The sequence below is a fragment of the Thamnophis elegans genome, chromosome 9 (genome assembly GCF_009769535.1).
Source record: "Thamnophis elegans isolate rThaEle1 chromosome 9, rThaEle1.pri, whole genome shotgun sequence".
Lineage (NCBI taxonomy): Eukaryota > Metazoa > Chordata > Lepidosauria > Squamata > Colubridae > Thamnophis > Thamnophis elegans.
Window position 1 is genome coordinate 64,955,549 of NC_045549.1, and position 144,179 is coordinate 65,099,727.

The 144,179-nt window shown below is 39.2% G+C and overlaps 1 protein-coding gene across 2 annotated transcripts; it reads left to right on the top strand.

The window, feature by feature from the left end:
- The first annotated feature begins 21,634 nt into the window (after nucleotides 1-21,634).
- Nucleotides 21,635-96,719, top strand: LOC116513413 (bifunctional heparan sulfate N-deacetylase/N-sulfotransferase 3). 2 transcript variants are annotated; one of them, XM_032224479.1, is made up of 13 exons: nucleotides 21,635-22,606; nucleotides 48,993-49,080; nucleotides 52,831-52,985; nucleotides 56,736-56,921; nucleotides 62,168-62,296; nucleotides 82,148-82,330; nucleotides 85,152-85,248; nucleotides 86,924-87,047; nucleotides 89,354-89,528; nucleotides 90,362-90,532; nucleotides 91,497-91,606; nucleotides 94,878-94,980; nucleotides 96,600-96,719. In XM_032224479.1, exons 1-13 carry the CDS (start codon nucleotides 21,635-21,637, stop codon nucleotides 96,717-96,719), a joined length of 2,613 nt encoding a protein of 870 aa, XP_032080370.1. The 2 variants fall into 2 exon arrangements, with proteins under 2 accessions (XP_032080370.1, XP_032080371.1); XM_032224480.1 differs by lacking the exon at nucleotides 90,362-90,532.
- Nucleotides 96,720-144,179: the final 47,460 nt, after the last annotated feature.

Genomic DNA, 144,179 nt, shown 5'->3' on the forward strand with positions numbered 1-144,179 from the left:
TCTTTAAGACCTATAATGGGGAGACGGCAGAGGTGGGTTGCTCCTGGTTTGAGATCACTGCCAAAGGAGAAGACCCTCTGATTCAGCAATTGGCTGTTGTCCAGAGACAGAGACATTCAGGAGGTGTTACAGCAATGAAAGGTATCTTTCTGTCAATAGAAGTCTAATAAGGCAGAGATTCCTTGAAGAGATTCCTACGGATGAGAATATGATCAGGAACATATTAGAAGGTGCAGAAATGAATAGGTTAAAACTTGCAATTAAAGAGAAGGAGCAAACTGAATATTGTCGTATATGGGGATTATTCTACCGATGGTTAGAGAACAAATATGAAAGTTAAATATGTAAGTAGATTAGTAAAATAGAGAAAATATAATAATAGAAGTAAATAATTTAAGAAGAGGGTTGTTATAGTATCAGATGTGTTATATGTATATGTGTGTGTGTGTGTGTGTGTATGTGTTGTATTTGTAACAAAGGCAACAGAAAAAATATTTGGTTTCTGTCTGGATGGTCTCTTATGACGAGCCGATGGACAGAGAATGGAAGCAGTGAACTTCCTCCCATATTTGGGCATACCAGGGGTTGTGACTTTATATATATATATATATATATATATATATATATATATATATGTATATGTATATGTATATGTATATGTATATGTATATGTATATGTATATGTATATGTATATGTATATGTATATGTATATGTATATGTATATGTATATGTATATGTATATGTATATGTATATGTATATGTATATGTATATGTATATGTATATGTATATGTATATGTATGTATATATATATATTTGGCTAGCTGATGAGAGCTAAATAGCTTGAAATAGATCTATACTAGTCTCCCTTTATTTATTTATCAGCACAAATAAAAAAACACAAATATAACAAAGGCAACAGTAAAAATATTGGGTTTCTGTCGTGATGGACTCTTGTGACGAGCCGATTAACAGATGATGGAAGCAGTTAGCTTCCTCCCATAATTGGGGCTTACCAGGGGTTGTAAAAAATCTAATAGATACCTTTCACCCTGGCTTCGCTGATAATGGATAAGAGCCTGTGGCCTAATGGCTAAGATTTCTGCCTAGTATGTAATATAGCCCAGGTTCAAATCCCAGTAAGGGTATGGCTAGCTGATCTATACTAGTCTCCCTTTATTTATTTATCAGCACAAATAAAAAAAACATATATATATATATATATATATATATATATGTGTGTGTGTGTGTGTGTGTGTGTGTGTGTGTGTGTGTGTGTGTGTTGAGTCATGAGCAGATAAATAATGAGTATGGTTGTAAATTTTAAATGTTATTGCACAAGATATCTGTACACAGACGGCACACTGTTTAATGGAAGATGGACTGTTTGTATTAAAATAAAATTAAGAATTAAAAAGAAAGTCTATCAAGGCAATTAGCAATTTTAAAAGACTCTAAAAAGGCTAAATATTTGAAACATATGAAATAATTCAGGCATGATTATCATTGGACCTGGAAAAATTCTGTGGGGCCTCCATATTTTTTTTAAATTTTTCCAGACAACCATTGTTGTCTATTGATTTATGTTTCAGACTCCAGCTGCAAAAGAAGAAAGCAAAAAGCAAATAGGCAGATGAAGCATGCCTGTGAATGAATGAGGAAGGATGCTGAAAATAAACCTAACATGAGAGGACAGGTTAAAAAAAAAAGAATTTCACGTACTGTATATCTAAAGATGACAGAGCGAAAAGTGGTGAACATAATTTAGCTGACAGGTGGGGAAAACATATCTTATCCAAATGGCACTTGATAGTTAACAGTAGGAAGCATTGTGATAATGGACTTTAATAGCATGGTATCTTATGTTCGCAAGGCTGGGTGAGTGGTATCTCTGTAGAATTTCCAGTAAGGAAAGAAAAAAGTAAGATACCAAGTTGTTCTGACCCCCTCTTCCATCCAGTAACGAATGCTGAGACAAGCTTAATGAGAATGTCCTTTAATAACAAGTTCAGACTCTCAGTGGCTGAAAGCCAAGTAAACAAACAGATAAGGACCTTGGCAGCAAAGCCGACAAACTCTGGCAGCAATCCAGCCTACCAAGTTTGTTTCTCTTTAGTCAAAGCGTTGACTTCTGTAAGAAGGGCGTGGCACAAGCAGTCTCTTTTATAGTCTGGAGAGGAGCCTAATGACCATCAGGGAGCCTAATGACCATCAGCTTACCTCCTGTAATTACGTAGTTGTTCTTGACGCCAAGTAGCCCTTCGACGGCGTGCATCCAGGAACAACTCACAGTTGGTTTCTGGATCACTCTCCCTTGTCTCCTCCCCACTGATCCAAGCCTCAGGAGCCACCTGGTGGCCAACCAGTCTCTCTGCACCCTGCTCAGAGTTGGAACCCTGTCCAGGGTCCTCCACATCCTCCAGGGACGACTCATTGGGCCCCTCGCTGTTGGAGTCTGGTGGCAGCTCCAACGGCTCCTGCTGGGCCACAACACAAGTTTAGGCATGCCTGTTCCAGAAGATATAATGGAGGACTTGCCAACAGATCACAGATATTGTTTCATAAGAAATATAACAGCATTATGAATATCAAAAGTAGGAAGCGCTGATGTTCAAGAACTGCACTGAACATCTGAAGTGGGACAAAATAAGATGAGATATACCCATAGGTACAATTAGGGTTTTTCAGTTGTATCCTGTTTTTGAGTTTAGGTGGATTCTTCATAAATGTGTACACTATAATTAATTTAGTTTACGAATATATTTTTCTTAAGGTATTCGGGTAATCATTCAGATGCCTGAAATGGCATAAGTTAGTTTAAGTTAGCGCAGATTCTAGGGAATTTAAGACGATTTAACCCGAGGCTTTAAATATTATTTTTAGTTTAAGGATTCAGGGCATAGAAATCATTGATGGAATGGATATGAATCTCAAAGCAGCTTGACTAATCATTTCTGTAATGGATGAGAGTGCTGGAAATGGGAGTGAAAAAAATCTTACAAGAGATGTTGCAGGAAAGAATGGAAAGCTGCATTCCTGCCATGTACAGCAAATGTGGGTCTGTGCTAAATATTGTTCAGATAAAGCGATAGTCTGGGGTATATAAAACTTCTTGATCTTGAAACATGGCAAAAACTCAAACACTTCCACAATACTTCAAACCAGTCAAAATAATACCAGTAAGCTCCTTCAGCATAAAACCAGGAATTTTAAGATCAAAACACAGGGGAGTAGCTTACTTTTGATACAGTAATCTGTACACTTTTAGATTTTCCAAACTCAGAGTGTAGTTTTTTCCCCCCTACATATGAAATGCTATTAGGATGATACCAGGGATAGACTTCAAAGATTTCAGCAATGGGTTCTCTGCTAGGTGAATGTGGCTATGGTGGGTGTGGCCTATTTTGGCCTCCTGCACCACGGTTGCTTGGGGGGGAGCATTTTCACCTTCCCCAGTCTCCGGAGACTTTCCTCGAGCCTCTGGGAGGGTGAAAATTGCCTCTCCCGGACTCCGAATGCCCTCCAGAGACCTGTTTCCAGCCTTCCGGAACTTCTGGGAGGTCCAACCCCCCCCCTCCCCGAGCCTCCGCACAAGCCCTGCACTTACCTCACATTCAAAATGGACCATGTGGAGACTCCCGGGAGGGGAGGGGTGGGAGGGGCAGGGAAGGGTGGGTGGGGCCAGTTAGGGGTGGGATTTGCGGATTCTCCGAAGCGGCCATAATGTTAGCTACAGGTTTTCCCAAACCCAAGCGAACATAGCAGCCCATCCCTTGATGATACCATTAGCCGTGAAAGATAATCTGAGATCAACTGGTAATTTCTGAGCCAGATATTCTAGCCCTCTATATAATAGATTCCCTGGAGGTTGCAGATCAATTTAGATAGAAAATAATCTGACTGCCATCAGATTAAAAACGGTTTTGCATGCTCAAACTGTTTCTACTTAGCTCAAATGACAGATGTGGTGTTTTCCCAGTTTCTATTTTAGTGACATTCTCAATTTGTTATTTATATTTCAGTGAACTGTGGGGGGAGTACAAAATGAAGTTCAGTATTTAATCTAGATACTGTATTTAATATCCCAGTCAGGAGGGAGTCGAGTAATATTAATATAAATGAATAAGATTCCACTACAAGGGCAGGCAGTTCAAGTACTTGTTCTTTATATAAACTGAAAAAAATGATGCAGGCTCTTTTGGAAGGAAAAAAAGGCAGAGTGACACTGAGAAGATGGACATTTAGATTAATCCTAATCCCAACCCTTTGTATTTTGCCTTTCTGTCTTCTCGTTGTTTAATTGCAAACAAATTAATAGAACTCTGTAGAACTTGAGGAGTGAGAAGAAAAAGGTATTGCTTATTAAAACATTTGCTGTTCAACAAATAACAGCACTGGCTCTTTGGCTTTGAAACAGAGATGATAAAAATAACCACCAATATATGAAATAATTGCATATATCTGGTGACATAAAAGTTTATGACATTCAAGTTCAATCTGTGTTTGCAAATAATAAACTGTATAATAGTTTAATAGGGACACGGTGGCTCAGTGGCTAAGACACCGAGCTTGTCGATCAGAAAGGCCAGCATTTCGAATCCCTTATTGCTGCGTAATGGTGAGCTCCCATTACTTGTCCCAGCTTCTGCCAACCTAGCAGTTTGAAAGCATGTAAAAACGCAAGTAGAAAAATAGGGACCAGTTTGGTGAGAAGGTAACAGTGTTCTGTGTGCCTTCGGCATTTACCCATGCTAGCCACATGATCATGGAGACATCTTCGGGCAGCGCTGGCTCTTCGGCTTTGAAACGGAGATGAGCACCACCACCACCACCCCCAGAGTTGGGAATGACTAGCACATATGTGTGAGTGGCACCTTTACCTTTGTAATAGTTCAGATAAATGCTGTATCACATATATCACCATGAGAAAGGTGGGCAAAGTTTTCCTTTAGAAGCCATATCTGTTTTCCTTTCTGCCTTTCTTCTGACAGCACCAGTTGGTAATACATTTCGTTTATTACATTTATATTGATAGAGTTGGTGCTTGTATTTCCAGCAGAAAATAATGCATTAAATCTCCCAGAGACTTAATATATGTTCTTTCTTTCTTTCTTTTTCTTTCTTTCTTTCTTTCTTTCTTTCTTTCTTTCTTTCTTTCTTTCTTTCTTTCTTTCTTTCTTTCTAGCTATCTAGCTATCTAGCTATCTAGCTATCTATCTTTCATCTATCCATCCATCCATCCATCCAGTGGTGGGTTTCAAAAATTTTTAGAACCTCCTCCTTAGGTGTCGCCTGCTTTGTGGGAGTGGCTTGCCAGCCATGTGACTGGGTGGGTGTGGCCAACTTATAAAATGTGGTGAAACTCACTTAAAATGCTCTTGCTTAGCAACCAAAATGTTGGCTCAGAAACTCTGGCATTTGAAGCACGCAAGTCTTAAAGCTGTCAAGTTACAAGACCCTTGCACCCCTAAGCCTTTAGAAAAAAGTTCCCAGGGGTTTTCAAACTTGACAGCTTTAAGATTTTAAGGTTTAGATAGGACTCTTAGAGGCAGGTGGGGCGATTGGTGAGCCAGCCCATCAGTGAGCGGCGGGCGGGGCAAGCATGGTGCGGACAGGCGGGGAGAGGGAGCTGGAATCGGTTCTAAAAGGCACTGAAGATTTGTGGAATCTCTTCTATAGAAGAGGTTAGAACTGGCAGGAACTCACCCCTGTATCTATCTATCTGTCTGTCTGTCTGTCTGTCTGTTTATCTATCTATCTATCATCTATCTATCTATCTATCTATCTATCTATCTATCTATCTATCATCTACCATCTATCTATCTATCTATCTATCATCTATCTATCTATCTATCTATCTATCTATCTATCTATCTATCTATCTATCTATCTATCATCTATTCATTGCCCATGATGCTCCAGCTGCTCGGTGGACAGTCACGCAGGAGCCATACTCTCAGTGTGCAAATGGCCCGGTTGGGTCAAATACAGGTAAGGACAGTGGGCAGGTGGGTGGTCCCTCCGGAGCCCTGTACTAGAACGTTATCTGTATGCCCGTACCGGGACGAACCGGCTGTAACCCACCACTGACTGAATTTCATTTTGTTAGATAGGGCCCATCTGGATATTGAGTTTATCTTCTGAGGTGTTGACTGCTGTATTTCTGCTAGCTTGATGTCATCTGCCAATTTGATGAGTTCCCCATGTATTCTCTCATCTAAATAGTTTATAAAGACATTGAAGAGTATTGAGACTAAAACAGAATGTTGGGATACCTCACTGCTTACTTCCCTCCATGTAGATGTAGTTCCATTAAAGACTGCACATTGAGTGCAGTTTGTCAGCCAGTTACAAATCCATTAGGTGGTGATGCCGTCTATCCCACATTTTGCTAGCTTACCAAGAAGTAGGCTGTGGTCTACTTTATCAAATGCTTTACTGAAATCCAAGTATGCTATGTATGTCCACAGCATTTTGCTGATCCATTAATTTAGTCACTTTGTCACAGAATGAAATAAGATTTGTTTGGCATAATCTGTTTTTGACAAACCCATGTTGGCTTCTGGTTATCACTTTGCTTACTTCCAGGTGTTCACAGATCTTGATTATAGTTTTCAGAATCTTCCCAGGTATTGAAGTCAGGTTAATTGGTCTGTAGTTTCCTGGATCTGTTTCCCCGTCCCCCCCTTTTTAATATAGGAATAACTTCAGCTCTTTCCCAGGCCCCAATGCTTCTGAGATCACATCTACAAGCTCCTTCAGTTTCGAGTTTCGAGTTTCATTTTATTTATATGCCGCCCTATTCCCAGTGGGACTCAGGGCGGCGCACAAACCCAAGAGGGGAAGGGAAACACAAAACTACACAAAAAGTACAGGGCATGTAAAAACAACCAACAGCCACACGACTCGAGAGGGGAAGGGAACTCATCAACCCCAGGCCTGCCAACACAGCCAGGTTTTAACGGCTTTTCGGAAGGCCTGGAGAGAGGTGAGGGTCCGAATCTCTGCGGGGAGCTCTTTCCAAAGGGCCGGAGCCGCCACAGAGAAGGCCCTCCCCCGTGTGGTGGCCAGATGACATTGGCTAGTAGACGGAACCCGGAGGAGGCCCAACCTGCGTGATCTAATGGGTCTTTGAGAGGTAATTGGCAGCAGGCGGTCTTCAGAACTATGGGAGATAGTTCATCAGATCATGGCGATTTGAATTTGTCTAGCAAGGACAGGTATCAGTTGGACTCCTTTTGAAAAATGGCAACATGTGAAAACAATCTCTACATAATCCCCAAAACAGCTAATTGCATAAGCGGAAAGAGGAAATGTTGAGAGGCATTTTCAAAATTATTGCTTGCTAAGCTGCTACTTTCTCATCATTTTCAAATCAAAATATATATGTCACTTTTTTCTTTCTATCCATTACAAATATTTTTACACTCCTTTATACTTGTGAAGAAAGCTACAGAACTTCTAATTAAATACTGCCTCCTTAAGCATAACAAAGGTGCTTTAGTCAATTGACTAGGAGCCAGCATTTTCATTTCTCCTTAATCCTTTCTCTCTCTAACATAGCACATCCTTCTAATTTCAACACTGCCGAGGACCTTTCAATCACACTGACATATATTCAAAACATCTCACTAAAATTAATACATTCTCAGTTTCAACCACCCAAACCTGATAATGTATTAACTCGAGAAAACTTCTTGAAATCAAGAGCCTGGGTATAATGGCAAGAAAGACAAAAGGGGAGAGAATTTTTTGCTCTTTCCATAAATAACTTTTTTTCTTAATCAGAAGGATGTATGAAATTTTAGCTGAGACATTATGCACACTTACCAGTGAGGAAAACTGAATGAATCCAGTGGGGTTTTCTTATAGCTAAACAGACAACAGACTAAATATGTTTTCTATTGTCCCACAACTTACATTTAAAATAAGAAAAGACATTTTCATGAATGAAGGAGAATATATGTGTCCCAGGATAAAGTTGCAGGATTCAATCTTGGGTTGGCCACTGGGACCAGAGGTTTAATCTTCATGCTGGAGCCTATCCTCAGGGAACTTCTCTCTAGCAGTGTGTGTGCTTTGAACTATTCTCGATGTGGTATTTACATGAAGCCAGGTTGTTTATGGCTTTTTAGTTGTTGGCTGGGGTATTATTGGCTAGCTATTAAGTTGTTGGTTGTTGTGCTGCCAAGTTCTAGCCTCCTGTTTACTAGATAAGCTGGTGGTAAGTCGTTATTCCTGTTGACTGATCAGGGGCCTGTTTCCAGGGTTTCAATCACTTCCCTGGTTGTTTTTGTACCTGCTCATCCAACAATCTTAGTAGCTGCAAAATTGAACAGATGTTCTTGTTCACTGCAATGTATGACTATTAATAAGTTCAGGCAGTGGTAGGTTTCAAAAATTGTTCGAACCTACTCTCTGGGTGTGGCCTCCTTTGTGGGAGTGGCTTGCCACCCATGTGACCGGATGGAAGTGGCTTGCCACCCATGTGACCGGATTTGAAGATGCTGACGACACTTGTCAGAACCACCTTAAATTACCTCACACACAGCACTGGCATGCATAAGAATATGATGTAAACTTGTTTTTTAAAAGGCATCTTTGGTTTGCGTTAAAATAACTTCAACACACGCAATGTTCTGATTGCACCACAAGCGCAGTAGTCATCCTTACCTTTCACAGAGGCACTGAGTTTTATAAATATGAGCATGATAGTGTAGAATAATCATATCCAAGGACCAGTGGTGGGTTTCAAAATTTTTTGGAACCTCTTCTGTAGGTGTAGCCTGCTTTCCGGGTCCACTGGTGGAACCTCTTCTAATCGGTTCGGTAGATTTGACGAACCGGTTCTACCGAATAGGTGCGAACTGGTAGGAACCCACCTCTGAGTTCAGGTCTCCTCATCTGACCACTTGCTGGTGTTCTTGCAATCTCATGGTTACCTTCATCCCTTTCTGTCTAACATAGTCACAGGGCCAATCCATGCAGGGGATCCAGTAGATTACACTGGAAGTATTTCCCACCTCCAAGTGATGTTTATAATGCCTAATTTGTCCTCATCTGATGGCTTCTGGGTGGTGTGCGATGACCACTTGCAGATCTTGGAAGCTGTAGAATGGGCTTGGCAGCACAAGGAAACAACAGCCGACAACTTAATAGTTAGCCATCAACAACCAAACAACTAAAAAGGCACACACAAACAGGCACTATATAAATACCATGCAGAATAGCCCAAAGCACATGCTCTGCTCAGTGGTGGGATTCAAATAATTTAACAACCGGTTCTCTGCCCTAATGACTATCTGGGTAGGTGGGATTCGGTAGTCATGTGACTGGGTGGGCGTGGCCAACTCAGTGTCACTCAGGTCGATAGGCCTTCGCCTTAGCTGTTACAATGTAATAAGGGTTAACCGGAGAGGCAGTTTCTGTAAGCAGGTCAATAAAGATTAGGCTAGAAACAACACTAGAATGTTTCCTTCCTGCCTTCCCTACAGGATTAGCCCTGTAAAGTGGAAAAAAACAAAAAGAGATTTCTTCCAACAACCGGTTCTCTGAACTACTTAGAAAGTTACCAACCCGAATAGGTGCGAACGGGCTGAGTCCCATCACTGGCTCTGTTGGAGAAAAAGTTCCCTGAGGCTAGGCTCCAGAATGAGTATAAAAGTTTGGAAAACTAAACCTCTGGTCCAGATTGGATCCTGCAAAAGACATTTTGGCACAGAATACCAGGCAAAACTTTCTGATGGTACTTTTTCAAAACAGAGTGTTTTTTTCTAAGAAAGTCCTAATTCTTTGAATTAGATATTTGTGATTAAGAGGCTGGTTAAAGGCCAGAAGCAGATTTCCTTCCTGGATGGGATTCGAATTAAATTAAATTACCTTTGCTTCCAATTTTTTTTCCCTTGTAAATAATTGCATAGAATCATCACATCCAAAATGTGTTGGTAGAAATTGAAAATGGCTTACCTCCTCCAATATCTCCAATGTGGATTGAGAAATGACTGGTCTAAAACTACTGTGTGATTCTTTGTAGCCAAATCAGGATTTGAATCTGTGTCTCCTTGATCCCAGCTGTGATGCGTGATTTATATTAGCTAGAATGTTGGATTTCCTGCTTTCTAGATAATCTGAATTGTGTGGCACAGCGGATTCCCTCCCCCCCCTGTACGACTTACCTTTGCATACTCAGAAGGCTTCAAAAAAGGAAGGCTTGTTCCATTTTTTAGCACTGCACGGGTTCGCCCAGGGATGCAGGGGCGTGCAGCAATAGCAATAGCAATAGCAGTTAGACTTATATACCGCTTCATAGGGCTTTCAGCCCTCTCTAAGCGGTTTACAGAGTCAGCATATCGCCCCCACAGTCTGGGTCCTCATTTTACCTACCTCGGAAGGATGGAAGGCTGAGTTAACCTTGAGCCGGTGAGATTAGAACCGCTGAACTGCAGATAACAGTCAGCTGAAGTGGCCTTCAGTACTGCACCCTAACCACTGCGCCACCTCGGCATGCAAAGAGCGCGCTTGGTAGCAGAGTCACCGAACCGGTAGCAGACATCAGAGGATTTCACCACTGGGATAGTTCATTGGCTTAATGGCCATCTCTTGAATTGGCTACAGGTTTATAGGACAACCAGCCATTGCTACCCAGGAATCAAGGTAACCCAGATAAAGTGGCTGCACAGAGTACATGCAATGAGCTGAGAATAGGAGAAATGTCATCATTCCTGTGTTTATAAAGTGGCCAGAAGCCCATTCTGACAATGGCCCAAGCATCAATGTGAATTTGCCTTATGCTCATTTCTGAATTCAGTTCCTCCAATAGTGACCATAAAAAAACATATCTGTTGCAATATTAGCATACAGCATCTGTCGAATTTCTTTTTCAGGAAGTTCCATCTGGTCTTCCATCTAAACCTCAAGCATGAAAACAGTATTGTTTGCCCACACCTTTCAGAGTTATTTATTTTACACACATTTTTATATAGGGATTTTTTTTTCTACCTGTGTTATGTTTACTTCCTGTAAAATTTGAAAGCTGAAAGCTTTAGTTGAACAGCTTAATATCTGTATAATGAGTACTATCCAACATGGATCTGAATGCTTTTTAATTCACTGGGATTAGCTCATTGTGCAGGTTTTAGCCTTCAATTCACTATTTCATATGGCAAATATAAGAGGAACAGTGCTTCATTTCTTTTCAGGATGAAACTTGGGATCCATTCCTATTACACATCTTCCAATTTTTTACAAGGGCTATTCCTGCCCCATTATAAAGCATTTGTTGCCTACTTAGAAAATATCTATCTTTCTGATTGAAACATACTTAGCAAAACACAAAATACAACCGTAGAACTGATATAACAAAATCTAAGTGCCCAATAAGGTAACAGGCAGATTATTAATTGAGAGATACTTTTTAATGGAAAAAGAATGAGTTCTACTCCTTAACTTAACTCATTGCTTCTCTACTTCTCTCCTACATTCGCTCTTCTGTCTATTTAAATGCGAAAAAAGCCTGTAGAGTTTTTTATATCAGTAGAGGGCAGTGGTGGGTTTCAAAAATTGTTCAAACGTACTCTGTGGGTGTGGCCTCCTTTGGGGGAGTGGCTTGCCACCCATGTGACTGGATGGGAGTGGCTTGCCGCCCATGTGACCAGATATGAAATTATGAATTAGTACATTCATTAGAAGCATGCAAGTCTTAAAGCTGTCAAGTTACAAGATCCTTGCACCCCTAACCCTTTAGGGAAAAAAACCCCAGGGGTGTTCAAACTTGACAGCTTTAAGACTTGTGGACTTCAATTCCCAGAATTCCTCCTCCAGTCATGTTGGCTCAGGAACTCTGGCATTGAAGCATGCAAGTCTTAAAGCTGTCAAGTTACAAGATCCTTGCACCCCTAACCCTTTAGCAGTGGTGGGTTTCAAAAATTTTTGGAACCTCTTCTGTAGGCGTGGCCTGCTTTCCGGGTCCACTGGTGGAACCTCTTCTAACCGGTCTGGTAGATTTGACGAACTGGTTCTACCGAATAGGTGCGAACTGGTAGGAACCCACCTCTGGTAGAGGGAGTTATAAAACTGGGGGGAGGGTGGGGAAAAGAGCCTTAACATCCATGGTGATAAAAAAGCTGCAGTTTTGCAATTACAAATAACCCAGAAACATAAAATTAAAATAACTAATAGTGAAGTAAAAAAGGAAATAAAGGAGTGTTAAATGATTTAATGTGATCATATCAACTTTTGCATCGAATTAACTTTTGATCAATTTCCTTAGGAATAAAATCTGGAATAAATGTATAGTTGCTATCATTCAGATGCTGTATCACTCTATCTAAAAGTTAGATGTAATTATCACAGTCTGCTGACTGATTTAATGCCAATCTAGAAGGAGTAATACAAAATTAAATATTAGCTTTTCAGGCTAATATTCAGAATTATGTTAATTGTATTAATTATATTAATTCTGAACAGCAATTTTAATTATATTAATTATATTAATTCTGAACAGCAATTTTAATTCTATAGTAATTTCTCTCAATTTTCATTCATTAACTTTAAACCTCCTAAGGTAGCCAATAAAATGATTTCAGTATCATCTCTACAAATAACATAGTTCCAGTATCATTGATTTCAAGTTATGATGGAAAGGTTTAAGGTGTCTTGCTGTACAGAGTAATTGTTTTAATAATCAGTTATCAAAAAAGAAAAAAAATATGGTCTTTGTTGTCTCCCCCCCCCCCCCCCGCCCCGTTTGTGAACATAATTAGTCAGAGCCAATGTCATTTCAATACTAGAGTCATGGACAAAACTTCCTCATAGTTTGATCACCCATTCCTATTATACTACAGCTTCAGGAACAAACATATACAGCAACAATCCTTAGCTCTGCTTTCTACATCTAGTTGAATAACTTGATTTTGAAAACGACCAATTGTTTGAGAACAGAGCTATTGCAAATTCTTCAGTTGTCTCTGCTATTTTAGCAATGCCCGCAGAAGACACTCTGCATGGATTGACACCTAAAGGCAAGATTTTTAGTTTCCAGTAGCCATTACCTAAAGCCCAAGTGACATGGGGGGGAAAAAAACCCCACAAGAAATATTTGTGAAAATGAAAGCTGGAAAATGAAAGAAAAACAAGCAAAGGAATGCAGCCAATCTATTTTCCATCAAAAGATTCACAGAAAAAGAAAAAAGGAGGAGGAAGATGAATACATTCAGAAATAGCTTGCAGAAATCTTTCAACAATGTGAAGTATAATAATAAAATGAGGAAGGGAAAATAAATATTCTATAGTTTGACTTGTTCTGATCCCGTTCCCATTTCTTCTTTAAGTGATTTATTCTATTTATTTATATATAATAAATATATTTATACATCAAATATAGGCCATCTCACTATAGGCCATTCATGCACCTAATTTAATTTATAGGTTATGTTGATAAGCAAAGACAACTCAGTGGCTAAGACGCTGAGCTTGTCAATCAGAAAGGTTGGCAGTTCAGCGGTTCAAATCCCTAGCGCCGCATAACGGAGTGAGCTCCCATTATTGGTCCCAGTTTCTGCCAACCTAGCAGTTCGAAAGCCGTAAAAAATGCAAGTAGAAAAATAGGGACCACCTTTGGTGGGAAGGTAACAGTGTTCCGTGCACCTTAAGCATTTAGTTATACCAGCCACATGACCATAGAGACTTTTTCAGACAGCACTGGCTCTTCGGCTTTGAAACGGAGATGAGCACTGCCCCCTAGAGTCAGGAACGACTAGTACATATGTGTGTGGAGAACCTTTACCTTTTATACTGTTTCATAGTATACTTGATGGCAATAGAGACCATTTGTAAAGTATGTATTATATATCCAAACCCACTCTTGTATTTTAAATATGAAGTTAATCTTTCAGTGTTTGTTGTGATAAAAGTATATGTAAAAGTATAAAATATATCCATATATATGTGCTGTCATATATTGTTGTTATGCATATGTAGCTTTTCTTGTGACTGCTGCACTAGCATTTGCACCTAATAATTTCACAAAAGTCTGGCATTCCAGCAAAGCCAAGGATGAAATAATCTAGGCTTTCTACTGAAAAAGACAGAGAACAATGAAGATTTCCCTTGGACAAATTCAGAATCAAAATAATTTTATACGATGGAAGAGAGCTTCCCCCCCCCCCCAACCCACATCCTCCACGATCAGCATTAAAAAAAATGGATTTCTGCCATTTATATCTGCTATGATGCTCTGACATGAACTAAGAGGTCAGACAAGGATACATTATAAAAATAAAATAGGCATTTACCTGGTGTCACTGCAACATCCAGGGTTTACAGAGGAAGGCTTCGGACACATCGATTTCTGTATCTTTCAAATCAATATCCTGCCGGACTACCAATAATCCTTCTACATACATTGTAGCTACCCCACATTAGGTAAATAAGCACATAACTGAAAGTACATTGTTCAAAAAATGTCAGGCTATGACTGAACTAAGCTCCATGCCTCCTCAGCCATAAAGCTATAGTTTAAATAACTACCATAGGTGATGGTCATTACTTTTTTTCAACCTGATCTCCCTCACGGGAATATTGTAAAGGAGAAAATAATAAACGGGGGAGGGATTAAAAGAATGGGAAGCATTCCTTGAAACCTCATTTTCTCATTGAATTCTGGATATCACGGATCTTTTAATATGATTGATACAGCCTGGAGATGCTCCCTGCCTGTTTAATAGGCATGTATACATAACAAACTCCCTAACGAAGATAAAGAAGCCAAATCACTTTTAGCCTTGTCATAATTCTTTCACTTAATTAAGCTTAATAAAGCTGTAGGAAGTTATCACCCAGCCCTCTCCCAGAAAAAATGAAATATCCTAGGAAATATTGAAAAGGCAGAATATTTCTCTGGATGTGAAAAGGAAGAAACATGTTTTAAAAGACAGAATAGCTGCCTGCAGCTTCCTGCCCATCCCCCTTTGTCGATGAGCTATTAAAGCCTGAGCTAGTCCACTTTACATAATAAAGAGTTCTCCCCTTCAGCTCCAGAGTGATGGGATTAAGGCATGATAATATTGGCCCTTTACCCAACTCGCCACATGGCATCTGAGAACTCAACCAAACCGGGATTCAAAACGCCTGCCTATGAGAGTTGTCCCTGCATGGCCCCATGGGAGTCTGACAACCAATCAGAATACAAGCTCAAGATCAAAGGCCAGAGAGGGCATAAAACCAGGGACTCAGCATCTCAGTCCTTCCTTCCCTTCTCTTCTCCACCAACATTGAAGCATGTGATCACCTTTTCTGTTCAGGACTCAAGCCATGTGGTCCTGTTCACCAATAAACCATCTTTCCAAGCAGCCTCCATGTCTCCAGTGTCTTTTTCCGCACTTGGAGCCGAACCCAGAAGGACATTTCTTCCAACAAAGCAAAACAACAACAACAACAACAACAACCCAGAATTAGTGCCGGAAGAGATTGCTTTTATTAATACTGTGAAAACTTTTCTTTTGCAAACTCTGTCACTTCTCAATTCCAGCGAAGAGAAGGACCAGGGGAGACATGATAGCAGTGTTCCAATATTTGAGGGGCTGCGGCACAGTGGAAGGGGGTTCAGCTATTTTCCAAAGCACCAGAAGGCCAGACAAGGAATAATGAATGGAAACTGACCAAGGAGAGATTCAATAAAGAGGGTCTTTCTGACAGTGAGAAAAATCAACCAATGGAACAGAACTTGCCTTCGGAAGTTGTGGGGGCTTCATAGCTTGAGACTTTCAAGAAGAGATTGGACTGCCATGGTGTAGGGTCTCCTGCTTGAGGGGGGGAGGGAGTTGGAGTAGATGACCCATAAGATCCCTTCCAACTCTCTTAATCTGCTCTGTTTATTTGAGGGTCCTTCTAATCGGTTCACTGTGTGCGTTTTCCTTGCCTATTTCAAGGCGACGCGGGTCCTTCTGCAGTGATCCCGGGAAGTTGGCTCGTTCGCTCAGTTAAAAGTGTCCTTAATTATAATTAAGGACGAGCATTTAAAAGGGAGTAAATACCGTTAATTCGGAGTATTACTTAACGTTATCGGGGCGGGGGGGGGGGGGAGAGACGGACAGAGATATACACGCAGTGCAATTGAAGTCTTAAGACTAAAAACTCCAAAGCACCTCCAAAGATTTATATTTATATTCCGTATATTCCGGATACCGCATTAGAAACCGTGAAGGTTACCCTCCCTCGCCTCGTTGTTGCAAAGAGTCCCATTGCGAGACCGGCCAAGCTGCACCCCCCACCCCATCCTGACTCAACGGCAGCCAAAGGATATGAGCCGCAGCCGGAGGACCTGAGCCGCAGCCCGAGAGTCCCAAATCCTAATTTGCGACTTCCCCTTAAAGCCTTATTGGTTCAATAAGGAAAGACCTCCACCAATGGGAAAGGGACCCCGGCAGTCTGCCCGCTTCTTGAGTGGAAGGTGTGGAGCAGCAGCTGCCAGTCGAGCCTTGGTGGAGGGGGTGGCGGGAGGGTGGCTTTCCCCCGAAGGGAAGGGGCCGCCCGTCCGTCCTCCCTCCCTTCCCTCTCCTGCGCTCTTCCCGCCCGCCCCCTTGGAAGGAGGGAAGGAAGGCAGAGCGAAGGGAGCAGCTGCCGCCTCGTCCTGGAGTCCTTTCTAGCGGTGCTGAGTGGCGAGGGTGCCTCTTTCTCTGCCCCCTTCTGGGCACCGGGAGCCCCGAGCCGGCGGGAGACCCCCGAGAAAAAGAGGAGCCGCAGAAGAGGAGGAGGAGGAGGAGACGCCTCCATGGCTTCGGTGCGCCCCGGCAGGTAAGGGAGGTCTCGGAATGAGTAGCGGTGGGTGGCGGTTTTGGTGCTTTTTTTTCCCACCGAGGAAAGAAATTCATCTGCAAACTTCGGCTCCTCTTTTCTTCCCGGAATAAAAGTTATTTTTTAAAAAAAAAAAATCATTTTTTTCCTATTCTTCCCGGAATAAAAGTTCATTTTTTTAAAAAAATCTCCTCCTACTCCTTTATTCTTCCCAGAATAAAAGTTCGCCGGGGTTAGCTTGCCTGTGGTTCAAGGTTGTGCGCCGGGATCTTGGATGCAAAAATAGCGGATGGGGGACAGGGAGGTATAGGGGTTATGATTAAGCATTGCAATAATCTGCTTTAAGCTTTTTCTGAATTGAGGAATGGTCTTCTAAAGAGGAAAATCTCCCCCACGCACATGCACCCAAACAAACAAATGCTGTTGTTTAGGAGCTTGTAATTTTCATTTTTTTAAAAAAACAAAATGTGGTTAGCTCTGTTAACATCTGTCTTCCTTAGTGTGGTACCCGGCCAGCTTCGCTCTGGGATGGGTTTATTATTATTTTTGTGAATCCTTGATGCCCTCTAGTGTTTGGTGAGATTCAGAATTGTTTCATTGGCCTGACAATCAAATAGAACTTTAATTATCCTGGACATTATGAACATCTTTAAAAAAAAAATCTGAATTTCTAAACATCTTTATGTCTTCTTGTTTGCACAGACTTTTTTTTTAGGGAAACAGCGAACTTATTTGCAATTTAAATGGGATTTTTTTTTTGAAGGAAGAGATGAAGAACAGATAATTAAATCCTTTAGAAAACAAGTTGACATCCGAGCACTTTCGAATATATATTTAAAAAATGTAATATAATGGACTTAATATGCAAAGATGAGGTGCAACCGTGTTTATATCCAACTGTCTTAGGCAAAAGACCTAATATGTATACAAATCCTAACTAGAAATGTAGACGAAACAATGGCAGACAATAAATTGTTTAGGTTGCACCCATACAATTCTTTGGATTAAGTATCAATGGACTGAAAGGGGAATACCTCTGATTAAATGTAAGGAAGTGTATTATTAAATGTTTTAGTAACTTCATTTGAAAAAGAATGTAATGCACAGGGTACCTTTCATGATAGTGGTAAAATCTGGATGTTAGTCTGAATTTTGTTTATATATATATTTTAAACTTGCCTTTATTATGTTTATAAATAACTCAGGGCAGCAAACATATCTAATTCTGTTTACTCTTCTTATTTTCCCTACACCATCACTATGAGATGGGTTGCGCTGAGAGAGAACGCCTGGCCAAAGTCATTCAATTTGGGTTCATGTCTAAGGCAGGACTAGAGTTTATAGTCATTGGAATAAATTCATTACAAAAATCAGTTGATGAGAAACAGTAATTATAAAACAGATAAAAAGTATAATACAGCCTACAAGCTTCCAATCTGATTTTATTTTACTTTTTTAAAAAAAATAAATACTACCTTATTAGAAGGAAAAATACACATGAACCTCACACAACGTTCTGGATGTTAAGGCAAGGGAGGGAACTATTTCTAGCAATTCAATCCACAGTTGAATAAACTATTTCAGTCTAGCTTGAAACAGTTTTCAACTTCACAGTTGCAATCCTGTTAAGCATGTTTCAGTTAGCTCAGTGGGATGTATGGGATTGCATTCTTGGTTCTTTGGATCTAAAAGAAATTCAGGCCATGTTTTGCTGGAGCAGCATTCAGATGTGTCGGACTGAAATATTTAGCTTAATACTGCCAAACGTGTCACTTTTTTAAAAACATCACTACAATTTTGGAATATTTAACAGAACAAAAATATCAGAGTTGGAAAGGACTTTAGAGGTCTTCTAGTCCAACCAGCTCAGGTAGGAAACCCTATTCCATTTCAGACAAATGGTTGTCCAATCTCTTCTTTAAAACTTCCAGTGATGGAGCAGCCACAACTTCTGGAGGCAACACTACACTTATGTCTGGGAAGATGCAAAATTTAGAGTTGAGTACCATTTGTCTTAATTATTTATATTGTAGCCAATTCTAGATTGTTATGTAAGTGAACCAAAGACCAACAAAACGGCAAATAGTCAGAACATTTGGTTTGTTTGGACTTAGTTAAAACAATTTCATAAGGTGGTATTTGGAGAAATGTGTTGTCCTCTATGGAAAACTGTTGTAAATATGTCACTGGTGAGGTAGATATCCCTTTAAAGGAATGCTGCAAAAACATTTCTTAGGAATGGACTATAAAACATTTTGTGATTAGTATAAGATCTATAAGAATAGATACGTGTTTTGTGATTCATACCTGATGGATTCATATATGCTGGAAATTTATCAAGTATTAATATGCCCTGTTAGATTCCTATATTTTGATTTTTTTTTAAAAATGTAAGTAAACACACACACATTCTGGCCACTCTGTGATTATAAGTGTTTCAAGCAAGTAAATCCAAATATAGTTAAGTTAAAAAATGTTAGAATGTGCCCTTCTTTAATCTTATACTACACAATATATTAACCATTTACTTTTTAATTGTATCAAATCAGAAAAGAGGACAGAATCAGGCTGATGTTAAGATCAATCAAGCCTGATTATTTTCTGCACAAGGATCATATAGGAGTTTCATTTTTCCATTAAAATCAGTAGGACTTGAAGGAATTGTTTTGCTTATCATGTCTTAATGTTTATTTTGTATAGTTCCCTAGCAACAAATGTTGCTTGTCCTATTAGTTTATATTGAATGTATTATTTCATATAATTCATATATTAAGCCATACTGTATCAATTATCTTCCCCATAACAACATTTAATTTGTAACAATAATTGCTGTTTATTTTAAGATATTAAGTTATTTTTAATGTCTTTTTAAGTTGATGCATTTTATTGCCAGACATGGTGTTAGTTTTCTTTTAAAAATGCTATTCATACTCAGTGTTGGTTAGATGACTTTAATATCTACAATGTACGATTATAGAAAATATTGTGCAATTTGTCATGTTTAGTTGAAACATGTATAATTTTAGTCCAGGGAAAGGACCACATTATTTATTTATTCAATTTATATGGCTGTCCACTCACCACTCTATTCTGGGAAGCTAGTAATACTAAAAGCAATTGAAAAATACTTCACTTATAAAAATCCAACAAACAGCAGTGATGCATCTAATAGCTATATGCCGAGCACAATAACTCACAAAACACATATTGACACTTATTGGTGATTCACGCAGCATTCTGCTCCAGTGTCTAAGTATAGATCCAGCATGGTTCTCTGGAGGAAAGTTGTTCCACAGAGTTGTCATACCAAATGAAAAGTCACATTCCTTGATCCTACATGCTGGTATTGTTTAATGGGTGAAATCTGGAGTATCCCTTCGCCCCCCATCTGATTGGACACTGGGGGAGGGGGGGTTCTCTAAAAATCTTGTATATTTTCCCAGAGTGTTGACAATCTCTGAATTTTAAAATACTTTATCTGTCACTGTCAATGGTAAATGTGATAGGAGAGTGAATAGAGTAGAATAACAGAGTTGGAAGGGACCTTGGAGGTCTTCTAATCCAACCCCCTGCTTATAGGGAGCATACCCTATACCATTTCAGACAAATGGTTGTCTACTTTCTTCTTTAAAACTTCCAATGTTGCAGAATTCACAACTTCTGGAGGCAAGTTGTTCCACTGATTAATTGTTCTGTCAGGAAATTTCTTCTCAGTTCTAAGTTGCTTCTCTCCTTGATTAGTTTCCACCCATTGCTTCTTGTCCTGCCCAGGTGCTTTGGAGAATAGCTTGATTCCCTCTTCTTTGTGGCAACCCCTGAGATATTGGAACACTATTCTCATCTCACACTTAGTTCTCCTTTTCATTAAACTAGACATATCCAATTCCAGCAACCATTTAGATATGTTTTAGCCTGCACTCCCCTAATCATATCACCTAATAATAATGAGAGGAAATATCTTTCTGGCTGTCCATATCCATTGTCATTTTGCCAGTTATCAAAGGTGAATATTTTTAGAAAACCTATTAATCCTTCTGGATTAGAAAAACATCTGAATGTTTGTCTTCTTTTGTTTCCAAGAAGACTTTTTCTTATTTAGAAAAAGTCACCAATCTTGTTTGTTGGATCACTGTCTCAGAAGCCATAGGATTCCACTAGGATTTTATCTGATGTTGAAGATTTACTTTATTATATTTCTAAGTGTATTTTTTATATTTTGTTTAATGTTTTAATAATTACTTTAAATATATATATATATATATATATATATATATATATATATATATATATATATATATGATTTGTTTTTTTCTGAATTTTATTATGTTGGGCAATGATAAATTTCAGGATGATTAAATGATTAAATTAAGTATTATGCCAAAAGATAACTTACATACCAAACAGTAAATAATGGTATTTGGTTTGGGGAAAAAAAAGTTCTGTTAATTACTTGCATCTAATGAAGATGAAGTTGTTTGATAAATTACGATATAGTGTGCAGATCATGGGAATTGATCCATATAGGATGAACCAGGCTGTTTTATAGGAAATTTTGGACAAGAAGACCATTTTAATTCAGCTCTCACTTCAAATTTAATTCCATTGTTAGATAGTAACAATGTATTAAGATTATTGTGATCAATTGGTTAAAAGTGGGGGAAAAAAGTCACTTAACTCTTTGTTTTTCCTTTCCAGAATATATTGACTCTGGATTGTACTGAAGACAGAGATACACAGGCTGCAATGGTGACATAAATTACTAGAATTGAATTGGAATAAATTCTGAAACTCTTTATAATCTCAATGCAGTCAGAACTGGAAAGCATCTTGGCCTGACTTACAACATGACTTTTATTGTGAAACTTCATAGACATTTTCAACGAACAGTAATATTACTAGCTACATTTTGTATGGTCAGCATTGTTATTTCAGCATATTATTTATACAATGGCTACAAGCAAGAAAATGAAGCTTCTGAACTTTCTTCAGAGGTTGAATGTGGGGACCTTCCAATGCTGCTATCTCCATGGAAGATGATTAAGCCCAGTGAACCACTAAGGACTGACCCTGTTGTGCTTGTATTTGTGGAAAGTCAGTATTCTCTACTTGGTCAAGATATAGTCATGATATTAGAATCCAGCAGGTTTCAATATCACATAGAGATTGCTTCTGGTAAAGGTGACCTTCCTGTACTGATAAATAAAAATAAAGGCAAGTATCTTCTAATAATATATGAAAATATTTCTAAATATGTGAATATGGATTCCTGGAATCGGGGCCTTCTAGATAAATACTGTGGGGAATTCAGTGTAGGAATGATTGGGTTTCAAAAAAGCAATGATAATACTTTGCAGACTTTTAAGTTAAAAGGTGTTCCTTTCCAGATTCATGGCAATGTAGGTATAAAAGACTGTTGCATCAATCCTCATTCTCCTTTGCTCCATCTAACAAAACCATCCAAGCTTGATAAAGGGCCTTTGCCTGGAAGTGACTGGACAGTTTTCCATATAAATCATTCAGCTTACCAACCTGTTGTATTTGCAAAAGTAAGAGTACCTGAAAACCTCCCTCTGGCTGCTATTAAAAATGTTCTACATGCCACAGTTATTCATGACTTGGGTCTTCATGATGGAATTCAGCGTGTTCTTTTTGGTAACAATTTGAACTTCTGGCTGCACAAACTCATCTTTATTGATGCTCTCTCATTTTTGACTGGGAAGAGACTTCCATTGTCCCTGGATAGATACATACTTGTAGATATTGATGACATCTTTGTTGGAAAAGAGGAAACAAGAATGAAAGCCAGTGATGTTCAGGTATGGTATGCCAGAAAGTCTCCTATGATATGGTGGTGTTGTCCAAATATTTATTTTTTTAATGCAAAACTTCTATAAAGTTTTATTTAAATAGAAAGTCAACTCCGCTGTGTTCAATATATTCATTTGAAATAAAATCAGTATTTTAATTAAGCCATTGTTTGTTTTTAACATCGTTTGAATCCTTTAATTTAGTAGAGCTAAAGCCATAGCATTTTGGCTGGCCTTTGTGGGAATTTAGCAATAGCAATAGCAGTTAGACTTATATACCGCTTCATAGGGCTTTCAGCCCACTCGTAGCGGTTTACAGAGTCAGCAAATTGCCCCCACAGTCTGGGTCCTCATTTCACCCACCTCGGAAGGATGGAAGGCTGAGTCAACCTTGAGCCGGTGAGATTAGAACCGCTGAACTGCAGATAACAGTCAGCTGAAGTGGCCTGCAGTACTGCACCCTAACCACTGCGCCACCTCGGCTCTAACTTGGCTTTTATAGGCTACTCTTGCCCAATATAAATTACATTAGCTTTTTTTTTCCAGAATGATTAATCTTCCTGCTATTTTTTTCTATTTGTGAGATGTTGTGACATTAATTAATATCTGTACCTTAAATTTTATGTTGTTAGGATATACTGGATTTTAAAAAAACCTCTGTCATGTACAGAAGATAAGATTATAGAGCAGTAGATTCCATGGGCTGTTTTCCATTTTGTGTAGTTAGAGTTCTACGTGCAATGAAAACATGTATGGCTTTCAATAAAATGGGCTGGTGGATCGTATTTGCATAATTTTTGCCCTCTCTAAGGTTGCTGATATGATTTATAGCATGCCGTTGAAGAGAGGTTTGAAGTATATCCAAGCTTTTTCAGTAACACACAGGGGTGAAATGCTCTGAAATCTGCTACCAGTTTGCTTCATGCGTGCATGTGTGCAAAGCACAGGGGCTGATCATCAGAACTACCAGTTCGCCCACACCGGTAGTAAAAAATGCTACTGGTTCAGATGAACGATCAGCTGTTCTGCACGATATCTAAATCGCATAGCACAGCTGATTGTCGTACAGCTGGTTGTCGGAACTACCGGTTTGCTCAAACTGGTAGCATTTTTTTATTTTATTTTTTTTACTACTGGTTCCGGCGAAAACAGTAGCATTTCACTCCTGGTAACCTAGATTTGATGATAATCACTCCTACTGTTTCTGAGATCTGTTAAGTATAGCAACCAGGTTGAAGGCACCAGAGTTTATTTTCTTAAGCTGTAGATTACATGGCAAACGGAATCATGCAGGGAACCTTTTCGCATGCTGTAATACTTTAGAGCAGAGGAGGAAAATTTCTTCTTTAAGTTCAATTAAATCATTAAGTTTAATTATTGGAGAAACAAAAGTTTGTATATGACAAATTAGCGAATTTATTTTATTTTATTTTTATCCCACCTTTATTATTTTTACAAATAGTTCAAGGTGGCAAATATATCCAGCATACCTTCCTCCTCCTATTTTCCCCACAACAATCCTGTGAGGTGAGGTGAACTTTGAGAGAGTGACTGGCTCAAGGTCAGACTTTCATGCCTAATGTGGGACTACAGTGGTGGGATTCAAATAATTGAACAACCGGTTCTCTGCCCTAATGACTATGTGGGTAGGTGGGGCTCGGTGGTCATGAGACTGGGTGGGCTTGGCCAACTCAAGGTCACTCAGGTCGATGGACGCTTCGCCTTAGTTGTTACAATGTAATAAGGGTTAACAGGAGAGGCAGTTTCTGTAAGCAGCTCAATAAAGATTAGGCTAGAAACAACACTAGAATGTTTCCTTCCTGCCTTCCTTACAGGATCAGCCCTGTAAAGTGGAAAAAAACAAAAGGAGATTTCTTCCAACATCCGCTTCTCTGAACTGCTTAGAAAGTTAACAACCGGTTCTCCCGAATAGGTGCGAACTGGCTGAATCCCACCACTGTGGGACTAGAACTCTTAATCTCCTAGTTTCTAGCCTGGTGCCTTAACCACTAGACCAAACTGGCTCTACAAGAGTATGTGCAAAATATTTTTTTCATGGAAAGTTGTAATTTAGACAAGATAAGGCATGGCATACTGTAAGTAAGGAGGACATATTTATTTTTTCATTACAGCAGATATTTTAAGTTATTGGCTATAAGCATCTTGCATTATCTGTTCTCAGTTCTGGTTCTTACTTGCACTAAATTCAAATGTGGTCTTCAGAAAAGTTGCTTTATAGTTTTTTTGTTTTGATTATGTTCAACTTGCTTTCCCTATATGGAAAGCTTCCATATTCTGACATTTTATTAATATTCTTCAAAGGGCAAACTGATCTAAATGAACCTATTGCTGTAGACAAGTTAGTCTTGGCTCGTAGAGTTATGGTTCAGACTACCTGGACTACCTCAGATTAAGTTTGTAAGGCATTTTGAAAATCAACAAATCTCTTAACTTTCTAGGAACTATTCTGGATGGCTCAGAAACTACAGTGCATGGATTTTCTCTGTAATCATCATCCTCAATAAGCTAACAATTGGTTTAGCACAGCTTTTCAGCTTCCTTCTCTCCTTCCAATTCATGCAGACAGATGAAATATTAATATGCCGTATGTTGTGTTTCAGTTAAAATCTGGATTTATATGAGTAGGTGTAACCTTTAAAGAAAGTTATTTTTCTGCACTTTAGTTCTCTTGTTTCATTAAGAAAAAATTCAATCATGAAACAGATGGCTAAGGAATAACCTATAAATCTTCAATTTAATCTAAAATCACTTTGGAATTTATCACTTTAATTATTGGGTTTGGCGCATCAGAAATTGAGAATAGAAGACTAGGGATATGAAATTAAAACATAATTCTTGATATTCCTTAGCTTAATCATTGAATTTTTTAAAATTTGCAATTAGTAGCCAAAGGCCTGATTATGAAACAGTATATCAGTCAATTACAAACAATATAATTCGTGGTAAATTTGAAATAGAATTTTGATGCTTAATATTTTTTTTAGTAATTTATCTGGCCCCCCAACATGCAAAAAAAATGTGACTGAATAGTATTCTTTTAATATCAATAACGGTATTTGAAACTCTCATAGGTAGTGCTTTTCACAATGCATATTTTCATACAAATTACAGTATTTTTGTCTTTTTAAAAGTTCTTTTGTTTACAGATCCTTAGGAAGAACAAATAACTAAGCCTGCAAATCCTATAGCCCTTCCAAACTATATTTTCTCATGTAGAATTCAATACAGGGAGCAGAGGTGAAGCATCCTTCCCCTTTTTAACTCATGCTATATTATTAGAAAACGTTTAGTTGCCCTTGGCTGTAATATGCCTTCCATATAATGTTCTACCTGCAGCATTATCAAATTTCTAGTTGAAATGAAAATCTTAGCATATACATAAAAGTTCCCCATGAATGCAGAGCATTTCTCGTGAGGACTGGTTTTTCTATTATATCACCAAAGGGACTTGTGGGAAGAAAGTGGCTGATAGCCATACATTAAATTCTATGCAGAGCAGGGGTGGGTTTCTCGCCCCGTTCCAACCGGTTCAGTTGGAACGGGGCCGGTGGCGTCCTCATGCACGCGCGCGGTGCACACATGCATACTAGCGTCTGTGCGATGCTCCAGCTGCTCCTGGAGGATCGCACAGGCGCTGTATGCGTCCTGCGCATGCGTGGAAGCGCAGAACTCGTCAAAACCGGGTAAGGACCGCGGGCGGGCAAGTGCGCCCTTCGCCGTTCCTGGAAGTTACTTACTTCCGGGTTCACCGACCAACCGTTCGCAGGGACCGCCGTGAACCGGTTGAAACCCACCCTGATGCAGAGACATGGTGACTTAACAAGACTCAGATAGCAATAATTTTCATTCTTCAATATTCAGTTTAAACTAAAAGTCCTTCATTGGAAAAAAAAAATCCATTTTGCTACATGGCCTGAGTCTGATATGAAAAACATTTAAGGATCAGTGACTTTTTGAACTAGAGCAGAAAGTATTGCATTTAAACAATTTATATTAAAAGGAAGATGAATAGAAAAATAGCTTCCAATTTTGAACATGACATGAGAAATAACAGCCTTTGCTTTTAATGAAAAAATAATTCAATTGTCTAAATGCAAGCCCAAATACTGCCAGTGAAAGTTGCTGACTGTTAAATTACTGTTTTATTTATAAAAAAATAAATACAGAAATTTATAAAGGTATAACAATCAATTTTCATGCTGTCACTCGTTGATTGAAAAGAATGACAATTGTTAATTAAAGCAAACTTGTATTTTGTATTTGTATTTGTATTTAAGTTTATTTATATGCCGCCCTTTTCCCTGGGGGGACTCAGGGCGGCTTACAACTTAAAAAGGGGGGGGGGGACAAACTTTTAACATATAGAACAATACATCATTAAAACACAACATTCATACCATTCAGGCGGGTTGCAATCTTTAGCCCCAGGCCTGACAGGAAAGCCAGTTTTTAAGGGCTGTGCGGAAGGTCTGGAGGGTGGTGAGGGTACGAATCTCCACGGGGAGATCGTTCCATAGGGTCAGAGCTGCCACCAAGAAGGCTCTCCTCCACGTGGTTGCCAGTCGACATTGACCGGCGGATGGAACTCCGGTCTTGGAACTTGGATTACCCTTAAATTAAAATGGAATCGTAGTTTTATATCCGAACAAACAAGATGTTAACCAGGTTATACAAAACAGGAAAATGAAGTTGTTATAAAATAATAAATTTTATTTTTTCTTTCATGATGTAACTTCTTCCAACCAAGTATCATGTGTGGCGTTAAAGTGCCCATCTGGATAGCATTGAGCTATATTGGAATCAGTTAGTATACCATCATTTTCACCAGGTCAATACCTGTAGATTTGACTCTCAAATGATATAAAACTATAGTTAATTCCTTGGTTTATTATTTAAACTGTAATGGCTTGGTTTCACACAATATGTGTAAGCCACTATGATGTGGTTCATATCGCAATTACTAAGCCAAAAGCAAATAAGTCATATTATGATTTTATAAACTAAATCATACTGTTTGTGACTTAATTTGCATTGTAAACTTAGTTATAAAATAACCAATTCATTTAAAACTAGTGTTGGAACCTAGAAAGGTATTAAAGGAGATGTAAAGTGAGATTTGGACATTAAGTGTGAAACCTACTGGGTCAGGCTGGACAGCCTCTTAGAGCCCTTTTACTTCTATATTAAAGCCATATAGGCAGAATTGCAGCTTGCAAAAGAACAGGAAGCCAGTGCCTAACCACAAGATGTCAAAAGTCCAAGGTTAAATTAAAGTTCGTTAATGACACGTACTCCATAAACAAAAGGAGAAGTAAGACCCCATCTCCTTATAAGGTTTTCTCCTCAAGGTAACCACTAAGAAATGTGTTAAGTATTTCCGTGTTGCAATGCTTTTGAGAATGTATAAGAACGCGTGCTTCGATAATTAAGGTTTTTCAGAACTTGCAATGCTAAGCCATGGGCTAGCTTTCTGAACCTGGCTGCCAAATAAACTTTTCCTGTATCCTGAGAAATCTAACGCCTGTCATTTTCTGCAACAGTATAAAAGTTGGGGAGAGAATCTGACAAAGTGCACTTTCAAGAATTTTCAAAAAATGAATATGAAATTCTGACTTTAAGGTCATTTTTGAACACTACTGTAGAAACAAGTTCAGCAAATCTTATTTTACACCATGGAATGTTGAAAAAGTAGAGCAGGAAAAATATTTTAAAAGACAATGTGTTCTTTTAGAGATGTTAGCAATGTGAGATGCAATGAGTCTTTATTACTATGAATGAGGAAGAAGTTGTTCTCAGTAGCACAATGACACTAAGTGAGGCAATGTTGTGCAAATCATCTGGAATTTAAAGACATATTTGTACACTATATTAATACCATGTTACTAGATACTGCATTTCGTTCTACCTGTATATCAGAAATCAGACATGAAAATAGTCTGTAACAGAGAAGGCTTTGCATGTTGAATCTCTTTTCATTTCTCTCTATAGGCCAGTTCATGAAAGATCAATGATAGTTAATTATGATCTTTCAGTGGCAGAATCATCATCCATTCAAATGTGAAGTTGCTAAGGAATACCATTGGGAAGTTGTTATTTCAATCATGTCCTGCTTAGAAGTCTCATATAGACATCTAATTGGCCGCTGTAGAAACAATAGAATGATGATTTGATCCAGCATGAATCTTCTTACATTTTTAGCAAATCAATATTTGCTAAAATATTGATTTGCATAAAATATTTGCATATTGTATGGCCATGTGCTGAGAACAGTGAGTGGTTTTTCTGTAATTACAGGTACTGTATGTGTTAGAGGAAAAATCCTCTCCCCTCCCAAAAATTTTTGCGCAAATTCCATTAATGAAATGTTGAAGTAAAAGTCAATGGTGAAGAGCTGTCACCTCTTGTTGCAGAAAATGACAGACTTTAGACTTCTCAGGATACAGGAAAAGTTTATTTGGCAGCCAGGTTCAGAAAGCTAGCCCATGGCTTAGCATTGCAAGTTCTGAACAACCTTTATTATCGATGCATGCGTTCTTATACATTCTCAAAAGCATTGCAACACGGAAATTCTTAACACATTTCTTAGTGGTTACCTTGAGGAGAAAGCCCTATAAGGAGATGGGGTCTTACTTCTCCTTTTGTTTATGGAGTAGGTGTCATTAACGAACTTTAATTGAACCTAGGACTTTTGACATCTTGTGGTTAGGCACTGGCTTCCTGTTCTTTTGCAAGCTGCAATTCTGCCTATATGGCTTTAATATAGAAGTAAAAGGGCTCTAAGAGGCTGTCCATTGCATAGGCTCTAAGAGGCTTAGCATTGCATTGCCTTTCGACATAGTCTTTTGACATAGAGACATCTTGTGGTCAGTCACTGGCTTCCTGTGTCTTTTGCAACTCTGCCTATGTGGCTTTAATATAGAAGTAAAGGGGCTCTAAGAGGCTGTCCAGCCTGACCCAGTAGGTTTCACACTTAATGTCCAAATCTCACTTTATATCTGCTTTACTCTAATATTAGCACTGTGGAAATAAGGATTTGGATTTTGTACACACTTAACCAGGGAGCTGTGAATTCTGACTGTATTAAAGGAACTAAGGATACCTGAATCAGAATTGATATCAAGAGCTTCAAGAGCTTCAAATTCTTCAGTAATACAAAAATCAGAAACCAAAGGGTGCGTCTGTCTCACTGTTGCTCGGATTATAAATTTAGATTTCCTGGCAATGACTATATTCGAACAATTTGTAAATGAAAGAGAATAAATTCAGCTCTATATTTTACAGTAGCAATTTGTCCACTTGCTTGTATATTTACTTTTTTTTTTCTTTGTGATTCAACATGAGCATCAGGAGAAGGCTATGGTGGAGCTATTTTTTTCCTATTTAGAGGATGCATGAATATTAAATATGAATATTAAATAAATTAAAGTGGCAGCAAAACCAAAATGGTGTGAAAACCATGCAGTTATTTCAGGAGTGGGCTGCTGGGGGTTCGCAGGGGCTCAGGAGAGCCTCTAGCTAAGATTCTGTGCAGTTCGGAGTACCCTACTCCTGGATGGCCCTGTCCACCTCGCCCCTCCCCTCCCAGGAGTCCCCACGCAGCCCTTTCTGGATGCACGTGAGTGCGGGGCATGTACAGAGGCTTGGGGATGGCAAAAAATGGGTATTGCTTGGTGGGCATGGTGTGGAAACGGGCCTGTTTCCAGCCTCCAGGGGCCAAGGAGGCCATTTTGCCCTTCCGGAGGCTCAAAGAAAGCCTCTGGAGTCTGGGGAGGACAAAATGCCCCCCCCCATGCTGTGGTGCAGGAGGCCAACTAGGCCACACCCACCCAGCAACTGAGCAGAGAACCCCTTGCTAAAACGTTTGAAGCCCACTCCTGAGCTGAGGTGACGCAGTGGTTAAATGCAGCACTGCAGGCTACTTCAGCTGACTGCAGTTCTGCAGTTCAGCTGTTCAAATCTCACCGGCTCAGGGTTGACTCAGCCTTCCATCTTTCCGAGGTGGGTAAAATGAGGATCCGGATTGTTGTTGGGGGCAATATGCTGACTCTGTAAACCGCTTAGAGAGGGCTGAAAGCCCTATGAAGTGGTATATAAGTCTAACTGCTATTGCTATTAACTCCCTACCACATTCAGGAGAAAACACACTGTAGAACTGGAGAGATAATCTATGTCTCTTTAAATTAATCTAATCCTTATTCCTATTAACACAATATGCAACCCACCTAGTGGGAAGCTGCATATCCCTTGTTCTTTTTCATGATGTACTTTAAGAATTACTCATAATTCTTTTTTGAGCCTTGACAGGCATAATCAGATTTGTTAATGAGTTCACATTTTACAGCCTCACGCTTTAATTGGACTCTGAAATTTGTCTACCTAGAGCAACTCTAAGGTCAAGAATGTAGTATCTTAAGAAAATTGAAATGATATCCCATTGGGATTTTTTAATTATCCTCTGTTTTTAATGTTTAAGGTGCCCATTGTCTTACTTAGCAAGTTTCAGTTTGGCAAGATCAACTGTTGAAGGTCATGTGAAGGTCAGGCTGGCATATAACTTGTGTAAATGGACATGTAAATCCCAAAACTGGATGTTGGAATAAATAAGAAACATGTGTGTTTGACAGGCAAAGTACTTTCAGCTTTTAGAACTGATCGGTTCAGAAGCCCCTAAACCAGGGGTGAAATCCAACAGGTTCTGACAGGTTCTGGAGAACAAGTAACGGAGATTTTGAGTAGTTCGGAGAACCGGCAAATGCCATCTCTGGCTGTCCCCAGAGTGGGGTGGAAATGGAGATTTTGCAGTATCCTTTCCCTGCCATGCCCACCAAGCCACGCCTACCAAGCCACACCGTGCCCACCAAGCCACGCCCACAGAGACGGTAGTAAAAAAAAATGAATTTCACCACTGCTCTAAACCAGGCATGTCTAACCTGTGATATACAGACCACACGAGTTTCTGGACAGCTAATAATGCAGCCCCACAAGATCATAAACTTTTAACATGTGATTTATATACATTCCCTAGATTATATATTTTAAGGGTGGCCCAAAACCATTCTTCTTTACTCAATGCAGCCAAGGCAATCCATAAACTTGGAGACTCTGACCCTAAATACTTACCTCAGGGAGAAGCAACACTATGAGCCGAGGTGGCGCAGTGGGTAGAGTGCAGTATTGCAGGCTACTTCAGCTGACTGCTATCTGCAGTTCGGCGGTTCAAATCTCACCGGCTCAAGGTTGACTCAGCCTTCCATCCTTCCGAGGTGGGTAAAATGAGGACCCAGGCTGTTGGGGGCAATATGCTGACTTTGTAAACCACTTAGAGAGGGCTGAAAGCCCTATGAAGCGGTATATAAGTCTAACTACCTGAGAGACCGCCTCCTGCCAGTCACCTCCCAAAGACCTATTAGATCCCACAGACTAGGCCTCCTCTGGATTCCATCTGCCGGCCAATTCGGCTGGCAACCCCCCAGGGGAGGGCCTTCTCTGTGGCTGCTCCGGCCCTATGGAACGATCTCCCTGTTGAGATCCAGACCCTTACTACCCTTCCGGCCTTCCGCAAAGCAACTAAGACCTGGCTGTTCCAGCAGGCCTGGGGCTGTTGAATTATCCAGCCCCATCCTATGTTATGACTGTTGCTGAAATTTTTTAACTGTTGTTTTTATTTTGTACCCCCCCTTCCCTTTTTATTGTTAGCCTCCCTGAGTCTCCTGGGAGTAGGGCGGCATACAAGCTCAATAAAACTCAAACTAACTGCTATTGCTATTGCTATTGAAAACCAGAGTTATGATTGACTGGTAGATAGATAGGTAGGCAGGCAGGCAGGCAGGCAGGCAGGCAGGCAGGCATAGAGATATAGAGATACAGAGCAATACGCTGACTCTAAACCGCTTAGAGGGCTGTAAAGCACTATAAAGCAGTATATTATTATTATATACTTTATTCATTAAACATGAAACTCCGTCAACGGGACATTCAAAAATGCATCACAAATACCATTGACTGGTGCTAATGGTTAATACGGGTTGCTGCCAGCATCCTAGGTATCAACCAAGGACCTTCTTAAAATATATGATATTACGAGTAGCACAGTTTTTTGGAGTTCCGCTGGTGTTATTGCAGGAAGCTGCAATTTATTGATGTGTTTTGTAAAATTATTATCTCTTTTATTCATTAAACATGAAACTCAGTCAACTGACTATTTAAAAATGTGTCACAAATACCATTGATTGGTACTGATGGTTGATACGGGATTGCATTATCGTTGTTGTTGTTGTTTTTATTTAGTGGAATATTGAGGTTACATGGAAGCGTATGTACACAACATGAACATGTGTTTACTCAAAATGTTAGCCTTGTATGTTTAGAAAAAGAACTACTTACTACAAATTGAATTAGCTCAATGACGTGCCTTTTATTTCACACTCCCCCAACAGTGGGACTCTTTAAAGACCCTAAAAATTTATATGGCCAGATTACTTTTCCCAAATTTAAGAAATAAAAATAAAAATCAAATACATCGGGAAGCAAAAGTGCACCAAATGAGCTATACATGGTTTCAATAGTATTCCTATGGTATTTATTTTCCTTGATTTAACTGCAAGCAACGCCTTCCTTATTGTTAGAATTTCACCGTAGAATTATATAGGGATGATATGTACTGTGATGATAGAATATATAGCAATTTTCTTTTACCCCTTGGAATTAAAAATAAAGCTATCCATGTAAGAGAAATGTTTTTGTAAAACAACTTTTTTAGAATTTAGAAATTTAGAATAAGGTACAGAATTGTAGACATGCATCAGTGGACCTACCAGAAAAATACTGTTCGAAGTACCTTAGTTAAGGGCATGGTAAAAAATAAATAAGCACTGTGTAACAGTTGCCAACTTTAACGTTGAGACTGTGGAGCCTCAGGGCTTTAGCACTGCACAGCTAGAGCAATCTGTGATCTTTGAATGCAGTAATGGACCAAATGTGTCAGTCAGTATGAATCAGATTGCATACCGAAGTCTCTGATTCAGCAGTGCTTTAAGTTCAAGAGAACTAGGAATAAAAAGGTGTGTCTTTTTCTTCCTGCTGGGATCCTATATTTCATTTTCCAGGCAATTATTGTATCCTAATCAATAACCACAACCCCAGAGGGACACAGTGGCTTATTGGCTAAGGCGCTGAGCTTGTCGATCAGAAAGGTGGGCAGTTCGATTCCCTAGCACCGCATAGCGGAGTGAGCTCTTGTTACTTGTCCCAGCGGAACATGGGAGGAACATGGGCCAGTCCTGGAGTCTGGGGAAGGCCCTGATGAGGGCTCTGTGTCGGAAGCAGACGGGAGGCCAGAGCCGTATGCCGGTTATCAGCTGCCTTCAGAGTCAGACATCAGTGAGGCAGATGAACAGCTGGAGCCTGTTCCCAGTGTGCGCATGCACAGAGTTTGCCAGACAAAGAGAACAGCTAAAGAACAGGGGTCGTACTTCGGAGTAAGGCCACAGGTGGATGCTGAATGGCCCCTCCCAGAGGAAATAAAAGAGGAGCAAAAGGGGAGTGGAGTTTGCAGGAGACAACTAGTCCGTTTCATTGGTTCGTGGACTCTCCAAGACTCCTTGCCGAGTTTGCAGATATCGGCCTGGCAGCTCTCCAAGCCAAATAAGGTCTGTGACTGTAAATCCTCCCTTGAAAACTTTGTCGTCAAATTAACAAGCATGTGAATTTTGATCGTGTGACCATGTGGATGCTGCAACAGTCATAAGTATGAAAATGGTTATGTGATTTTTTTTAGTACTGTTGTAACTTTGAACGGTCACTAAATGGTAAGTGAGGACCACCTATATGTATTGACTGGGTTCACATATTGCAGTAAACTATGCTTGTGTAATCATAATGTATGGAATATATTGTAATTGTTATATGGTTATATCTGCACAGTACACAATGCAAGAAACCACGTGATTCAAATGCTGGGTTTATAAAACACCCAGCTAAGCTAAAATCTAACAAACCATTGCAATATGTATAGTGTTGTATGCAACCATCACTACTGTAGCCTTAAACCACAAAATAGCAGTTCTTATGGCAGCACCGGTTTCTGACAATCGAGGGAACTTAGTTCTTTTTCATTCAAGAAATACAGCTTGGAAAGTGGAAATGTCCTTTAGTTCATTTTAAATTCAGACAGACGCAGGAGAGGGTTCTTCAACGTAAACTTTTATTCAACTAGAAAAGCTAACAAGAACGGGAGGAGAACAGAACATTGCCCGCCTGACAGCTATTTATACTGACAGCTGTCAGGCGGGGAACCAATCGGGTGGTGGCATTTCTCCCGCCAGCCGGCAGCCGCGCCACAGCCAATCGGATCATCTTCTTCACGCTCCGGCTGCATCTGTCGGCTGCGTCCGGGCGGACGCAACAGTTCATGTAGTATGTATCAGTGGGCACCCTCTCTTCTCCTATCCGGGAGAACCGGTTGTTAACTTTCTAAGCAGTTCAGAGAACCGGTTGTTGGAAGAAATCTTATTTTGTTTTTTCCCACTTTACAGGGCTAATCCTGTAGGGAAGGCAGGAAGGAAACATTCTGGTGTTGTTTCTAGCCTAATCTTTATTGCCCTGCTTACAGAAACTGCCTCTCCGGTTAACCCTTATTACATTGTAACAGCTAAGGTGAAGCACCCATCGACCTGAGTGACATTGATTTGGCTACGCCTAGGCTACGCCTACATGACTACCGAACCCCTCCTCCCCAGCTGGTCAGTAGGGCAGAGAAATTATTTGAAACTCACCGGTTGTTAAATTATTTGAATCCCACCACTGGTATATATGTTTACATTGAAAACGATACAAGAAATTTAGCTGGCTTTATTTCTTTGAGGCGCTGGAGGAGGAAAACCAAAATTAAAAATGGCAAGACATAAATTTTTAAGCTATTTTTTTTTGGTTGCATCTTGTTTCAGTATAGAAAATAAACCAGTACTTCTCAAGTAATAGGATTTTATTGCTGCCGTGGTAGTTGTAGTTGCTTTTCTAATGATGCACTGAACTATAAAAAGAAATGGAAACTTCAAGTGTTTTATGGCTTGGGCAGCAGGTTAGATACAAAATAATCCCAAGACTTTGTTCTCAGTTCTATCCTCTGACTTTATTTCCAACCCAACTGGCAAGCCATCCTACGCCTTCTAAAGTTCAGTGATACATCTAAGCAAAGAAATCTCCCAACTTATTGTAACTTCCTGAAGCTTGGAATTCCATAACTTGAAGTTCTAATATACCTATAGGATAGAAGACTGATTCCTAACTTTTTTTTAAAAAAACTGGCAGACACATTTGACACTTTGAAAACACATTATGGATATGCTTGCAAAATAGAACTGCACTATTTCATCTTTGTCAATTGTTGGCAAGTCCATTGCAATATTTCTGTTGATGGGTTGATGGAAACGTTTCTAATTTGACTTAAATTGGAAATTCTACTTAAAATGTGGAATTCAAGTTCCATACCTGCTGATTTTCTTGGCTATGACCAGCGGTAAAATCCTCTGAAGTCTGCTACCAGTTCAGTGAGTCTGCTACCTAGCATGCACTTTGCGTGCACAGGCATGCCTGAGGCACGCCAACACAGCGCTAAAAAAGGAACATTTTGAAGCTTTCCAAATCCGCAAAGGTAAGTAGCACAGCGAGGGGTGAATGTGCTGCGCAACGCAATTTAGATTAACTAGAAAGCAGGAAACCCAACGATTCTAGCTAATGTCACAGCTGATCCTCGGAAATACTGGTTCGGCTGAACCAATAGCATTTTTTGGGTGAACCGGTCTGAACCGGGAGCATTTCACCCCATTATTTACTATTTCATTATTTCCAGTGCTTGCTTGATCTTCCTTGTCTCTAGACCAAAGGTGATATTTCTTTTTTTGTTTTTGTTTAGAATGCCTTTTGTAGATTTCAACATCGAACATTAAAATGCAAGCTGACATCAGGGTATTCTTTTGTCTTCTTTTTCTTCAGCTACTTTTGTTTCACTTCTTCTAGCTTTCTTGGATCTGATCTTGACATGCTGATCTGATTTTCCAACCAATTTAGTGATGTTTGGCCTCCCCCCCCCCCAATGTTTGTTATCTTCTATTATCTTCTATTCAGTGGTAGGTTTCAAAAATTGTTCGAACTTACTCTGTGGGTGTGGCCTCCTTTGTGGGAGTGGCTTGATGCCCATGTGACTGGATGGGAGTGGCTTGATACCCATGTGACCGGATATGAAGATGCTGACGACACTTATCAGAACCACCTTAAATTGCCTCACACACAGCACTGACATGCATAAGAATATGATGTAAACTTGTTTTTTTTAAAGGCATCTTTGGTTTGCGTTAAAACAACTTCAACACACACAATGTTCTGATTGCACCACAAACGCAGTAGTCATCCTTACCTTTCACAGAAGCACTGAGTTTTATAAATATGAGCATGATAGTGTAGAATAATCATATCCAAGGACCAGTGGTGGGTTTTAAATTTTTTTGGAACCTCTTCTGTAGGTGTGGCTTGCTTTCCGGGTCCACTGGTGGAACCTCTTCTAACCCGTTCGGTAGATTTGACGAACCAGTTCTACCGAATAGGTGCGAACTGGTAGGAACCCACCTCTGCTTCTATTATATTTTAATTGTAGCTGTACAGCTGGCTTGTTTCTTGCAGTAAGTTGGCATTTTTGATATTACATGATTGATAGCTTTCATTATTGTTTCTTTGTCTTTTTTATTTTTATTTCTTTTACAAGCATCAATGCAGGCAATCTTATTGTGTTGTTTTTGTGCTGCTCTAAATGCTCAGTTATTCTTCATTTGACAACTTCTTGCTTTGCAGTTAAAGGACTTGGTTCTTCTTGAAGAGAAGGCAGAGGAGAGGGTGCCTGGTTTGGGAATGAAAACAATTTAATTGTTGGTTTCCTCTACTGCCAATTTCACCTGCTTGTATCTCCTGTCTGAGCTACTTCTGGGAAGGCTTTTGATTTTTTTTGCCCTTTGCAGGGTGTTATTTTTGCAAGAACTAGTGCATTCTTTTTACATTTATTTTTCTTATTGGATTTGATTTGTTACAGAAACCATTATTCTTTGTTTTCAGTACATTTGTACCAGGTAAGCAACTTTTCTTCCAGTAGTCCTGCCTGGTTGGTCAGGCACAGTTCTTAGTATTACGGTTCGTTGTGTAGTCAGCCAGATGGTTAGACTGGATTTGGCATTTTTAGTCACCTACTAAGTCCTTCCCAAGGAACTGCAATAGGGAGGTGTTGTTGTTTGATGGTTATGTCATAGGATGCAAGCTGTTCCAAGTTAACTTGCCTTCTGCAATTGACTGATGGTGATTTTTGTCAATGCCAGTAATGTTCAAGTGGTGCTCCATTGTTTTGAGATTGAAACTAATGTGTGTATTACTATATTGCACCCACTTTACCTGTTGTTTTTACTATTCTGATTCATTGCACAGTCAGCCAAATATTTAGATTTAGCATCTATTCATTATTGTAATCTATTCATAACAATATGCCTGTTCTTTAGCTGCTGTTGCCCTTCATACACATTGAGGTCTTCCCAAGAACACAGAATGTCATAATGTATTAGAGTAGTGCATGTGTAGCTCCAAGCAGTGTGGCCTTTTGCAATTGATAGATGGACATTTGGTCAGTGTGCAGATTTCAAATACAATGGTGTTGTGGCCCGGCAGGAGCCGTTGGAGCTGCCACCAGACTCCGACAGCGAGGGGCCATATGACTCGGCCCTGGAGGATGTGGGGGACCCTGGAGAGGGTTCCGACTCTGAGCAGGGCGCAGAGAGACTGGTTGGCCACCAGGTGGCGCCTGAGCCTTGGATCAGTGGGGAGGAGACAAGAGAGAGTGATCCAGAAACCAACAGTGAGTTGTTCCGGGATGCACGCCGTCAAAGGGCTACTTTGCATCAAGAACAACTACGTAATTACAGGAGGTAATTACACTCAGCTGATGGTCATTAAGCTCCTCTCCAGACTATAAAAGAGACTGCTTGTGCCACGCCCTTCTTGCAGAAGTCAACGCTTGGACTAAAGAGAAACGAACTTGGCAGGCTGGATTGCTGTCAGAGTTTGTTTGCATTGCTGCCAAGGTTTGTCGGACTTGCTGCCAAAGTCCTTATCTATTTGTTTATTTGGCTTTCAGCCACCAAGATTCTGGTCTTGTTATTAAAGGACATTCCATTTTACGCTTGTCTCGGCTTTCGTTACTGGACAGAGGAGGGGGTCAGAACACAATGGTACCTTGGTACTCAACTGCTTTGAAATTCACCGAAGTTGGTACTCAGTGCATTTTTATGAGAAAACTTTGTTCTAGTACTCATTGTTTCTTTGTACTCAATGCATAAGCTAGAATTTGTTGGTGTCAGCTGCCTTGTGACTCACTACATTATTCTCTATGGGGAAAAAATTGTTTGTTACTCATCATTTTTGTTACACATTGCACCTCCCAGAACCAATTGACCACAAGGTACCATTCTACTGCGCAAGACATTTGGGTTTGGCACCCAGTGTGCTGATAACTATTGGGACCACCGCAACCGGTTTATGCTCTAATGTGTCAATTTTGATTTTCAAATCTTATTATTTTTTAAACTCTGGTATTGCTCAACTCTTAATAGCTGTAGAGAGCTGACAACAATTAAAAAATACCATAATATCAATAAAACATTAAAAATAGATTAACAATGACAAATATGATGAAGTGAGAGGAAGGACTTACTCGCCCTCAGAAGCAGAGGTGGGTTCCTACCAGTTCACACCAGTTCGGTAGAACCGGTTCGTCAAATCTACCGAACCAGTTAGAAGAGGTTCTACCAGTGGACCCGGAAAGCAGGCCACACCTACAGAAGAGCTTCCAAAAAATTTTGAAACCCACCACTGATCAGAAGTTACTATTTAGCTCAGGGGTGTCAAACTCGATTTCATTGAGGGCACATCAGGGTGTGTTCGGGGGGCGGGAGGGCATGGCCAGCTTGACGTCACTCCTGACAGGGGCACCTGTGGCAGCCCAAGCGCTTTGCCAGTGAAAATAGGCACCCGAGCTCTGTTTTCAGCTGCCATGGCCTCCTGCAATCCTCTGCCAATGAAAATGGAGCTTAGGACCTTTTTTTCTCTAGCAGAAGCACCGCGGGTCAGTCTTTTGCTGTTTCCAGGGTGGCCCCCATGGGCCAGATCCAGACGCTGGGCCTTGAGCTTTACCTGATTTAGCTCTTCCGCAACCCAGCTTCCACTCTACACTATGGGAACGCGATGAACTGATGTTTGGAAACCATTTGGAGCTGGCAGGGACAAAACAAGCTAAAAGTAAATGGAGCAGCATTAAACTTTATTCAGAAGGAATCTTTGCTAAATCTGGTAATAATTCTTAAATGGCTAACAGCCTCCTTGAAACAGAATATTTGAAACTTGGGAACCCTGGAATTATAGCTACTACTAAACAGGCATAGGGCCTTTGCCCAGTTTCAAATGATACAATGAATTAAAGGCGGAAAATGAGAGTCTTTACACAAGGATGTCCTTATGGAAATTCCTTTAGAATGATATACATTATATCATTTAGGGTAGCATTGCTGCATCATTGAACATCAATTTCCATTTAAGATTATTTGGTGCACAATGAACTAACTGAGAGATGGGGAGTAGAAATCGATGGCATATATTACTACGGCAAACTGCATCGCGTTGTGTAAAGTAATTGTACAAGCAAACGAAAAAGCTGTTAGGATTCAAAAGTTAAGCAGGAGCTGAATTTGAAGCTGGTAATAAAACCAAGTCCCGTGTTTTTGTGCACAGAAATCAGGAAGGAGAAACATACGCTGGCTCTTGATTTGAAGCTTATTTATCTCAGTGTGACATCTGAAGCTGCTGGCAGACCCAGTGCTGGTTATAGACATTTTCAGACCTTAGCAAAATGTCAGAATATTGCCCTTCTTGACGTACAGAGTCTGATCACATTGTTTCTTGATAAAAGGAACTGTGCCCAGCCAGGCATGGGTAATGCAGAAAAGATTCATGGTTAACCTAGCACAGAGAGACAGTTAAATTAATAACTGGAAGGGATATAACTTCAGGATGATTAACTCTTAGGACTAAAGTACCTTTTCACAAACTGACACCTTTGTGAGACAGGTTGGATTACAGTTTCCATCACCTTCCAGGCTGCAGTAAAACTGGAAGGCAATACTTTGGGCAGGGTGAAATACCTCTAGGGCAAAGAAGACAAATAAGGCAGGTGTTTTATATATTTCATATGCAGGAGTACATACATACAGGCCAGGGGTAAGATTCACTTACTTTCCTACCGGTTCGCAACTGTGAGCGTGTGCATCTGCACAAGCGCACCACCTTCCGTGCATGCATAGTGCTCACGCATTACATCGGGGCAGGTGGGCAGAGTCTCCCGCAGCCACTGCTACCAGTTCGCCCAAACCGGAGAGAACCAGCTGAATGCAGGGGTGGGTTTCAACCGGTTCGCTGCGGTCCCTGTGAACTGGTTGGTCGGCGAACCTGGAAGTAAGTAACTTCCGGGAACGGCGAAGGGCGCGCCCGCCCGCCCGTGGTCCTTACCCAGTTTTGATGAGTTCTGCGCTTCTACGCATGCGCAGGACGCATACAGCGCCTGCGCGATCCTCCAGGAGCAGCTAGTACGCATGCGTGCACCGTGCGTGTGCACGAGGACGCCACCGGCCCCGTTCCAACCGAACCAATTGGAACGGGGCAAGAAACCCACCCCTGGCTGAATGCCACCTCTGATACAGGCACATCTCGTCAAATATGATATGTTCAGGGAATGCCTTGGAATTGTGTTTTGAATATGTCCATTGCATTTCTTTACAGATTTCGACTAGGTAAATGTGCATGTTGATAGTCATGATTTACTGCGTGGTTTCCAGAATGATTTCAATCTCATTAGGTAGGCCAGCCAGGAATGTGATATCCAAATAGTCATTGAGTTACGACCACAGTTGAGCACAAAATTCATGTTGCTTAAGTGAAACATTTGTGAGTTTCGACTTTTCTTGCCACAGTTGTTAAGTGAATCATTGCATTTGTTAAGTTAGTAACATGGTTGTTAAGTGAATCTGGCTTTCCCATTGACTCTGCTTGTCAGAGGTTTGCAAAAGCTGATCACATGATCCCAGGACACTGCAACTGTCATAAGTATAAACCGCTTGCCAAGCAGCTGAATTTTGATTATGTCACCATGGGGATGCTGCAAAGCTCATAAGTGTGAACACAGTCATAAGTGCCATTGTCACTAAATAAACTCTTGTAAGTCGAGGTCCATCTGTACTGCAGTTGAGGTGATCATGCTAACAATAAAATTCTGTCTATTTCAAATAATATATGTGAAGGGAAAAGAGTGATAACTTATATTCCAAAAGGTATCGTACATTAGTGTTTTAGTACCATTACAATTGTAGTAATTGTAATGGTATTAAACCACTAATGAATAACTCTGTTTTCCTATTCAATATTTTAAACATATGATTATAAGCTTAAGGGATCGTCAGACAAATTGCTTTATCAGTGATGCAGCTGAGCTGAGTATGTAACTGAAACAGTCATGTCATTGTCCATTTTGTGAATGCACTGATTCCATCAGATAGACCCATAAGAATGTTGTTGTTGTTAATTGCGAAGTCATGTCTAACCCATCGCAACCCCATGGACAACATTCCTCCAGGCCTTCCTGTCCTCTACCATCCTCTGGAGTCCATTTAAGCTCATGCTGACTGCTTCGGTGACTCCATCCAGCCATCTCATTCTCTGTCGTCCCCTTCTTCATTTGCTCTCAATCTTTCCCAGCATGAGGCTCTTCTCCAGTGAGTCCTTCCTTCTCATTAGGTGGCCAAAGTATTTGAGTTTCCTCTTCAGGATCTGGCCTTCTAAAGAGCAGTCAGGGTTGATCTCCTCTATGACTGACCGGTTTGATCATCTTGCAGCCCAAGGGACTCACAGGAGTCTTCTCCAGCACCATAGTTCAAAGCCCTCAATTCTGTGGCGCTCAGCCTTGCTTATGGTCCAACTTTCACAGCCATACATTGCAAATGGAAAAACCATAGCCTTGGCTATACACACTTTTGTTGGCAGTGATGTCTTTGCTTTTTAGTATACCCTAGGAATAGTTCTGCCTTTATCTTCACGTCATATACTTTGCAGCCATAGAAAATCACAGAAAAACTGGTTCTAGGTTGGAACTTGCATGCATCCAATTGGCAGTTGTAGGATAAAAACATCCAGCAAGGAATATGTCTCCATATCCTGCTTGTGGGTAGTTCAAAAATATTTGGTTGACTGTGAGAGAGGAAAGGCTTTACAAAAATAAGGACTGGGCCTGGGTTCACAAAACCGAAGTCAGCACACCACACATTGTTGTGGCCCGCCAGCGGCCAGCAGAGTCAGACCTTGTGGAGGTTGGAAGAAACATGGGCCAGTCCTGGGGGCTGTGGGAAGCTCAGACAATGGCTCTGCATCAGAGGCAGAGAGGGAGCTAGACAGCAGTGAGCCAGAGGAACAGCTGGAGCCTATACCCAGTGTGTGCATGCGCAGAGCTGCCAAAAGACAAGAACAACTAAGAAAGCAGGGTCGACTTGGGAATGAAGCCACACCTTGGAAGTGATTGACCCCTCCCATAGGAGGAGGAGCAAATGGGGAGTGGGCTTTTGCAGGAAACAATTCATTCTTTCAGTTGTTTCAAGAGTGGAAAGTTCTGTTGGTGACTATAAGAGACTCTGTGCCAAGTGTTGCCTTGCCCTGCATTTGGAATCTAGTTATCTGGCAGCTCTCTGAGCGAGATAGGGTTCGTGTTGATAACTATTCCTCTGAAAGACTGTTTGCCAAGCCTTGTTGACTGTGAATGAAAAGAATTCACAGTCATATAAATAAAAGAGGTTTTGCCAGGATCAAGACTTTGCTTCATGCTTTTGAAGGAAGCCTAGGTAAATACACCCATATTGTGATCTGCTAGAGGTTTGCTTCTTTCCTCAAGTTACTCGGATAGGAAACCGAGTTTAAAATATTGTGAAATATCTAATGGAAATCTTGTGACCTGTGTGCATTTTCCAATTGGAGAACTGCGTTTTATTTATGAAATAGATTAAATATTATCTTCTCTCCAGCTTAAATCTGACACCATCAAACTATATTGGGGTTAAAAAATAATGCAATACAACTGGGTGCTCATTAGTTGTTGTTTAATTGGCTGAGAATTTTTGTAACCTTTAATTAAGGAATTTAATGAGTTTTAGCAACAGGATAATTAAATCATCTTAGGTAGTGAGCAGGACCCAAGAACTGATAATGGCAAAGCAGATAAAATCTCAAAGACAGGATTGTTAATTGCATTGCTTTATTCAATAACATTGGTTAGCGATAACTGGCCTACATTGCCATAATTGGTTTGCATTCCTCTGGCTGCTTCTTTAAAGAATTTAGATTTTTTTTAAAAAAATGTATAAATGAATCAGGCGTATTAAAAACTGCTATCAAGATACAGGAACAAATAATCCAGCAATCAAACCTAACTATAACAAACTCAGATGGAATGCCAAAAAGGAAAGCTTACAGTAAGTACTATTTCCAAACAACTTAAGTATATCCTCATCCTTCAGTTTAAATTCTTTATTTTCTTTTAGTGAATCTGGATAAGTAAGTAACAACCTTGACTCAGTCTCACCTAGACTGATTATTGGTGGATATTAGCCCCCCTTCCCTCCCCCGATTCAAGGATTTCTCCTTCATAGCTTTTATGGGGTAGCAATTCCCCACTCAAGACTTGGGGCACAATCTGGGGGGTCCTCTTGGATTCACAACAGAGGTGTATTCTGCCGGTTCACACTGGTTCAGGCAAACTGGTAGTGGCGATGATGCAAGGCTCCACCCACCCACCCATACATCATCACTGACCTTCTGCGCACATGCTCCCACTACCGAAACCGGTAGTGGAAAATAAGAGGATTTCATGCCTGACTCACAGCTCCAGCTCTATCTGGTGTACCAGTTGAAACCATTTCCTGAACTGGGAGGACAGTCACGCATTACCTTCTCACCTCAAGATTTGATTATAACAATGTGTTACTTTCCTTGAAATCCACTGAGAAGGCTTAACTTGTCCAAAATTCATAGGCTGTGTGAATTGCATGGGTTGCCAAAGTGCTTCCAGTGGCAATTCAAAGTTCTGGTTATTACTCATATAGCTATACATGTTGGGCCAGATTACTTGGGGGAATCATGTCTGCCCTAAATTCTATCTGACAAACACAAGCCAGCAGAGTTGGCATATTTCTGGTATTTTCAATTAAACAATGCCATCTAGTCATTTATAGAAACCAACCAGGAAACAGGCTTTCTCTGTAATGGTACTTGGTCTTTAGAATGGGATCACCGAAAATTGTGAGGCGCCCACCATTTGATGTTCCATAGAGCCTTGAAAACCTGGTTGTTCTCCCAGCTTTGGGGTGAGATTTATAGACTTCAGGGGTGGGTTCTGCTTGCTGCTACTGCCGATTTGCATGCTTCATGCATGTGCACGCACAGTACTAAAAAAAAAGCTTCTGCACATGCACAGAAGTAAAAAACAAGATGGCGGTGCTAGGGTGTCGCCAAGAGAACTGATTTGGGGCCATGACAGACCGAGTTACTAACTACTCAGCCGAACCAGTCCGAACCAGTAGCAACCCACCTCTGATAGAGTCCTTTTGCTGTGCGTGCTGCTATTGTTTCCCATTTGTATACCGTGGCCAAATGCTATCTTGTTTTTAGTTTGTAATGCTTTTTAATGTTACTAATTGTGAATTACCCAGAATCAGTTGAAGTCAAGTGCTGTCCAAGTTGAATTGAATTAAATGCATTCTCTCTTTGTGTGTAAATATGCACACACTTGCATATGTTTACTCCTGTTGTGTGCCTGGACAACTCTCTGCAACTTTCTTTTTTGGCAAACGTTTTGGAAAGTGGTTTGCTCTTGCCTCCTTCCTAGGGCTGAGAGGAAGCAACCGGCCTGAGATCACTCAGTTAACTTTGTGAACTAGAACTCAGGGTCTCTCAGTGTTTAGCTTGGGGCTTTAACTACTATACAAAACTGGGGCTTTTGCAACACTCATAAGAGTGAAAAATGGTCATACCTTACTTTTTTAAGTGCCATTGTAACTTTGAACAGTCACTAATTGTTATAAGTCGAAGACTGCCTGTATAAAGTATTTCAAGAACATTATTTGAATATTCCAAAGCATTTAGAAATGAAATTTCTCTTCTCCGTCCCTCTTTCTCTGCCCCCACATGAAAAGCATTCCTGTTCTGAGACAGTTCATAGAGAAACAGTGAAATAATCCATGCCATCTGCTGTTCTATATTTTTCATAAGTTTTAACATACTGATTTTAGACTCTAAATGACAAGTAAAATGTCAAGTCATCCTGAAAATAATCAGAGACATAACAACCAAAATGTTAACTAAGCTTGTCTATTGCAAATATAGTTTCTAAGGGACCAGTATCCCCTATTTTGAAGATAACTACTGCATGCTGCTTCTACTTAATTGTATAAATTAAGAATCAATTGGTAAAGTATTTCATAGCTTTAAAATAATATATTGTAAACTGAAAGTTTTCTTTATTTTACTTTTTATAAATCTTGTGTATTTGGCAAAGTTACTAATTGTAAGAGAAAAGTAAGATTGACATTGGCATCAGAAACTTGTTTATATTCTTGGTTTGATCTCCGAGATTTGCGATTTGGTTGCAAACGTTTCGTCCCCATTCGGGGAGACATCTTCAGTGCCCTTTGGATTGTGCTTGTCAGGCTTTTAAATACATACCTCTCTGAGTCCTGGTCTGATTTCAGGTTGTGTGATTGGCTGAGACATAGTCCCTGGTTTTAAGTATCATCTGTGTAAAGTAAATTAGTGTTGTTGTTGTTGTTCAGATGTCTTCTGATGATATCATGGTCTGGTTTGGTGTTGATTTGATTGGCTGTGTGTGATGTGGTCCGATTTTTTGTGATCTGTCGAATTGAAACTTTATTTGCAGCATGGCTGTTGGTCTTTAAATGCTGCATTCAGAATCTAAAACCAGACCAGGACTCAGAAAGGTTTTTAAAGGCCAGTACTCCTCCAGACAAGCACAACTCAAAACGCACTGACGATGTCTCCTCCGATAGGGATGAAATGTTTGCAACCAAATCGCCAAGCTCGGAGCTCAAACCAACAACATAACTACCAACTTCAACTACTAATATTCAAAGACATTTCAAGAAACTTATTTATTGTGAAAATTAATAGCTTTCTAATTAGTGTCTTGCACTTCATTAGGAATTCAAGTTATAGGTCAGTCAAATACTGATTGGTAACTAGAGGTTTAGCATCAAGTACCTGTTGTGGCCCAGCAGGAGCCGTTGGAGCTGCCGACAGACTCCGATAGCGAGGGACCCTATGAGTCGGCTCTGGAAGACGTGGAGGACCCTGGACAGGGTTCAGACTCCGAGCAGGGCCCAGAGAGGCTGGTTGGCCACCAGGAGGTGCCTGAGGCATGGAGCAACAGTGAAAGCCAAAGGGAGTGTGTTTCTGACGTCAGGCCCTGGAGCAGTGGTGAAGATGCCAGGCCTTTGAGCAGTGAGGAGGTGCAGAGGGAATTGGTCCTGGACGCCCGGCAGAGATGGACAGATAAGTGCCGGCAGCAATTACAGAGACAAAGGAGATAATTGGACTTAGGTGGTTGTGATTAGGCTCCTCCCAAGGCAGTATATAAGAAGAGACTTTGGGAGGAGGCTGTTTGCAGGATTCAACTATTATGTTTGAATGTTTGAATGTTTATTTCATTTATATGCCGCCCTTTTCCCCCGAAGGGGGACTCAGGGCGGCTCACAACTCAAACCAGGGAAGGGGGATACACCACACCACAGCTTCTCCAGCTTTATACTAAAGCTGGAGAAGCTGTGGTGTGTATTTCTTATCTGTGGAAGTCTGGGTTGCTGTCAAAGTCTTGTCGGTGTGTTAATTTATTGTGAATAAATTGTGTAGCAGTAATCTTGTGGCAATATTAAAATTCAACTTTATATTTCTGGTTCAGCTATGGTCATTAGCCAGAGCACTGGGCATGTTACAAGCATAAGTTGGTCAGTATGGTATATGCAGCCAATGTGATTTCCCAGCCCAGAAAATGGGGAAATTCCATACAATCAGCATAAGTCTATGCATTTTAATGACCGATTGATTGTTGCGGAATTTGCCTCCAGCACTTTATTTAAAGCAGAAATGTTCCCAAGGTTATTAGACTTTTCCTAAAGTTATTAGACAAATCCTAGAGAAGCCACTGCAAACAGAGGCTGATTTCGCTGCTTCTTATTTATCAGGAGAGTTTTGAAATGCCATTCCAAGAATTAAAGCATGCTGCATTTTTCTTCTCTTTCAATTTCATATTGCTTTACACTCGGCTTTGTTTTTAAACACACAAACCTTATCTGCAGTTGGAAAAATAAAATTAAACTAATGCCAAAATTTAATTTTGTAATATCTGAAAGTATTGGATCACTTAAAAAAATATAGGGTTTGACAGTTGCTATTTATGTATGGTCTTTTTTCTGTCTAAGTAGAACTTGGTATCTTGTCTACCAATCTCCAATCTTTTTTCATCGCTACCTAATTTTGACCAAAATGTTTGACTATTGAGTGGCGCAGTGGTTAGAGTACAGTACTGCAAGCTATTTCTGCTGATCATCGGCTGCCAGCAGTTTGGCAGTTCGAATCTCACCAGGCTCAAGGTTCTCTCAGCTTTTCCTCCTACCGAGGTGGGTAAAATGAGGACCCAGATTGTTGGGGTCAATAGGCTGACTCTGTAAACTGCTTAGAGAGGGCTGTAAAGCACTGTGAAGCGGTATATAAGTGATATTGCTAAAATACTCTTCAGAGTGTTCCTCAGAAAGAAATGTCATCAAAGATCAAGCTTCATTTTTAATACTTTAATACTTTGTTAATGTCTGGTGATCATGATCAAATCTCACCGGCTCAGGGTTGACTCAGCTTTCCATCCTTCCGAGGTGGGTGAAATGAGGACCCGGATTGTTGTTGGGGGCAATATGCTGACTCTGTAAACCGCTTAGAGAGGGCTGAAAGCCCTATGAAGCGGTATATAAGTCTAACTGCTATTGCTATTGCTATGATAGTCTACAAGAAAAATCAAACTAAATAAAAATACAATATCTGAATTGTTGGTATTCAATCAGATGTGGAGGTTAGGAAGTTTTTTTGGAGGATGCTTTGAAGGTGAACAGTTTGCTTCTATTACACAGATCTAAAAAATGGTGGCCTGCATTTAATATGTATCTAATGCATTTTAATTTCAATTTTATTTCAGGCTCTACTGGATACTCAGAACCTCTTGAGAGCTCAAATTACAAATTTTACTTTCAATCTGGGATTTTCAGGGAAATTTTACCACACAGGTAAAAAAAAAAAAAACATTGTAAAATTATTTTCCGTTTGTGCACTGTAGATAATTGGAATCTGTTTTGGGTGGATTTACTTTATTCTGTTAAACAAATGAAAGAAAGAACTTTTGGGAACATGAACAAAATGAAAAATTCCTTCAGCAGAATAAAACTAAAAAAAATTAATACGCTTACTTATGTTGTAGTTAGCTGTGGCACTGTTGTATTATCCATATGGAATATTATAATTTTAACATTCTAGCAGTATAGCCATAATACCAGGGTAGCTCATGGATAATGTTTAAGCAGTTTTTTGTGGATAATATAGTGTAGTTAGTATGCTAGAAAATAGTAGAGAAATGTATTGGAAAGGTCTCTCTTAAACAATTTTTCTAGGGGCAAAAAAAGAAACATATTTGACAACTGAGATTTCTAATTCAGGATTTAATAACCTGATTTAATAACCTGATACTCTGCTGATGTGTAGATTTACCAATACATATCAGCCATGCTGAAAAATATTTTGAGGAATTAACCTGACATATCTTCAGGTTGAAGATATGGGACAAGCTTTCTTATATTGAAAAATTGACCCAATATGTACACTTGGGAGATCTCATAGAAAATCTATTCCCTGATTTTTTTTCATAAAACTTTATTCAATAAAAAAGCAGGTTGTACAAAGAATTGATGAAACAGTGCAATGATGACTTGTTTACTCTGGAATACAAATAAAATGTATGAATAGCATCGTTGTCTGCCACTATTATAAATAATAAAAGTGTTGCTGTTGTTTATATCATGTTTATATCATGCAAAAATAGTCATTGTGATTGTGCAACAAAATCAAAGCAACGATTTACAGTGCTTATGATTAGAAGTTCATAAAGGGCTTAATTAATTTACATCATATATAGAACACAGACAATATTTCAGCCTCTTAGGGACTTCTGAAATTGTACATGTACGCAATTATTTCAGAATGTATCTCTTTAAGTTGCCTCATCCCTGAAGTGGCCATATTGTTCTGTGATAGATTGGTTTTAATGAACTACTAAAACGTAATGATCCCAGGCAGGCAACTATATCAGTTTGTCCGACTGAACTGCCATTTCCTTTCTGAACAGCCAATAAAGAGACTGGGAATAGATAGTATTTAAAATACATGAAATAATGTGTGTTGAAATCTGTAGAAAATGGATGCCTGGGATTTCAATGTTCTGCACCAGCTTTCAGTCCTTTTTAAACAAAAGTAATTAATAAGTAATTAGGGATGCAGTGGCTTAGTGGCTAAGATGCTGAGCTTGTCAATCAGAAAGGTCGGCAGTTCAGCGGTTCGAATACTAGCGCTGCCTAATGGAGTGAGCTCCCAGCTTCTACCAACCTTGCAGTTCAAAAGCATTTAAAAATGCAAGTAGAAAAATAGGGACCATCTTTGGTGGGAAGGTAACATCATTCCATGCGCCTTCGGCATTTATTCATGCTGGCCACGGAGATGTCTTTGGACAGTGCTGGCTCTTCGACTTTGAAACGGAGATGAACACCCCTCTAGAGTCGGAAATGACTAGCACATATGTGCGAGGGGAACCTTTACCTTTAATTAATGAATACGACAGAGTCACCCATTAAGGTTTAAGAATACAACAATTACTTAAAGCTGAGGCACATTGTGATTTACTCTGAGGTGTCATTTCAACTTGTAAATTAACCACTGTACCTCAAGATAAAGGTAGCCCATTCACCTCTCAAAAACAGAGCTAAACGGCCTTTTCAGAAGCTGTTTCCTATGCGCTCCAATATCTCTTTTTGACTGGAAGCATTGTATTAAGTTTGGGAAAGAAGATGGTAGTTTAAAAAAAATATTTATAGGAAAATAATTATAGCTCTATGTAGTCATTGGTGTGTATATTGCAGACTTTTTACATTAATACTTAATGTAAAGTCAGACTTCTGTATTAAAAACAGTAGTAAACTTTGTTTTATTTATATAAAAATTTTATGGAATTATATATAATCAATATATTCTTAACATATATAACAAACACTGCTGAATATGAATTTTAGCAAGCTGTAGACCTCAAGAGAAGTATAATAGAATTGTAGTAAGAATGTAATATTTTAAGTGTAAACATAAATTACATCAAGTTTACCCAGGAGATGGACATGTAAATTAGCAGAACATTTTGCTTCAGCAAAATATTCCCTTTCAATTGTAGTTATAATTACTCTTTATGGTTCCCTTTAGTTTATTGAAGTCATGGAGTGTTCTGTGAACAAACACACACACACACACACACACACACACACACACACACAATCTTAGATGATAAATAAAATAAAATTTAAGGCAAAGTTAAAACACATTTATAAAACAACCTAACGAATATCTATGAAGTCCAGGATACGACCAATATGTTAAATTATAATGTAGACACTTTCAGTTGTGACACACTGTAAATATGCTTGCAAATTATACCTTTTAGTGATTAACTAAGCATGTCTACTGCTTTAATATGCAAATATTATATATGCATATTTAAATCAACTATAGCCTTTGTTTTGTTCCAATCTTATTTTTAAATTGTATATTTATCATTCAGTGGCATATGGTTCTGCCCTAATACTTCTCAGTAATTATTCAAGGAAAGATGTCTTTCACTATAATAGGAATCCAGTCATAGGAATGTCTATTATAATCATAGAACAGAATATAATCAGTTATTAAATAAAAATACAATTATAGTAATATAATAATCAGTATAAATATAAAATATCCTCCACTAGATGTTATTTGATCTATTATTTAATGTCTTATTCATTAAACACACAGTTTGACTTTAATGTAGGTCAATGGAACTGCTTGTGTTCCAGCTCAAAATACACTAGCATTCTGTTATGACGGCTATTAAATTGGCTTATTTTCAAATCATGCTTGTCCTAATCAAGATCAGACTGAAAAATGCAGCACAAACCTGATGTATATGCAGTTGACTCACTGTTACTCTAAACTGTGCCTTGAGTAACATGATCAAATGTGTTGCATTCTGTCTTAAATTCTTGATTGCTTATGAATTGTTGCTTTGAATTTGAAATTAATTTCATCTTCCTGCTGTAATTTGTTGCAATTCAAATGTTCACCATGCTTCTAATCATTGTGACAAAGTTATTTCGTAGAAAATCTATTCCCTGGTTTGTTTCATAAAACTTTGTTCAATAAAAAAGCAGGTTGTCCAAAGAATTGATGAAACAGTGCAATGATGTCTTGTTTTACTCTGGAATACAAATAAAATGTATGAATAGCATCGTTGTCTGCCACTAGTATAAATAATAAAAGTGTTGTTGTTGTTTATATCATGCAAAAAAAGTCATTGTGATTGTGCAACGAAATCACAGCAACGATTTACAGTGCTTATGATGAGAAGTTCATAAAGGACTTCAGACAATATTTCAGCCTCTTAGGGACTTCTGAAATTGTACATGTACGCAATTATTTCAGAATGTATCTCTTTAAGTTGCCTCATCCCTGAAGATCTATTATTTGTGACTCACTGTTACTCCAAATTGTGCCTTGAGTAACATGATCAAATGTGTTGCATTCTGTCTTAAATTCTTGATTGCTTATGAACTGTTGCTTTGAATTTGAAATTAATTTGCATCTTCCTGCTGTAATTTGTTGCAGTTCAAATGTTCGCCATGCTTCTAATCATTGTGACAAAGTTATTTCGCAAATGGGAATATCATTTAATAAATTATTTATTCCTACAGGCACTGTAGAAGAAGATGAAGGAGATGACCTCTTGTTGGGGTCTGTGGATGAATTCTGGTGGTTTCCTCATATGTGGAGCCACATGCAACCTCATCTGTTCCATAATGAATCTTCACTAGTGGAGCAAATGATTCTCAACAAAAAATTTGCCTTAGTGAGTAAAATTAATGCAATCATAGGCTTATAGTAGCAATGATATGTAACTAATACAGAGTGCTTAAATTAAGCATTCCCTCTTAAAAGTTGAGACTGTCTTGAAATATAACTTGAATTAGTTTATCAAGATTTTCAACTCCAGCTTAGTTATTCTGCCACTGGATGAAATAACAAAATTACAGAGCAGAGATATTTATATTACAGAGTATCTGTACCTAACATTTAAATGTCCATGACTACAGTTTATTAAAACAATTGTCCATATAAATGCATGCCCATCACACTACTTCCTTTTGAAGTAAGCAGAACTATGCATCGTACTGAAACAGAATGACAAACAGTGAGCAAAATAAATTAAATGCATAAAATAAGAGAAAAGAAAAAGGTAATTTAACTCATGCCTAGAATACCACAGCACCATTTTATTAAACCACTTCATATCTTTCTTGTTTCCACCACATTCTTACACCATTTCATAAGTTGCCTTTAACTTCCCATGTCTCCCTTTTTGGGTTTCACAAATTTTTATTTTCATTTTCATACACTCACATGTATACTGTACATAGCCAACATCATAGATCATTAAACAATAATTGCATCAATTCCTCTTGTAAACAAGGCCCCAGAAAATAGAAACCCAATATAACTCTTCCTCTCTCCATACACCTCTTTCTTCCACCACCCTCCAACTTTCTATCTTCCCTCCATCATCCCCCTCTACCCTACTTCCCCTCCCCCTCTACCACTCCTCTCTCCACATCCACTCCCCCCCTTCCTTCTCACCTTTCCCTCCCACCCTCTCTCCCATCCCTCTCTACCCATCTTTCTTCTTTCCACTCCTCCGGTCCTTGGTGTATTTCTACATATCAATATACTTGGCATATCCTATTTTTAAAGAAAAATTAAAAAAGAACAGTATGCATGTGAAGTCACATTACATTGAGATCTAACACATCTTGTCAAACCCATGTCTCCCTTTTTGAGGAACTTCTTACTCCTACAAATTTCTCATCAGTTACAATTTTCTTAGTCTTCCCTTTCCTCTTGATCCATTCGGTCTTCTTTCATGTATTTTTACTGTGATTCAGTATTCATTCTCATTCTGTATTATCCAAATTCCCACAAAATGAATATTTCGTATTGATCACTTAGTTTATATTTAATCTACATTCAGTTCCTAGGTGATAACAAAGTGAACAGCAGTACTCTCCTACACACAATCATTTAAACTTACTTTGAGAAACTTTCCTCACATTATCCACACTGATTTCTCCCTCCATTAACTTTATGTTTAGTAATCATTCTCCCGAGATAGATGGATTCATATAGTGATATAGATTATAGTTAGTATACTTTTTCATCATGTTTAAACACCTTGTAATTATGGCCACATTTCCCCTGTCGAACACAACTTCCTAAGTTCTTAATACATTAATTTTCAAGTCCATATGCTTTATTGCATCAGACAATCTGTCTAACATTCACAACAAATCATTCAGTTCCTCAGCCAAGAACAAGGCATTTGCCTGTGTGCGAAAATACATACACGCACATATTCGAAATCACACCTCTGCGATCACAAGAATGATGCCTTATATATGTTCCATGGACATAGTTGGATGAAACAGTTGGTTAAATTTTGTCACACAGAATGTGGGCAGAGGATTCTGATGCTAAAGAATCAACTTCAGATGCATGGTATGGATGACACTCCAAAGAATCAATAAATAATCACTTTGATTGAGGCTGACCCTGCTGATGGTCATTTGGAGCAACTGAATTGGAATCAGATGACGATATTCTGTCCTAGGCTTCCCAAGAGCATGAAGCAAACTCATTGTCCTGACAAAAAATCCCTTTGTTAGTTTTGGAAGCCATTATTAATTTAATGTGAATTTGGAAGCCATTATTAATTTAATGTGAATTCTGCTCATTCACATTAGTCTTTCAAGGAAGGATTTATAGCCCCAGATCTTATCTGGCTTGGAGACCTGCCAGGCCAATATCTGCAAAACTTGGCAAGGAGTCCTGGGAGGGGTTCATTTGCATATTAGCAGATAGATGCTTTGATAAAAAACATCTATAAATATTATACAATTTCACATTATCACATCAAAAGAGAAATCTGGCTCGCATGCTTGTTGAACTGGAGCTAAATTAAGTTCCTGGAGCTAGAAAAAAGAAATCAGAAAGCCTATAAAATATTATAACATATCCTAGATAAAACAGAAAGTGTACATATTTTGGAAGGACACTTGGTAAAATAAAGCAACTGAAAAAAGTCAGGTTGATCTTTGTTGCACGTTTTGGAATCTTTCGTGTTTCCTATTCTGAATATATTTAAAAACCAAAATAAGATCAGTATCTGCTAATATTATCCATGTGAAACAATACTTTTTGGACACAAAAAAGATTTTTCAGGCTGCGGGGTGAAATTATACGCCCCTCAGACAGGGTTCGCAATTTGGGAGTCCTCCTGGATCCACAGCTGACTTTAGATCGCCATTTGTCGGCTGTGACCAGGGGGGCATTTGCCCAGGTCCGCCTGGTGCACCAATTGCGTCCCTACCTGGACCGGGAGGCTCTCACAACAGTCACTCATGCCCTTGTGACCTCAAGACTGGACTACTGCAATGCGCTCTACATGGGGCAGCCCTTGAAGAGTGTTCGGAGACTTCAGCTTGTCCAGAATGCAGCCGTGCGAGTGATTGTGGGTGCGCCTCGGTACAACCACGTTACACCTATCCTCCGCAAGCTGCACTGGCTGCCTATTGGTCTCCGGATACGCTTCAAGGTGCTAGTCGTCACTTATAAAGCCCTACATGGTATTGGACCTGGGTACTTGAGAGACCGCCTTCTGCCAATCACCTCCCATAGACCCATTAGATCCCACAGATTAGGCCTCCTCCGAATTCCATCTGCCGGCCAATGCCGGCTGTCGACCACCCGGAGGAGGGCCTTCTCTGTGGCTGCTCCGGCCCTCTGGAACGATCTCCCCGTGGAGATTCGGACCCTCGCCACCCTTCAGGCTTTCCGTAAAGCCGTTAAGACCTGGCTGTTCCAGCAGGCCTGGGGCTGTTGAGTTCCACCCCTACTTGAATTGGTTGTGCTTGTTGTGACTTTTTAAATTGTTTTGTATTGTTGTTTTGTTCTGTTTTACTCTTTGTATTTGTTCCCCTTCCCTCCTGGTTTGTCAGCCGCCCTGAGTCCCTTTGGGAATAGGGCAGCATACAAGTCGAATAAACCACTAAACCAACCACTAAACCACTAAACAATTTTGCATAATATATATATGTAAAGCTAAATAAGCTTTTGCACATAGGTCTTGAAATTGACCTCGATAATTACGTTGTTTGGATAGGTTCATACATGTGTAGGAGGATGTACTCAGTGGTGGGATTCAGCTGGTTTAGGTTGGTTCTGACAAATCAGTTGTTAAATTGCTGACTAGCCCCACCCCTTCCTGCCTCACCCCTTCCTACACACCCCCTTTTTGCTCCCAGGAGGCTGCAGGGAGACCAACTAGGCCCAAAATGGGGCAGAAGAGTCCAGCTCCCTCCACCCTGTTTTTGCTTCCAGAAGGCTGCAGGGAAGCCAAATGCCTGTCACACCCCCTGATCACACCCACCATGGCAGCGCCCACCCAGCCAGTCATTAGGGCAGAGAACTGATTGTTAAATAATTTGATTCCTGCTCATAGGTGTGCAGTGTTTCCTATGCAACATAGGATTTTATTTTGCTGTTTCAGGAACATGGTATCCCAACTGATATGGGATATGCTGTGGCTCCACATCATTCCGGCGTGTATCCTGTCCATGTTCAACTTTATGATGCCTGGAAAAAAGTTTGGAATATCAAAATCACCAGTACAGAAGAATATCCACATTTAAAACCTGCACGGTACAGAAGAGGTTTCATTCACAAAAGCATCATGGTGAGCTATGTTTTTGTTTTATCCTGACTCTTCTGATGACTGTCATCCACAAAACAGTATAAAAAATATATGTACTTTATATTACATTCACTGCAGTGGTGGGTTTCTGGATCCTGTTCCAACTGGTATGGTTGGAACGGTTCCGGTGGCATCTACACATGCGCAGCACGGACATGCAGCTTAGCACCTCCGTGATGCTCCACCTGTTCAGCAGATCGTTGTGCAGGTGCTGTATGTGCAAGCGCGGAACCGCTGAAGACTTAAAAGACCGGTAAGGAGCTGGGGTGGGCGAGTGGGCCCTCCGAAGTACCATACCGGAACGGTATCCGGTGCTCCATGCAGGCTCTGGTACGCTGGTACCAGGGCATACAGCCTACAACCTACCACTGATTCACTGTATCTGAAGAGCTATTTTTAGTTTAATATGCCCTACCACCAGATTGTAATTTATTTCAAATATCCTTTATGTTAAAATGGCTTCATAGATGGTTTGAAATTTTTAAACTTGTCAAAAGGTAGCTAGTATTGCTGAGAAACAGCTAGAGCTGAATGTTCAGCCATCTTTTTTTTAAGTAACTACGGATTCTGTACTCAGTTGAAGAGGCTGATGTTAACTTTAAGGATTATGAGTGGGAACATCTGTCTTAAAACTGCCTGTTTATTGATGGGATGGCACTTTGAGATCAAATCCAGATACCTTTCTAAATATTTCATTGCTGTTAGCAATATGTTTGGTACAGGGGTGGGTTTCAACCGGTTCGCGGCGGTCCCCGCGAACCGGTTGGTCAGCAAACCCCGAAATAAGTAACTTCCGGGAACGGCGAAGGGCCCACCCGCCCGCCCGCGCTCCTTACCAGTCTTTGAAGGCTTCTGCGCTTCCACGCAGGCGCATGGCACATACAGCACCTGCGCAATTCTCCGCGAGCAGCTGGATGGCACATACAGTGCCTGCGCGATTCTCCGTGAGCAGCTGGAGCATCGCGCAGGCACTAAGACACATGTGTGAACTGCGCGCGTGCACGAGGATGCCGCCACCCCCGTTCCAACCGAACCGGTTGGAACGGGATTAGCAACCCACCCCTGGGTGGGATTGAAAACAGTTAGCAACTGGTTCTCTGCCTGGTTCCTGGGTGGGCATGGCCATGGTGGGCATGGCCTATTCAGCTCTTTGCACCATGGCAGGAGGGCGTTTTCACACTACCCAGGCCTTGGAGGCTTTAAATGGCTTCCCTCGGGCTCCAGGGATCCTCTGGAGGCCGGAAATGGGCATGTTTTCATACTTCCGGTACTTCCGGTGGGTCTGTTTTTTCCCTCCCCAGGTTTCAGAGGCTTTCCCTGGCCTCCAGGAGGGTGAAAATGGCCCTCCGGAAGCTGAAAATGGCCCTATTTCTGGACTTCTGGGAGGCCCATTTTTCGCCCTCTCACAGCCTCTGTGCGGGCCCTGAACTTACCTGGCATGATGAACGGGCTTCATGGAGACTCCTGGGAGGGACAGGGTGAGTGGGGCTAACCGGTCCTTGCAACAACCGGTTCAGTGAACCAGATGCAAAATTAACGTCCAATTTGCCCGAACCAGTTCAAACCAGCTGAATCTCACCCCTGATTTGGTAGCCTTAGTGTAAATCTGAGTATATACACAATGCAATGCAATGCAATGCAATGCAATGCAATGCAATGCAATGCAATGCAATGCAATGCAATAGCAGAATTGGAAGGGACCTTGGAGGTCTTCTAGTCCAACCCTCTGCCTAGGCAGGAAACCCTATATATTTTTGTATGTTTTAGTTTTATTACCTCAGTGTTTAGGATATTGAGTTAGAATATTAAAAGTATGGAAAATATTGTCAAGCATAGAAAGTTAAAATAATAGATTCATATAAGGCTTATGTTATATTTCTACATAATATTCATATTTTAAATGAAAAAAAAATCTCTTATGTTTGAAAGTGGTTGGATGGCTCTATCCTATTGTATGGTAATAGTACTAAAGTTGCTAGAATTACTATTTTTTCTAATAAATGTATTTTAACACATTTACATATTGGTTATGGTTATGGACCAAGCATATCTGGATACCAAGGGACAGTTTATTATCTTCTTTAAATATAATTTACACATGGTACTAGATATTTTCTATAGTCCTGCAAAAAACAATTCTGATTAATTTCATAGATGTCTTTTAAACTATCAGATAAATTGCCTTTGTCTTTCTATGAAGCTTTGTCCATTTTCTATATGCTATATATGATTTTATGCAACTTAATCATGTCCCCCCACTTCCAATTACCATTTTCTTGCCTGAAGAATCCTAATCGTTTCCCTGATGTTTTTCCTAAGAAAATTATCAAGCTCCTTAATTATTTTTGTTGCTAGGTTCTGTATCATTTTCAGTTCTTTTATATTCTTTTTCAAATTATTCCAGATAAGGAGATACAATAGCACAAAATTTCCAGGGGTGTGACAGTGTTGGCGATTTTATTTTCGGCCCATTCCTAATTATCCTTACCATGGAATCACGAAATTTCTGTTTTTCACAACAGCCATACATAATGTCAGCAATTTTGTTGAGCCATCCACTATGGACTCCAGAGTTTTTTTTCCTCGTTATTTATAGATCTCATCAGTAAGTATTTGGAGTTTTGTCCCAATCTGTATCATTTACACTTAAATGATCTTCACTTGTTTTCCCAAGTGAAGAGATCCTTCTGTTTTACGATCCTGAATAATATCTACAAATGTAGCCTGCTCCCTATTTAATCCTAAATTAATTTTAAAACTACTAGTCCCATTCCAAAAGCCTGGGAATCAATATTTTCTTCTATGAACAAAATTGCTGATATAGTCTTACTCTTTGGTGTTGTTTCTCTCTACCCGATTAGTTATCCAGATTTTTTTTTGGATAATCTTCCATTTTATTTGTTTGATATGCCACCTTTCTATGGATAGGAACACTAGAGTATCTAATAATAAAAATAATATAAAATATAATAATAAAGCCAGCAAAATTTGTTTTTTAAAAGCTTCATGAAAAAGGTACATTTTAAAAGATAAATTTTATTTCTAAATAATTTGAAAGGAGGGGAGGCAATATAGAAAGCGCCATAGCTTGAAAATCACACAGTAAACAACTTCTTCCCACTTATAAGATAGCAAATTTTTGGCAGCAAGGATATTTTCAGGAAAGTCTATAAGTATTTTTAACAACTTTTATGAGGAACTTTGTCAAAGGCTTTTAAAAAGCCAGGTACATAAAGTTGAAAGGTCCATATACCAGTTGACACTGTCAAAGATCATTTAAAAGTTGAGTTAATATTTTCTTTTGTGGAATCTATGCTGATTTTCCATCTCCATGTCTTATTTTTCTGCACTTTTATTTTTTATCTACAACTGCAACACTTCCAAACAATTCTAAAGAATTGTTTTTTTAAAAAAAAACACACAAATCACTGGGTATACCGAAAATCTATCATACCTTTTCATGTAAGTCTTCTACAGTATAAAATAGCAATAGCAATAGCAATTAGACTTATATACCGCTTCATAGGGCTTTCAGCCCTCTCTAAGCGGTTTACAGAGTCAGCATATTGCCCCCAACAACAATCTGGCTCCTCATTTTACCCACCCTGGAAGGATGGAAGGCTGAGTCAACCTTGAGCCGGTGAGATTTGAACAGCCGAACTGCAGAACTGCAGTCAGCTGAAGTAGCCTGCAGTGCTGCATTTAACCACTGGCCCACCTCGGCTCTATAACATAAAATGTTATATTTCCACTATATATATATTGGCAGGTTGTTATGGAATAATCTAGTGGCCTCCTAGGTAGTGAACCGTTCTTTAATAAAACTGGCAGAGAATAGTATGCTGGTTGGAAGAATCCTGTATTTTAAGTATTATTTTACTGACAAGTAGATAGACATCTTTTTGAAATGATTATTTATTTGAACTCCAATATCAGACAAAGGGATGGAAAACAAAGAGAAAGCAACAAGGGTTTTGAAGTTGTCCATCAAGGGTTAATAATTGGAGAGTGCAGGCAAACATATCATCTAAATATAATGCTCTGGAATTTGTTTTATTTTTATCTAAAGGGCTAACAATTATTTTTAAATTGGCAGCTGTAGGCATATCTACTATATGCATAGGCATATCTGCTGCAAACTATATTTTTGAATGGTGCTTTTTTCTTTCTTTCCCACTTTTTAATAATATATATTTCATGGTCATTCTTCCTGACAAATGTGCTATTTACTTTGTGTATTCTTCTGTTTTGAAATAATATTAAAATAATAGTCAAATCTATAAAATACAGTTAAGACTTACAGAGGAGAATTATAAGAGTGAGTTCCTATTACTTGCCCCAGCTCCTGCCCACTTAGCAGTTTGAAAGCATGTGTTGTGGCCCAGTAGGAGCCGTTGGAGCTGCCGACAGACCCCGATAGTGAGGGACCCTATGAGTCAGCTCTGGAAGATGTGGAGGACCCTGGGCAGGGTTCAGACTCTGAGTAGGGACCAGAGAGGCTGGTTGGCCACCAGGAGGCACCTGAGGCATGGAGCAGCGGTGAAAGCCAAAGGGAGTTTGTCCCTGACGTCAGGCCCTGGAGCAGTGGTGAAGACGTCAGGCCCTGAAGCAGTGGGGAGGAGCTAAGGGAGTTGGTCCCGGACGCCAGGCAGAGACGGACTGATAAGCACCGGCAGCAATTATGGAGACATAGAAGATAATTGGGCCCAGGTGGTTGTGATGAAGCTCTTCCCAAGAGAGTATATAATAAGAGACTTTGGGAGGAGACCTTTTGCAGGACACAACCGTTATACTAAAGCGGGAGAAGCTCTTGTGTGTATTTCTTATCTGTGGAAGTCTGGGTTGCTTCCAAAGTCTAGTCTGTGAATTAATTACTGTGAATAAATTGGCTAACAGTCATCTTGTGTTGGCGTGACTCACCGTACGGAATGGGGGGTCAGAACAGCATGTAAATGCAAGTAGATTAATAGGTATCACTTCAGTGGGAAGATAATAGACTTCTGTGCACCTTTGGTGTTTACCCATGCTGGGCCACGTAACTACAGAAAATATCTTCAGACAACTCTGGCTCCCTTAACAGCAAACTGAGATGAGTACTGTGCCCTAGATTCAGACATGACGGAACATGGAAACCTTTACCTTTTTCATCTAAAATAAGTGTTGCTTATTCTAAGCTAGACAATGCACTCTTTTCCTTTCTCTTTATTGTGGTATATGATCTTCTACAGGTTCTTCCTCGACAAACCTGTGGCCTTTTTACTCATACAATTTTCTACAAAGAGTATCCTGGTGGTCCAAAAGAACTAAACAAAAGTATACAAGGCGGGGAATTATTTTTCACAGTAGTTCTCAATCCAGTAAGTAGTTTAAATTATTTGAACAAAGACAATTGATGAGCATACCTTTACAAATATTGACTAATAGCATTGTTTTGCTCTTTTTCTTTACTTATATTGATGACGTATTCACTAATACTTGTAATAATGTTGAATAATCTCCATAATTTGTCAATATTTATCCTTACTGATCTTATTACACTAAGCTAATGATGTTAGTATATAATTTTGGAACAATAAACACAGTTGAAATGACACTAAATGGTTTCAGGAACTCTGATTTTCTTTCCTCCTCCTTCTAAGGCTTAGAACAGAATGAATTCCTCTGGCAGATATAGATCAAACTAATTTAAAGCAACATATAAGTGTGGGTTCTTTTTTTACAAATGTGTTTTGCATAACACATTTTGCTGGATAAAGTTGGAAAACCAACTGTTCTAAAGGTTTTGAAACTCTATGGAACAATCTTAAGCTCCATTTGGAAGGGAAGGTCAAATAGCCAAACTATGTATGCCTATTTATTTATTTGTTGTTTTTAATCAAGGGACAAAATATAACACTGATCCTTCCAATTACTCTACAGAAAACCCCTGCATTTGTAAATTCACAGAACTGTTGGTACTAATGAATTTATAGTATCTTGTTGTATTCGGGTCTTTTCCCATGTAAGATTGAGATTGTCTTGGCAACGTTTCGGCGAGGTCTCGACGCCATCTTCAGGCTGGGTTTTGGGCTTAAAGCGTGGTCGGAGCTGCTCTCTTTCTATAAATATTGGTCTGTGTGTGTGGAGTGCTGGCTTTGTTTTAGTAAGTGGAATGATTCGGTGAGACCTCATACAACTCAACTACATACTAAAAATCTCATAGATTTTCACGGGTGTAGGTATGCTGGTCTTGTTGTATTCGGGTCTTTTCCCGTGTAAGATTGAGATTGTCTTCTCAACGTTTTGGCAAGGTCCCACTCGCCATCTTCAGGCTGGTGTTTTCGGCTTTGTGTTTGTGTGAGTAAAGCGTGCTCGGAGCTGCCGTCTTTTGTTCTTTTGTGTTGTAACGACCAGGGTAATGATGACATCCTGAGCTCTATTTTAGTGATATCCTGAGTCCTATGCTGCAACCTCCTGGGGGGTTGGCTGCATTGTAACATCCTGAGCCTTTGCGTTGTAACCTCCTGAGTTCTGTGATGTAATGGCCTGAGCAGATGGCTTAGGTGTGAATCAGGATATCATTACAATAAAGCTCAGGATGTCAGCACACAGCCCAGGTTGTTAAAACACAAAAGAACAATAGGCACACAGCAGTACCTCAGCCACACAGAATGTTACGAAACAGCTGACTAATTTGCAAACATCAAGTCCATCAACTTATCAAGATGTTACAACACAGCCAACCAATCTGCCTACAGCAACAAAACCAGCACTCCACACACACACACACACTAATATTTATAGAAAGATGGCAGCTCCGATCATGCTTTGCTCGCACAAGCATGAAGCCAAAGGCACCAGCCTGAAGATGGTGATTGGGACCTCTTAGAAACGTCACCAAGGTACTCTCAATCTTACATGGGAAAAGACCCAAAAACGCCAAGACCTGCATATCTGTATCCGTGAAAATCTACCACACACACACACACACACACACACACACACACACACACACTATAATTAAATGTCTGCTGCAGGGGTCATGAAATCATGGCCCGGAAGCATTCAGGTATCAAGGATATGAACAGACTGCTGGCTGCCTACGATTTGGCAGTTCAAATCTCACCAAGCTCAAGGTTGATTCAGCCTTCCATCCTTCCGAGATGGGTAAAATGAGGACCCAAATTGTTGGGGGCCATAGGCTGACTCTGTAAACCGCTTACAGAGGCCTGTAAAGCACTGTGAAGCAGCATATAAGTCTACGTGCTATTGTTATATGGCTGTATGGCTAATTATACAATTCTACTCCAGGGTCATTGAATATGCTCTACTTCTAAAAAAAAAGCTTAATGAAAATAAGAATCCAGTTCAGGTAAGCTGGCAGGAAGTGTGGTTCCCTTTTCCGAGCCCAATCACCACCGGGATTCCCACATGTTAGAAATGACCAATATGTAGATTTGTAGGAACGAATGTAACATTTAGAAATATTAGTAGCTTTTGTAGGTAGTATCTTCAGCTCTGAATGTTACACCCATTATGAGCTGAAATGAACAGAATTACTTTTTTAATATTCATTCTACATAAAGCAACTATTTTTGTTATTCATCTTTTATATTTTAAGAATAAATGTATTAGAAGTATTTCAAGGGGGATAATGGAGCCTAATTTTAGACACACGGAATTGTGTAAAACTTGATAGTAAACTTAAATGCCTGTGCCATTAGGACAAAAGGGGCATTCAAGGACAAAAGGAGTATTCATATAAATCAAAAGAGGTGTCAGGTTTCTTGGTTTTTTTTTCCAGTATATCCAAATACTATAAAGTGTATATTACTATTTGTGAACATTTCATTTTTCTCAAACGTTATAACTTCTAAATTATTCAGACTAAGGAATCTAAGGCCTATTGAGAAGACCATTCTTTGCTAACACTATTTACTGGAAATGGAAGAGCTTTTGTGCTAAAATAGTTCATCTAGCAAATTCCTAATATGTGCACATTTATGTGGAATTGGTTTATGCTCCCCATATTGCTGGCTGATAGTAACTATAAAATTATTCTGGCAGCAAAGCCCATTGTGTTCATAAAGCATGCAGGCTGTTTAAATTCCATCAGATTATATAAAGGGCATTGGGAGTTCATAACACGTCAACTTTTAATACTAGCTATCTCTATGAAATGTACGATCTACCCATGGCAGACCTGATAGAGCAATCAATGCCAGGGGACATATTAATTCACAAAGTGGGGGGGGAGAATTTTCCCATTACTGATGCTGTTTAAAGAGGAGGCACGTTAAAAAAATGTAGGTTTGTTCCATCCTTGATGAAAATTTTCACCTAGATTACCATAGGTGTATATTACAGACCACCTTATCCAAGCAGAGGAAATAGATGACTGTTTTTTTGCCAATCAGTTATCTAAGGTGTTAAGGAAACACACTGTCAGACTGGCCATAACCGAAACCCCTAAATAGATACAATCCTTGGCTCCATTTGTTGAGAAAGGTATAGTTTTATTAGAGGTCAAGTGTATTGCAGTATTGCACTGCCAGAACTGAGGGTTGTGCACCCAAATGCCTAATGTCTACTTTTCTCTCCCTCAATTGTCCCTCACTGCCCACCCTACTGTAACCAATCAAGTCCATGAAAGATGTTTTCATAAGGATCAATTCAAGCGTAGCTTCATATGTGGCTCCCTCCTTTTTCCAGTTGGGTGACTCTGGGGTAGTGTGTCGAGGAGATTCAGTTTCTACTTTTAATTCCCCAAGCTTCCTCATCCTCTTGCCCCACAGTTTGTGGCAGTCTGTCACCGCAAAACAGTGAAGCACAGCAGGCATAAGGTGACAGCTGACACACACTACAATAACAATAGGAGACTTTAACTACCCTGACATCAACTGGCAGTCAAACTCTGCACCAAGTGGAAGATCCAACAGGTTCCTGGTGAATCTGGCAGACAACTTTGTCAACTAAAAGGTAGAGGAGAGAACGAGAAGGTCAGCTATATTGGACAATGCTTACTAAAAGGAATCGGTTTAAATGGCAGATACTTTGGGGAGAGTGGCCATGCCATCCAAGAATTCAACATTATTCAGGTGCAAGTAATAGAACAAAGTCTGACAAGTATCTTAGATTTTAAGTGAGCTGATTTCAATAGACCTGGAGCTTAGGAAGGATTCCATGGATGGAAATCTTAAAGGGGAAAACAGCTCAAGAATGTGGGAAACTCTAAAAAATGAGATTATAAAAGCCCAGTCTAGTACAATAACACAGAGATAGAAAAATAAGAGACCACAGATGAAACCCGCATGGTTACATAAAAAACTCTCTGATAAACTGAGATAAAAAAATCAACACAAATTAAAAATGGAAAGAGGGACACATATCTAAAACAGAATATCGATAAATAGCCTTCCGCAAAGGCAGAGTCAGGAAAACTATGGCTCAAAATGAACTAATATTGCAACAAATATCAAAAATAACAAAAAAATTCTTTCAACATATAAAAAAACAATGAAAAGTTAAAGAAATAATCGCTGCACTGCTTTTGATAGATTGAATTATTCTCTCGTTTTGTGTAAAGATAGATACAAAGAATGGATTAAGCAGTTCCGCTTTCTCCCTGCAACCCCTCATCCTATTAAAAAAAAAGCAATTCAGTGGTGAGAAAAGTAAGGTGGGCAAGAAAAACCAAATGCACAAGTATAGATTAGATGGTACCTGGCTCGACAGCAGTAATTATGCGAGGGATCTAGGTGTCCTAGTGGACAACTACTAAAGTATGAATCAACAGTGTGCTGTAGTTGCCAAAAAAGCCAATGCAGTCCTAGGCTACATCAACAGAGGGATAGAATCAAGATTGTGTGAAATGCTAATACCACTTTATACTGCACTAATAAGATCACACTTGGAATATTATATCCAGTTCTGGTCACCATGATACAAACAAGATGTCAAAACTCTGGAAAGCACAGAGAGAAGAGCAACAAAGATGATTTGGGGACTGGAAGCTAAATCATTTGAGGGGCTGTCACAGAAATAGAGGGTCGACCTTTTCTACTTCTGAGCAAGACCTCAGAAGTAACAGATGAAAGCTTATCAAAGAGAGATCTAACCTAGAACTAGGGAGAAATTTCCTGACAGTGAGAACAATTAACCAGTGGAATCGTTGCCTCCAGAAGATGTAGATGCTCCATCACTGAAAGTTTTTAAGAAGAAATTGAGTAGCCATTTTTCTGGGAATAGGGTTTCCTGCTTGAGGAGAGGGTTGGACTAGAAAACCTCCAAGGTTCCTTTCAACTCTTCTGTTCTGTTCGATGATAGATGATAGATAGATGATAGATAGATAGATAGATAGATAGATAGATAGATAGATAGATAGATAGATAGATAGATAGATGATAGATAGATAGATAGATAGACAGACAGACAGACAGACAGACAGACAGACAGATAGATAGATAGATAGATAGATACTGTAGATAGATAGATAGATAGATAGATAGATAGATAGATGATAGATAGATAGATAGATAGATAGATAGATAGATAGATAGATAGATAGATAGATGATAGATAGATAGATAGATAGATAGACAGATAGACAGATAGATAGATAGATACTGTAGATAGATACAGTAGATAGATAGATAGATAGATAGATAGATAGACAGACAGACAGACAGACAGACAGACAGACAGATAGATAGATACTGTAGATAGATACTGTAGATAGATAGATAGATAGATAGATAGATAGATAGATAGATAGATAGATAGATAGATAGATAGATAGATAGATATAGATACTGTAGATAGATACTGTAGATAGATAGATAGATAGATAGATAGATAGATAGATAGATAGATAGATAGATAGATAGATAGATAGACAGACAGACAGACAGACAGACAGACAGACAAACTATACTATACTATACTATACTATACTATACTATACTATATTATTATATTATATTGTTATGATATTATATTATATTCTTAAACCTGAAATATCCTAGTAATGAACACTACCTACTTTGCTTTACTTTGCACATGACAGTTGACAATTTATTTCATATCTTATTACTTCAAGAAATGCTGACTACCATTGCGATATTTCTTTCTTTTCAAATAATTTTGACAGCACTCTGCCAGTTTTCTGTGATAAGCCTTCCTGGTGGATCCATTGCTAGAACTCTGTGTCTTCAGCATTTGTCCTCTTGCTCTTATTTCTTTCTTCCTTGAGCCATTCTAGTATGTAAGGAATTTAAGAGTGTGAATCTTTTGTGCAGCAGAACAGTTGCTATAATAATTTTGTTACATGTATTAGAAATGACAGAAATTACATGGGTCATTGTGTATTTTGTTGCTTCAGCAGTGCTAAAAGTCTTATATATAGTTATCTGTTGATGTGAAAGAACATGTCTAAGGAAGTGGCCAGGCTGAAAGCATTGAGGATAATGTCTAACTTAAGAAATTTACATCCAGAGGCTATCTAGAATCTGTGAAAACATACTTTGCATCATTCTTTTAAAAATGTCCCTTTGCTTATGGCTTCTAAGAGAGATGTTTAATATGGATTACTTGTACAGCAAACATTTTGAATCAACAGGTACAATGTGTTGGTTCAAAATGTTTGCTGCACAAGTAATCCATATTAAACATCTCCCTCATTCAGAACCTATAAGCAAAGGAATATTTTTAAAGAAATTAAAGGAATTTTAAAGGAATGCTGTGAAAGCAAAGTATGCTTTCACAGCATAAAGATCATTTCAGTAAGGGTTCAACTTAATAGCAAACATTTAATCATCTAAAAAATAAAATGTGAGATCCAGATATTATTTCCTTTTGTTAAATCGAACTTTTTGAATGTTGTATGCTGATAAAGTATTTGGATTTATATAATTATATAATGTTTCTGACATACTTAGTTCTGTCGCTTAGTTCTGTCACTGCCTTCATTTTAATCCTCAAGAAAGTTTGGAAGGAAATTTGAAATGAAGTTAATAATAACCTATTTGCAATTTCTGCTGATGTTGATAAAAAAAAAATCCTGTTAGATCCCAGTAAATACACGGGTGGTATTTTTGCATACATGTATTCTGCTTTGATTTTGATTCCCATGCTTTCTAGCCATAGTTGGTTTCTCCTCAAAATAGTGAGCAGTCAAATATAGCAGTTTCAGAACAATAATTTGTTTCCTGCAAAACACTTTACATGCTTTAATCTCAATAGTGATTTATCACTGTAAACTAACTGAAGACACCACAATTCTGTTGTCCTTGGAATCTTTTGCTAAATATTTTTGTGTAGATACTGGGGGGGGGGGGGGGAGTTGTCATCATTTTTCATGTCTGGGTTTTATCTGTAATTTTGTAACAGTTGGAAAAATACTGCAATGAAAATATTTGAAATGCCTTTCTGTACTCATATGGATGCTGGTTGAATGCATTCCTATATCTGAATACCAATGGTCCAGACAACAATCAGATAAGCAATTTCAGACCAAACAATGCCTACGGAAAACCTTTATTTCAACCTTTATCAGTCTAGTGTCCTCTAGATAAGATGGACTTCAACTTGTCAATTTATGAAGCAGCAGGATTTAAAAGATCTGCAGGGAACCAGATAGGAAAAATTATTTTAATCATCCCTGCTTACTTAGCAATAGCAGTTAGACTTATATACCGCTTCATACGGCTTTCAGCCCTCTCTAAGCGGTTTACAGAGTCGGCATATCGCCCCCACAGTCTGGGTCCTCATTTTACCCACCTCGGAAGGATGGAAGGCTGAGTCAACCCTGAGCCGGTGAGATTTGAACCGTTGAGCTGCAGAACTAGCAGTCAGCTGAAGTGGCTGCAGTACTGCACCCTAACCACTGCGCCACCTCGGCTCTACTTCAGGAAGTTAATTCACAGCTCAGTCATAAGGCTCTGACCATTGACTCCTGGGTTAGAGATGGCCATTATGTAAACAAATAACAACCATCCAGGGGCCCTTAGGAACCCATTAAGTATTGGTTAATTTGAAAAGGCAGGAAGAAGTCTTGGAAAAATACCAACCTTCCTGATATATTTAGACTGCAGCGGGCAGACAATTAGCTCTTTTGGATGACATTTTTGTCTCATAAAGATTTTTTGTCTCTTGAGTTTTCCTCCAAAAAGTTGAATTAAGTACCTAGAGATTAAACCTATATTGCCAAGTTTATATGTGACATCTATAAGAAGATATTTTAGGATAACAGAATAACAGGGTTGGAAGGGACTTTGGAAGTCTTCTACTCCAACCCCCTGCTCAGGCAGAAAAACCTATACCATTTCAGACAAATGGTTGTCCAACATCTTCTTAAAAACTTCCAGTGTTGGATCATTCACAACTTCTGGAGGCAAGTTGTTCCACTGAATAATTGTTCTAACTGTCAGGAAATTTCTCCTTAGTTCTAAATTGCTTCTCTCCTTGATTAGTCTCCCTCCATTGCTTCTTGTCCTGCCTTCATGCATGAAGCATATACATGAAATCTTTTCAAACATATTAGGCATCTGTTTCATACATTTTGAAGTATAAGTTACTGCAATTGGAATCTTTTAAGAATGTTATGCTTTTCTGAGTGCTGAGCATTAGATTCAAGACAGGATTTTTAAGATCAGTTTATTTGGGACTTAATATCAATCATGCCCTCTTGGTGTGCATTTTGTTTAGATTCACATTGTCATTTAAATGTAAGATTATCTAGTACAAATAACTTACAATAATTACTCTAACCCCAACTTGTACTGGAGTGCTTTTAAATTCTATAATTCCAGGAATTTAGACCCAGTCATACAACCAGGTTTGAATGAATGATGTTCTTGCAATTCTTGCCAAGAGTAGGTCAGGAAATTGGATTTGTGTACCAACCTGAACCAATCTGATAAATTAGACTTCTTCTTGTCCCTCTTGTTTTCCTTGGATGGTCTTTTCATTATTCCTGCATACATGTGACTCTCTCACCTTTGCTTTTTATTTTAATGAATGAGCCGAGGTGGCGCAGTGGTTAGAGTGCAGTACTGCAGGCTACTTCAGCTGACTGCTAGTTGCTGTTCGGCAGTTCAAATCTCACCGGCTCAAGGTTGACTCAGCCTTCCATCCTTCCGAGGTGGGTAAAATGAGGACCCAGACTGTTGGGGGCAATATGCTGACTCTGTAAACCGCTTAGAGAGGGCTAAATGCCCTATGAAGCGGTATATAAGTCTAAGTATTATTGCTATTGCTATTTTGGTAACAAGCCTGGTAAATTGGAGATTTTCCATATATTTTTGTTGTACCTGCACACTTCCAAAATCATTTGGAAGCGGAACTAAGCTTCTGGGTATTTTCTATGATGACAATTTGATTTTCTAGAATTCAGCCTTCCAATGTTAGTAATCTCTGAGTTCCTAGTGTTTTTGCCTCATCTTCCCAGCCACCCACTGCCAGTCTTTCTACTTTTTCCAAAAACTTTGAATTCTTCTGCACTATTTCTTCTTCCTAAGCCTGTCCCCTACTGTATGTATATACAGCATATACATATATATGTATATACATATATTCAGGCAGCTTCTTTAAATCTGTAGGCCCATTATTCCTTTCTAGGCAGATGTTTCAGCCTGTACACCTCACAAAAGTTGCTTGTTAAATTTGTCTGGCAGGTTACAAGGCATCTGAGAGCAGAGCAGAGCATAATATCTAGTGTCTGATCAGCTGTTTGGCATCTAATGGCCCAGCATGACAGCAAAATGGATCAGCACTATTGATGAGGCCTGAGGCACTGGAATATACTGCCTGTTAAAAATTTACCACCACATTACTGCCTGAAACTCATACTCTAGATATAACAGCCACTGTGGCTTCTTACTCTGTTCCTGTATGTTCAGGGCTAGATCATGATGATAAAACATGTGCAATTAATGCTTTTTTGTTACTGCATTGACAGGTGTCAGCTAGCAGCCTTGTTAAAGTTTGTGGACTTTCTCAAGAGGAGAGATTAGCAAATAAATCTCCCACCTGGCATTATGTGACCAAATTGCAGAATACGCTGCTGATAAAAATAATTAGATTTGTCTTATCCTTGAATCTGCATGGAGAGATATGGTAGAAAGGAAAATATATTGCAGAGTTAATAGAGATTCTGTCACTCCAGGCGGGATCCATGTTCCACTTAGCTTCTTAGGTGGGGATTAGAGATGAGATCCAAGAACAGATTGATGTCTCATTACAAGAGAGATGCTTTTATATTAGAGAGGGTTAACCTTTTTCTCCTTACATGCCCACACCCATAATGCAATGCGCTCTGTGTGATAGATGCATGACCCCCCCTGCACGCCCCCTGCGCATGTGCGCGACCCTCCGCAGGACGAAAAGCAAGCCGCGGGGGCACACTGCAACTCCATGCCCCATTTTGGGCCTATAAGGCCTCCCCGAAGCCTGCGCTCCCCCACCCCCCCACATATGTGCATGGCCCCCTCCCCCTGGGCATGCATGCACGTTTCCCGCCTGTGCAGCAGAGACCTGAAAATCAGCTGGCCAGCGAGAGGCACACTTGCATGCATGGTGGAACTGAGCTGGGTGACTTGCCATATGTTCACCGTCATGGCCATATATGGATTGCTGATAAGCTTGTGACTATAATTCTAGTTCTAGTTTTGACCTGCAATGTAATTTCACCTCAAGCAACTGTCAGCGTCCCGAGTAATGCATCCACTGAAAGCAGAACTCCAAGGCAGATAGAGTCCTCCCAGGTGTCATCGATCACGTTGTCTAGTGAAGGTCGTTTAGAGGTTTCTCGGCCACTCCTCCGCCATCCTGTTGGGATGACCTTGGTTCCCAAAGGAAAACTTTTTTGCTTTGACCAGTGTATCTTCTCCCCCCTCTCCTTTCCCCCTTTCAACATTTGTGGCAACTATGAGGCAGGAGAAAAATGGCATCAGCCCGGTCAGTTTCAGAGTTGACAGCAATCTTGGGGACCATCTTCTTCAGTCAGAATGAACACATCCAATGGATACAACAGAGGAAATTTCTGAGGCAAAAAGAGGATGCTTTTTGTACAACATTGTACAAAAGCCTCCTTGTAGTGATTACCACCCTTACCGCCAATCGTTGTCCTTTTAGAATGCAGAAAAGACAAATTATTTCAAAGGACCTTTGGGATTTGAACTTTGTTTTGCTGATATGTTATCCACGTCAGACTGTGTATTCCACTGTGAAGTATTAATTTAGAGCGACAGGTTAAGATGTGACTGTTACTGAGGTGGTTTCAGCTTTAACCATGGCCATTTTAATGTTTATAGTTACTATGGATACTGTATTATACATATTGTTGTATTATATGGGTTGTAAGTGCTATGCGTTGGTGTTATAAATCATCATGAAATTTGATATCTTTAATAATAAACTGTACGTGATAAAACATTATTATTATTATCATAATCATTGCTGCCACACAATATGAAAACAATGATAACCACCGCCATTGTTACTGGATCCTATGGGAAGGCTACTTAACAGGATATTACCACTGCATAAGTGTGTATATGATTATAATGCATTATGTTCTTTTCTCTCTTTGACCTTTGGTGAGCCATGACAAAAGCATCATCAATTTATTGTAGGAGAAAATTGACAATCCAGTTGTTTCTTTGGCTCTTAGATAAAGACTTCAGTCAGCATATGTTGTGTCTCTATCTACCGACAAGCCCTGAACCCATATAGGGTGCTGTTACTAGGGATTTGCACAGTTCCGTTGTTTGGAGGGCCCAGATTGAAAACAACATTTAAAAATACATGTTTTCTTTAATGTAACTTTGTATTAGAAAACTTTGTGACATAAAAGAAAAAGTTGAAAACAGAAAAATACATATGAAAGAATCAAAAAAGTGTGAGAGAAAAATATATATCTAAGCATGACATTTCAGATGCTCATTGCAGCAGTTACAAACATGGTAATTACCATTTCCAACATCCCAAATTACATATCGTGGTTCCCTTCTTCCCGCAAAGAAAGGGATTTCCTGTGATTAATAAATTCCCAAATCACCAATTCATTTTTATCAATTTTCAGCCAAAAAAAGCCCATAAAGGGTTTTCAGTATTTTATAAAGTAATTGTTGCTCCATCCTTAAAAATATTTGTATGTTTTCTTGTAAAAACGTCACCGTCTCTGATCCGACCTAAGCGTAGTACATAAAATTATATGCTACAATGTCCCACCTGTCAATGAATACTTCAGCTTCAACCACAACAACACATGCGCTCACCATAGATAAAACTTATGGTAATAGCAATAGCAGTTAGACTTACATACCGCTTCATAGGGCTTTCAGCCCTCTCTAAGCAGTTTACAGAGTCAGCATATTGCCCCCCACAGTCTGGGTCCTCATTTCACCCACCTCAGAAGGATGGAAGGCTGAGTCAACCTTGAGCCGGTGAGATTAGAACTGCTGAATTGCAGATAACAGTCAGCTGAAATGGCCTGCAGTGCTGCACCCTAACCACTGCGCCACCTTGGAGTAAATCACTCCAAACTTGATTGCAGAAAATACGACTTCAGTAACAGAATTGTCAATGCCTGGAATGCACTACCTGACAATGTGGTTTCTTCCCGAAACCCCCAAAACTTTAACCTTAAGACTGTCTACGGTCGACCTCACCCCATTCCTAAGAGGTCTTTATGGGGTGTGCATAAGCGCATCAAAGTGTCTACCATCTCCTGTCCTAATATTCCCTTGTATTTGTATCCATTTCATATATTCATAATCATGTTTATATATATATATAAAAGTTATATATAACTGCTTCCATCATCTGTCAATCGGCTCGTCACAAGAGAAACCCAATATTTTTACTGTTGCCTTTGTTATATTTGTGTTTTTTTCAAATCCCAGTAAGGGTATGGCTAGCTGATGAGAGCTAAATAGCTTGAAATAGATCTATACTAGTCTCCATTTATTTATTTATCAGCACAAACACACACACACACACACACACACACACACACACACACACACACATATATATATATATATATATATATATATATATATATATATATATATATTTAAAGTCACAACCCCTGGTATGCCCAAATATGGGAGGAAGATCACTACGTCTGTTCTCTGTCCTTCGGCTCGTCACAAGAGACCATCCAGACAGAAACCCAATATTTTTTACTGTTGCCTTTTTGCTACATTTGTTATATTTGTGCTGATAAATAAATAAAGGGAGACTAGTATAGATCTATTTCAAGCTATTTAGCTCTCATCAGCTAAATAATCCCAGCAAGGGTATGGCTAGCTGATGAGAGCTAAATAGCTTGAAATAGATCTATACTAGTCTCCCTTTATTTATTTATTTATCAGCAAAAATATAACATATTTATTTATTCATTTATTTATTTAGCAGCACGAATATAACATTTGTGTGTGTGTGTGTGTGTGTGTGTGTGTGTTATTTAATTCATGCTTGACGAAATAAATAAATAAAATAAAATAAGAATTGTCCGTATGAGGTAACTCATGAGGTAACTCAATCCCTTTTGTGAAAGGGATTATCCATGTCTGTTTATCATTAGATATATCCAATAGTTGTGAACCATAGAGCTGTGAGTAGGGAATGCAGGCGAAAACAGCTCTCTTTTATCCTCAGGCATCGAGAGCTGTGTTTTCTGTTATCCATCTTTAAAAAATGAATTCCTGTCACCAATTTAGGCAAATATATTCAAGCATAGCTAGAAGACTAATTCATTATTCTGTCACTTTGTAAGTCTAATGGAGCCAGAGCAGCTGTTGCTAAGTCTCTGAATACCTAAGATGGAACTCTTTTGAGTAATAGGATGGCAAAATAAGGGACTTTACACAGTGCACACAATGCCAAATTAATTGGAAAATAGATGGTCTGGAAGTTAAACATGCTCTTGTGGCCTGTAAACATTTGTTCTGCATCTAAAATAACTTAGTTATATTTAATTGAATAGATTTTTGTTTCCAGCCCATGAATGAATCTTTAAACATCAATTATTTCATTAAAAAAATACCTTGAAGGGTTATATGACATTACTTCTGTTCTTTGTGCACATTAAGCAAAATGTGATGTGACTTTAATGCCACAATTAGGCTGAGGACAAAAAAATATGTCAGGAAGATGTTGAATAACTTGAGAAAGTGCTGGTAGAATAGCTTAAGGCCAATTTAACTTTGCTTCTCCACCATTTCCTATAACTGACTTATTTTAGTTAATTAGTGGTCAGTTTTATTTTTAAAAAGGGAATTATTACTGCCAATGTTTCACAATTCTGAATGCAATATAAAAAAAATTAGTATAATTAGTTCAATTGTAAAATTCAGGCAAGAATATTATATATTTTTCATACTTCTTGTAATGTTACTTTAGAATCCAAAGACCTAATGGCCAGGAATGAATAACATTCCACATTAGTTTTAGCCCATATTAAGGTGCTCTGTGCCTAAGATACCTGAATGAATTTGTTAAGAAGTGTGAAACAAAATCTCCTTCGCCATAGCAGGTCATATTAGAATTCCTCATCATGGAAGTTAAAATAGTTCCATCCTTGATGTTTACGGTGATTAACTGAATGTACAGTATATGTCTACCCATCTCACATAAAATAATTTTGGGCATTAACACAATAAAAATAGTTCTGATCTAGGCTTCCCCAAACCACGAAGCAGACTCCATTGTCCTGGAAAAAAAACCCCTTTTTATTAAGTTACTTTGAATTCTGCTCATTCATATCCAGCAAAGTCTTTCAAGGGAGGATTTACAGTCACAGACCTTATCTGACTTGGAGAGCTGACAGGCCGATATCTTCAAAACTTGGCAAGGAGTCTTGGAGAGTCCGGAACCAATTAAGTGAACTAATTGTCTCCTGCAAACTCCACTCTCCCTTCGTTCCTCTTTTATTTTCTCTGGGAGGGGCCATTCACCGTCCACCTGTGGCCTTACTGTCAAGTCGATCCCTGTTCTTTAGCTGTTTCCTTCATCTGCCAACTCTACACATATAGTTCAATATGCATCCACATTTAGCAAATAGTAGTATCAGTACATAAAACCCAAATTGAAATAATTATTTTCCCCAAATAAACAAGGACAACCTTATGGAGGGATGGGGAAAGGAAAATGATTTTATTCATTTATATTTTTGGTAAAATTTAGAATATAGAGCTTCCATTTTCATCCCCACAATACAGCCTTATGAAATAAATTAGTACTTGCAAATACAATTAGTATTTGGACTCATAAACTGCCCCAAAGTGTTTTATAGCATTCTGTGGGCAGTTTACAATACCAGCATCATTTGCAAAATGCCCCTAACAATCTGGGTTCTCATTTTACTGAGCTCAGAAGGATGGAAAGCTGTTAACCTTGAGCTCCATCAGGATCGAACTCCAGGCTGTGGGCAGAGTCTCTGAGAGTCACAAACAAATCTTCACACTAATTAAGCGAACTAATTTTCTCCTGCAATTAGATATGGAACCGGAAAAATGCTAGATACTGTTCTGACCTAGGCTTCCCAAGAGCATGAAGCAAATTCCTTGTCCCGACAAAAAAAACCTTTTATTAATTCACATTCACATCCAGCAAAGTTGTTCAAGCTAGGATTTACAGTCATAGACCTTATCTTGCTTGGAGAGCTGCCAGGCCAATATCTGCAAAACCTGGCAAGGAATCTCGGAGAGTCATGAACCAATTAAGTAACTAATTGTCTCATGCAAACTCCACTCCTCTTTTCCGCTGGGAGGGGCCATTCATCATCCACCTTTGGCCTTACTCCCAAGTTCCTTAGCTGTTCCCTTCGTCTGGCAACTCTGTGCATGCGCGCACTGGGAACAGGCTCCAGCTGTTTGCCTGCCACACTGATGCCTGACTCTGAAGGCAGTTGATAACTGGCTTACGGCTCTGGCCCCCTCTCTGCCTCCGACACAGAGCCCTCATCAGAGCCTTCCCCAGACTCCAGGACTGGCCCATGTTCCTCCCCAATCTCCTCACTCTCCGAATCTGCTGCCAGCTCTCCTGGCTACTGGCAGGCCACAACAAAAATATCATTACAAAACAAACTGAAAAACTGAAAACCCAACAAAACAATAATGGCCATCAAACTAAGCCAATCAAACAATACTTTCATACAACCACTGAGCTCAACCTCCTGACCAATGCCTCAAAGTTAAGCCTTGTCTTAAGGATTTTGCAGAAAACAAAATGCTGCTACAGAAAAGGCATGCTTCCTGCATCCTCCCAGTGATACTTCATAATCAACAAGACTTTGACCATTGCCCTTTTGCAGGGTCTCATGGGGTATGTAGATACAACTGGGGAAAGGAGCGGGGTACTTCAAATAAAACCCCTGCCATAAAGGATTTTATGGGTATCAATGAGCATCTTGAATTATCCTCAGAAGTCTATTGGGAGTTAGTGCAACTCATGAATCAAATTTCTACAGTCAAAGTACTAATACACACCCATAATTGTTCACACCGCTGCATTCTGGACAAATTGAAGCTTTCCAGGATTCATCGGGAATAGACACCTGTAGAAATTGTAGAAACATGTAGAAAGCCTGAGTTGACTATCTACCTCCTGATCCGGGAATAAGTGCCTGCTCTTTAGAAGGCCAAATTTTTCACTATTTAGAAAATAGTGAAAGCATTCTAGAGATAAAGATGAGGAGTTAGGCATTTTTTGAATATATATGCTTGATCAATATAATAAGGATTGCTTATGTTTGAGAAATGTGATAGAGATTATTATTATTGTTACTGTGAATTGGATTAATATAAATGATAGCCAGAACCAACTCTGTTCACACACAATATAAATGTATTACTTAAAAAAATAATTAAAAAATATTTTTTTAAAAAGAACATATTGTTTACTGGCTGGATTAAAGTTTTGCTTTTTTTAGGGGTGACAGCTTTCTGAAAAAGTATATAGAATAGAATAGAATAGAATGGAATGGAATGGAATGGAATAACAGAGGTGGAAGGGACCTTGGAGGTCTTCTAGTCCAATGCCCTGCTTAGGCAGGAAACCCTACAACACTTCAGACAAATGGTTATCCAACATCTTCTTAAAAACTTCCAGCTGTTTACAGCTTCTGGAGGCAAGTTGTTGCACTGGTTCATTGTTCTAACTGTCAGGAAATTTCTCCTTAGTTCTAAGTTGGTTCTCTCCATAGAATAGAATAGAATAGAATAGAATAGAATAGCAGAGTTGGAAGGGACCTTAGAGGTCTTCTAATCCAACCCCCTGCTTAGACAGAAAACCCTACAACACTTCAGAGAAATGGTTATCCAACATCATCTTAAAAACTTCCAGTGTTTACAGCTTCTGGAGGCAAGTTGTTCCACTGGTTAATTGTTCTAACTGTCAGGAAATTTCTCCTTAGTTCTAAGTTGGTTCTCTCCATAGAATAGAATAGAATAGAATAGAATAGAATAGAATAGCAGAGTTGTAAGGGACCTTAGAGGTCTTCTAGTCCAACCCCCTGCTTAGACAGAAAACCCTACAACACTTCAGACAAATGGTTATCCAACATCTTCTTAAAAACTTCCAGTGTTTACAGCTTCTGGAGGCAAGTTGTTCCACTGGTTAATTGTTCTAACTGTCAGGAAATTTCTCCTTAGTTCTAAGTTGGTTCTCTCCATAGAATAGAATAGAATAGAATAGAATAGAATAGAATAGAATAGAATAGAATAGCAGAGTTGTAAGGGACCTTGAAGGTCTTCTAGTCCAACCCCCTGCTTAGGCAGGAAACCCTACAACACTTCAGACAAATGGTTATCCAACATCTTCTTTAAAACTTGCAGTGTTTACAGCTTCTGGAGGCAAGTTGTTCCCCTGGTTAATTGTTCTAACTGTCAAGAAATTTCTCCTCAGTTCTTGATGTTTTTATTGTTGCTTGCGACCCAAAGCCATCTTTATACACTTCACTTTAAAAGAAGAAGAAAGTGCTTCTATTCTATAGCATTCTGAGGACTACAATGAAATTCCCTTTGGGGAAAAAATAATGTCTATTTTATCTGAACTACTAATCTTTTCAGTTTCTGTTGCGCTTCTTCTTTTAGTACAATGCTAAAGGTGTCGGTAGAAAAAGAATTGTGAACTGACATTATAAATGTCAGAGGTCACAAAGGAGTAAGAACTAAAGGTGACTGTAAAAAAAAAATCAAGTTTATATTCCATCGGGAAATTTTCCTGTCTAGTACCTTCAAAAATAACAGTTCAGGTTTTGGTCTGCTTATGGTTTAAGGGCTAAACATTTTTTAAAAAATGAAAATGTTATGTATGTGGAAGATGATTTCTTACCCTAAAAAGAAATTTCTTTCTTCTCAACATAAATATAAATTTAGCATTCAGTTTAGGAACGGTGTGTTTCTCTTCATCATTAGAAAATAATAAAGGGTTTACTCCAAAGCCTGGCTGGGGAGTTATGGGAGTTGAAGTCCACACATCTTAGGGGCCCCTATTTTGAAAAACACTGAGAACAAGAACTACAGAGTAAAACAGAGAAAATCCTTAGTCTTAAAGTTATATTGCTTAGCTTAATCTATTTGTATTGTCCAGTTCTTTGGAAAGCATCCCCTTAAAAAAATTGAAGGGGCCAATGTTTTTTTAAAAAATAGCTTTTATTGAACTGTTTTCTTTATTTTATAAATATTCATTTATATTTGCTAATATGTATACAATGTGTAATTATTCTAAATACTTTTTACATTTTACATTTTATAATGTATATATTACATTTGATCACATCTTCATACTATAATATAACATATTCTTCATCTATCCTTATATTTATACTTATTTCTATTTTCTAATTCGTTAATCATCTTTCCTTGTTAATTTCCTAATCTTTGTATCTACTATCTAACCAATTGTACCATGTATTCCAAATCAAATAATATTCAGTTTCTCCTCTTATCTTTTATCTCCATTGTCAACCTATCCATCTCGGTGCATTCTAAAATTTTCTTTATCACCATTTTCTTACAGGGTATATTTCTTTTTTTCCAATTTTTTGCAAAAACAAGTCTGGCAGTTGTTATTACATGTAGCATTAGATATTGGAGGGTTTGGTTTGTTTGTTTTTTTGCTGTAATTTTCGGTTGATATGCCAAGTAAAAATAACTCTGGTTTTAATTATTTAATTAATTTAATTTTAATCATGGTTGTTTAATTATTTCCTCTAACCACTTTCTTATCCTTATCCAATATCGTTTTGAATGAGCTTTATTGTTAGTTCATTTTGATTAATAAATTGTTTTACTTAGTTGTATTAGTTTTGTTCTTTTAAGTACATTAAACGTGTTGATTTCATTCTTGCTCTATTGTTAACCAGTTATAGACATTGATAGCTCATGATATACTAAGTCAACAACAAAAATAATAATATAATACAATACATGACTGTCATCCATGCTGCCAATTGATATGCAATGATCGTGGTCAAAAGTGATTAAGTGGCTTGCAGATGCGTTTAAAATGAGCCTTTAAAATGAATTCATAAATACTCCACATTGTTTTTATTGTTTATTTTTTTAAAAAAAATTGAAAATTTTATTAATTTCATATATACATTCACAATTATATGATCTCATAACTGTTATTAATAATATGTATTTATAACAATTTTTCCCCTACAGTTGACAATATACTTGAAATTGCTTTCTTACCATCCCATAACTCCATCTTATCTTACAACATTCCTACTTCTTCTTCCTTCCTTCCCTCCTTCCTTCCCTCCTTTCTTCTCTCCTACTCTCCTTCCTTCCCTCCTTCCTTCCCTCCCTCCTTCCCCCTTCCCTCCTTCCTTCCCTCCCTCCTTCCCTCCTTCCCTCCCCCCTTTCTTCTCTCCTTCTCTCCTTCCCTCCTCCTTCCCTGCTTCCTTCCTTCCCTCCTTTCTTCTCTCCTCCTCTCCTTCCTTTATTGTTTAGTTTATTATTTGGACTTATGTTTATTGAGTGTTATTTTTAATATTTATTGTGCATCCTGTTGAGCTACTTCAGATAATGGGGAAAAAATAGTATCATCCATGATATTTGAACTGATTGATCACTAATACCCGTAAGTGTTAAGTAATAGGAAAAAGCCTAGTGCCTTGTTCTTATGGAGCTCAGTTTAAAAAGCAATCAAGTTTTCCATGCTACTTTACTGCCATCTAGTGACAGAATTAAATGTTTCTTTTTGTCTTTAAGATCAGTATTTTTATGACTCACCTGTCTAATTATGGCAATGACCGGCTGGGTTTATACACCTTTGTCAAGCTGGCCAATTTTGTTCAAAGTTGGACTAACCTGAAGCTTCAGACTCTACCTCCACTTCAGCTGGCTCACAAATACTTTGAACTGTTTCCAGAACAAAAGGACCCACTATGGCAGGTAAGACTTGCACTACAAGAGTCCTGTCATTTTACCTAGTGTAAATTTTAAATTTAACATATGTAATCAAACCTTATTGATGGAAAGTATATAATATGTACATGACAAAGAATAAAGTGCTTGGCTACAAGCTTTGAATATTGAATATTGAAAATACGACAACATAATGTGAAAAATGCAGTAGTATTCTGTGGTTCCATCGATCAATCAAGAAATGGCTCTGTGTGCCACAGGTGGCACGCGGAGGCATTTCTTAGGACACACAAGGCATTGCCCTATCAACTCCAGTGCGTATGTGTGCGCTGGCCAGCTGATTTTACCCTTCATTTTCTGCCATTTTTTGCCCTCCAGAGGCTTCCCTGAAGCCTCCGGAGGACGAAAAACGGCCCAACATACAAACCGGAAGTCGGGAAATGGGCCGTTTCTGGCCTCTGGAGGGCCTGCGGACGGCAGGGGAGGTTGTTTTCGTGATGTCAGCCTCTGTTTTGCTGCTTGCTTTTCGGCTGCCATTGAAACGGGGAGTGGGGACATGGTATTTGGGTGTGGGAAATATTCTGTACAGGAGGGACTGTAAGAAGGGAGTTGTTCTCACCATCTACTGCGCATGTGGCGGGGAGAGGAGTTTCCCGCCAAGGTCAACTGTCCGGCATACCAACCTGATAATGATTTTTGAAGATGTCTTCCACATGTCACCTGTGGAGTAATTGGATTGGACTATGGGCTGAGGTTACCAAGGGGAGGGGAATGAGTCATACATTGATATCTATGCTTGCACGCACTTTTATCTCAGATCCAGCTTTGCTTAGCTACTATCTACTTATAACCAGTAAAAGTACTCTTAATTCTGCAAAATGGAGTTGAGTGGTTTCTTTCTTGGTTATTAAGTGAAGCAGCCCTGACACGCTGTCTCTAGGCTCCTAGAAAGCCCCTGGAGCCTGGGGAGGGCGAAAAACAGGTCCACCATGCCATCGTGCACCAAAAGCGGGAGGGGATCACACACACTTGCGGTGTGGGGGTCACACACACATACACAAGGGGGTTGTGCATGCATGTGTGCAGGTAGGGCGCATAGAATTATGGGTGTGGGCACACGCGCGCACAATCCCCCCTGTGCTCCCCCCCGCTTTTGGCACATGATGGGAAAAGAGTTAGCCATCACTGTCCTAGGCCATTTTAGACAAGTGACTGTCCAGCCTCTTCTCAAAAGCCTCCAGTGTTGGAGCAACCACAACATCGGAATGCAAGCTATTCCACTGGTTAGGAAGTTTCTCCTTAATTCCAGATTGCTCCTCTCCTTGTTTAGTTTCTTGTTTTGCCTTCTGGTGCTTTGGAAAATAAATTGACCCCCATCTTCTTTTGGGCAGCCCGTCAAATACTGCTATCATGTCACCCGTAGTCGTTCTTAATCATAGTAAAAAAAAAAACAATTCATCTTAAACAAAGTCTTTGAGCTAAGGCAATCTTCATGCAAGAAGAGCATTTCAATAGCAGTGTTACTTTCAGTCTTCTAAAATATACACAGTCCGGGTACTTTGACATTGCTCCACTTAGGTGACATGTCCAAAAATGGAAGTTCTAACGGTTCCACCACAAAACCGCATTTGACTAAAGGGCGCTCGATGAAACCGCGTAGCTGACGTCATCACAGCGCGACGATAGCGCGGAGAAAAAAGCACGCTGTAAACGCTAAACCTAAAATTTACCCCTAAACCTAAACCTAACCCCCCTAAACCTAATCCTAAACCTAACCCTAAACTTAACCCTTAACCTAACCCTAAACCTAACCCTAAACCTAACCCTTAACCTAACGCTAAACCTAATCCTAATCCTAATCCTAACCCTAACCCTAACCCTTAACCTAACCCTAACCCTAACCCTAACTCTTAACCTAACCCTAAACCTAAACCTAAACCTAAACCTAAACCTAAACCTAACCCTTACCTTAAATTGAATCGGCTTGCTTTCAAAGCGCTATTTAAAGCGCCCTTCTTTCTCCACGCTCGCTGTTGTCGCCCTGTTGATGACGTCAGCGACGCAGTTTAATCGGGAGCGCTTTAGTCGAGCGTGGTTTTGTCATGCCACGAGTTCTAACATATCTAAAAGTATACTTTACAGAAAGCAGATGTATCGGAAGAACCCACTATATCATATATCTTTGTGTAACTCTAAATACTTTTTTTAAAATCAAAGCTTTAAATATTAGAGTTTAATATTTAATATCTTAACTATTAAGGCAGTATCATGTATGTGGGAAAGATAAATATTCTAGTACCGTGATGGCAAATCTATGGCACATGTACCAGAGGTGGCACGCAGCCCCCTCTTTGTGGGCATGCGAGCTGTCTCCCCAGTTCAGTTCCGCCGCGCATGGGCATGTGTCTCCTGCTGACCCAGGTCTCTACCATGCATGCAGGGGATGAGACACATGTGGGAGGGTAGGGCGCATGTGGGGGCACATGCACGGGACGCATGTGGGGGTGCACAAATGCACAGGGCACATGCGAGGGCACATGCACATTGCATTTTGGGGGTTCGCATGCGTGCTTTGGGCACTTGGTCTGGAAAACATTAGTCATCACTTGTTCTAACATCATAATAAAAATAAGGCATGGATTATAATTAGATTAAAATAAAATAAATCCAGATTTTAATTATAAAGGGATGATATTATTAATAGCATTATTCATTTTTCACAGATTCATAAGTTAAGATTTATTGTTCACTAGATGCATTTGGCTTCTTTATTGTCTTCAGTGCAACATATAGATTAGTGACAAAAAAACCCATAAACTAATATAAAATTGCTTTTTCTCTCCATTAGAATCCTTGTGATGACAAACGACACAGAGATATCTGGTCAAAAGAAAAAACTTGTGATCGTTTACCAAAATTCCTGGTTATTGGACCACAAAAAACTGGTAAAAACTTTATATAGGGCGTCAATCAAGAATACAAGCATGTGGCCTGGGTTCAAATACCTTTTTCAGGCTGTCATAACTCCATCTCCCAAGATATGTAAAGCCAAAATATTTGGACTTTTAAAATTATTTATTAAATTGGATGGGAGGAGCAACATCTCAGTGGATCCCTAATGGATCCTGAAACTCCAATGGATCCTTGCCTTGCCTTCTTTGGGCTGGGGCATGCATGGTATGGTTCTTCAAATCACAACCATACTGACACCTACTTCTTAAGCAAAAGCTATGGGTATCAAATTCGCGGAGTCATGATGCCATGTGATGTTTTATGATATTTTTCCCATTCGCGGAGCTGGGGTGGATGTGGCCTCTGTGTGATGCATCTGTTGTAGCCCACCAGCAGCCAGTGGAGCTCGCAGTAGATTCAGATTGTGAAGAGGTTGGGGAGGAACATGGGCCAGTCCTGGAGTGTGGGAAAAGCTCTGATGAGGGCTCTGTGTTTGAGGCAGAGAGGGGGCAGAGCCATATGCCAGTTATCAGCTGCCTTCACAGTCAGACATTAGTGAGGCAGATGAACAGCTGGAGCCTGTTCCCAGTGTGCGCATGCACAGAGTTGCCAGACGAAGGGAACAGCTAAAGAACAGGGGTCGACTTGGGAGTAAGGCCACAGGTGGATGATGAATGGCCCCTCCCAGAGGAGCAAAAGAGGAATGGAGTTTGCAGGAGACAATTAGTTCACTTAATTGGTACGTGACTCTCCGAGACTCCTTGCCAAGTTTTGCAGATATCGGCCTGGCAGCTCTCCAAACCAGATAAGGTCTGTGACTGTAAATCCTCCCTCAAAAGACTTCGTTGAAAGTGAATGAGCAGAATTCACAGTAATTTTGTCAGGACAAGGAATTTGCTTCATGCTCTTGGGAAGCCTAGTTCAGAACAAGGGCCACCAGTTTGACACCCCTGGTCTAGGAGAACCTCCAAATTCTAACACCAGCTCATCCAGAAAGAGCACCCCTCATCCAGAGTCAACGATGACATATTTCTAGGGCCTGGGGTGGAGGCCAAAAGCCAAACTGCTTCATCTTGCCAGGGTTGAATCCTTTATCCTTTTCTTTCCTTTCAGTGTCTTTGCAATGTTTTAGACGAAAACGTTAAAGCAATGCATCTTGATTTCTTTTCCCATGCTTGAATAATAAATAAAATCAAAGAAAACTTAGTCAAAGGAAACTTACTTTTGTTCGGCAAAAAAAGCTCTTTATACATGCTTGTTTTTCTTTAAAATTCTTTTGTTTTGCAAGATCCCCAATCTGGGTCGGTCCCTTGGACTAGTCCAGTGTTTCTCAACCTTGGCAACTTGAAGATGTCCGGACTTCAACTCCCAGAATTCCCCAGCCAGCGAATTCCGGACATCTTCAAGTTGCCAAGGTTGAGAAACACTAGACTAGAGGTTATCTGGAACCTCTGGTCCTGATGACCGACTGAGATTGGATCTTGCAACCTTGTCCTGGGATACGTATATTTGCCTTCATCCTTTGTTTGCTTTCTACTTTGTTTTATTTGCTAGTGTAAATGCGATGATGCTTGCTAAAGGAGCTGTTTAACCCTACATGAAATAAGGATCTGATTGACAGAATGCAGAAGTGTCAACTCAACTCTTGGACTGTTACTCTTTTTGCAGGCACAACGGCTTTGTATTTGTTCCTGATTATGCATCCTTCCATCATTAGTAACTCCCCCAGCCCCAAAACCTTTGAGGAGGTACAGTTCTTTAATAGAAATAACTACCACAGGGGGATTGATTGGTAAGATGGGCTACTAGTATGAATCTAAATCATTCTGTATTATGCACAATACAAACATGTCATATGTCTAATGTGTGCAACTTGGTGTGAACTTTTACCATTCTTCCAAAAATTCTGTCCGTGTAAGTCCTCGGTCCTCAGCAGCAATTTTTCCCGTTTTCACTTTGAAACGGGAAAAATGGCTATCTAAATATACAATGAATTGCATTCATTGTGCAAGGACTCAAAAAAGTAATTAAAAAGTCAGCTGCATGTTATTGTGATGTAAATGCAAATATCTGAACAGTCAAAAATCGGAATGTTCATAAAAGAAACAAATCTGTATTTATTAGAGCAACATATTGAAATAAGAGTGAAAAACTGCTACATTTTTTCTTATTTTTTGCATAGAAATTTCTAAACATTCCCATGATTTCAAATAAATATTTTCTATATGTAGTGTGGTATATGGTATTCCAACTTCGTGGATCAACATCTTACTTCTTTTCAAATGGATACCCTTGAATCTAGCTTAAGCAATTTACGTCTTTGCATCTTCTCTGAAATTTCCACACCATCCCTACAGAAAATAATGTTCACTGAACTTGGTGCACTGACTATATTTTTCAGAGTATAAGACACACTTCTCCCCCCTAAAAGAGGGTGAAAATTTGGGTGCGTCTTATGCACCAAATGTAGCCCCGCTCAGCCCCCACCCTTCGGCCTCCACATTTTATATCTGTTCCAGGCTGCAGGGATTACCACAGACCATGTCCCCAAAAATTGAGCTTTTGGAGGGTGAAAAAGCAAGGCACAGAGGCCAAAAGGTTAACCCGAAACAGCTGCTGCCTTGTTGGACCAGTTCCGTGCTTCGCCTGCTGTACTCACTGGAGTGCCTTGTGACAATCAGCTGCATTTTTTAAGCTGCGTATCTGCCCTAACGAGGTTCATGCATGTGTAGCTTGCATGCTCACAACCAGCGAACTGGTTGCTAAAGTTGACCTCTGGGAACAGCTGATTGGGGGTATTCCGTGAGGCTGATTCACCCGCCAATCAGCTGCTCATGCTGAATCAGGCTAATGTGCTGAAGCTGACCAGAGGACTTTAGTCAGATGAATACCGATGGATAGTGGTAGGCAGAAGCAGATTTTTTTTTCTTATTTTCCTCCCCAAAAACTAAGGTGCGTCTTATACTCTGGAGCGTCTTATACTCCGAAAAATACGATACTTACTAGAAAATGAAAAGTGGGTTATAGCTTAATAGTGTTTTAAACAAATTACTTTTTTATTATATCAAGTCCACTAACATACATAAGTCATATTTCTACAAGACCCATAAAATGAAAATAGAAAATGTTACTAAAAAGGAAGACAAATGTTGATATTTTAAAATTTTCATTTTGGGGACAAATTCTATACCATGGACTTTTAACTTTTAATACGGATAGTTGTAAAGTCAATGTGTAAATACTGTTTGAATCAATGCCAAGAGCCCTGGAAACAAATGGAAATTTTGGTTGTATCATTTCACAGCTGTGATATACGTTACTCATTCTAACTAGATTTGTAAGATATCAAAGTTGCAAGTTGATTTTGATGTAAAACCCCTTGCTGTTTCTTTGTCATAAAGATGTCAAAGTTAAAGCTGGATTTGACAAGTTTAAATGTAACTCAAACCAAATCACATCCAAATCTCCTAAAGTTAACTTAAGATATAATGCTTTCTGTTTAGAAAATATAATTAGGCAGAATGAAAATCAGTTGCTAATCTTCTAATTGTAATTGGTTTCACATACCGTGTTTCCCAGAAAATAAGACAAGGTCTTATTTTCTTTTGACCCCCGAAATAAGCGCTTGGCCTTATTTTTTGGGAGGTGTTATTATTTTTGAGCTGCAGGAGGCCCCTTAATCTTGGCTTGCTGCCCGTGGATAGCTGATCCAGAGAGGGCTGGAAATTCTGTCTCTGTTTCTGGCACACTCTTGCCAGCCCTAGCATCGCTGGGCCTTCCACTCTTTCTGTGGTGTGCAGTAGCTAGGGCTTGTGGGAGCAGCCTCTGTGAGGCCACTCCGTGTGGGTGGCAGGCGCATGGGGGGTGCATGAAGCATGTTGCTGGCTGCGCATGTGTTTAAATATTTTAGAGGAGGGCTTATTTTAGTGCATGTGCTCAAAAGCCTGATTGGGCTTATTATCTGGGGAGGTCTTATTTTCAGGAAACAGGATATGTACACATTTACAAAAATGATGTGCTTTGCTAGAAAAATAGTCTTAATATGCCCAGCATAACTTTTTTTTCCATATGTACTAAAATATTTTTCATGTTTCATAGGTATATGGAATTTTTTCCTACACCGTCCAATGTAACCGCTGATTTTCTCTTTGAGAAGAGTGCCAATTATTTTCATTCGGAAGACGCCCCTAAACGAGTTGCTTCTTTAATTCCTAAGTCAAAAATCATAACTATTCTCATTGATCCATCAGACCGAGCATATTCCTGGTATCAGGTATACATTTTAACAAAATGCAGATTCTAAATGTATGTATCAGAGGTGGGTTGCTCCCGGTTCAGCCTGGATTGACCAAACCGGTAGTGAGGGTGGCGGGAGGCTCTGCCCACCCCCCACCCCCCGGACACTTCTGCGCATGCTCAGAAGCGCTGCGTGTACCCACGAGCACGAGGAAATTGGTAGCGCCAGATTTTGAAACCTACCTCTGGTAGATATGATGATTTGCTTCTGTTATTCATTACATACCACAATTACACTCAGAGGTATGGATCATTATTGACAAGTCCATAATTGATAGATTTAAAAACTGTCAATGAAAGCTTTTTGATCCCTTCCTTGTAATTCAAGATGTTTACTGGGCAGTAAGTCATCTCACTGAGAACTGACTGTTACAACTCAATAATTTTTTTAAGAAACATGAAGCAAGAGAAAGCCTTATCACTCAGACAGAAAACATAAGATTCTATCAAACAATAAAATGTCTTATCAAATGAAATAATGGCATGGTTTGTTTTCATTTTTTTAAATTTTTTATTGAAGAATTAAAATACAAAAAAAAATAACCAGGATCAATCTTCCAAATTGTTATGCTTAAAAACATTCAAACAAATTTTATTAGTGTTATATTTTATATACTTTTGCATCTGTCCCCTTTTATAACGGTTAATCTGTATATACCCTTCTTAGTATTAAATCCAGCAAAATGCTTGCTTCGTATTTGGCCTTGAATCAAGGAGCTACAGTATCTGCATGGAAGCAAATATTCAGGAAGGAAGAAGGACTTAAACTAACTTGGCTTTACAGTTGACCTCCTTCCATTTGCTTTTCAGCATCAAAGATTTCACAAAGACCCAGCTGCTCTAAAATTTACATTTTACCAAGTGATCACTGCCGGACACCATGCTTCGTCCGAACTTAAGTTGCTGCAGAAGAAATGTCTGATACCTGGATGGTATTCCATTCACCTAGAAAGATGGTTAACTTATTTCCCATCTTATCAGGTAAACAATATCACGTTTCAAACTATTCAGAATCTAAAGAGTAGGGAGCATTTTTAGTGCTCACAGGTGGCTGCTGTTTTGCTTTTCTGGGCCAGAATAATAGATTGCTTCAACAAAACCTCACCTGCAAATTGTTATTTCAGAATTTAGGGAATATTAAGAGGTGCCAGCATTCCAGGGACTGCAGCTGATCTAAACATGGCCCAACCATGCTGTATCCATACCAGTGGTGGGTTGCAGGCGTACCGGAGCCTGCAGAGAACACTGGATACCGTTCTGGTACAGTGTTCCAGAGGGCCCACCTTATGATTCCATTCAGGTGGCTCCATGTTTTTCAAGGCAACTGTGTGATTTGTTTGGTTGTGATTATTAAAAGTTGCCCATCTTAATCGCCATTCTTCATCTAGATTAGGGGTGTCAAACTGGGCTAGATGCATCACGCACAGGCCACGGCCACCCAAGCTCCGCCAAAGGGGAAAATGTCACAAAGCATCACGTGACAGCAACATGACGCAGCAAGTTTAACACCTGTGATCTAGTTGATAAAACTGGTATGTTATCCCAAATTGGTTTCCTAAACCTAAGCCTGAGGAAAGGCAGAGAGTCTTAATATTTTATGTATTGGAATATACGCCCCTTTTTATAGTTTGCAATTTTGAAACTTGCATATACATTTTTCAAGGCAAAAGACATTTATTTTCTTACTGATTAATTTTATTTCTCAGGCAGCATTGGTGTATCAAGCAGCTTACAATTCAGTTCAATTTCCTGTAACGAAATGAACATTAAGGAAACTTCAAATCATTAAAATTGATGATAAATATGACTGGATTTAAACCTTATTCAATTTGTATATCTCTTCCTTTCTAAAACTTGAAAATGAGTTTCAAGTTCTTGTTTATAAAATCTTGAATCCAGAATTGATTGATTTTCTTTCTTTCTTTCTTTCTTTCTTTTTTTCCAGTTACTAATTATCGATGGACAGCAGTTAAGAAATGACCCAGCTATAGTAATGGAAGAAGTGCAGAAGTTTCTGGGAGTTACTCCTCATTACAATTATTCGGAAGCTCTAACGTGAGTTAATTGGTTGATTTATCATACCATATACAATTAAAATGGACAGAATAAATATTTTTGAGAACAAAGCAACTCATACAATTGTAACTTGGCTTAATAAATCAAAATATGCATAAATATTATATTCCTCCATGTAAGCTATTGAATCAGGCAGTCTATAATCAATACTTATTTGTCCAAACTAAGAAATTGGGGTTACAAGGTTTGGAAGAAAGAGGAAATCATGATTAAAAATATTCTGTTTTACTTATGGTTCCTAAAAAGGAATAATAAAGGAACAATCTGCATGGCTACATATACAAATAAACACACACCTTGGTCAAATATCTTATTTAAAAGCCATAGAATAATTGTTTCTTTATTTCTTCTCTCAAACATTTTTTTAAAAAACCCTTTGTCCCAAAAAGTTATATCTGTAACGTCTTTCTTAGAAGGACAGTCTTAAGGAAACAATTAATATTAATATATTAACCAATGAATGACAAATTATTATGATTAAAAACAAGTACCGGTATAGTATTAATTTGATAATATCAGCACTTTATTTTGGGATTTACTCAAATACTACTCCATTAAACCACTAGCAACTATTCACCACCATTGAATTTCCATAAATCTTCTTTTAAAATGAATATAGTAGGCTATTTCAGAGTCAAAGGAAGGACTACATCCAATAAACTGGTTCTGCCTTTTAAACTGGCAAATAGAATGACATCCTTTTTTCCGAATAGAATAGAATAGAATAACACAGTTGGAAGGGACCTTGGAGGTCTTCTAGTCCAACCTCCTACTTAGGCAGCAAACCCTACACAACTTCAGACAAATGGATATCCAACATCTTCTTTAAAACTTCCAGTGTTGGAGTCTTTACAGCTTCTAGAGGCAAGTTGTTCCACTGATTAATTGTTCTAACTGTCAGGAAATTTCTCCTCAGTTCTAAGTTGCTTCTCTCCTTGATTAGTTTCCACCCATTGCTTCTTGTCCTGCCCTCAGGTGCTTTGGAAAAAAGCTTGACTCCCTCTTCTTTGTGGCAGCCCCTGACATATGGGAACACTGCTATCATGTCTCCCCTAGTCCTTCTTTTCTTTAAATTTGACATACCCAGTTCCTGCAACCGTTCTTCATATGTTTTAGTCTCCAGTCCCCTAATCATCTTTGTTGCTCTTCTCTGCACTCTTTCTAGAGTTTCAACATCTTTTTTACATTGTGGCGACCGAAACCTAATGCAGTATTCCAAGTGTGGCCTTACCAAGGCATTATAAAGTGTTATTAACGCTTCATGGGATCTTGATTCTATCTCTGTTTATGCAATCTAGAACTGTGTTGGCTTTTTTGGAAGCTGCTGCACTGCTAGCTCATATTTAAAGGGTTGTCCACTAGGACTCCAAGATCCCTCTCACAGTTACTACTATTGAGTAAGGTACCACATATACTGTACCTGTGCATTTTGTTTTTCTTTTTGTTTTTTAAATGTAGAAGCTTACTTACAGCAAAAGATTTTTCATCCAAAAGCAAGAAGAATCAGAACTCATTTTCTTTTTCCTTTGATAGAAAAATCTAATGCTAAGCTCATTCACATGGCATCCAGTGGGTCTATAATAAATAATTACACACAGAGACCACTTGAACTTAAAACATTTATTCACTCGCCCTTAAAATGAGATTGATAACCTTGGATTGTGTCTTTTTATGGATTCTCCTAAGAAAGACTCAGAATAATATGGTATCCATTCCTAGCTCTGTTTCATGTCTCTTGAGTCAGCTGTGGTTTTTTAAGATTTGTTTTGTTTTCTTGCAGCATGTATAGAAAATTGACTTTATTTACTGAGAAATAAAGATGATTTTAAAGAGAAAATAGATCAAATTCACTTCTAGAACAGTTCTGTTCAGCTTTCCACTTCTTTTCCTTCAGAGATCTTGGCCTGAAATACTGTTAATTATTACCAGCTGCATCTAAATTCAGTGCTTGTCTTCTTTTCTTATGCAAAACGATTTGTTAACATATTTCCATTTAAAACAATTATTTTTCCCCAAAAGCTTTTCTTTTGTTCCAGCACTTTCACTTTTTTAAAAATTATTTTAACCTTAGATATCCTTATTTCAGTTTATAAGCCAGCAAATAACCAGCCAATTTCATTGAAACCAATGACACCAAATGTGGTGCAATTTCGTTCCAAATATAATCCATACAACGAGGTAGTGTAAACCTAGAACACCCAGTGATTGTCCTAAACACCCCACTGTTGTGTTTGTGAGAAGGCAAAGACAATTTATTGCTTATTCCTTTCTGGAAATGTGCCGATTGTTGACTTAGACAATATGCAAATCAAGCCAATACTGTATATGAAATTAAATACCATGTTGGCATCAAACAAGATAATCATTCTTATGTATTATAAATAGATTGTCATGACAATCATTCATATATAAGCATAAATGTGAATGTTAGGAAAATTTTATGCATCACAAAAATTATGTATGGAAGATAGAAATACATAAGCTCAATCCATATGTATGTATTTTAATTCTTAGAGTTTAATTTTCTGACTTGGAAAATCCTTAGAATTAATAACACAGTCTGTCTTCTATGTGCCAAACTTTTTGATTAAGACATTTTAAAATGTATTCTCTATAACTTTGTATCTATTCTTTATAACTCTGTTACACTGTGCCAAATTGGAAGAATTATTAATCTGCTTTGGCCTTGCAAGAACTTTCTGGCAAAAAAAAAAAAATCTATTCTATCCTGGAGATTCCAAATACTAAACCTGAAATGTGGAAATCATATGCTCATTCATTAAGATGTAGATTTATATCTGCCTCATTTGATTTCTCTTGTGAGTGATAGTCTTTTTACACCTCTTCTACTTTTTTTGTTGCTTCTTCTGTGAAATATATTCTGGAGCTCCCTTAGAAAATATGAATGAGGAATAATAATAATTATTATAATGTCCTTCCTATAGGACAGAACAAGATAGTGGCTGGTTGAATTACTGACTCCAGTCATGTTAATTCCATCTGGAGGTCATATCGAGCTGCGGTGGTGCAGTGGTTAGAGTGCAGGCTACTTGGGGGCAATATGCTAACTCTGTGAACTGCTTAGAGAGAGCTGTAAAAGCACTATGAAGTGGTATATAAGTCTAAGTGCTATTGCTATCGCTATATAGACAAGGTTATGCAGACAAGGCAATAAAAGGCGTGGACCTTTTATTGCCTAACAAGAAAAATGAAAAGCATTTACTGAGTTTAAATGTAGACTATGTTTCAGGTTTGACTCACACAAAGGTTTTTGGTGTCAACTTCTGGAAGAAGGAAAAACAAAATGTCTTGGAAAGAGCAAAGGGAGAAAATACCCTCCAATGGACTCTGAGGTAAACCCTTATTTTAGATGCATTATTGATAAAGTCCACTACTTCAAGATACAACACATTTTATGGGATAGAACCTCATGTACCCATCTGTAAATTAAGAGGTTTTCCTATAACCCAAAAAGTCAAACCATTCAGTGGTAAAACATATTAGCTGCACTAGCTGAAAAGTTGTGCTTAGAATAATGACTGATTTCATGCATTTATTTCACAACCCCACAAGATACCTGTGTCAGCGTTCCAAATACCATGTAGAATCAAATCAGAATCGAAGGCAAAACTATGCTTAAAGTTCCAATTTAGTAAAGCAGGCATATTGGCACATAGCTGTGGGGATCCCAAATCTGGAAGTTACATCAGAATCCCATCCAGTTAAAAGTTCATGATCTTGTCCCCACACCCACAATCCATCACATGGTCCAATCTCCTTCTTCCATGCTGGCGTCCATGCCCAGCTTCTTCCGATCAGGTGTACTGGTGTGGAGACAAAGGATGACCTTGGCTTCTAGCAAAGAATGAAAAACAATACATTCCAAAATCCTACTCCTTCTAATCCCCCCTCCCATTGACTATACTTAAAGAAACAGCATAATGAAATAAGAGAAAGTGTGGCAGGCCAAAATTCTAAAAGGAATATAAATGCAGGCCTGACAACCTGGCAGATTTAATATACATTTAACATACTCAGGGGTGGGATTCAGTCAGATCGGACTGGTTCCGCCAAACTCAATGCTAATTTTACGCCTGGTTTGCCCAACCGATAGTTGAAAGGACTGGCTGGCCCACCCACCCTGCCCCGCCTCTCCTAGGAGTCTCCACGTGGCCCATTTTGGATGCCAGGTAAATGCAGTGCCTGTGCAGAGGCTCTCAGAGGGCAAAAAATGGGCCTTCCGGAAGTCTGTTTCCGGCCTCTAGAGGGTCTCCAGAGTTCAGGGGAGGCTCGAGAAAAGCCTCCGGAGCCTGGGGAGGGCAAAAAACAGGCCTCCTGGAACTTCCGTACATCCAGATATGAGCCTGTTTCTGGCCTGCAGATGGCCTCTGGAGCATGGAGAAGGCCATTTTCGCCCTCCCAGAGACTGGCATAAAGCCCCCGGAACCTGGGGAGAGTGAAATCCCCCCCCCCATGGTGCAGAAGGCTGAGTAGGCCACGCCTACCATGGCCACGCCCACCCAGAAACCAGGCAGAAATTTTTGCTAAATTTTTTTGAATCCCACCCCTGAACATACTCATACTAGAGCATTGACAGCACTATTTCAAAAAAACGGGTTGAAAATCGCTTATCAGTTGTTTGGGAAGCGGATGTATTAAGCCTGCATCTCGTGCATCTTCTTGAACAGCTTATAAGTCAAGTGTAATATTTTAAAAAGGACACAAATCTGCAGTCTAGTTGGGGAAATCAAAAGGGAAATCATGGACCCTTTCTCATCTTTCTTCCTGGTATGCAATCTCTGCTAGAGCGATAAGAATATTGGTGTGTCCATTAGTCATCTATTAATATTTATTTTTAAAAATGATTTACACAACAAGAAAATGTATTTTTCAGGTTCAAATAAGTGAAAAGGTAGAAATAAGGCAACTGGATTATTTCGCTAAGTAAAATGTCAGCTTTTGTATCCACCAGTGCAGGGTTTTTCTGTCAAGCTACTACAGAGATCACAATGTGGAACTATCAAAGCTTCTTCACAAATTGGGACAACCGCTGCCATCATGGCTGAGACAGGAGTTGCAAAAAGTGAGATAGCACAAGGACTCTTCTTGACTTAAAATATGAACAAACTTAAGTTTCCAGGAAACTTTATCGGAACTAAGGCTCTTCAACTTGAAAAAAAAAAAAGAATGAGATTTGTGTGATATATTTGTGTCAACCGGATTCTAAAACATTGTATGAATTTATCTTTGACAGTACACGGGTTTCATAACAAAGTAAGGATAGATGGATGTAGCACAAAGCTTAATCTATCATGACCTTCAGCTCTGTCAGAAATATGAAAATGCATCATGTAACTCCTGTTCAATGCAATAGAATTGGTAAATGGATTGTGTTAGAACACTGTTTTCGTGACATCCAAGTTTGGGTTAAACCTCAAGAAGAATATCAATAGAATGTTCCAAAATCAGAACAAATATTTACAATTTTATATAGTTTACTCCTATCACTTTAATAATATTGCGTGTGTCTCTCTCATGTTGATTTTGTAAATTAGCTGTTCTACTCAGTTTTCAAATAATTGAATTATACCGGTGACTTTTTTTTTTTAAAGGTGACAAAAATGTAGCACAAAATGCCAACCTTACTCTCTCTTCATAGTTCTGGTTTAGAAACATAGAAGCGGATTTTAAATCAGTGAATGTGGAGTAAGAATATACATTATTTTAAAAAGAAAGGATTCCTCCCAATTGGCCTAAACTGTCGTAATAGCATCAACACAATATAGAAGCAGTTTGCCATGGCCTTCTTCCAGAACTGTTTTATGAATGCAGTTTAACTCATTTTCTGGTGGGCTCCATCTAAGTTTGACACTGCTTCATTAATGAGATCAGCCAATGAGCAATATTAGTGGGTAAGAATTGCCATTACTGGAATATCCACATATGAGAATTCATTTTATCTGTTCATCGTGTCATCCGAATTGGGAGTTTTCATAAATGTGAAGATTTCTAAAATAGATGGGACAGGTGCCTTAACTCAGCTACTATGCTATATCAGGGGAAGAATTTTATATATCCATCTAGATATGGAACCGGGAAAATGCTAGATACTGTTCTGACCTAGGCTTCCCAAGAGCATGAAGCATGAAGTCCTAACAAAAAAAACCCTTTTATTAATTCATTGTGAATTCCTCTCATTCACATCCAGCAAAGTTGTTCAAGCTAGGATTTACAGTCTTAGACCTTATCTGGTTTGGAGAGCTGCCAGGCTGATATCTGTAAAACTTGGCATGGAGTCTTGGAGAGTCACGAACCAGTTAAGCGAACTAATTGTCTCCTGCAAACTCCATTCCTCTTTCACTCCTCTGGGAGGGGCCATTCATCGTCCACCTTTGGCCTTACTCACCCCCTGTTCTTTAGTTGTTCCCCTTATCTGGCACCTCTGTGCATGCGCACACTGGGGACAGGCTCCAGCTCTTTGACTGCCTCACTGATGTCTGACTCTGAAGGCAGCTGATAACTGGCATACGGCTCTGGCCCCTCTCTGCCTCCGACACAGAGCCCTCATCAGAGCCTTCCCCAGACTCTAGGACTGGCCCATCTTCCTCCCCAACCTCCTCACTATCCGAATCTGCTGCCAGCTCTGCAGCGCCACAACACATACAGAAAGTAGTGTTCCTAGGCCTGCTGTCTCATTCCATTTTCCTTTGGGAGATTTGTGGCGTCAACAATTGAAGGAACAATACTGTTTTGTAACGTAAATGATTTACCTATTAAAAGAGCCCATAGGATGCTAACATGCCCACAATTCCCTCATTTGTCACCAGCTTTTACATTCACACTGCTGTTTATGCACAGATATCCCGCAGTCCTGACTGACAGTAAGAAAACTGAATATGTTCTCAAACCATGTCAACAGAGAGTTGAGGAAATCACGGTTCCGTAGAAGCACAGAGACATTTAAAATTATATTGATTTAAGTTTGCAGTTGCTTCTACACACTGTTTCTCACTTGTATCCCACTCCCTCCACTTGCCTAAATACTATTCAACTAGGTAGGTTGGTAGGCAGCTGCTAGAAGAATGGAGGCTGTAATGTTTTCATCCAGAACCAGTCAAAAGCTGGCGGGCCTCAGAATTCCTTTATCTTCCACAGAGTTTTACTGATTCATAAATTTGGCAGCTGTGGATGGGATTAAGGTTTCCAGATGGAATTAGGGCTTTCTGGTTTTTCCCACAGATAATATATATGCTAAAAATGGATGTGCTAGGCATTAATCAAGAAATCATCCAAGCAGGCCTTTGATTGTGAAATATCATACATCTCCCAAACTCCATCCAGACACTTAAGAAAATATTTAGATCACAATTTAAAAGAAAATCTCAAGAGAAAGAAGATAAAAACCAAACATGTTTATGCCTTCTGGTCTACCTGGAAAAGCAATGGGCATATCCATTATATTATTAATCCCTCAGTTGATGCTAATCAAGCAAATAAAAGCTAATAAAGCAAATAAAAAATAAATTTAAACAATTAACGTGCTGTTGTTGCCTTCAAAAGCAATAGGCACAATTTTAATTTTAAAGATGTGGCAAAATGTTGGCTGATGTTAAGTAGAGATGATCAATGTTTTAGAACAGTGGTCTCCAACCTTGGCAACTTTAAGGCTTGTGGACTTCAACTCCCAGAGTTCCTCAGCCAGCTTTGCTGGCTGAGGAACTCTGGGAGTTGAAGTCCACAGGTCTTAAAGTTGCCAAAGTTGGAGACCACTGTTTTAGAAGACTACAAAGAATAAATCTAAATACTTTTATAAGCCAGTTTTACCTTACTAAGATCTGTCCCACGATGCTTCCCATCCAAATAATATGGTCCGTATTAGTTAAATGTAAAACATATATTTTCAGATTAAAAACCATTCTATTGAACAAAAACGTTGTTCTGTTCTATTGAAATCCATATAGTGAATTAAATATACAAAATGTTGCCCAGCGAAAAGTAACATTTTCTTAATATAAATATTCTTTTAAAAGTCTTCAAATTGGTGTGGCTTGAAAGATATTCACAGATTAGAAAAGTTTATAGAGTAGTTTTAGCTCAATTTCCATCAATTATTGAAAATCAGCACTTTAATATGATGTACAAGATTTTCTACTGTACCTCTGTCAATACCTTTTGTGAACAAATGTAAAATTGTTCTTGGACATGTTTGCACTCTCCTGTTCATTTGTGAAAATATTTTTTTGCTGAAGAGTGATTCACTTTGTCCTTTATAGAGGTACAGTCATTTCTGCACAATATGGTACAACTGCAGAGAACTTTTATGTGAGTTTTTTTTTCTTTTGTAGTATCTGAATAATGGGATCTCATTAGCCGAATTTCTGCATAAAGCAGAGAATTTATCAAAAAAGTGTTTCTCTTCCAGATGTGGGCTGAGAAATGTGTTTAATTTAACACATCTAGTGTTTAATTTAACACATCTAGAAGTATGGGGAAAGACCACCCTAAAATATTAAGTTCCTAAAGAATTACTCTGCAACAGTGGTGGGTTGCAGGCGGTACGCCCAGGTACAGGCATACTGGAGCCTGCCCGGAGCACTAGGTGCCATTAAAGTATGGTGCTCCGGAGGGCCCACCTGCCCGCCCAATCTCCTTACCTGTTCTTTAAGCCTTTGGCACTTCCGCGCAATGCTCCGCCGAGCAGTTGGAGCATCGCAGAGGCTTGCAGAAGTGTCGCAGGCAAGTACAATGCATCCGCGCATTGTGGGCATCTATGTGGTTGACGCCGGGCCCGTACCGGTTGGAACGGGATCCAGAACCCACCACTGCTCTGCAATATGTAGTGGTTCTGTAGCAGGGAGTACTGAGTGAGTACACACTCAGTGAGCCAGTATTCTGTAAATTTTGGTCTTAAAGCATTCAAAACAATCACATAAGCATCTAATATCCTGCTTAAGTGAGACTTCATGCCAATGTATGCTTATATTCCTGTATGTGTATATCTACAAAAGCAGAGACATACCTATATTTCACAGATCCTTCATAGGAATTTACAGAGTAATATTGATGAGTTGGCTGTAAGAAACAGGTGAAATTGAAACTCAATGTTGAAACTATCTGTTGAATAGTTAAAGGGAGTCAGGTGACAGAAATAGAAACATGGATATTAATCACATATTCCAAGAAAATTGTGTATGTTTCTATTGCAATATTTGCCCAATTCTGCACATGAGAAAACTATTATTAATATATTGTACAGATTATACTTTATTATTGCTAAAATGTGAAGCTTCCTCAGGAAGAATTAAAAAATGATTTTTCAGTGTTGATAGATGTACTATTCTTCTCATTCACATTGAATGAAAATCTATGGAAATGTATTTCTCAACATTTTTAAAATAAAATAAAACTGGACATTATTCTGCTAGTATCGTGATTTCTTTTTTAAATATATATTTTATTTATCTACAAATATACAAAACACACAGACACAAAACCTAGACATACACTATATTTACACAATACAATACAAACAGGAACTTCCTGTTCTTTCTAATAGCAATTACCAATCGATACAATTTTCCTTATGTTATTTCCCCTCCTAGTATATTTCATTTGCATTTCATCATTTTTAACCCTCTTATTTTACTCATCTATCTCTGCTATATTGGGTGATTACCTCTAGTACATTTAAACTCTCTTAATATATGTGTGTGTGTGTGTGTGCGTGTGCGTGTGTGTGTGTGTGTGTATGTCACAACCCCTGGTATGCCCCAATTATGGGAGGAAGCTAACTGCCTCCATTATCTCTCAATCGGCTCGTCACAAGGGATTCGAACCTGGGCTGATTGCATATCAGGAAGCTAACTGCCTCCATAGCTTCCTCCCATAATTGGGGCATACCAGGGGTTGTGACACTAAATATATACCTTCCTCCCTGGCTTCAGCTGATAAGGAGGAGACCTATGGCTTAATGGCTAAGACGTTTGCCTAAGATGTAATATAGCACAGGTTCGAATCCCAGTAAGGGTATGGCTAGCTGATGAGAGCTAAATAGCTTGAAATAGATCTATACTAGTCTCTCTTTATTTATTTATCAGCACAAATATAACACAAATATAACAAAGACAACAGTAAAAATATTGGGTTTCTGTCGTGATGGTCTCTTGTGACAAGCCGATTGACAGAGAATGGAAGCAGTTAGCTTCCTCCCATAATTGGGGTATACCAGGGGTTGTGACTTTATATGTGTATATATATGTATGTATGTATGCATGCATGCATGCATGCATGCATGTATGTATGTATGTATGTATGTATGTTAATTCTCCTTAACCATTATCTTTGGATTTTATTGACTTCTTTCATTGATCCTTGTTTCTTTTCTCATGATTTCTGCAGCAAACCAATAAATTTAGAATTGTTTAAGGTTTACTAAAGTTATACACACATTCCATTACAACATTCAAACTCAAGGCCCAGGGGGCAGATCTGTCCCACGGGGTATTTAGATCTGGCCAATGGGACAGCCCTGGAAACAGTGAAGGACCAGCCCATGGTGCTTCTGCCAGTGAAAACAGAGCTCCATTTTCATTGACAGAAGTTGCAGGAGGCTGTCCCAGCCGAAAACATAGCTTGGGAGCCTGTTTTCACTGGCAAAGTGCTTGGGCCAAAATGGGCATCCCAGACATGAGTGACATCAAGCTGACGACGCCCATCCTGGCCATGCCCATCCTGCCCACCCCTCAAGGTCAAACGCAACCCTGATGCGGCCCTCAATGAAATCAAGTTTGACACCCCTGCATTACAATAAAAGTTGGCACTTTATAGTTAAAAGTGATATTCGCTTCATAATGAAAGAGAATTCTACATAACAGTACTAGGCAGGCTTACATTGAGAAGCATATATTGTAAAATCATATTTTTGCTTTATAAGTGATTTTTAATTGATCATATTTAAACAATTGTAAGATCATAAATGTTTGCATATTTATGACATTATTAGGTCTTAGTAGAATTTAATAACAACAACCTTCAGTGCATTACAAACTTGAGGGGAAATGCATGGTTTAGCCTGCATATATATCTATAATATATATCTAAGGCAAGACCCCCTCTTCAATGTTTATTCCCCTATCATTAATTAATCATCAAAGGCTAGATGAATAAGAAAATTATCTCAAGTATAAATCATGTGACACCAGAAGTTCTGATAGATACCAGGGACCCAGATAATAATGGGAGATTTGAATTTATTTATTTTTTTAAAAAAGTCTAAACTGCCTTTGGCAAATCATTGAAAAGCCGTAATAGTGCTTGTATTCTGCTTATTATATTTCCATTAGTTGGCCAGTTCAGCCATGCTGAATGTGATAGATCTTTTTTTATCTGCTATAAATGGTTGTTGTGAACTATTCTAACCCTCTAACACGGATATATTTCAAGTTGTTAATTCCACTTCATTATCAAGACCTTCTAGTTAGCAGATTTCTTGAAATCTGTGAAATTAATATAACGTGTTAAAAAAGTTCACTCCAATCAAAGCCAGCAACAAGGGAGGGAGAGATATAATGAACTTAAAAAGATTTGATTCAGATTGGAGATTGGTGATTTGAGAAAGGCACGAGTCAGTTTCAAGCTCAGTGATCTAACTTAATTGAAGCTGCAGTGATAGTCCATTAAAATAAGATTTGTATCCACTGGGAGAAACACCGAATAATAGAAACTGCCCCATTGTTTGGGGTAGAATAGGATGAAAATTGCAGAGATGGCAAACCATTTTGCAAGTATTGTCCCTGCTATGTTTCAAATAATGCTTTTTTAAAAAGTAAGCCCCTTCCTTTTCTACTTGTTTTTATGAATGTCAAGCATGAACATGACATTTTTTAAAAAAAAACTTTATTGTTTTCGCTCCATCATGAGTGTCAAGCTGCCTCTGATTGCTTGTTTTTTTTTGGGGGGGGAATGCCAGGAGAGCAGCCAAGCTTCAGCTCATTCATCACTGGTTGTGCCAAGCTGTATGGACTACACATTGGCAATGTTTGGCATTTCCTTGGCAGGACTTTGAAGAATGACTGTTGAATTTTCCTTATACGGAATGTAGATTTTTGTTGCTTCTAATTGCTGACTTTTTGGGAGACCAGCCTGGCTGCTTCTGAAAAGGATTTCAATCAGTATTGCCAGAACTCCGTTATCATCAGGGTTGACATTATTACCGTATTTTTCGGAGTATAAGAAGCACTTCCCCCCCCCCAAAAAAGAGGGTGAAAAATTGGGTGCATCTTATATGTCGAATGCCCACCCACCAGCCCCCACCCTTTGGCCTCTGCACACTCCAAATGCTCCGTTTCAGAGTTGTTCAACGCTGCCGGGATCGCCAAAGCACATTGCTGCTGATCGTCATCTCCGCACATTGCATTTTCGGCCTCCACATGCCCCATTTTTGGCCTCTACGCATTGCATTTTCAGGCGGCGATGGCAGCAATGTGCTTTGGCAATCCCTGCAGCCTTGAATGGGTCTGAAACGGAGCATTCGGAGGCTTAAAGCGCTTAGCACATGCTTGCTGTACCCCCTGTGAAGTTCAGCTGCATTTTTGACACAAACTTACAACCAATGAACCTGTTGCTAAAGTTTGCCTCTGGGAAAATCTGATTGGGGGTATTCCAGGAGGCCAATCCACCCGCCAATCAGCTGCCCGTGCTGAATCAGGCTAATGTGCTAAAGCTGACCAGGCTGTTTGCTAAGGACGCTAGCCAGATGAATACCAATGGATGCTGGTAGCCAGAGGCAGAATTTTTTTTCTCATTTTCCTTCCCAAAAACTAATGTGCGACTTATATTCCAGAGCGTCTTATACTCCAAAAAATATGGTATAAAGCAGGAGTCTCCAAACTTGGCAACTTTAAGAGTTGTGGACTGCAATTTCCATCATACCCAAACCAGCCAATTCTGGGAGCTGAAGTCTACGAGTCTTAAAGTTGCCAAGTTTGAAGATTCCAGCTATACATCAATATAAATTACCAGATGCAAGAAGAATCATGTTGGCAGAGTGAGACTCACTACCACAAAAACAGGTAGACCACAGAATAAGTGGCGTTTGTAGTTTGTCCACATATACAATATAATCCATTTTTGGAGCAAGATGTGTCTGTATTGGCTTGGCATCACTCACTCCTTGTAAAAAGCTTTCAATAAAGCCTCTGATTTTAGTGTGACTCCAGGTGAATGAATCTGTATAGCATTTCTGGCAGCATTATGAAAAGACCTTGCTCTAGCCTTCTTCCAAGTTTTTTTTTATACTTCCCAGTCTAGCCAACATCTATCCAAACAATAACCAAGCTGTCATGGCTTAATTTCTGAGACCAGCCAAGGTCAGCTAATGCATCAAAACACTGAAATTTTGCTCAAATGGATGCAGAATTCAAAACTAGGATTTGATGCAAGAGTGTGTCCTGAAACTGAACTCTGTCTTCAGAATACCGAGAGCTGACCTGTACCTCCAAGGCCAGCACGGAAATGTAATATCCCATTAGCACAAAAGAAAGCAGAATAAAATGAAACGATACAATGAAAGGCTGATATGTGTGTGTGTGTGTGTGTGTGTGTGTTTGTTTGTTTGTTTGTTTGTTTTATTTGTGCTGACACAAATATAACAAAGGCAACAGTAAAAATATTGGGTTTCTGTCGTGATGGACTCTTGTGAGGAGCCGATTGACAGAGAATGGAAGCAGTTAACTTCCTCCCATAATTGGGGCATACCAGGGGTTGTGACTTTATATATATATGAATTGAATACTTTACAACTTTTTGTTTTAAAATAGATGAGGATAACAATGAATTTATGTACACTTGATAGAGGATTGGTGATATAAAGTATAACTCTAAGTATGTATTATAAAGATATCCTGTTGATAAATAATTTTAATAAGTAAGTAATTAAAAATTGGTGTGTATATATATATATATATATATATATATATATATATATATATATATATATATATATATATATATATATGTAGTATACTTAAAGTCTCCCTTTATTTATTTATCAGCATAAATATAACAAATATATATGTAGGTCTCTAGTTGTTCGGGTTTCCTCCCGCGTAGAATTGGAGATGTCTTGGCGACGTTTCGACGAAGTCACATTCGTCATCTTCAGGCTGCTGCTGACTACTTCAGGTTTGGTGTTTCCAGGAGTAGTGTGGGATCTTGGCTGTTTGTTGGCGAAACGTCGCCAAGACATCTCCAATTCTACGCGGGAGAAAACCCAAACAACTAGAGACCTACATACTAACACCCGCGAAAACCTCAGAAAACATATATATATATATATATATATATATATATATATATATATATATATATATATATATATATATATACATACATACATACATACATACATACATACATACATACATACATATATATATATATATATATATATATATATAGTGACTATTTAGAATACCTCATTGAAAAATGAAGGAATAACATCTTTGTTTGAATGTATGATGTACAAGGACAATAATGAACATAAGCATACTCAATAGATGATCGAGGTGGGATTGTACATAATTGAAAACAGTACAATCCAAATATAAATGTTTGGTAAATCTTTTTTATATCATAAAATATTCAGAATGGGATATGTGATTATATAAAGGTATATTGTTATTAAACAGACAATCAAGAATGTAAGGGAATTAGGTTTATTGAAAAGAAAAAATATATTAATCATAATTGAATATACATTGTACAATGAAAGTGAGGTATTTAGTTATATTAGATGAAAAATCTGTGATTGTAAATGTAATTGAGAATATGGATGCAAAAACACTTGTATCCAAACGACATGTAATGGATGAGAATTTTTTTATGTTATTTTCTTTTATGTTTAAAAATAAAAAAAATGCAACACAAGAGAAAGCAGAATGAAAACGTGAAGGTGACTTCATTAATGAAAATGAGATAATCAAAGAAAAATCAAATGTGAATTCCCAGATCCCTTGTTCCAAGAAGGAATGAAACAAAAGTGTGGGATCATGAATAATGTTAGTTTTTGGAAATTGTACATCAAACTGGCTCAATCTGAAGTATGTTCCCTAGTCCCAAAAGGTGTAAAATAAGCTTTTGGGGCTCCGCCTAATATTAGCCATAGTTATTAACTAAGCTATAGTTCCTTATTCCAAAACAGTAATTTTTGACTTCTTAAAATCAATATACACTTGTCAAAACTAATTATCATGGGTCCCAGGGTTGGGCTTCAAAAATTTCAGCAATGGGTCGTCTGCCCGGTTGCTGGGTGGGTGTGGCCATGGTGGGGATGTCCTAGTCGGCCTCCTGAACCACAGGGGGGGGAGGGCATTTTTGCCTTCCTCAGGCTCTAGAGGCTTTCCTTGAGCCTCTGGGAGGGCAAAAACTGCCTCCCCCCCCGGGCTCCAGAGGCCTTCCAGTAGGCCCATTTTTCCATCTCCCTGAGTCTTCGCGCAGGCCCTGCATTTACCTCACATCCAAAACAGACTGCGTGGGGATTCCTGGGAGGGGAAAGGAGGGGAGGGGTGGGCGGGGCCAGCCAGGGGTGGGATTTGGAGGTGGCCATAATGTTAGCTATGGCATGGATGATGAAAGTGCATTTCCAAGTGATTTGGAAAGAAAATGATAATACAAGAAGCCAAGATATGACTAATCAAAGATGCTCCATGACCCACGGCTGCTAAATTAAGAAACAAGCTTGCATAATGAAGAATTGCAATATTGCACTGAACCTTCAACACAGCTATTTCTTTTTTAAATAACCAGCCTCTGCATTCAACCGACTATGTCTGGACATTTTAGCTGTCTGTAGCTTTAGGGTCACATGCCCTAGAAATCGGAGCATTTCAAGAGCATCGTGCCTCAGCCAAATAAATTTCCCAGGATTTTTTTTCATCTTTTCCAAGCCATTTCTCCAGGCAAAGAGCAAACTTCCCATTTGCATGTTGTTGTCAAAATTGCATTTTCAGCTTTCCAGAAACTTTCAGATAATAAAGACCTAATTTCTTCTCAGCTGCCCTGGATGTAGTTAAAACAAGACAAATATTTGCAAAGAAAAACACAAATAGATTAAAAATCCTCCTCTATCCCACATACCAGTGGCCAAATTCATTTTTTTACTACCAGTTATGTGGGCGTGGCTTGGTGGGCATGGCAGGGGAAGGATACTCCAAAATCCCCATTCCCTTCCCGCTCTGGGGCCAGCCAGAGGTGGTATATTCTGGTTCTCTGAACTACTCAAAATTTCCGCTACCAGTTCTCCAGAACCTGCTGCATTTCAACCCTGCTACATACACATGTTTATTCCAGCTGTTTGTTTAGACAAGCGTGATGGTACCATCTGGAAGGTATCTCTATATGAGAGGTATAAATGTTTATTACGGTCAAAGACCAGCAATACACATTAGTTTTTACAATATGTTAAAAAGTACTGACATTAAGATATCATTAAAAAGTATTGACGTTAAAAGTGGAAAATAACATACGTGTTCTCAGATTGTTTGGGTTTACCTGAGTGCAAAGCAGTTAAGTATGGGAATAAATACAATGGTCCAAAGATTGTTAGATAATTGGTACAAGATGAGAACTATACTACTGTAGCCAATTTTTTTCTTATGGACATTGCAGCAGCACAGAACTTTGCCACTGCATACGTGGTAACCGGGTTAGTGTCCTGGAGGAGAAAGCCTAGATAAAATAAAAATAAAAATTGTCTGCCCTCCCTGGCAATCTCTCCAACAAGGGGAGAATATGTGCAGATCTACAAGCTCTGTATAGCTCGTAATGTAATAGAACATGTGAATTATCTTCAGCTTCTCCTTTACCACATATACAAACCCGTTCTGCTATAGGTGTTCTCTTATACCTGCCCTGGAGTAGTGCTGAAGGAAGAATGTTAATTCTGGCTCTGAAGAAAGCTATTCTTTTTTTTCTTTTTTTTTGAGAAGATCAGGTCATTTAGATATCTTGCCGATTCCCACACATCCTGTTTGATTCTGTCCCTACTGTGGAGAGGCAACCTATTTGGAACTCCATGTCCTTCATTATATTAATTACTTCTTGCTTTGCTTGATCAAAGCCTAAGGACATTAAGAATACCGGTGAGAGCCCATAAGAGCCCAGCTTGTGATCAATTGCCTGTTTCCAGCGGGAGGAGAAATTGTCAGTCAACACTAATGGGGACAGTCCCTCTGGAAAGAAATGCATTTTAAGCCAATGAATGATCATAATCTTCCAGGCTCTTACCTGAATTTGAGGCATGCCTGTCTCAATTCTTAACTGGGCATTTGGAGTTCTGTTGGGAGCAGCTAATATGACTCGCAGGAATTTGGTTTGTATGGTTTCTAGCAAGTCTTTCTTTGCAAGGATTCCTATTAGAATTTGTGCCAACATTTTGGCCTCAAAATGAGAGGAAAAAGGCTGAACCCCCAAATACATAGAAAAAAATTAAGATAGCAATAGTACTTAGACCTATATACTACTTCATAGTGCTTTACTAACCTTCTCTAACCAGTTTACAGAGTCAGCATATTCCTCCCAACAATTTGGGTCCTCATTTTACCCACCTCGGAAGGATGGAAGGCTGCATCAAACTTGAGCCTGGTGAGATCTGAACTGCCAAATTGCAGGCAGCCGGCAGTCAGCAGAAGTAGCCTGCAGTACTGCACTCTAACCACTGAGCCACCGTGGCTTCAAGATGAAGGTGCTTCAATCATATTTCTACAGCAGGAGTCTCCAATCTGAGGGCTGTTGCCCACTAGTGGGCTGTGAGGGGATTGCAACCGGGTTGTGAAAATAGCAATAGCAATAGCAGTAGACTTATATACCGCTTCATAGGCCTTTCAGGCCTCTCTAAGCGGTTTACAGAGAGTCAGCATATTGCCCCCAACAATCTGGGTCCTCATTTTACCCACCTCGGAAGGATGGAAGGCTGAGTCAACCCTGAGCCGGTGAGATTTGAACCGCTGACCTGCTGATCTAGCAGTAGCCTGCAGTGCTGCATTTAACCACTGTGCCACCTTGGCGCAGTGGTTAATGGCTGGCAGTGGTTAATGGCTGGCGAGCGTTTCCCTGTGCATGTGCATCCTCATTTGCATGAGCAGTGGGCGAACACTTGCGTGCGCTGCAAAATACTGCAAGTTAGGCTTGTAAATGCATTAGCTGGCATGCAGATTACACAGCAGTCTGAAAGTATTGGATTTAATTATCTGGAAAATCTGAAGTGGATAACTTTTGTGTAATTTCATATAAGGATACAAGAATGATTGTAGATAATCTGAATCTGAATGCTGTTCATTGCTGGATCTGATAGCTTCCAGTTAAATGAAAAAGTCTGACTTGGCTTCATAAAACTGAAATTACAAAAAGAGTTTCCCAATAAGAATACGTTATTTGCTAAAAAGAGTTGGATTTTGATATAAAGATGACATGTTAACAGGGTATCAGCAGCTAGCATAACATGGCCAACCTTGTAAACTAAACTTGTTCAAGATTGGGTAATAATTAGGAACCATCCAGAATTATAAGGTAAAATGATGTTAAAATCATTCAAGAAGAAGATAGTCACAAGTTATTGTCATATTAATGTCATATTAATAATATCTTATTATTCTGTTAATTTTTTTATGTGTGCAATAGCACCTTTTGCCACCAGATGTCTCCATTTCTTCAATCATTTTCTCCTCCGCTGTTTAGATCCAATGGTTTATGTTAGGTGATTTAAAACTGACTATAAAAACAAAATCTGGATGAAACACCATCTTAACAGCTTTTTTTGAGTGGTTCATTTCTAAAATATACATTTCTCCTCCATAACTTTTCTGGCAGTTGTCTATTTCTCCAGAGCGCTTCTCCGTTAAGATGTTCAGATTGCTGCATAGATAGTAACTATGTATTTGCTACAAAAAAGTATAAAATATTCCCTATAACGTAATTAATGCTAAGCAATAAAAATCTAAGAATAAAAATCTGGGCACCCACAACATTTGAAGGCAAGCTGTTCCACTAGTTTATTGTTCTCACTGTCAGGAAATTATCGCCATAAAATAATTTCTCATCTTCATAACGATCATTTCTTCAGCAGAACAGAACACTGGGGGCATTTCTTTCCATGAAAAATTCGCCGATAATTTCTGGGTTCACACTAGCTATATTTTGGACCTGTTCTAACAAAATTCATGGTGGCTGCAGGTAGTCCTCAATTTGTGACCACAACTGGAATCAGAATTTCCATTGCTAAACAAGTTGTTAAGCTAGTCAGGAGATCGAGATAGTTCAAAGGGGCTTAAAGATTTATTGTACGCTTAAACTCTCAACAAGAATCCGAACTACTAATGGCCAGGGGGAAATAGTGGGAGATAAGAGTAGAAGGAATTCAAGGAGTTGTGGACTTAGATCTCTTGTGGGTGTGAAGGTATTGATAACTGATGATGCATTTGACCTCTGCCTTGGGCTCAGCCTGGTCATCTCCTACAACATGTCTGATTTTACAACCCTTTTTGCCCTGGAACGTTAAGCAAATCATTCCAGTTGTTAAGTAAATCATGTGACTGTTAAGCAAATACAGCTTCTTTCATTGACTTTTTATCATTTTATATTGACTTTGCTTGCCGGAAGCCATCCGGGAAAGTCACAACTGTTGATGACATAATTTGGGACATTGCAACCCTTTTAAATACGTGTTGGTTGTCAAATGTCTGAATTTTGATCACGTGATCACAGGGATGCTGCAACAGTCGTGAGAGTGACAACCAGTCGCAATTCACTTTTTGAACAGTCACCAGTAGAATGGTTGTAAGTCAAGGACTACAATTAATGCTATCAAGCATCGCTAGTCAATGCCAACTCTCTAATAGTTGTGGAATCAGAACTGAATGCTTGTATATTAATTTAGATTTTTAACAGATTAACAGATTCTAGGTTGGTTCACTCCTTGATTAGTAACAGAATAACAGAGTTGGAAGGGATTTTGTAGGTCATCTAATCCAACCCCCCGCCCAAGCAGGAGACCCTACACCCATTTCTGACAAATGGCAGTCCAGTCTCTTCTTGAAAGCACCCAGTGATGAAGCTCTCACAACTTCTGAAAACAATTTCTGTTCCATCGGTTGATTGCTCTCACTGTCAGAAAATCTATCCTTAATTCCAGGTTGAATCTCTCCTTGATCAGTTTCCATCCATTATTCCTTGTCTGGCCTTCGGGTGCCTTGGAAAATAGCTTGACCCCCTCCCCCTCCCCCTCCCCCTCCCCTCCCCCTCCCCTCCATGGTACCTCTTCCCTAACTAGCCATGCCCAGTTCCTGCAACCATTCATTATATGTTTTAGCCCCCGATCCACTAATCATCTTGGTTGCTCTTCTCTGCACTCTTTCCATAGTCTCCACACCTTTTTTTATAGTATGGTGACTGTTGTGGCCCAGCAGGAGTCGTTGCAGCTGCCACCAGAATCCGATAGTGAGGGGCCCTATGAGTCGTCTTTGGACGATGTGGAGGACCCTGGACAGGGTTTCAACTCCAAGCAGGGTGCAGAGAGGCTGGTTGGCCACTAGGAGGTGCCTGAGCCTTGGACCAGTGGTGAGGAGACAAGGGAGTGTGATCCAGAAGTTAGCAGTGGGGCGGAGCCAAGGGAGTTGTTCCTGGATGCCCGGCACTGGAGATCTAATAGGTGTAAGGAACAGTTGCGCAGTTACAGGAGATAATTGCACTCAGCTGGTGGTAATTAGGCTCCTCTCAAGACTATAAAAGGAATGCTTGTGCACATACCCCTTTTGCAGGAGTCAACGCATTAACTAATGTTGGAGAACTGTGGTGTTAGCTTGGCAGGCTGGATTGCTGCCAAGGCTTGCCTGTGCTGGATTGCTGCCAAGGACCTGTCTGTCTGTTAATAAATTCCGTAAAGTATCTTTGGCTCGGCGTGCTTTGGTGTGGGACGAGGGGGGTCAGAACAGGTGACCAAAACTGGATTCAGTATTCTAGGTGTGGTCTTACTTATATGCCCACTGTAGGAGATCAACAAAAGGATCTGATTGGGCACTTAAGGAAATTGATTTTATGGAGCAAGACTTCTTTTATCAGAGCTTGCTTTAGTGTGTGTCAGAATTTTCAGTCAGAATTTTCAAAGTGGAAACTGAAGGGGGAACATGAGTTACCAATGGAGCAATATACCTCTATCTAATGAAATACCCACACCTTCCCTTCAAACTATCATTTCTAATAGCAGTAGCAGTCCTTGCTAATCCCATTTAAAAACATCAGCACCGTATTTAATAATTGTTTACAGCTGTCCCAATTCCAGCAGTAATATAACAACATGCTTTTCCTCTTGCAAATCTATTGTTCTCCCCTCATCTCTTAAACAATTAGCGTTTTACAGATCCGAAGGAGTAATTTCAGTCTTTCATCGGATCATTTAAAGATTTCTAATATTCAACTATAAATCTGAAGAGTTGCCGACTGCGAGGTTGATGTATGCTTGCTCATACCATCTGGCAGAAAGGGCTCCTATCGGGAATTGTAGAAATCTGAAGTCTTATGTGAAAATCAATTTGGCATACACAACCACAAAATAAAGAGGCAAAATTAAAATAGCAGATGAATGGACAACTTCCAGATGTCCGCTCCTAGCATAACTATGCTTTAACATCTGTTGCTATACAAATCTTCTAAACCTTGATAACAAGCCAAACATACATATTACACACTTCTTTCTGAAATCTAGAATTATCCATTGTTTTATGCCTCTGGTGAGATTGTGGGTTTATGTACATGCATGCATCTATATATTCACATACCTTTCCTTTCATATCTACTTCAAGCACATGGTAAATTTAATCCTCAATTACACAACCATAAGTTATAAACGGCACCCATAATCCTATCTATACAGCAGTAAATCCAACTCACTCCATGAAAAGGGTTCCTCAATATAGAGCAAATTTTCTCAACCATGGCAACTTTAAAATACTAGTATGGAGATTGCAGCCACAGATACAAAGGGGTGGGGGAACATCAATCTGGAAAGCTACTTTTAGAAATAAAGAAAGTAAATCAACTTGTAAATATGGTAATAATCTCATGATATGAAATGCTGGCCTTCTTTTTAATGTGTATCCCTAAATTGCAATAAATTACAGAAATGGATTGGATTACTTTGTACGGATACTTTTTTCCTGCCAAAAATCTTTCATTGAAATCATTAAGAAGTCAGCACACTCTCTAAATCTTGTGCCCTGAAATTATGTTCCTCTAGTTTTTCTGTGTGGAGCAGTGATCCTGCTTTGCGTATATAATCCCCCTTCCCCAAAGTAAGACTCCATCAAATTTGCTGTGTGGCCACTGCCCACAATTTCTAGATTCATAAGAAGGAAGGTCTAGCGAACTCAGAAATCTTCATGAATTCTTTTTTTTTAATCTGTGCAATTAATAAATTTTAATCTGTGCACTTTTTTTAAGTCAAGAAAAACTTAAAGTACAGTCCTCATTACATTAAGAAACCTTTCCTTTAAAACACCCCTACAAAGGCTCTCTTGATATTGCTCCAGCCCTTATCTAAGACAGCTTTTTATAGCATCCTTAGCTGTAAAAGAAAGGTTTTCCTTTAATTCTCAACACAGTTTTTGCCACAGGTAAAATCTGATGCTGATCATTTGGCCAGTGATGGGGTTAGTTGGCCCCTAGGGGACGCGGTGGCTCAATGGCTAAGCTGAGCTTGTCGCTCAGAAAGGTCGGCAGTTTGAATCCCTAGCGCCGTGTAACAAAGTGAGCTCCCGTTACTTGTCCCAGCTTCTGCCAATCTAGCAGTTCAAAAGCATGTAAAAATGCAAGTAGAAAAATAGGAACCACCTTTGGTGGAAAGATAATAGCATTCCGTGTACTTTGACTATTTAGACAAGCCAGCCACATGACCACAGAGATGTCTTCAGACAGCACTGGGTCTTCGGCTTTGAAAGGAAGATGAGCACCACCCCTTAGAGTCAGGAACGTTTAGCACATATGTGCAAGAGGAACCTTTACCTTTATCTTTAGGGGACAGGACCATCTCAGCACCTATTGTCTTTGGAGACTGGTGTAGATGCGGAACAGGATAACTTACCACAGTCAACTCACAGTCAATTCATCATGGGACCAACTCATGGGACAATTTAACGATCCTATTTAATTATTTAAAATAAATAAAAAATATTTTAATTTTTGCCATTCCTATTTCATTCTGCCCTTCCTTTTGAATCCTTTCTTTAATGATTCCATTCTACAATTCCTTCTTCTTCTCTTGTCCTGCAGCAAGTTGGCTGTGGCAAGTTGGCCATAGTGAATTGGTGAAATGTCATATACCCTGCAGATATTCCCAATCATTCTGTCTACCTTGGAGACATTCAGAGGGAGTCAGGCTTCTTGCAAGCCTGATTCCCTCTGAATCCACATGGCCTTAGAGCCAGTTTCCATTTAATCATGGTCAAATGTGGCATGAACTGAGCTAGGATGGCTTGTTCAACAAATCAAGTCATGGCATCATTTGATATGTAAATAAGATCAAAATTTTATAACTATGATTCATTGACTTTGTTGCTCGCAAAGAAAAAATAATTATTTCTAATGAATGTCAATATACATGTTTTTGATATAAATCTTTCCTTTTTGATGCCTGTTTTAATTTGTAATTAAAAGAATGTAAATGAAAAGCTTCATGTTTAAGTATGTATTCTGAATGTATTTTTTTCAAAATATACATTTTTATTTACATAAGCGGAAACATTCCCTGAAATATTCATAGCAATAGCAATAGCAGTTAGACTTATATACTGCTTCATAGGGCTTTCAGCCCTCTCTAAGCGGTTTACAGAGTCAGCATATTGCCCCCAACAATCCGGGTCCTCATTTTACCCACCTCGGAAGGATGGAAGGCTGAGTCAACCTTGAGCCGGTGAGATTTGAACAGCCGAACTGCAGAACTGCAGTCAGCTGAAGTAGCCTGCAGTGCTGCATTTAACCACTGCGCCACCTCGGCTCTTCATAATTCGTTGCATTAGAAATCCAATGAAAAGCTATGTTCCACAAGTTATAATTGGGAGATACAGAAATCATGAATACATCTGTTTACTGTATTTATGATAGATATTGAAAAAACACCTAAGTACACCTGAAAGTAATTTTGTTACTATTAAAAGATCAGGACTGTAGATCTATTGCCATTCAAATTCTTTTATTTGTTCAAAAGTATAATTGGTCCATCCTGTGTTTGTCTAATGTCATAGACATAAAATTGAGATAAACAACTCACAGAAGTATAGCAGTATTTTTCCTTCTTTAATAGAATGTTGGTTAATCATAAATACTATAGGTTTAGAAGAATCTCAAATTAATCCAGTAGACCTAAGGCATAGAACCCCAATACACTCCCACACACACTCAATGACTACTCTGATTATTATTTCACACAAACCAAAAAGTGGAGATTTTACCAAAAAAAGAAATTTGTGGATAAGATTACAAATAACTATTTATGTAAAATGAGTCAGAAAAGGTTGGACATTTTTCTAATGAGTCACGTAAATGCTTATATTATTACAGCAAAATGTTTTTTTGAAAGGAAACATCTTATCCCTAAATCGTTCTAGCATTAAAATGCTACTCATTCTGGTTATGTTTTAATATTCTAAGATTAATAATTTCAATTAATGATACCTCTTAATCCCATTATTTGAACATAAGGCATCTGAAATTAGGACTGAATTTCAATAAAGCATAAAATTATTACACAGGATATTTAAGTATTAAAGTATTCAGAATACAAAGGAGAGAATAATAACAACTATTTTTCATACATTGGAATACAAATTTTTTTTTGATAAAGTCTGGTGACAGTGGACTTCCATCAAACTGCTTTATATATATTGTTCAAAAAATCATATAAATACCTCCAAGTATTTATTTAAGCTTTAGTTTATTTACTGAGAATGTGTGATTGAGGCTACATCAGATTCTAATCATTATTTCAATTCAGATATGTGATTTATTTCAGCGTGAGTTTATTGGACAATGAAATTTAGTGAATAATTTTTTTCTGATTCAGTTTGATTTGGTTTGAGTTTGGATCAGTTTGAAGAATTCTATTTCTAATTCTATTTCTGTCCTACTATCCTTCTATCCTTCTATTTCCTACCGAAAAGCCATCCAAAGTGACAAAATCAATAAGAAGCATTTGATGCAACACTTGGAAAAGGACTGTTGGTTTGATTCAGAAAAGCAATCTAATCTATTTGCCTATTGACAGCTGTACAGATTTTGTAGTACTGATGAAAATGAGTTTAAAACAAGACATATTCCTGTAAGATTTCACTCTCCTATTTGCCTGTTTCAGGCTCTCTGTGTCTTTGTTCAGAAGATCTAACCTGCCAAGATTAACCCATACCAAAATGAAGCCAAGGTTAACGTCAAGATTAACATCTTGACGCTCAAGGGTATTTTATATCTATTGTTTCATTTGACCTATTATAGTTTTATAAAACCAGAAAGACACCAAATGCTTAATTATGTCTGACGCATCGCTTTAATTGATGAAGTGATCCAGGATAGATTTGCCTTTATAATAGTTGTCTGATGATGTGAATTCTGAGGGATTTATTTTTCCATTTCTTGGCGTCTTAAACCTGGTATTTTCTTTTTAGCACGTAGTATTTGCTTTTTTTTTTTTAAGCCTTGGCAAATTGGCTTTTTTTTTGTAGGTTTTATTTTGAGAAAAATAATCTTGGTTTTTTACCTTACCTCAGTTTAATCGCTTTTGTTCTGTTATTATTATATTAAGGCAGTAGGTTGGGAGGCCTATGGCAGCTGAGAGCAAGAGGTTGGACTAGAAGACCTCCAAGGTCCCTTCCAGCTCTATTCTGATTGATTGATTGACTTTATGAGTATCAATTCTACAATCAAAATTCACCTCAGAATCAAATAAATATTATGACGTCACCATTTCTCTCCCTACTCACCTGTATGTGACATTACCATACAAGAGCAAAAGAGATGGAGCTTGTATTATGATGCATTTCATCCTTTGTCCCTTCCTAATGTATGTCTATGGGGACATGGTAGCTCAGTGGCTAAGTCACTGAGCTTGTGGATCAGAAGGTCGGCAGTTTAGTGGTTTGAATCCCTAGTGCCACATAAAGAAGTGAGCTCCCATTACTTGTCCCAGCTTCTGCCAACCTAGCAGTTCGAAAGCATATAAAAAATGCAATGGGAAAAATAGGGACCACTTTGGTGGGAAGGTAACAGCACTCTGTGTACCTTCAGCATTTAGTCATGCCAGCCACGTGACCATGGAGACGTCTTTGGACAGCGCTGGCTCTTTGGGTTAGAAATGGAGTTGAGCACTGCCCCTAGAGCCGAAAACGACTAGCACACATGTGCAGGGGAACCTTTAATGGATGTCTACAGGTATCATTGCCAAATTTCCCCAATATACAGTTATCCTTTAGAAAGAACTCAGCATGTCTAATTTTCTGCAACTAACTCCATCATCTGTTTTTATTTTAAAAACTGTTCATTTTAAAATCCAGTACATCCAAAAATTAGGCATATAATAACTAAAGATTACTAACTGTCCTAACTGCTCTTAAATGAGAAAGAAAAAAGTAATTAGAGTAATTAGGAATAGAACAGCCTGTAACAGATATACATCGGAAAAGTGATCCCTAGCTGTAATGTTGTTACCTCTTACAGCAATCTGAAAAGTGGCGAGGAGACAAAAGGACAGCTAGACAGTAATTTAATACAAGGGCAGCCAATATCTCAGGCATATTGTTATCAAAAGAAAGTCATACAATTGAATTGTGGACTTGATTTTTAAAAATTAGATTATTGGAACTAATCTGTTTTAATGGTTTGAGATACTGGAAGTAAAGCCCATTAACCTGCCTGAATAACTAGGGAGAGGGTTTTTTTCCCCAGAATAATACAAAGATCATAAAGGTCAAGTTAATACGGCTATTCCATCTGTAACAGTCTTGTTCAACTTTCAACAATGCCTAGACAGATAATCATATGGCTCAGACATGGACCCAAGGATACAATTCTGGGATTGGCTTTGCATAGGAACATGAAAGATATCTTAGCATGCTATAGGTGATCAGAAGAGCAAGATGGCAGTTGTGACAGCAGGACTGAAGACCTGCCCTTGTGCATGTGCCCAGGGCAGCTGTTTGCTGCTTCCCTGCAGACATCCCTGCCATGATGAGAATAGAATAACAGAGTTGGAAGGGACCTTGGAGGTCTTCTATTCCAACCCCCTCTGTAGGCAGGAGACCCTACACCACTTCAGATAAATGGCTATCCAACATCTTCTTAAAAACCTCCAGTGTTTTTACATTCACAACTTCTGGAGGCAAGTTGTCCCACTGATTAATTGTTCTAACTCAGGAAATTTCTCTTTAGTTCTAAGTTGCTTCTCTCCTTGATTAGTTTCCACCAGTGGTGGGTTCCGGAATCCCGTTGCCACCGGTCTAGTACAATAGGGCCGGGTGCCCACCACATCAACACGTGCAGCATGCGTGCACATGCGTGCAGTGCACGCATGTGTACTTACCAACTGTGATGCTCCGCAACACCTCTGCGACGCTCCAGCTGCTCGGCAGAGGGTTGCGCAGGTGCTGTACGCTCCGTGCCCGTGCGCAGAAACCCCCAAAACTTCAAATACCGGTAAGGAGAGCAGGTGGGCAGGTGGGCCCTCCGGAGCACCATACTGGAACGGTATCTGGTACTCCCGCAGGCACCAGTTAGGCTCTTCTCCAGTGAGTCCTTCCTTCTCATTAGATGGCCAAAGTATTTCCCTAGCTAAATGTTGTTATACTGCCTATACAACTAGACAAGACTTTCATTATCCACTGACAAAACCATGAATTGTAATATTTTATCTTGTTTTGTTTTTACTTTATTTTTATGTTTAATTTTTGTTTGTTTGTTTGCAATTCCGGTCATAATCAAAATATTATTCATTGAGATCAGTGTTAGCTAGTTCTGGGGAATACTGAATACCGATTAATGATAATAGAGATGTGATAATTATAGAATTACTGGGGTACTCTGGGAGTTGAAGTCCACACATCTTTAAGTTTCTGGGGTTCTGCGAAATATATAAAAAAAATCCAGTATTTAATTTTACACATAATTACGGCAGTGAGGATTGCCTTCGCTCAGAAATGGAAAAAATAAATTGATACCAAGTGAAGATAAAATAATAAGAAAAGTTATGGACTGTGCCAAAATGGACAAATTAACAAAAGAAATCCAGGGAAAAGAAGAAACAGAATATTACCAGATATGGGAAAAATGATATAGGTGGATGGAGGAAAGAAACAAGGATCAATGAAAGAAGTCAATAAAACCCAAAAATAGAAGTTAAGGAGAATTAACTTTATATATATATATATATTTTATTTGTGCTGATAAATAAATACAGGGAGACTAGTATAGATCTATTTCAAGCTATTTAGCTCTCATCAGCTAGCCATACCCTTACTGGGAATCGAGCCTGTGCTGTATTGCCTCTAAGGCAGATGTGTTAACCATTGAGCCACAGAGCTCGACTCCTTATCAGCCAGCCATGCTGACTCGGGGATTCTGGGAATTGAAGTCCACAAGTCATAAAAGGCCCATAGTTCCTTACCACTGACATAAAGCTTTAATGCCTGCTTAGGGATGAAATTTCATTTGGATTCAGTTGGGAATGGATCCGAGAAAAAAATAATATGTAATCGAATATAATTCTATTTCAACCATTTAAATAATTAGCAAAAGCTAAAAGAGGAATTCCATTCTTTGGGCATTGATCCATATTATGAACTGGCTGAGTCAGGTAGAATTATCAAAGATGCATTAGACAGATGCTTTGGAGATGCAGAACAGTAGCTGAAGGAATGTAATATTCCTTTAACCTCACCATGTGGATAAGAGCTTCCTTTTCTTATGTCAAATATTCTAACCAATTTGTATAAGTGTGTATGCGCAGAACTTGTGTACCTTAAATTCAAATGCTGGCATCAAGAGATAGAGTGTGGTTACCTTTTCTGTTAAGAGCAGTTCTTTGAATTGAAAGATTTCCTGGTGAATTCATTATCTGCCTTCAGTCCCACCCCTTGCAGTTGCTATATACAATAACAGGATTACTTCTCAAGAGTTGGCTGGCTTGTGGGGGAAAATAATTGCATTCAGTCAGAAACCAGCACTGCTAGAACCAAGGTAAGAAAGCCATCTTCCTACTTCATACATACTGATAATAAAGGGTTGAAGATCTAAGCAATGTTTGTTGAAAGATGTATAAACTGTCATGAGCAGTCACTTAACTGTGTCGTGAAGTAGAAAGAAATGGAATGAACTAGAGCTCACTTTTATAGATAAACATCTGATTGTGGATAAATTGATGGTTTTTCTAATTTAATGGAAAATAATTTACCACAAGAAACAAATTGAGCATTCATAAATACAGAGTTAATAATTTCAGCTACTTTTATTCTCTCTCTCTCTCTCTCTCTCTCTCTCTCTCTCTCTCTCTCTCTCTCTCTCTCTCTCTCTCTCTCTCTCTCTCTCTCTCTCTCACAAGAGGTTTGAGTTTGTGAGCTATTCTTCAAAACTGCCTATTCCAAATATCAGTGCAGATTAAGTAACTTGTATGTAATTTTCAACTGGGTAACCTTTTCACAATTTTAGTTGGGGCTGTTTAAAAAATATTATTTTGATTCTCAAGTAATGGACTGAGCACCCAGAATCTTTCTAATAAACTAAATGAGTTAAGTTTAATAAGCTAATGGCATAGCAGCATTTGCAAAACCCAGCTAATCAGTAAAGTGACAAATGGAATAATCTGTGCTCTTCGGGGTGAGGAGTTAATTGAATGAGCAGACTTTTTTTTTTTACATTCCTAATGGATACCTTCATTTCAATCATCTTTAAAGTAATAGATACCCATTCTCAATTTAAAGTCTCTATGTTTTTCAGCCGGGTGCTTTTAGCTGGGGCAAAGGTCTCAGATATTTATATTTTGGAGATTAAAATTGTCAATATGATGTAGAAAGCATATATGTATAACTGTAAATAGATCTTATTAACTTGTAGTTGGAATTACAGTGACATTCAAATAGAAGCATTATGTAAAAGTCAAGGGCTGTAATAGAGCTGCATAGTTAGTCCCATTTTCTAAAGTTTCTATTTTCAGTATAAAGAGAAAAGAATGATACACTAGGAACAACCAGATAGCTTCTTTCAAAGAACAAAAATAAGGTGTTGTTTTATATTCAAGAAATGGTAACATTTTGGGGCTGAGATTGGGAATACTCATATTGAAAGATCCCCTCAATTATGGATTAGATGAACTACTTTTAGAAGAATATTGTAAAGATATTAAAGACGTCTATTAAAATTTACCACCATGAAGCACATTAAGAAACAAAAGAATGCCATAAATATAAGAACACTTATTTTAAAAGGCAGCTAAAGTTAAATATTTCTAAATCCTATTGATTTCAGTGAAAGAAATTAATTGTTATTGAAGTCTCGCAACTTTGGTCTACCACATGATTCAACGGATTATTCTTCAATCCTTTGACATTTTAAGTATATAATAAAAGTCAAACACATATACAATATAGCAGTATCTTTGGTCTAAGATCTGGGATCGAAATGTATGGAAGTCTCTTAATACAACAATGAGAAGCATGAAGGCTTATTCTACAAGTTAGACAAATAAAACATAATAGTATTGAAATGATAAAACAGACCAAAGGTGGACTATTCATAATAATCACCAAAGGTGATTATTCTTTATACTATTCATGTTGTTTTTATTTGTTGCCATGGATTGCACCAGTGAGGCTAAAACCAATTTTGTTGCATACATGATGTACAATGACAATAAAGGCTATATTATACTAAGAATCCAAATCTGAAATCACTACCATCAGGGGAATCCATATTTCCATCATTCAATGTATCATGCGTATGTATCATGAAGAAAAAAAATACAAATAAATGGAGGTAATTTGGAACAAATTTCATTTCCCCAGGAAGGATGAGCTAGTTTGAGCCTCGTCGTTTCTGATTCTCCATGAAAATCCATTGCTAATATGCTTCTGCCCTGTAAGACTAAAATCAGAAAAAAACATTATGCAAAATGAGGGGAAAGAGGTGCTAGATGCAGTAATGAACTCAAGTTCCAGTTGCAGTATCGGGAAAGGCAAAGAAAGGAGTGAAAGATGGGCTTTCTGGATGGAAAGAAATACTTAGCATTACAATTTTTTTAATCTCTTACCATCAGCCACAATCTCATTCTAATAGATGTATGATATTATTTTGTTGCTTGCTTTACCTGACCACTTTTGAAACTCATTTATTTCTTTTTTTTTGTAATTTTTTTTTATTTTCAAAACAAACATACAAATCCTCCTTCTTTACATACTGTAGAAAGTGTATCAGCTGGTTACAAAAGGCTTTTGTGCATCTCTTACACCGTCATCAAATATAATTCATATTAATTCAAATATCTTAACTCAAATATTTATTATATCACCATCATCATGCCTCCACTTTTAGTTGACTATAGTTATTTAAACGTCCTTCATCCTAAAATATACCAAGATTTAATACATAACCACATGCTGGCATTTCATTTACTTATTTATAAAATCCTCCATTAACATTAAACTCATTTATTTCATAGCGGACCTTTTAAATGTATTTCCAACTCAATCAGAAAATTCATTTATTATCTGGGGAGGCCTTATTTTCAGGGAAAGTGAGGGTACAAATGTATAAAGGCATATATGTATATTCAGGTAGTCCTCAACATGACCATAATTGAGCCCAAAATTTTTGTCACTAAGTGAGACATTTGTTAAGTGAGTTTTGCCCCATTTTATCCCCTTTCTTACTACAGTTATTTAAACATATGACTGCAGATGTTAAATTGCTTCTCCATTGACTTTGCTTGTCCGGAAGCCACAAAAGGAGATCACAGAACTCCAGGACACTGCAATCTTCATAAATATTTCCAAAAATCTGAACTTTGTGGCCCTGGGAATGTTGCTCCTATTTCTACTGCAAAGTATTGGGCTGTAGTAACATGCAAATTTTGCCTCTGCTGTTAAATCCATGACTCCTTACACATACCAAGATGTCATTTATTTATTACATCTTTCTGCCAAAAGTGTTTAACAAATTATCTTTACTGAGGAGTCTGAGAATAGGTATGAGAAAGCCTTGGCCTGGAGAGGGTTATGTTTTGGCAGCCATATGCCATATTTTACATTTTTGGGGAGGATGGTATCAGCTGCAGGTTGATCAATGGTGCAAAGTAATAAGATTATCATCTATATCTATATCTATATCTATATCTATATCTATATCTATATCTATATCTATATCTATATCTATATCTATATCTATATCTATATCTATATCTATATCTATATCTATATCTATATCTATATCTATCTATCTATCTATCTATCTATCTATCTATCTATCATCTATCATCTATCATCTATCATCTATCATCTATCATCTATCATCTATCATCTATCATCTATCATCTATCATATATCATATATCATATATCATATATCATATATCATATATCATATATCATATATCATATATCATATATCATATATCATCCATATCTATAACTATATCTATATCTATATTTTATCTATCTATCTATCTATCTATCTATCTATCTATCTATCTATCTATCTATCTATCTATCATCTGTCATCTGTCATCTGTCATCTGTCATCTATCATCTATCATCTATCATCTATCTATCATCTATCTATCATCTATCTATCTATTTATTATATATCATCTATCATCTATCTATCATCTATCATCTATCTTTCATCTGTCTATCTGTCTGTCTACCTACCTACCTACCTACCTATCTACCTACCTATCCATCCATCCATCCATCCATCCATCCATCCATCCATCCATCCATCTTCTTGACGCTTGAGCTTCTTTCTTTTTCGCCCATCCAACTGCCAGATAGCTTTTTTGAGTTGTATTTTTTCTTTTTCAAAATAATTGGAAACTTTACCATCAGAATCCAATAATTGTAGTCATAAAGATTTTTGTGGGTGAGAGTGCAAAGAGAAGTTCAGAGGCCACATGTGGCCAAGATCTCAGGTTGCCCATTTCTGGCCCTGAGGAATTTAAAACCAGAACTGGCTTTGATGTGTGGAATCAATCATAGACCTACATAAAAAGGTTTGAAATACAAATGCATTTTTTTAAAAAAATAAAACATATTAAAAAAAATAATTACACAAAAGTAGAAACACAAAAATGCACTTAAAAAGCATATATATGTATGCACACATACACACATATAATAGATGATGATAGATAGATAGATAGATAGATAGATAGATAGATAGATAGATAGATAGATAATAAGTAGGTAGGTAGGTAGATTGGTAGATAGATTAGATTAGAGATGCATGGATGGATGGATGGATAGATAGATAGATAGATAGATAGATAGATAGATAGATAGATAGATAGATAGATAGATAGATTAGGTAGGTAGGTAGGTAGGTAGGTAGGTAGGTAGGTAGGTAGGTAGGTAGGTAGGTAGATTGGTCGATAGATTAGATTAGAGATAGATAGATAGATAGATAGATAGATAGATAGATAGATAGATAGATAGATAGATAGATAGGATAGATAGATAGGATAGATAATATAGATAATATAGATAGATGATAGATAGATAGATAGATAGATAGATGATAGATAGATAGATAGATAGATAGATAGATAGATAGATAGATAGATAGATAAGAGATAGATAAGATAGATAAGATAGATGATAGAACAAAAACATTTAAAGATCCATTAGGAGGAGTTTAAAAACACAAGATAAATACCAAAAAGGGAGTTAATATATGACTATCACAATACAAACCTCTTAATTATTTAAATACTCATTAAGGCTAGATTGATGCATTGGTCATCATCTGATGCATTTTAAATGCTACTGCACAGAGCTTGGTACCATTGTATGTTGGGCAGGATTAATCTCTGCAAGCAGCAGACAAATACAGAATTGCTTCGTGTGCCCTGGATATTTATTAAACAATGATGAATGGCTTTGATGCAAGAAGCTTCTTGGATGAGAAGCAAAACATCTTCAAAAAAAAAAACCCCAAGCAAGTCCAGGTTGCCTCTTGAAAAATCACCTTTGGGACAACCATGACCTGGGTGACTGAGAATCTCCATAGACAAATTTCACCAAAGTTTATGTATTATTGGAGTATTCACACATTACTTGTTTTTAATTTCTTAAATAAGTAGGGTTATTGATTCCTTGAGAGATGTATTATGGACGTGTTTTGATAGAAGGAGGCACTTTGCATATATTGTGAACTTGAACATGTTTGTTTTACTTTTTTCCCTTCTCTGACTCTTTTTTCAATTCTATAAATATAATTTAATTTAGCCAATGTAATACATGCAGTAATCTATTTAGAAGTATTGTATCAATATTCCTGAATCCATATAGATAAAAGCCAAGTACCACTCACTTATCACAAAATCTCTGGAACCGTAAAGCCAACAAACTTGAAATTTGACATGTATGTTCCTCTTGGCCTACTAGGTGCTCGCTAAGAAAGGATTTTTCTAAATGGCCATCAGATCATTACTAATTCTTATATAGTATTTAACATGCTGTGATGCTAAGGAGTTACTTTCTACTCCCCCTCCCCACCTGAAAAGAACTCTGTTCCAACTGCCAGTTGCCTCACACTCCGTTACCTCAGTTCAAACTGGCAGACATTCTACTCCTTCACTCAGGAGCGGTTTGGGGCTCCTTGCAGTAGTAAGCATCAGTACCTCACCTAAACGTCTATGCCATCCCCCTATGGAACTGCTTCGGACTCAAGGTGGCAGGCGCAATATTAACTTATGTGTTTGAATCACCGACTACCACTGAGCCAACAGATTGTGAACTGAATTTCTCCTGCATAGCCCGATCACATAGTTTCGTCGCAAAGCACGGGTATTACATAAAGGAGGAATTTGTTTATGTTTAAATGGTATTTACATAGAAAGGACTCTCCATTTTATTTATTTATTTAAAACAAATTTAATAAATACATTTACATAAAAAGCCCTTTCTGTTATCAGCCACTAGTTTTATTCCACATTATCCTGGCCTTTCTCCACAGATTTTAGGAGTGCCATTTACGCTCCCATTTATCTTTTCAGCAACCCATGAAATAGATTAGGTGGGTGTTAGCAGCTCACCCAAGGTCAGTGAACGAGCTTTTTGGCAGTGTAGACGTTTGAACTGAGGTGTCCATGATAGTAGCCTGATGCTATCTACAATATCACATTGAGTTTCTTTGTATGCTGTCTTTGCCAGTTACTTCTGTCAAATGGTCCATGTGTGAGTGTTTAAGTATCTAAAACCTCACCAGTGAAACATGCAAACATCTGCTCGAATTCATCTTTGTCAGAAAATACGTAGCCACAATGGAGCTGCTGTGCTGAGTGAGCAGCTTTCATGTGGAAGTGGAACAGAGGTTGTAAAGAAACTGGAACACATGTTTTAAGGATAGCAGAGGTCAGGAGATAGAAGTAGCAGGGATTTTTGAGTAACAGCTAAAGAAACTGAGGTGGACAGATAACTGCTGCATGAACAGAGATATTTAACCTCAGACGCCCTTAGAATCAGGGTGGATCACTCATCTGTTTTCAAGACCACTGGCAACCAACAGCATTGTATTTATGTTGGATCTTTAACCTCAGACGTCCTTAGAATCAGGGTCGATCACTCATCTGTTTTCAAGACCACTGGCAACCAACAGCATTGTATTTATGTTGGATCTTATGAGGACCCAGATTGTTGGGGGCAATATGCTGACTGTTCAGAGAAGACTTAGAGAGGGCTGTGAACAGAGGTGGGTTCCTACCAGTTCGCACCTATTTGGTAGAACCGGTTCATCAAATCTACCGAACCGGTTAGAAGAGGTTCCACCAGTGGACCCGGAAAACAGGTCACACCTACAGAAGAGGTTCCAAATTTTTTTGAAACCAAACACTGGTCCTTGGATATGATTTTCTACACTATCATGCTCATATTTATAAAACTCAGTGCCTCTGTGAAAGATAAGGATGACTACTGCGTTTGTGGTGCAATCAGAACATTGCGTGTGTTGAAGTTGTTTTAACGCAAACCAAAGATGCCTTTTAAAAAACAAGTTTACCTCATATTCTTATGCATGCCAGTGCTGTGTGTGAGGTAATTTTAGGTGGTTCTGACAAGTGTCGTCGGCATCTTCATATCCGGTCACATGGACAGCAAGCCACTCCCATCCGGTCACATGGGCGGCAAGCCACTCCCACAAAGGAGGCCACACCCACAGAGTAGGTTCGAACAATTTTTGAAACCCACCATGGCTGTGAAGCACTATGGAGCAGTATGTAAGTCTAAGTTCTGTTGCTATGACTGAAACTCTGAAGACCCTCAGAGTCAACTTTATGCACCAAGATAAATACAGTTTATGTATCTGCTTGTATGCAATATCAGGCAGCTTCTTATTTTCCTATGTTATTGTTATTTTCCTATGAAAGAACAACTGATTAGCCAATAGCAGGCTACAACCAGGTTGCCATGAGCTTCTTGTCAGGTCTTTCAAATTTCTCCAAGCCATGTCATTTGACTTTTTCCCATTATTGTTTACTAAAGAAATACAGACACTCCAATTAATAATCACAATCCACGTGAAATAATGCTGAACAAAGACAGAACATTATAATAACTACAACTCTTGTGGGTAGAGGATGACGTTCGGGGCGTTTCAATAAAATAAAATTATACGAAGTACATTGTGATAACCTAGAAAGCATTAAGGCTATGAAGTTCTCCCCAGAATACATGCACAGAGGCGCCTAGTTTCTACAGCTTCACAGAATTCAGTTTAAAGCTCCTTAAATCTTAGAAGATTTACACAAATGCTCTACATGGGGCAGCCCTTGAAGAGCATTCGGAGACTTCAGCTTGTCCAGAATGCAGCTGCGCAAGCGATCGTGGGTGCACCTCGGTTCACCCACATAACACCTATCCTCCGCGAGCTGCACTGGCTGCCTATTGGTCTTCGGATATGCTTCAAGGCGCTAGTCGTCACTTATAAAGCCCTTCATGGTATTGGACCTGGGTACTTGAGAGACCGCCTGCTGCCAATTACCTCCAATAGACCGATCAGATCCCACAGATTAGGCCTCCTCCGAATTCCATCCGCCGGCCAATGCTGACTGGCGACTACCCGGAGGAGAGCCTTCTCTGTGGCTGCTCCGACCCTCTGGAATGAGCTCCCCGTGGAGATTCAAATCCTCACCACCCTCCAGGCCTTCCGCAAAGCCCTTAAAACCTGGCTGTTCCGACAGGCCTGGGGCTAAAGAGCTTTTGCCCCCCCCCTCGAATGGTATGGTTGTTGTGTGCTTTTAAATTGTGTATTGTTCTGTTCATCTTTTTTATCCCTTATCTGTACCCCCTTCCCTGACTTGGATTGTGAGCTGCCCTGAGTCCCCTTCGGGGAAAAGGGCAGCATAGAAATATAATAAATTCAATTCAATTCAATTCAAATCCTACACATTAAAGAGCAGGATCATGAGCTAGATCAGGGGTTTCAAACTTGATTTCATTGAGGGCTGCATCAAGGTTGGGTCTGACCTCGGGGGGAGTGGGCATGGCCGAGGGCGCCTGTGGTATCAGGCGCCTGTGGTGGTCCAAGCACCCTGCCAACTGGCTCCAGAGCTCCATTTTCAGCTGGGATAGCCTCCTGCAACCCTCTGCCAGTGAAAACGGAGCTCGGGATGGCTGCACACAGCCCTGACAAGCTCCGTTTTCCGCTGCAATGGCCTCCTGCAACCCTCTGCCAGCGAAAACAGAGCTCTGTTTTTGCTGGCAGAGACACCGCGGGCCAGTCCATCACTGTTTCCAGCCAAGCCAGATCTAAGCATCCTGTAGGCCAAATCCAGCCCATGGGCCTTGAGTTTGATGCTCCTGAGCTAGATACACACACATATAAGCACATGCACAAAAGCAGTCATTCTGTAAGGCGGGAGAGGTTGTAAAAAAAGACTTTGCTTCTTTTGAAAATACAACATATATGTGCTGAATGACATTCTTAAGTACTCAAGACTGCATCCTTGACCAATGAGAACCTTATACCTTGACACAGATAGAACTCTTTCCTTTAGTCAGAACAATATATACCCAGATTCCCAGAGGCACCTTGTGTTACCTTTTAGACCAGGAAATACTTGAACTTTGATGCATCAACCTTGTTACACAATTGCCACGGAATAGCAATAGCACTTAGACTTATATACCGCTTCACAGTGCTTTACAGAGTCAGCCTCTTGCCCCCAACGATCTGGGTCCTCATTTTACCCACTTCGGAAGGATGGAAGGCTGAGTCAACCTTGAGCCTGGTGAGATTTGAACTGCCAAATTGCAGGCAGCCGGCAGTCAGCTGAAGTAGCCTGCAGTTCTGCACTCTAACCACTGTGCCACCTCGGTTCTAATGCACATGTATTAATACTGTACAATCTGTCTCAGCGTCCTGGATTTTAGGGGTTCTGTTATTTAGAGAAGCTTCTCTTTCAAACAGGAGAAATAAATATGTGGAAATAATTGGATATTGAATAAATAATATTTCAATGCATTATGTTTCTATTTGGAGCACCATTATGAGAAGAGCCGAGGTGGCGCAGTGGTTAGGGTGCCGTACTGCAGGCCGCTTCAGCTGACTGTTATCTGCAGTTCAGCGGTTCTAATCTCACCGGCTCAAGGTTGACTCAGCCTTCCAGCCTTCCGAGGTGGGTGAAATGAGGACCCAGACTGTGGGGGCAATATGCTGACTCTGTAAACCACTTAGAGAGAGCTGAAAGCCCTATGAAGCGGTATATAAGTCTAACTGCTATTGCTATTGCTATTGCTATGATCTCAATCTTATAATAATTTCTGGTCATCATTATTGTTGTTTTGCACATTGCTTAAGAATCATATTAAAAACATGACCCTTCCTTTATTTGTATTCAATATTTTAAAACCTCTGTGCTTGCTCAATAACTTTTGAAGGCATTAGTAGTTATAGTGATTTCTCCCATATTGGTGCTGCCCTCCCAAAGGACATTAAACCAAGAGCACCTATTTGGAACCATTTTGCATTTTCATAAAGAGAACCGATTTTCTTTCTTTCTCTTTGTTCTCTCCCCAACGTGTTGTGCATTTTCCAGTTTCTTGACTCCTCGAGAGTTCATTTTCCTTTGGGATTCTCCAATAACATTTTCTCTCTATAATCTCAGGGTTTCATTGTGCCTATACTTTTATTCTGGATGATCAAATCATGGAAATTATATGCTTCCACCAAAAAGTCACAATACTTTTCTTTTAAGGAGACCTGAGTTAACAACAGGCTTGACAGTATTTTAAAAGTCACTCATCTATTACGCGCCTTGCAAATGTGTATTTCTCCATTTAAATGCATAATTCAGATAAATAGCAATTTTAAGCAGGTTATTTGGGGGTGGGGGGTGGAGAAAGTACATTGGCTACATTTATTGCCAAAGATTGTTGTCTGGGGTATCACAATGCTATTTTTTTCAATGATATACATACTCTCTTGCTGATAGAAATAAACCCTGCACAGGAGAAGTATAGGTGGCAGCCCTTGAAGAGCATTCGGCGACTTCAGCTTGTCCAGAATGCAGCCGCGTGAGCGATCGTGGGTGCACCTCGGTTCACCCACGTAACACCTATCCTCCGCGAGCTGCACTGGCTGCCTATTGGTCTCCGGATACGCTTCAAGGCGCTAGTTGTCACTTATAAAGCCCTTCATGGTATTGGACCTGGGTACTTGAGAGACCGCCTGCTGCCAATTACCTCCACTAGACCGATTAGATCCCACAGATTAGGCCTCCTCCGAATTCCATCCGCCGGCCAGTGTCGACTGGCGACTACCCGGAGGAGAGCCTTCTCTGTGGCTGCTTCGACCCTCTGGAACGAACTCCCCGTGGAGATTCGAACCCACACCACCCTCCAGGCCTTCCGCAAAGCCCTTAAAACCTGGCTGTTCTGACAGGCCTGGGGCTAAGAACTATCACCCCCGTCTCGAATTGGTATGACTGTTGTGTATTTTAAATTATGTATTGTTTCTGTGTCGTTTTAATTTTCTGTTTGTATCCCCCTTCCCTGGTTGAGTTGTGAGCCGCCCTGAGTCCCCTTCGGGGGAAAAGGGCAGCATATAAATAAAGTCAACATTCAACATTCAACATTTTCAGTTATAGAAACCCTCTTCTTTGAAAAAAAATAATTCCAAAATATGTAACTTGCTTTCCTTGTATATAAAAAGCACATGGCACTGAGAGTTAAGAATGCTGACTAAATCAGAATAGTTGTGGAATAGTGAATGTAATTTATATTTTAAAAAGTAGAAATCAAATAGTGGGACAATTGGAGGCTCCTAACACCCTTGCAGAGTTATTCAAGAGGAAACCGTCCCCATTAGAAAGATACCTTCTAAAGAAACCTTTATGGTGGAATCTGCTTGTTTATACTTTTAATTTTCTCAGCTAGAGAAAAATCATAGGGTTAGAAGTAATTTTACCTGAAGTCCTACTGAAACAATTCGTATTGATTGCATTTACCTTTGAAATTCAGGTATTAACACCATTTCTGATTCCTATTTTCCTTTTCTGTCCTTTTATTTTCAATTGTGTATTTCTTTACACAGCTTAAACACATTAACAAAGCCATAAGGACATGCTTTTCCCTTTCCTCTACAAAAACCAATTTGTTTGATAAGTCTGTATCTCACTCCCCCCACTCTTGGAGCTAAGATAGCTTGGCACAAAGATGCCATTGGCCAAGAATTCCTAAGATAATTCTTTCTTGATTGATATTAAAGAGTTCTGTATGGATTTCCCCCCTGTGTCTCACAACAACAGAAAAGAAAGTTGCTGTCTAGGCCCAACTTTTTGTCATTAACTATTCAGTTGTGTTTGCCCTTGGACACTCTTGGATCAACACTTTCCATGCCCCTCTGTCTCTCATTGGCTCCTTCAGATCCTCCATAGTCATCTCAATGTCATCCTTTATACAGTATTTTCCAGCCAGCAGATTTATTTATTTATTTATTTATTATTTATTTATTTATTAGACTTATATACCGCTTCATAGGGCTTTCAGCCCTCTCTAAGCGGTTTACAATTTTTTTTAGCAAATTGAGTCAGCAACTTGCCCCCACAGTCCGGGTCATCATTTCACCCACCTCGGAAGGATGGAAGGCTGAGTCGACCTTGAGCCGGTGAGATTTGAACCGCTGAACTGCAGATCACAGTCAGCTAAAGTGGCCTGCAGTACTGCACCCTAACCACTGCGCCACCTCGGCTCTACTGCTGGAGAAGCTCCTTCTCCTTTTCTCCAATGATCACTCTGAGCGTGATTTGCTTTTTGAGTGAATCAGCTCTCATGACATGACTAAAGTAGGACAGCCTGTTTGGTGATCTTGGCTTCAAGTGATTTTTTGGTGAGGGTCAGTCTAGGACTTCTTTGTTATTATGGATGGGAGGCATAATAGTCACCTCCATTTCCACAGTTCAATGTGGTTTCATCCTTCTCCTGTCTGCCTTTTTCAAAGCCCAAGTTTCATAGCCATTAGTAGAAGTTGGAAAAATTATTGCTTTAACTATGCTGTGTTTGGTTCAGTGATGAGTTGCTGATCAGTTTACTACCAGTTTGCTTGTGCTTGTGCACGCACACAATGCTTCTGTGCATGCACAGAAGCGTCCAGGTGGTTGCGTGGCACCTCCCATCACTGCCACTACCGACCGGCAGCAATCCACTTCTGGCTTGGTTGTGAAAACGATGTCTTTAGTCTTCCAGATGTTATTCATGTGGGACATTGCAGTTCTTCCAAGTGATTTATGCCTTCTGATCTCAGTGCTGTAGTCACCACTTTGGTAGATTTTAGAGTCCAGGAAGATGAATTAATTACCGTATTTTTCGGAGTATAAGACGCACCTTTTTCCCTCAAAAAAGAGGCTGAAAATCTGGGTGCGTCTTATACACTGAATACAGCATATTTTGCCTCCCGAAACCTCGCCCCCTTACCAAAATGGGGGTGCACAGCCTGTATGAGGCTTTCACAGAACTCCTGGCAGCTGGGGAAGGCAGAAATGAGTGAAAAACAGGCTATTTTTTTGCTCAATTTTGCCCCTCGCAGCCCCCAGGAGTACTCTATAAGCCTCCTAAAGGCTATACATGCAAAAAAAAAATTACAAAAAACGAGCCTGTTTTTGCAAAAACACGGGCCATTTTTTTGCTTGTTTGGGGGGGGCATCCCCCAGGAGCAAGCCCCCTAAAGGCTATTCATACCTTTTTGGGGGGGAATGGACCCATTTTCATGAAAAATAGGCCATTTTTGGGAAGTTTGTAGAGTGCAAAAACTTTTTTTTTAATTTGCCTTTTCAAAACCTTGGTGCATCTTATACTCCAGTGCGTCTTATACTCCAAAAAATTCAGTAGAATTAGAATAGAATAGAGCTGGCAGTCTTCTAGTCCAACCCACTCCTAAGGCAGGAGACCACATACCATTTCAGACAAGTGGCTGTCCAGTCTCTTCTTAAAAACCTCCGGTGATGAAGCACCCACAACTTCTGAAGGCAAGCTGTTCCACTGGTTGATTGTTCCCATTGTTAAGAAGTGTTCTCCTTAATTCCAGGTTGCTACTCTCCTTGATAAGTTTCCATCCATTGTTTCTTGTCTTTACTGTTCCAGTGGTCTCATTGTGGCTCTCCATTCTAACCTGTGTGTTCTTTGCTGTTGCCATTATCTCTCTTTTCTTGAAGTTAAAGTGTAACCAAATTTTTACATTTTCATCTTTGACTTTCAGAATTAGCCACTCCAGATCATCCTTGCTTTCTGCAATGTTGCACCATCTGTATTTCGGTGGCTGTTGATATTCTGTTAGGATATTGAATGTAGTATCTGGAACAATAAAGTGTATAATAAGCCAGAACACACAGTTGTAGTTGATTAGTTAGCAATAGCAATAGCAATAGCAGTTAGACTTATATACCGCTTCATAGGGCTTTCAGCCCTCTCTAAGCGATTTACAGAGTCAGCATATTGCCCCCAACAATCCGGGTCCTCATTTTACCCACCTCGGAAGGATGGAAGGCTGAGTCAACCCTGAGCCGGTGAGATTTGAACCGCTGAACTGTAGATAACAGTCAGCTGAAGTGGCCTGCAGTGCTGCACTCTAACCACTGCACCACTTCGGCTCTAAGTTTTTTCCTTCTTTTTTCTTCTGTGTGTTCTGTATATTGTTTAATTTATCTCATGATGTTCCTCCGTTCCTGACTAGCTTGGGATTTTCCCTTTTCTGGATGATGACAAAGACTGCTGTAAATTTGAGTGTTAAATATATTTATATTTACATGAAAACTACAAGTTTGTGTCTGTGTCTCCAACTTCATCTGAACAGCTGCTGTGTAATTCCATGACATGCACTGAATTAAAAAAAATCCTACTACCAATTTTATCCCTTTTTTGTTTTTATTTTAAATTTTAAAGACACAACTTTTAGTTATTAATAAATACAATATTCAATACTTGGAGCTAACCCAGTCTTCTAAGAATTGCATGGATATATATGATGAAAACACCAGACAAGTATTCGTGATAAGCTGCCAGAAATTCTGATCTTTCCACGCCAAATGTTTTTCCTTTCCCTCTGAATCCAGTTTAAATAAATGTTCTATGTCAGTTTTATTTTTGGTATCCAGGACTTCAAGGAATAACTGTTTAAGAAGAAGAAAAAAAAACTCAGGATAATTAGAAACAACATTTTGGAACAGGAGGACATGAAAATTATAGGGCCTAATCTACTAGATATGATTAATGGAACTATTTTAAGATTCATTATTTTACCTGGAACCTATTGCTCCAAGTAGAGAGAGGAGGCTGGAAGTATGTTAAAACTGAAATTTAATCAAGTTAAAAATAATAAAATTTAGGAATAGCCAATATGCTTTGAAAAAATACTACATTATATAAAATTTGTACAATAGTTGGACTGATTTTGACAGTCTAAACAGTTTTTTTATGAATATAAGCACCATTTTTTTCTAAAATGTGAATGAGATGTAAAATTGGAGCATTATTTTTTTTTAAAAAAATCATGCAAAGTAGTTGCTTTACTTTTTGGTTCACAGAAATAGCCTTGCAGGAATAGCACACATCTTCAATAAGGGAATTAACACAAACTCCTTATATGCCGGTCCTCTAACATAAACATTCATTATTGAGACATAGGAACTCAATAATCAACTCAAACCAAGCCAAATAAATGGCAGCCGTGTTTTAGATTCCAGAGTGGAATCTCCAGGATCCCAAATCCTTTAATTAAGGATCTTCTTCTTGCAGAACAAGTTGGTTAGTGTTAAGTCACGGCAAACCATGTAGACTTATGCCTTCATGCAGGTAAAATTCTTTTTAATGAAAAACAATAGAAGTCCCTTAAGCAGTATAAAAATATATATCGCACTACTTACAACCAAGTTAAAAATGGTTTTCACTAAAAGCAGATGATTATATATGCAGATGACTGGATTGGATTAGGATTACATGGTTGATGGGATCGTTCATCCAGATGTTTTGTTGCCTCCATACACCCATATAAATGTTTTGGTGATGTCCACAGATGCACAGCCATTCCATTTGTTAGAATCACTTTCAATGAAAAGCAAATAGATAATGGGATGAAAGAAGCACTAGAATTCCCTGGAGCCACAGAAGGTCACATCTGTAGTGTTAAAACTGAAGGCCTATTGTTGTAATATAGGACCACTTGGCCTACATTCTACCCTGTTTCCCTGGAAATAAGACCTGCCTGGATAATAAGCCCATTTGGGCTTTTGAGCGTATGTGCTAAAATAAGCCCTCCCAAAAAATATTGCAACACAGCAGCAGCCATGAGGTGACCATGCTTGCTGCCTCCTGCACCTAAAAAATAATAAGACCTCCCCCAAAATAAGGCCAAGTGTTTATTTTGGGGGTCAAAATAAAATAAGACCCTGTATTATTTTCAGGGAAACACGGTACCAGATAGAAAACCTGCAAATGATCTTTTTTTCTCCCTTAAATCTCCTCCGAATTATTTTTGAACTGTGTCGCTGCTGTAAAAACTCCCAACATTCTTGGCAGTCAGCATAAAGGGAGTTAATCTGAGGAAAGGGTTGGGGTAAGAAGGTGGGAAGTCAAGGGAAAGAGAGAGAAACAATTTGGTAAGTATGGGGGAGGCTGTTTCAATTGAAAATACCAAACGAAGACCAGGGATTGCCAAGGAAAATACTAAAAATTTTCAGTAGAGAAAGAACACCAGCAAGTGATGAATAGGAGGTTTATTCTTCGGTCGTAGGTAGCGGAAGTTGTTTGAGATGAGAAGCCACACTAGGTCCTATTTTCAACATAAAATCAACAGGGCATTTTAGCGGAGAAATTTTATTTTGGCGAGCACAGCATTGCTTCCGTAAGGTAACACCAAGCAAATTACTAGGTGTTTCTTTCTCAAGGCTTTTATCTTCATTTGCCAGCATAAGCTTCCTTTTATCACTCTGACTGCTACCCAGCGGGGGTCAAGAAAAGTTTAAGAGCATAACAGCACAAGAAAAACCTTTTTAGATCATACTGTAGGAGAGCCACCTTCCCTGGACTGGAGGATGACAAATCCCTTCCATTGTTAGTTCTCAGAAATCAAAGCAGAATGCATCTTGTTTGTGATTCAAGAAATGGAAAACACCCTTTGATAACTTGATTCTCAATGAACCTCTCCAATCTCTCTTTTTAAAAGCAATCCAAATTCACTGCCATTACCACAATTTTACTGTTATGCACCATGGGAGAGAAAAGGTATTTCCTTCTGCTGGCTCTGGTCCCCACACATTTAGGATTTTACTTTATTTATATGCCGCCCTTTTCCCTGAGGGGACTCAGGGCGGCTCACAATCCAGGGGGAGGGAAGAACAAAACAAAATACACACATAAAGACATTACCTCATTAAAAAGCGCAACAGTCATACTATTCGGGTGGGGTTAAAGTCTTTAGCCCCAGGCCTGTCGGGACAGCCAGGTTTTAAGGGCTGTGCGGAAGGTCTGGAGGGTGGTGAGGGTACGAATCTCCATGGGGAGTTCGTTCCATAGGGTCGGAGCAGCCACCGAGAAGGCTCTCCTCCGGGTAGTTGCCAGTCGACATTGACCGGCTGATGGGATTCGGAGGAGGCCTAATCTATGGGATCTTATTGGCCTAGTGGAGGTGATTGGCAGTAGGCAGTCTCTCAAGTACCCAGATCCTATACCATGAAGGGCTTTGAAGGTGACAACAAGCACCTTGAAGCGCACCCGGAGATCAACAGGCAGCCAGTGCAGCTCGCGGAGGATAGGTGTTACGTGGGTGAAACGAGGTGCACCCACGATCGCTCGCGCGGCTGCATTCTGGACCAGCTGAAGTCGCCGAATACTCTTCAAGGGCAGCCCCATGTAGAGCACATTGCAGTACTCCAGCCTAGAGGTCACAAGGGCACGAGTGACTCTTGTGAGAGCCTCCCGGTTCAGGTAGGGACGCAACTGGTGTACCAGGCGAACCTGGGCAAATGCCCCCCTGGTCACAGCTGACAAATGGTGTTCAAAAGTCAGCTGTGGGTCCAGGAGGACTCACATGAAATGATTTTTGTGAGAGAGAAAAAACTCTGGGTCTTCTTGTTATCTTATGATGTGCATGGTTTTATGTATCTCTTTATGCCTCCCCTTTTCTAAAGCTAAAAAATATATATCAAATGATGTAAACTCACCAGCTGTCTCCTAATTATGGTTCCTTGTATTTTGATGTGATATTTGTGATTAGAACTGTACACAGCACTCCAAATGCAATCTTCACCGTAGATTGATGTAAGGCAGAGGTGGTATTCAGCAGTTTCTGACCCGTTCTGCAGAACTGGTAGCAAAAATTTGAAGAGTTCAGAGAACTGGTAAATACCACCTCTGACTGACCCCACCCCCAGCTGATGGAGAGGAAATGAGGATTTTGCAGTAACCTTCCCCTGGAGTGGGGAGGGAATGGGTCTTTTACAGTATCCTTCCCTTGCCACGCCCACTAAACCACACCCACCAAGCCACACCCACAGAATCGGTAGTAAAAAAAATTTGAATCCCACCACTGATATAAGGGTGCTTTTATATTAACAGTTCAGTTCTGAATTGCTTTCCTAATGATTAGTAACTTTCTTCTTCAACAGTTAAATTGCTCTTACTAGAATTTGTTTGCAACACAATGAATTGCTGATAGATCTAACCTGTATTTTCTTTTTTTATTTTCTTTTTTAAAGATTTTTATTAACAAACATGTAAAACACACACACACACAAATTAGACGTACACCACATTTATACAATACAATACGAACAGGAACTTCCTGTTCTTTATAATAGCAATCATCAATTGATACCGCTCACCTTATATTATTTCCCCTTCTATTGTATTTCATTTGGATTTCACCATTCTTAACCCTCTTTATTTTACTCATAACTATTATTTTTGAGTTTTGTTATATTCTTTCATTGATTTTTGTTTCTTTCCTCCATCCACCTATACCATTTATCCCATATCTGATAGAATTCTGATTCTTCCTTTCCCTGGATTTCTTTAGTTAGTTTATCCATTTCAGCAGAGTCCATAATCTTTCTTATTATTTCATCTTTGCTTGGGATTAATTTGTTTTTCCATTTCTGGGCAAAGGCAATCCTTGCCACCGTAATTATATGTAGTATTAAATACTGGATTTCTTTTTTGTCTTTCACAGACATAATTCTAATAAAAAGACTTCAGCTAACCTGTATTTTCACTAGCACAAAATTACTGTTTTCTTCATAATATATAACAATTTCAATGAAACATGTTAGTTATACTTATTATATCCTGCTTTTTGAGACACTCTAGAGTAGGACTGTCAAACTCCCGGCCCACGGGCCATATGCGTCACGCATGGGTCACTCCCCTGCCCGGTTTAACGGGGGGGGGAGTCCTGATACATAAGGTGACGCCACCGTGAGAATGTGAGTTTGACGCCCCTGCTCTAGAGTAATGGATTGGTCTATGAAGCGGTAATCAGCAGCAGATAAACTAATGCACTTAAGCTTTCATAGATAATATACCAGGGAAATTAAAAGAAAGAAATAAAAACAAGATAATTTTACTGGTGTGGGATGGGAGTCCAACTTCCTTGAAGAAGAAGGTGGTTTGCCTCCTCTGCTAGAAGCTATCTCTGGGCCCAACAGCACTGAATAATTTATTGCTCAATCTCCAACCTCCATTTTGTAGTCAGTGGTAATTTCAGAGCCCTGGAAGAACTTAATTGACTGGACCCTCTTCGGTCTTATTTCAGATTACAACACACTGCTGAAATGGTATTTGGTCACACTTGATGGAGAGTTTTGGAGGAGCTGAGTCAGGGGTGGTGCAACCATTCTTGTTAGGTATTGTATATAGTTGTCAGTTGAAGTTCTCAGTCTGGTCCTCTGTTCGAGCGGGAAAATACTCTCTCCTGATTGGTTGTGGGTTGATCAGCTTCCCTATAAAGGGAGCTGTGTCAGCCAGGGAGGAATAGTTGTCTCACAGGCAGTATTGAATGAAGAGCTGTTAGAAATCACTCTGGCCTCACTTCCATTCTTCACCCAGAACACAACAATTCTGGTTCTTCTCCTCTCTCAGCAGCTTTCAATACCACAGACCTTGGTACCAGTTATAGGATTTAGGGGTGAGGCAACACAGTGTTGCGTTAGTTAGTCTTTCTTTTTCTATGTTTGGTTTCGATTGGAGTTGCCAGAGAGTGAAGATTGAGCCCAAAGCTTTTGATGTGCCAGCTGCCATAAAGCTCCTCCTGCTTAAGGTCTACATGAGGGCACTGGATGGGTGAGGTCATGTGCAAGGTGGGGGTCATATGTTATCAGCATGCTGATGATACCCAGGTGCATCTTTCAGCTTTGAACTGACAAAGGGAAGCTGTCAAGGACCTGCCCCAATTCCTGGAGGATGTGGGAGTTTGTATGAGGAGGATGACACTCAGGCTCAATGTTGACAAGATAAAGTGGCTGTCTATATTTAGACCATCTGGAACCAGAAGACCTGCCATTTTCACTTCTGAATGAAGTTGCACTTCCACAGTATATTTGAGATTGATGCATAATTTAGGGGTCTTCCTGAACTTTCAGCTCCTGTCTTCTTCTTGTGTGCAGTTCTGAATTTAGAGGGCCTGCAAACAATTACTCACTCTTTGACCATCAAACTGTGGATGATTCTTAATAGGAGTGCCCCAGTGGTGGGATTCAGCCACTTTACACCTACCCGGAACAACTGGTTGTTAACTTTCTAGGCAGCTCAGAGAACCGGCTGTTGGAAGAAATCTCCTTTTGTGTTTTTTCTACTTTACAGGGCTAATCCTGTAAGGAAGGCAAGAAGGAAACATTCTGGTGTTGTTTCTAGCCTAATCTTTATTGCCCTGCTTATAGAAACTGCCTCTCCCGTTAACCCTTATTACATTGAAACAGCTAAGGCAAAGCACCCATCGATGTGAGTGACATTGAGTTGGCCATGCCCATCCAGTCACCTGACCACCGAGCCCCGCCTACCCAGCTGGTCATTAGGGCAGAGAACCAGTTGTTAAATTATTTGAATCCCACCACTGGAATGCCCTTAGAACCACTCAAAAGCTTCAATTGGTCCAGGATATGGCATTAGAGGCAGATATCGGCATGATATCCATGTAACACCTCTCTCATGAGCTGTAAGGAGTCTTACTAGAAGACCTCCAAGTACAATTAAAGGTATGCTGGTTATTATTAAGAAAATCTTCATATCCTAGGGACTGCCTATCTGAAGTACAGTCTATCTCTGTAGCATGTTCTTTCAGTTCAAATCTATAATAGTGCCATGCTTCAAAGTCCCATTAATTAAATAAACAAGCACTTAAAACATGGGCCTTGCACTAGCCATCAGGTAGAGGCAACAGTACATGTTGTGACCCAGCAGGAGCCGTTGGAGCTGCCACCAGACTCCGACAGCGAGGGGTCCTATGAGTCAGAGGATGTGGAGGACCCTGGACAGGGTTCCGACTCCAAGCAGGGTGCAAAGAGACTGGTTGGCCACCAGGTGGCGCCTGAGCCTTGGACCAGTGGGGAGGAGACAAGGGAGAGTGATCCAGAAACCAGCAGTGAGTTGTTCCTGGATGCACGCCATTGAAGAGCTAATCTGCGTCAAGAACAATTACGCAATTACAGGAGGTAATTGCGCTCAGCTGGTGGTCATGAGACTCCTCTCCAGACTATAAAAAAGACTGCTTGTGACACGCCCCTTTTGCAGAAGTCAACGCTTTGACTAAAGAGAATGTAACTAACTTGGCAGGCTGGATTGCTGCCAAGGTTTGTCTGAATTGCTGCCAAGGTTTGTCGGACTTGCTGCCAAGGTCCTTATATGTTTTTTGCTTGGCTTCCAGCCACCGAGATTCTGGTCTTGCTATTAAAGGACATTCTAATTAAGCTTGTCTCAGCTTTCATTACTGGACGGAGGAGGGGGTCAGAACAAGTACATAACTTGTGGGAAGGTTTATGCCTAAAGCAGGGGTGTCAAACTCGCGTCATCACAGCGTCATCACGTGATGTATTGGGACTTTTTTCTCCTTCGTTAAACTGGGCAGGGGTGGGACCAGCATGTGATGCATCTGGCTGCAAGTTTGACACCCCTGGCATAAAGGATGTGTTTCTGTGGTTCTACCTTGGATATACAACATATACAAATTGTGTACCCTATCTAGAAATGTTTTGAAGTCAAAATGAATAATACGCGAATACATTATTTTGTTAGAATTTTCCCTTTGTATTTCTCACATAGTCCACGTGGTAGAGAGATCAGAAGTTCCCATCCCCAAAAATTCAAATAGTTGGGTATTATAGACTGGATTATTGTAATGCGCTCTACATGGGGCTGCCCTTGAAGAGTGTTCGAAGACTCCAATTAGTCCAGAATGCAGCCGCGCGAGCGATTGTGGGTGCACCAAGGTACACCCACGTTACACCTATCCTCCGCGAGCTGCACTGGCTACCTATTAGTCTCCGAATCCTCTTCAAGGTGCTGGTCACTACCTATAAAACCCTACATGGCATCGGACCTGGGTACCTGAGAGACCGCCTCCTGCCGATTACCTCTCTCAGACCAATTAGATTGCACAGGTTGGGTCTCCTCTGGATTCCATCTGCCAGCCAATGTCAGCTGGCGACTCCCCGGGGGAGAGCCTTCTCTGTTGCAGCTCCGGCCCTCTGGAACGAGCTCCCTGTTGAGATCCGGATCCTTACTACCCTCCCGGCCTTCCGCAAAGCCACCAAGTCCTGGCTGTTCCAGCAGGCTGGGGGGAGCTGAGAAGCATCTACCTCCACGGAAATTGTGAATGTTGGTTTTGTTTTTAATATGTTGTCTTTGTCTCGTTCCCCCCTTTCCCTTGTCTTTTGTGAGCCGCCCGGAGTCCTCCGGGAGTGGGCAGCATACAAGACAAATAAATAAATAAATAAATAAATAATAAAATAATAATGCTCTGTTTGTACATGTGCTGCTTTTAATATATGCACTGCACTGAATGTATTGCTGAGTTGCTTTATTTTACAAGTGCACTAAGGAGATGCAACTCTTCACAAAAGAAGTAGAATGATACCCATGTTGATTTGAATCAATAGTACATTTCCTCACTTTGGGATGGCAGTGAAAAAGGAGTAGCGGTTTCCTCCATTCGTACAATATCATTCTTTTCTCTCTCTCTAACAAATGGATACATAACAATGACCTTCCCAAAAAGCTAAATATGTGGTGTAAAGATGTTATATAAATAGTCCAGTAAGAGTAGATCTCACTTGTATGATGCTAAATAATGATCCAGAGAGTTAATTGCTTCAAAGAATCTAAGGTCAAGTATGTTGCAGTAAATACTATAGGTAGAAAGATGGACTTATCTTTCCAAATCATGAGAAATTCTAACAGAGATCAAAGATCTTTTACTGTTGATTGTTGCAGGCTGAAACATGAGTTGGAAGCCAAAACATATGGAGGGACTAATGTATATATTCCCAAATTAAATAATCTGGTAAATTCTTTTGGCACCTCTGTTAAGGAGATGAAATACTATGAGTTATTACTAAAAGATTTTCCATAAGGAACATTGACATGCCGTGTACAAAATACTTTGAAAACAGAGAAAGTGGCAACAGAAGGTGATGCTTTGAGCTATATGGTATGTATTTTAAAAGTTTGATCTAAAAAACCATGTACAGTGTTGCTCAGGAATTTTAATTTTCTGTGCAAGGCAAATGAGAGAATCTAGGTGAAACAGGACAGCCATTTTTAATATCTATATATATTGGTCACATA

Bases quoted from the DNA above. Each gene is read 5' to 3' on its own strand.
- LOC116513413 (XM_032224479.1), top strand. From the start codon at position 21,635: ATGACTTTTATTGTGAAACTTCATAGACATTTTCAACGAACAGTAATA. The intron at 85,249-86,923 runs GTAAAAACTTTA...CTCTTTTTGCAG, and splicing joins TATTGGACCACAAAAAACTG to GCACAACGGCTTTGTATTTG. The intron at 87,048-89,353 runs GTAAGATGGGCT...CATGTTTCATAG, and splicing joins TACCACAGGGGGATTGATTG to GTATATGGAATTTTTTCCTA.